The following is a 101704-nucleotide window of genomic DNA, read 5'->3' as shown; positions in this document are numbered from 1 at the left end:
GCGTGGCACTCAAAAAGGAGGCGTATGAATGTGAGCTTGCAGGGGCGGGGCTTATGCATCACCAAAACATGTCTTGTTTTTAATCTACGGTCCAGTTATGACACTGATTAAACATTACATTAAGTAAATAAATCAAAATTTAAACATGTTCACGAATGAATCATTCACAATAAGATAACTGCATTTAGAAAAGAGGGTGAATTTTCATTTCATGCTGACTTAAAATACAAGTAGCCTACATTAAAACCATCTCTTGTTTTTTTCTTTAACTGCGGCAAGAATCTTGATAAGTCCCTGTGTATATGAACTTAGTATGATGGAAAATTCTTCAGCTATGTAATGTATGATAATTATGTTAAAAATATACTAATAGTATGATTTTCAACAGTTCTCTGCTTTTTATGCTGAATGATGAATAGGCTAAATCTTCCTAAAATTAAGCAATTTTAGTTCTAGGTATAGTAATTATGAGAAAAACTGATGTGCACTGAAGGAAAAAAGGTGTTGGAACAAATTTCCCTCAGACATTGCTTGTAAACTTCACAAACAATTACAAATAAACGGTAAGTAACACATTGAAGACGTGCATTTTTGAAGGAGAAAAACGCACTCCATAATTTTCCTTCTTTTTTGAATCTCTACCGACAGCTTGCGAAACACACCATCAGCGGTGAAGTATGTATTTGAAGTATGCAGCTGTCGTGTGTGTTCATTTACCGACAAGACGTTCGCAGTTTAGCATAAATACACACTTCGTTTGAAGTATAATCATTTTCGTTATTAACAAAGCGGTCATGTGTTTGGAATGTACACCCCCTACCATAAAACTATATCGAGTTTTTTCCCCTTTCAAGTAGGCTATGTCTAAACACGAGGATTTAATTAGCCTACAGTACAGCTGTAAGATTAAATCGTTCTATTACGTAAAGTAGCCTACATTTCACCAATAAGTACATTTCATTCATTCTAATAATTTTTCGAGTTAGCAATAATCTGAGGCATCATTTATCACCAGTAGCCTATTAAAAGTGACCCAGCACATCTGCATCCCACAGAAGCGGATTCCTAGTGATTTAAAAGTGGGGGCTCCATTCTTGAGGAATTTCGTAAGGGAGTAAAGTTGGGAACAACCCCCTATTTAGTGTCAGGTTGAGCTCAGATTCCTCCCATTCTCACCGAGGTTTCCCTCACTGCTGGAGGAGTCTGTCTGGAGGAGCACTTCAGCCTTTACTTTCCGTTTGTGATACTGACGGACTATTACAGGTCTGAATATGATTTCTTTACTTCATTCAAACAAACATTTCAAAGGGCTTATTTAGATGTGTATGGCATTTTTAAAATAACGCGTTCAAGGAATGAAATTAACGTTAAAGTTTTAATGTCTGGAATTTCGTAGTGAGTCTGAGCTGATTTATGTGACATTTAGAGGATTTAATCACAATTTTGTAATTCATTATTGCATGTTTTTTTATTTACTTATTTTTAAATTTTTCTTTCAAAGATCTTTTCCTTTATAAATATTGGTAAAACCCCGAGTTTTTAAACGTTCGGTTTAAGTGTTGATAATTGTTGATTTAGGTCTAGGTCTAGTCTCTAGCCTAGTAATCAGATAATGGTTTAGCACTTGTGTCGAGCTCCACGTGGAGGCGCTCGTGAGCCGTCATGATCAGAGAAGTAATTATACACAGTCCTGTCATCTAATTGTCATTTACATGTTTAAAATGATTCACACTTATTTAGTACAAAATAAAACTAAGCACACCATGAATGCATTGGTATAATGATGCTATCATTTAAAGTAAAGTACTATGCAATGACTGACTGTAGAAATAACGATGAATTATTATTTTTCTCTCTCTTTTTGTAGATTAATTAATGAGCTGCTGACTGTGTCTGTGTAAACATGAAGATCAGGCTGTCTTTGGCTGCCGCTGCACTCTTTGCTATATTACTGAATTCAGTAGAGGCGCAAGGTATAGTCCATGCTGTCTGTCTCTCTTCTGTTTTAAAACATTTACAGTGAAATATGTTTTTGCTCATTAATTAGATGCCAAGCATACATTGCTTACTTGTTGAGTATCTTATATTAAACTGTATTACTACTTCTTCTTATAAATCAACTTTGGCCTGTGTGATTAACTTCTATATAGTTATTTATAGCCTAATAGTTTATACATTTCTAGAAATAGTTCTAATAAGCTATTAAATGAAAATGATGTGCTCTATTTGTTTAAAAATGTTACTCCCGTAATGTTGTGTGTGATTCCAGTCTACATAGAGGCGTGTGCTTTTACACACAGAGAAAATTACCTAAAAAAAAAAAAAAAAAAAAATCTATTTGTACCTAATGTTTAGTATGAAAAACAGTCACGCAATCTGCCGTTTGTTGCGAGGCATGCCTCAGCAGTTCAGCACATATGCAGCATGAAACAAGCAGTCTGGGATGGTCATCACCTCCTCTATGAGTCAGTTATTGCCCAATGAATTACCATTAGTGCTGGTTAATTACAGGAGCTGAAATGAAAACACTGTTACAAAAGCATCATTATTAAATGTCAGAAAAAGGTTAAACTGCAGACTTTAGCAGTAAGCTCTTAAGTCAAACTCAAATGTACATTTATCAAGAGTCAAAACACATATGCAAGCTGGATCAGGGTTGCCAGATCCCAGAATTGTTTTCAGCTCAAAACCCACCCAGAAGGAATGAAATCTAGCCAAATTATTCCCCACATCCAATCTCAGCTGAAAGCTGCTGGATTTCCATAAAAAGGCTTAAAATAAACTTGATTTTATTTATTCTTTATGTATGACTAGTTTCTATGTAGAATATGCATATTTATGTATTCAATGTGTATTTTATACCTCTTAGGTTACTGAATCTGAATATATAGGTACTTAGGTTTGATCATTTTTACACACTTTGCATGACAAATAGTAAGTAACACTGTGGCAACCTGTGATACACTGACATAACTATCAATATATATAAGCAGTTTTTTGCTATAAAATGCACATTGTCCTTAATTCTTTAACACAGTTCTTCATGCATGAAATTAAATCTCTGATATTTTCTGATCTCAGTCGAGATCTATAATCAAAACAACAAATTTAAAATATAAAAAATACTTTTAATAAAAACATATGCACTTTATGCTTAACTAAATGGCTTCCAGAAGTAAAATGGATAAGTGATTTCTACCGCATGATTTGAAGTTGTTTTAGTTTAAAAACGGATCTGTAATTAAAGTCACCACACAGCATCAGTTTAGGCCACCGACAGCTGTCTCGAGCGAAAGTGATGTGATGTGAGAACGTGAGGCTGAAGTTTGATTCAACTGGAAAACCAAATGGAAACATTCGTTTTTTTTTTTTTTGTGTGTGCTGTAACAGAATGGAAAGATGTAACATGAGAGGGCTGAATTAGTCCTCAGACAGCACAAAGACAAAGAGCCTTTTTAGGTTTCCTGCAGCCGCTCACGAAAACGCTGAGTTGCAATCCATATGGAAAGTTAATATGCAGTAATGTTTAATGTCAGCACATGTTGTGGAATTACTTTGGCATCTGCTCGGCTTCTCCGGGAGACTCCAACCTCTTTTCCGAACTGCCTGGCAACGGCGCTAGCCAGAAAGAATGCCTGACTGGCTGGAGGTTATTGACATGGGGCAGACTTTCTCTCCGGGGGATGAGAGAAGTGCTCTCCTGATGGGCCTCCTCGTCCTGAAGCCTCCAGAAACTCAACACGAGCCGACGTTTGTGTCACTTCCGTTATTAAACTGTCAACAGAGTCAACAAAGCTGTCACGTTCCATTATTATAACAGTTGCTGAGTCGGTATTAAAGCTCAATGGTAGGTAGCGTTTCACACATCGTTTGTGCGCGCTGGTGCCGTGACACAAGATGCCTCGTCTGTGAATCGGTGAAGACTCATGGGTTTGGCCTGTTTGGACACGTGAAGGGAATCGGCCCAGACCGTTTGAGTTTGACGCGTCAGGTTGGTGAGCATTCTTTCTCCAGCAGGTCGTGTTGTTTGTCGTTTTCCTGGTGTGCTTCCTCCACCGTTTATTTTAAAATGATATTCTGCTGCTCTGGCCTCCATCCACGCACACTTCTTTCCATCCGAAACTTTCCTTCTTTTTCTTTGTGCATGTGACGTTTTGCCACGTCCTCATTATTCGGCTGGCCGTCAAGTAGAATTAAGACCAGTAGTGCATGGAAAAGTCTCTACAGCGAAGATCTGCTCTTATAGATGATCATAAATCTATAGCAGACGCTGTGGATCTTCATCACCTTGTCGATGAAGACTAGTAATAAATGTACTAATTTAACAAAACTCTACAACATACATTCTTAAAAATAAAGGTTCCAATTAGAACCATATCCTCTGTTTCTTTAGAAAAATCATGTTCTACTGCTTAAAACTGTAAAATGCTGAGCTGAAGAACGTATAAAGTACCCGAACATCAAGAACTTTTTTAATCTCCAAAGAACTACAAAGTTTCAAGTGACCTTCATTTTTTTGTGTTCTAAAAATAAAGGTTCTTTATTGGCATTGATGATTCCACGAAGAACCTTTAACATCCATGGAACCTTTCTATTGCACAAAAGGTTCTTCACACTAAGCAAGGTTCTTCTATGGCCATTTAGGAACCCTTATATTTAAGAATGTGACATTGCAAGCTGCACTCTAAATACACTAATTTATTTCTGTAATATTAAGCATGTTTGATATCACCTGTTGTTTGAATTTTGGATGTCATCGCCTGTTTTTCCTATGCATTCAAGACATTATTCTGACAGCAGATATTTACATCAGTTATCAGCATTCATGCATGCAGCTGTAACATGGATGTTGAGTACGTAAGTGGACATCTCATCGCCTTAGATCGCCGCCTGCTGAGATGAGATCCACCACGGTTTGATGTAGATTGCATGCCAATAATGTCTATGACAGAATATCATTTTGAAATACATTTGTTGTGTTGTCCTTTGTGTACATGGAAACAGTGTAATAAGTTGTTCACCCATGTACATGTGCATGACACTTTGACAACCAGATGAATGTGGATCGATTTCCTCTTCATATATGCGTTGTTATTTATTTATTTATTTTTGTGCTGTACGTTTTCCTTCATACCTCTCAATTGGGAGTGTTGTCTTGTCACGTACACCTTCCGTATGAAAAGGAACTACACAAAAGTCTGTCACGACAAGTTGTGTATTCTTTTTTTGAGATTTGCAATGGATACGTGCCTTCAGTAAAACCTGTTAGTACTCAAGCCTTGTTGGAATATATGTATATATACAAAGCGTATATATAACATATATGTATTTTTCTCTACTCCCGACAGAGCCATCTGGACATCTTTGACATCTCGAAAACTTGATTCCATTGTATAATCAATATTTTGGGAATGGAAACATTGTCTTGATATGATTTATTTTTGTCACCAGAGTTCCAGTGAACGGGCATGCCTTGTATTGATTGCATTCAGCATGTATTGGATGGTTTGTCGACGACATTTTGTTTGTGATAGGTCTTGAAATGTGTTTAGCTCTTCTCTGCTTGAGCTGCAGACCATGAGATTCCAGGTTATGCAACTCAAGAAAAGGCCATTTGAACCGAAATGGCTTCCGTCACTCTCTTATGTCGTGTTTTGTCACCTTTACTGTTGGTTCTGTTTGTCTCGCCCAACAATAAACAACTAAACTTCAGTCCTGAAGTGTTTGTCGTTGGGGTTGTTGGAAATCGTCTAATGTTCCTTCAAAATTTATTATTAATTCAGATATGGCAGTTTCTTGTGATCTTGACTATATTAACCTCTTGTTTGCAGTGGAGCCTCCTTCAGACTTGAAATTTAAAATCCTAAATGAAAACACGGTGCATATGTCATGGAGGAGGCCTTCGTCTCAGATACAGGGCTATAGAATACAAGTCATATCAGATACAGGTGCGTGATGTCAACAGCTGCACATTTCACAACATCTGCATGTTTTTTAAATGGCTTCTCTTCTGACTTGATATGTCATTATCTGTTCCAGATGATTTGAAAGATTTCAGTCTTCCTGCCTCGGCCACAGACACATCAATCTCAGATTTAACTCCAGATGTTGACTATTCAGTGTCAATCAATTCTTTTGATGGTGTGGAAGAAAGTATCCCAATCCTTGGACAAATAACAAGTAAGTGCACACCAGATATCCTCAATGTCTTTTCCTTATTAGTTTTGTATTTTAAAACAAGCAATTGTTCATATTGCATGTGTGTACGTACGGTAAGGGATTTGCTCATGTGTTCAATTTTGTCTTGAAACTTGGACTGGAGTGACATTTCAAACCATGTGGCTTATGGGATAAAAAAGAGGAACAAACCTTTAGAACTGTAGTTTTGCGTTTAAATGCCACTTTCAAGAAAAGTTTAAATTTGATATCTTAAAAAGGTAATTTGCTTTAGCTGTCAAACATGTTTTCCTTATCTTAAATATGTGTGAGAGTACACATCTTTATTATTATTATTATTATTATTCATTAATCAAACTATTGTAAACTTTGTGTGTGTATATATATATATATATATATATATATACCTAACCCTAACCCTAACCCTACATATATACATTTAAGCAATTTTGCTATAGTACATTTTTAGACAGAAATGATAAATATGCTCATAATGCAAGATATTTCATTTTATGCATGAAATTTGAATACGTAAATAATGAATATTCAGACAAAAATAAGCATAATTTCATTTACTCTTGTTGATGAGTGTTTTGATATTGCTGTACAACATCTCAACCTCTCATTGAAGGAGGGGCTTAAGTCGTTTATAGAGACCAGAATATAATAGAGTGTTAGGAGTGGACTCCTTTGACTTAAGCCATAATGGAAAAACCTGAGACTAATGCACTAAATACCATTCAGAATACTGTAGAAATACTCTTTCAAGCACTCACAACACACTAGAAATGTAATTGTTTTGAGGTTTCTGAAGCACCATTCACACTTTCTTCAAAACCTGTAAAAAAAAGTCCAGTTTAGTTCGAAATCTTCTGAGGAAATTTACAATAAATGAGGTGTTGTTGATTATTAGTTTTGATAAATCTATTTGCCAAAGGGAAATGTGAGCTTCCAAGACACAGACCTAACTTCTTCTGCTATTACAGTTCAATCCAGCAACACAAGTGGAACAAAGAGGCCACCGTCAGAGGCTGTCAGTGAGTACATTCAATCAAACCATTTCTTCATTGTTCCAGATGTTAGTTTTCCTTGCTTCTTATCACCTATGAAATGGAATTTTATATGCAGTGTATTAGATCACATTTTTCCTCTAAACTTCAACCGCTGTAGACTTGTTACTGCTCGCAAAAAGAAAGATTGCTCAAGGCTGCGGTTGGCAAAATTGCCTTTAATTTAAAGCATTAAAATAGAATCAAGGCTCATAAAACACTTTGCTTTGTACTGCAAGAAGTGGCTGGTATAACACAGAGAGGGGCTCAGAGGCTTTTTCTTGCCTCACTCATTGACTCTCACACACTCAGACATCACAACTAGTGGAAAGGATTACGGTCCCGACCCAATTCCACTTCTTGTGAGTCCAAATCGGGAGTACCGGTGCCAAAACAAATCCAATTGAAATTCCAGAAAACCTGTTCTCAAGATGTAAATTTCACAGTAAAGTTTTGGAGTCATGTCTAAAGAAACAGAACAAAGCTAATTGAAAGTTTCCATTTGCTTCGGAAGCATAATTTTTGTTGGGAAATGTTGAAGGAAAAAGACAGAGGATGTGACTTTTTTTAGGAGTCATTAATAATTGTGTAAGTGTAGTTGCAAAATAGACTAAACCGCAACATATTTTGTCCATTAATGAGTCAAATGAGAAAGAGTGTAGTAGTCTTATATGGCTTTCTCTAATGCCTCTTCATTCCCTCGTCATGCAGAGTGTTCAGTGAGTGCTATTGCGGATCTGGTTTTCCTGGTGGATGGCTCTTGGAGTGTGGGAAGAGAAAACTTTAAATTCATCCGGAGTTTCATTGGGGCCATGGCGGGAGCCTTTGACATTGGAGAGGATAAGACCAGAGTGGCTGTGGTGCAGTACAGCTCAGATACCAGGACAGAGTTCAACTTGAACCAGTATCACAGGCGGCCTGATGTCCTACGAGCCATTAAGAATCTGCCCTACAAGGGTGGTAATACCATGACAGGTGTGTAAAAGATTTAAGATTTGCCATACCATTATTTGGCTGATTAGGACTTGTTTCTGTATCAGCATCTGTGTTGGTCCTGGAACAACCCTAGTCATCATTAATCATCTAATCAGAGTTTGGGGATTGTTGGTGAAAGCTGCTGGGATTGGGTTTGGCTTGGAGTGTGAACAATATTCGGTAACACTTTATTTTGATGGTCCCTTTTGAACATTCTGTTGACACTAAGTAATGTTGCAACTACATGTCAACAAACTCTCATAAGAGCATTAGTAGACTGTCTGCTTCATATCTGCTAACTCCTTATTGTGTTGGTCTCCCAACAGATATTCTACTGACTATAAGTAACTTTGCAAGAACGTGTCAACTTAATCTAACCCTAACCCTACCAGTCAACTAATACACTACTAACAATCTAAAGAGAGTCAGCAGAAATGTAGGTGCAACATTACTTATAGTCAATAGAATGTGTTAAAGGGACCATCAAAATAAAGTGAAACCCAATATTCTTGTCAGTCTATCATGTGGTAACACATAAGTGATACTGGAACATCCTACTATACAAAACCACTCACAATTAAACCATTACCCAACTAAACATAAAAAGAGTCATAAACAACTGAATATTTCAATATATAATTCATATTTAGACACAAATCCTTCCAAAATAATCACTTAAAAGGGTTTGAAATCTTCCTTCGATATGAATTAATTTCTTACATGCTCAACCAGGTGATGCAATGGACTATCTGGTGAAAAACACGTTCACTGCGGCGGCTGGAGCCAGGAAAGGCTTCCCAAAAGTGGCCATGATCATCACGGATGGAAAGTCACAAGACCCAGTAGGGGAGTACGCTGAACGGCTGAGGAACATTGGAGCAGAGATCTTTGTCCTGGGTGTGTACAGTATAAATCTATTGATTCGTAATCCATAACTGTATGGAACACTATTTCAAGCCATGTTTCTTGTCTTCAGGTATCAAAGGAGCAGATGAGGATGAGTTGAAGGAGATAGCCTCTGCTCCCCACAGCAAGCATATCTACAATGTTCCAAATTTTGACATGATCAGTCAGGTGCAGAAGGAGCTCATCACTCAGGTGTGCTCCGGTGTGGAGGAGCAGCTAAATTTGCTTACAAGCGGAGAGGAAGGTACTGCCCATGCACACATAATACCACTAAGCTCACAGAGAATTGACCAGTTAATGGAAGATCTATAAATCATAAATATCTATCCTTTTTTATCCCAGTTGTTGAACCAGCTTCAGACCTCAGAGTAACCGACGTCTCCTCCAAATCCATGAGAATTACGTGGGATTCTTCTCCTGGAGACATCACAGGCTATAAGCTGCAGGTCTTCCCCTTGATTGCTGGCGCCAAGAAGCAGGAGCTCTACATAGGGCCCACATTCACCATGGCCAACGTCAGAGACCTGTCTCCTGAGACAGAGTACGAGATCAGTCTGTTTGCCCTCAAAGGTCTGACCCCTAGTAAGCCGCAAGTTGTCAACGAGAAAACACAGCCTGTGAAGGTGTCTACAGGTAAGATGCTAACAACTAATTTCGTTCATACTTCCAAGGCCATGTTTACACCTGGTATTAAGATGCGTTTTATTCGATTGGGTAACAAGTAGACTAGGGAGACACATTCCCATTTACATTTGCCGTCCCTTTTTTCCACTTTTGGCCATTTCTGTCCTGATTTTGAAGGGAGGGTCTGTATGGGCCTTTTCTGATCTTTTGATCTAATATTGTGAAATAAGCTTGCACAATTTACATAAGACCGGAAAACGATACGAAGAGCAGCACCTTTAAAATCACGATTGGTAAGACAACACTGACATTTTTTTGCCTTAATACTAAACTTATGATTTCAGGCGGTAAAGTTTAAATCCTGTCTGGCTAACATGCTTCAACAACACTTCCAGCGATGTTGTAGAATTACATCAGTAGGCAGAGAGGAGACGGTCTTTTGTGGCTGTTTGAACGTATTTGACCACATGAGTGTCCATTATGAGAGCAAATGCTAAAACGTTTTCGACTACCTCTGGAAGTTGTCGTAACTGGACAAGCTGGAAAGGTTTTACACCCAATTCATACTTGTATTAAGTGTTGTCCACTTGTGATCGGATCGACCAAAACATGTCTTAATGGTGTGAACACGTCCCAAGTAGTTAACCATGGTGCACTAAGTTTTAGCACAGAGAATTGTGTTAATCAAGGATGCAACTGCTCATGGATCACCTTCTTGTGGGGACTGAATCAACAACATTTGAGTTGCCAGTCCGAATCTTTAACCATCCTATTATAGGTTGGAATATACTACATGGCTTATTAAATCTGAATTAATGTTGAGTCCATCAGACTGTAAACCGCTACAAAAATCATGGCAAAAGTTGTGTAGTGTATTCCAGCCTTAAATCTCATATAGATCCGCCCTATTCGTAGTTTAGCTATGTACTGTACTTTTTGGTCTGCTTACCCTCAAAATGCAAAAAAATATATACTGTATAATTTCCAGACAGACAGGTTGTGAATCTTGTGTTTTGTTCCCTATAGAGTGCTCCCTAGAGGTTGAGGTCCAAGCTGATATTGTCCTCCTGGTCGATGGCTCGTACAGTATAGGACTGGCTAACTTTGCTAAAGTTAGATCCTTCCTTGAAGTGCTCGTCAATTCTTTTGACATCGGACCCAACAAAGTGCAGATCAGCTTGGTTCAGTACAGCCGGGATCCTCACACTGAGTTTGCCCTGAACAAGCACCACGACATTGCAACTGTGCTCAAGGCAGTGCGCGCCTTCCCCTACCGTGGAGGCTCCACCAACACTGGCAAGGCCATGACCTATGTAAGGGAGAAGATCTTCATTCCAGCCCGTGGCGCTCGTGATAACGTGCCCCGAGTCATGGTGCTCATCACGGACGGCAAATCCTCGGATTCTTTCAAAGACCCTGCCAACAAACTAAGGGAAGCAGACGTGGAGATTTTCGCCGTGGGAGTCAAGGACGCCGTGCGCTCCGAGCTGGAGGCGATTGCCAACGCTCCTGCTGATAACCATGTGTTTGAGGTGGAAGACTTTGATTCTTTTCAGCGGATCTCCAAGGAACTAACCACATCCATCTGCCTAAGAATTGAGCAGGAGCTCCATAACATCAAGAAAAGAAGTACGTGCCAGCTTCGATTATTTTTTCTGTAATTTCTGTTCGTATTTATGTGAGTGAGCTGTATGGATAGCTTACCGTGATTTCCAAGTAGGACATGTTCCTGGATCAACAGCCTTGATGGACCTGGAATAACAGCCTTATCAACCAATAACATTTTAGGAATGAAAAAAGTATTAAGGTTAGGGCTGGGGTTAGGGATTTGAACAACAATCTTATCAGCTTATCTATTCCCTCTGATAAGCAGTTTACTCTGGGTAGTTAGTTAAGGATAGGGTTCAGACTATGTTTGTTCGATGGGAATGTTGTTCCAGGATCAACAAAAGATGTTGATCCACGAACACACCCTGCTTGGGACAGTCACCAGTATGGTTTCATAATACAAATAACTAGGAAACATCTGTTGAGGGCAGATTAAATATAATAAACATCATGAACAATAAATAATCAACATCTTAACATCATCATAATCAATACTAAATTGTTGTTATACACCACATATTTCAGTTTTATTATTGTGTTAAAGGTACAGTTCACCCAAAAATTAACATTCTGTCATCATTTACTCATCCTTGAATTGTTCCAAACCTGCATGATTTTCTTTTTTCTGTCGAACAAAAAAGAAGATATTTTGAAGAATATATGGGTAACCAAACAGTAGTATTTTTTTCCCCATACAATGGAAATCAATGGGTACTGTCAAGGTATTGGATAGGATTAGGGATGTAGAAAATGGTCAAACTGTCAACGTTTTTTTCTTGTCTTTTTTTGTTTTTAGGTCCAATTCTCGCTATTAACAAACCATTAACTATGACTTTTTCCTCAATAAACTAATAATTTTCTGCTTATTAATGGTTAGTAAGGTAGTTTTTAAGTTTAGGTATTGGGTTGGATTAGGGATGGAGAAAATGGTCATGCAGAATATTTGCTTCATAAGTACTAATAAACAGCCAATATGTTATTAATAGGCATTCTAATAAGCAACTATTTAATCGTGATAATTGGTCCCTGCACCTTTTTTTTAATATCTTCTTTTGTGTTCAACAGCACAGGGTTGAAACAACTTGAGGATGAGTTAATGATGAAGTGATGACAGGATTTTCATTTTTGGGTGAACTATCCCTTTAACTCATGTGTATTTAGAATGTATTACTAAAGGTTCTCTTGGAGCAAATCTGCAAGCAAGACCATGCTTAAAGCGTGGAAAGCCAGATAATAAACTTTCAAGAAAATATACATAGTAAAAAACCTTTGCTTTTAACTTATAGTGATGTGTTCTGTCATGCAGGTTTGGTTCCACCAAAGTCGCTAAGCTTCTCTGAGGTCACCTCCAGAAGCTTCAGGACCTCATGGATTTCTGACGGAGAGGATATCCTGTCTTTTCTGGTGCGTTTCAGGCCGGCGGCTGACATAACTGGAGACTACATCTCTTTGGTGGTTCCTCATTACACCGCCTCTACGATTTTGCCCAATCTCACGCCCCTGACCACTTATGAGGTTAATGTCATCGCTCAGTATGATAAAGGAGACAGTTTTCCTTTGACAGGAGAGGAGACGACTTTAGAAGGTATTTAATCATATTCAAAGTCGTTTATCACTGACAAGTACAGCTTTTTTGCATGTGGCTGATAACACGCACTGCTCTCGCATTTCAGAATTAGGCCCTGCCCGTAATCTCGTGGTGAGTGATGAGACCGTAGACAGCTTCCGCGTGTCGTGGAAAGCCGCTCCAGGAGCAGTGCTGAGGTACAGACTGTTGTATGAGCCAGTGGGTGGAGGAGATAAACTGGAAGAACAGACTGATGGGAGTCAGCTCACCATTGTGCTCCAAGAACTGCTTCCCGTCACCACCTACCGTGTCACAGTGTACCCTGAGTACGCAAGTGGACTGGGTCCCTCCATGGACACTAAGGGCACCACCAAAGAAGGTCAGCACTGTGGGAAGTTTTGACTCTTTTATCTCGAAATTCTAAAACAAGTAAATTAATCCCATATTTATTATTCTCTCTCAGTCCGGGGCTCTCCACGTGACCTGAGGGTCTTCAACGAGACCGTGTCCAGCATGAGGGTCTCATGGCGGGCCGCTCCAGGCAATGTGCTGCAATATCAAGTGGCCTACAAACCTGATGGTGGGGAAAGGAAAGAAATGTTTGTTAAAGGAGACGCAACAACTGCTTTGCTGAGAAATCTGTCGCCGGACACCGAGTACGAGCTGTTCGTTAGTGCCCGTTACACCTCTGGCCTCAGCGCGCCACTGATGGGAACAGGCACCACTCTGGAAGGTAAGACACTTCTGCTTGTGCTTTCTACAAAGCAATTAATTTGTCTGCAGTCCACTGCATAATATGAAGCTAAAAATTGATGGGTGGTTTAAGACACCCAGATGGCAGTCAGCACCAGTGGTTGACTTGCACTACTTTTTCAATAATAGATGCAGATAACTATAAGAACGCAGATCTATATGATATTGAAAATAAATAAAAACATGACAACATTTTATCAAAAGTCACTTGAAAATGTGCTTTTTCAATTGACAAGGTCAAATTCAAAATCTGATCATTCCCAAATATTGGCAGACATACCCTAGTGAAAAATAAATATAAAATAATGTATTTTAAATATATTATATATATTTCATATATTTATGTACTTAATAAAAATACCCTGCAATTATACCTTTGGAATACTAAACTGGTATACTTAAAGTCTGCTAAAAAAAACAAAATAATTTTTTCGTCCTTAATACATGAAAGTCCAACTAAAGATATACTGAAGTATATTTGATCGTGCTAAAGTGGAACTATTGCTACTATACTTCAGGTGCACTCGAAATATCTTGCATTTAAACAACGATATTATTCAAAGATCATACAATCCTCATCAATAGTGACATTAAAACATTTTTGGCTTAATATTAAGAAATGTGCATTGTGCACAAGTATAGTACTCCAAATAAAGTTTAATTAGTATTTTCTATCAGTAAGTCGTGAGTGATATGTCAGTAAATATGTTAATAGATTTGAAATATATGACTTTTTTGTTAGGCAAAGTGTTAAAGGGAAGCTGTACATTTTGATGTTTTTAGATAGGGCTCTCTGCTACCCTGATTGTTTCTTCACACGCTTCTGTATCACGCTCTTAACAGAGGACAGATGTGCTTAACGGACTTTCAGTGTTGTCTGTCAGTGTGAAGTGCACTCCATAATTTTGGGAGCCAAATGGATGACCCTTTAGATGTGTCATCAAATGACAGATCTCACTGTGTGGATTCCCCCACGCTCTGGGTTCATACATTTGGTGTGTGGGCAGCAGATGAATTAGCTGAGCTTGTAAAAATGTCCTCACTCATGCTTGGCATGGGAAGAAGAGTGAATGGAAACAAAACCTCAAAAGATAATGGTTTGGTGGAATATTTTATAGTGTCTAACCATGGTCTTGCAATCAGAATTTGGGGTTTTAAAATGAAATCATACAGTGTACAGTTCTGTTCTACTTTTCTAAAGTTACTAATTTAAAAATCAAATCATGTCAATAAATAGATTGCAAAGTCTTTTGATACTGTGCTGGATTTTTAGTGATTGCTAGTTATTTGTTTCCTATTACTGTCTGGCTTGTATGAGTGGTCTCAAACCACTAAGAGCCAGTTTCTTCTACATAAAAAAACCCCGCTTCCTTTTTTGCTTTCGCAAAAAGTGAATTTCATGTTTCTCTCTATATACTCTCTTGATAAAAAGCATATCAGAACTGCCATTAACTTGTGGGCTTGCTGAATGCTAGCCACTGCCAAAACATTTCATCCAAGGTTTTTAGCCCTAACGTATCAGCCATAAATGCCCAATCCTTACTGCACGTCTTTCTTTGGATGGGTTTCAAGCAGTGTCATATTAAAATGACCGATTACAGCATCTAACCGGAGCCGCTAATGGCTGTCCTCCGCTCATTATACAAAAGCACATATTTCAGAGGCTTGTCATTATGTATGCTGACTCAAGCCACCTTTCAACGAAGAGCTAAAGGAAACATGTGACTAATTTTTGGTTGATGACAAGGCGTTTCCAAACTGAGCTGCGTTAAACTCCATATCCTGGAGCGTAACACAGCTTTCTTTGTTTTAGTTGCCCTCAGCCTCCAGAAAAGTGCACTGTGGGGCCAAACCCAGCCAGGGCAATTAGGAAGTGACCTTAAACAAGGGCTTTAGGGGCTGACCAGCTCATTATGAGAGTATGAGAATCACACTGCATCCCCTCTTCAGCCTATTAAACTGAATTGTAAAAAATGCCATTACAAATGTTAGCTTGCATTTCTTCTTAATTCAAAAATGTAAACTTGTTTTTCTAAATCCGCCAGTTTGCTCCAGGGGTCTCAGAGCGTCTTTGTGTTTTAACATCTGGTGAATGTGGTTGCAGTCAGCATGAGTTTTGTCTCATGATAGTTTTTGTGGAAAATGGGCTTGGGCTGTAAGATCTTTGCCAGCACCAGATTATGTCTCTTATCCAGGACTTCTGCCCTGTTTTACTGAATATGAGCTGAATTCTCTGAGAAGAGAGAGGACAGACCTCAATTTCTCATTAAGCGCTGTCCAGTTGGATCCCATGCAAATTTCGCAAAGCTTAATCAGTGTGCTATTTGAGATTATCCAAGTGTAAGTCATGCAAGATTGTTTGAGATGTTTTTGTCAGCTTTGTATGGCAGCTGTTCAAAAGGACGTTCAAGATGTTCGTTACCAATGTGTTCTCAGTTTGTGACCACCCCACTGGTTCATTACCTCGTCAAGATTGATTTCTCCGATGTGTCATTTTTTATTCCACTCAGTCAGTGGCAGAGTTTGCTTTCTCTGAATGTGGACACGGGTGAGAAGATCCAGAAATTAGATCCAGGGCCTGAAATTGGATAAAGTCTATATGAAACAGCTACAAAGAGGAAATCGATGGAAAATGGTGATAAATTGTTCACGATGTAGTTATTTGTCCATTTAGCTAAAGCTGGCACCCGTGATCAGGGGCTCAAGGTTTGGCTGGTTTGATTTAGCCCCTGCTGTTATGTGCTGCAACTACATGTAGTCCATGTAAGCAACATGTAACATGTTTACACCGCCCTTCAAAGGTTTGGAATCAGTAAGATTTTTAATGGTATCTTATGCTCATAGAGGCTGTATCTATTTGATCAAAAATACAGAAAAAAAACGTATTACTGAAAAAAATATATTACTGCAATTTAAAATAACAGTTTTCTATTTTAATATACTTTAAAATATAATTTATTCCCGTGAAGCAAAGCAGAATTTTACTCCAGACTTCAGCGATCCTTCAGAAATAATTCTAATATGCTGATTTATAATCAATGTTGGAAACAGTTGTGCTCCTTAATATTTTTTGGGACCTGTGAGACTTTTTTCAGGATTCTTTGATAAATAAAAAGTATGCACTACTATTCAAAAGTTTGGGGTCATTCAATTTTTTCTTTCTATTTTTTAAGAAATGTATTATTTTATTCAGCAAGGATGTGTTTAATGGATTAAAAGACGTATTGTTAGAAAAGATTTCTATTTTGAATAAATTCTGTTGCTTTTAAACTTTTATTCATCACTGATAATAAATCTGTATATTCTGAAGGATCATGTGACACTGAAGACTGGAGTAATGGCAGATGAAAATTTAGCACTGTGTCACAGAAGTAAATTATATTTGAAAGTATATTAAAATAGGAAACCAATATTAGAAATTACAATAATAGTTCACAATATTACACAATATTTTTGATCAAATAAATACAGCCTTGATGAGCATTAAAAACTCGTACTGATCCCAAACTATTGAATGGCAGTGTACATAGAATAGTATACTACAGTAGATATTTCGCCAGAGGTCCTGACGTCCTGTATGGTTTGAATGAGGATGAAAAGTCTTTAATATGCATTAGATTATCAGTCAAAGTCAGAGTACCTTGCAGGCAAGCGGGAAAGTTCAAGTCATGGCTCTTTCTTGACCCTGTTCCCCACTGCCTCCTGTCTACCCTAGCAAAAGGCCAAAAAATCACTTAATATGCATGAGGTGGTCAGACCATCTGTCAAGAGAATGTGTTGGTCTGAAGGACACAGCATTGGAGAATCTGTCTTGCTTCCAGGTACACCAAACGTTTTCAAAGTGAAATAATTCAGGATGACAGTCACGTTAGTGCTGGAACTCCTGTTCCCAGTTAACATCAACATTTTGCTTGGAAGGAACGCTAAAACAAGGATCAAAGAAGGAAAAATAGCAAATGTGAAGGTCCAAAAGGAGTCTGGTTTTAATCTGGCCTCAACACATAACAATATCAGGACAGCATTAATAAACTCATGCACATTATTGTACTGTTGCGTCTTGGTTTAGTGGCTACATTTTCTGTCAATGCAAAACCACAATTGAATATTCATCATTAATAGCTTGTGTTGTCTGAGTAGAGGTGCACTGCCGTGCCTGGCATTAGCAGTTTGTCTGCACTTTAACAATCAAAAGCAGCCTGCAGAAGACATTAACATATGATCTGCTCTCCTCTGTGCTCTGTCAATAAAATCAGACCTCTATGCTGGATGTAGAAACAACGTCAGATCCAGTCATGCTGGCACAGAGTCCTAATTTCTTTGTTTGTTTCATCTTGAATTAGTTATTGTTGTTCGCTAAGGCATGCATCATTGTTGGCGTAGTGATTTGAACAAGTCCTTCAACTGTTAACTATTCAACTTCAGTCCATAACTTGATGTTGCAAATTTGAATGTGTGTGTTGCTGCGTTACTAAGTAAACAGGTTTTTCACCTGGTGGGTAATAAAATGAACTTGAATTTGCAACCTCATGTGTCGACAGCTTTGGCACAGGCAAACACTGCTCACATATTGTTTGGAACAATCAAAAAATTGAGCATCTTGTATTATTGTCCCTCTCAACAAAATTTGCTCCCACTTTAGGTGGCCAGAACTACTATGCACTTACATCAAAAAATAAGTACAATGTACTTATTGTGTTCATATTGTGTTGCAAAACTCTTTTTCTGATATTGAGGTGGGATACGGGTAAGGTTAGGGACAGGTTTGGTGGTATGGGTAGGTTTAAGGGTGGGTTAAGGTGTAAGGAATGGGTCAACTACAGTGTAAATGTAATTACAGAAATTAATTACAGATGTAATGACATGCAGGTATTTTTCAAAATATAAGTACACAAAATGTGCATTGTGTCAAATTTAATTTAAATGTAAGTAGTAAGCACATGGTAGTTAAGGCCACTTTATATAAAGTGAGACCTTTTTTGAACCGCCTAAAATATTCCAACATAAAAAACCCTGTAGAGACATTTAAGAAGAATTAGACTTTGGAGCACTCGTCGGAAAGAAATTGGGACATAATTTTCCTCAGCAGTTATCCTGTCATTTACAGCCCCTATCCTCCCAGGTCTATGAGCTATCTAGTCCCTGTTTGAGCTATGACTCAGAGCCTGGTAATTGCACTTTGACTTGGGCTGTTGTTTTAGATTGACAAAAGGCCCGTTTGGCTTGTTTTAGACCAGCAGAGCTCAATGTGTGGGAGATAGGTGACTGTCCTAAAGTCTGGAGAACATGAGGATGGGTGGTGAGAGGGAGAGGTGTTACTGTGAAAGTTTTACACTGCAGTTCACTATGCTGTCAGCACTCTGACAATTTCCTTTCATTTCAAGTCTCTCTCTTCTGCTTTGGGCCACTCAACATAGAACTGAGAGGAAGAGAGAGTGAGAAGATAGGTATGTGGTATGGTGCAGATCAAAAAGCGAGCTACATCTGCACTTTTAGCAGTCTGTGTTTAATGGATTGGGTTTCGTGTTCAATGGAAAGTAGATGTGATGACAGATGTGTGGCAGCAGGGAGAGAAATTATTTTTGCAGAGCTGTTTTCCAGGGTACGCGGTACTGACAGAGTAAATCAAAGCAATCGCGAGCTACCAGCGTCTTTGGTCTAATCAGTCTCTAAGCCTGGCCAAACTGGTGTTAAATGTTTTAGGTGATTAGCAAGTTGTTCACCCTGCTGAAAATCCAGCACGAGTGGTCACCAACATAAGGTATGCTTATGTGGCATGCTGATTTTTGGTTTGCTGGACCAAGTAAGGGAAGCAGGAATGCTGGTGAACCAGTGTTAAAGTGCCCTATTATAGGTAATGAAAGGTTCATATTTTGTTTTTGGGAGTCCCCAACAACAGGTTGACATGCATGCAAGGTCAAAAAACACTTTCATTGTCTTATAATATGCATTTATTTTTACCTTACTTGCTCAACGATTCCCAAACGATTCGCTCAACGATTCATTTTTCCAAACCCCTCCTTTGCGTGACACTAATCGACACTAATTGGTCGATTGGTCTCGTTTTCATGTCATCTCGCCTGTAATGCCTGATAAAGCTGCAGTGCAGCTTTGTGTACAGCGTTACCGGGGAAACCGCTATTTTTACTGTTCCAAAAGCGACACCTAGTGGCAAAGAATGAATTTGCATTTTCATTCAGACCAACACGAAAAGTGGGCGGGCAATATGCTAATGTTTCATGTTGACATCAACATGAAATGGCTTGGGATTCATTTTAAAAACGACTCGTTTCAATGATTCATGGTCGACTCTTTCTTTTGAGAGACAAAAACTTTATACACGGTGTACTTTCAGATTTAAAACTTTGCAGGATGTTTTCATTCACTTAGAGCTGTGTTTTCATTCACTGCATGAAAGGTCATTTTCAAAAGAAAGGTGATTGGAAAGTTGGTTCCCCAGCCTGACTAGCTGTCAGGATTCCATCTAAAACCATCATAACACGTCCTCCTAACAAGCTTGGCCATCCTGGTAGACAAGTTAACCAATGATTGGTATTTTGTTGGTCTAATTAGTCTCTAAGCCTGGCCAAACTGGTGTTAACAAGTGTGTCTTTCAGTCTGAACACTGTAGGTGTCAGAGATCGTTTTAAAACCTTTGAAACATGACTGCCTAACCAGCTTGGCCAGGCTGGGTGACTAGTAACCAAGGTAGCCTGATTTAATGGAGGTGTTTGTTGCTTCTGTTTTTAAATATTTTGTGTCTTTTTTTTCTCAATGATTCAGAACTCGGTTCACCTACAAATCTGGTTACTTCGGATGTCACTGAGAGCAGTTTTGTAGCATCCTGGACTGCCGCCCCTGGCAACGTCCGCCTTTATCGGGTCACCTGGAAATCCCTCTTTTCAGAGGAAGCTGGCGAGAAAACCGTCCCCGGGGACATAACCACCACCGTTCTGGACGGACTGACACCGGAGACCCGCTACAAGGTTTCTGTCTACGCTGCCTACAGCAGTAAGGAGGGGGAGCCGCTGCATGGAGAGGAGACCACAGATGGTAAGTCCATTCCCGCCTGCGTAATGAATCCAGCATATGACCAAACGCTCTTTACCTCGCTCTGTTTGTCTGACGTGGGCCTCTCGTCCTGAGGTAACCTACATCAGAGAGGAAAAAAAACTTGATATACTGTATATAATGTCTGAATATTGCACTGACATGCATATAAACCTAAATGAAGTATCTACCTTACCAATCTGAACCAGTCTGCGCAAAATTTTAAATGACACTCAACACAATTCAGCTACTAGCAAATAAATTAAATAAATAAATGTGTGGTGCTTGATAATCCGTGTAACTCTGATGAGTTCAGTCATTAACAATGAATGAAGACTTACCACATTTCTTACCTTAAGGATGACAAAACCCACAGACTTACACCCAAGCCATATCTAGAGACCAGAATATCATACAGACTTGAGGGTGGGCCAACAAGCAACCGCTTAACGTGCAGTCGCATTGACCTTTGCTTATCGAAATTCCTAGAAATCTAGTAATTATCAAAAGAAATCCATGTGTGAGGGTGAAAATTTTACTCAAGCAAATTCCATGAATCCATGAATTTGCTTTGCCGAGCAACAGAAAGCTGCATGGTTTGAAAGTGACTTCTCTGTGAGCTGTGCTTCAAACATTGCTAGACAATTCACACAAAGGCACTTTTTTGGTCCACGAAATTTTGCAAATGACGCTGTGCCATTAGAACACCCAAGCAATCATATAGAAATATGCAGTTTGAACATCTTGGCATCCAGTTTTGTATTTTGGGGTGAGCATCACTTCTTCAGAAAATGACAAAATCAGTTCTCGAGTTTAATGTCCGTTTTAAGAACACACTGCAACATAATGACATGCTCTCTGAAGTATGCTGGAGACAAAAGCTCCAAAACAGAAATGTATTAGTGTTCATTCTGATGTGGAAAGAGTGACTTCCATTTCCTTTCATAAGCTCAACACCAAGCGGGGGCAGAACGTCATTGCTATAGGTTTGCGTCATTACCTCTGTTTCCTCTAAAATACCTTCACTCTGGGCTATTGTAACATATGGTGTAGTGTGCAGAGTGGCTGATTTAATGATTTACACATGCTCTCTATTATCAAGGGATGCTGGATTTCAACACGCACTACAGCACTTATGGCATCCTCTTACTAATTCAGTGGGGCAACTCACTGGTTAAACTCACTGAAATTTGTAATTGGTTTATCTTGCTGTCTGGCTGTTTATTTATTGTCTGTCATCTAAAAAGTCCAGCCGAAAACAGTCTTCTGGCTTTCCATTTTATGTCTGCTGCCATCACTCTATTCCTTACCTCCTTCAATACCAGCATTAACACACTGTGTCCTTTTGGATCATGGATTCTTGGAAAACTTGGAAGTGTTATTTTTCCATCCATAAAACTCCCAATTTGTAAAAGGTCTCTCCATCTGAAAGTGTTCCGTAGGCCGGTTAAAAGCAGACAATTCATTCTTTTCCCTCTTGCGTAAAAACACTCCGGTCACGGCATAAAAAGAGAACATTGCAGACAGTCTTAGAGTGTCTGCGTTATGCATGACGTACAACCATTTTGGCATGTCTGGTTTCACCCGGTTTGGAGATCTGTGGTCTGTGTTGGATCAAGATTATCTTGGCAGACAAACTTTTATTATTCAGATGGTTTGGTTTTCCTGACCCCTAGGAAATGTGGTTAAATCAGTCCAATGTTTAATGGACATTGTCTTTCATTTATCTCCCCGACAGTGTCAGCCGCTGCCAGAGTTCTTACGGTTTCAGAAGAAACAGAGAGGACCATGCGAGTGACATGGCAGCCAGCACCTGGCAATGTTGTCAATTATAGGGTATCGTATAAACCTCAGGGTGAGACACGCCAGTTGGCCTCCAAAGCACCAGGGGGCACTAACACTTTAGTCCTGAGACGACTGCAGCCACAAACCCCTTACGATATCACAGTGGTTCCCGTCTACAAGTCTGGTGATGGAAGGCAAAGACAAGGAGAAGGAACCACGTGTAAGTTAATAGCAGATATTTGAAAACTTGAGGTGAGGCAGAAGTTGTTGAGGTTGAGGTTGAATGTGAACATGTTCATCCTCTTTGTTGTCTAATTTGACACCCTTTATTTTCTCTGCAGTGTCTCTATATAAAGCTCCCAGAAACCTGCAAACTTCAGAGCCCACTAAAACCAGTTTCAGGGTGACCTGGGATCATGCTCCTGGGAATGTGAAGGGCTACAAGGTCACCTTCCATCCCACTGGGGAGGACATGGACCTGGGAGAGTTGTTAGTAGGCCCCTATGACAACACAGTGGTTCTGGAAGAGCTAAGGTACGAGATGCCAATGCAGACACATATAGACGCCCTATAAACACCTTTAAAGTCACTGTGAAATCAAATAGACAACATGTACCTTCTTAAAACATGTTAATGTTGGTTTTCAGTCATGAAGACCTGTAGGGCAAAACATCCATAGAAGAACTTCAGCATCAGTTTTCCATCAAAGTTCCATCTGTTTCAAGCCACAAATATTTAGATTGAACACTGGAAATTCTGCAATATCCGTACTATTATTGAACTGAATTGTATCAACATTTAACTAAATTGAGCAGAATACTGACACTATTGCAATCTGTAGAGCTGCTTATAACTGAATTACAGAAAATTTGTTTGATAATTAATAAACTAATACAGTGATATTAAAAGATCAAATTGCAGCTGAGCTCAGAGTATGAATGCAATGCGCTAAATTTCACATTGAGCGTTCTCTTTATAATGGTTTTCTATGGAAAAATGCTTAATGTGAAACTTTGTGTGTTGCTTTTATATTCTGTGCTCATCTGCTTGCTTGTACATGTTATGTTTAATTGTTAAGGTATACTCATTTTTGGTCCTCTAATATTACTGTCTCAAATACATTAAGCAATTTATTTATACCAGTTTTCTATGGGAAAAAGTTTAGCATGCAGTTTAGTATGTTGTGTTCATATTCCGCATGCAGCTGCTAGCCTGTATATAGCATGCTTCACCAATAATGTGTACTGAATTTAGTCTTCTAATATTTATATTTAGTGCTTAATATAAACCTGGTTTAAAAAACAAAACAAAACTGGTGGACAGCAGAGAAAGCCTTGTTTCTGTATCGGTGTGATGTTATGTGAAAACCATGAATTGTAATCTATTAGCCTTTTGAGGTTGATAGATAGGATTGTTGGCTGATTTGTGTTTCTCTCATCTCAGGGCCGGCACTAAGTATTCAGTGAGTGTGTTTGGTATGTTTGATGGAGGAGAGAGTATGCCACTGGCTGGAGAGGAGAAGACCACCCTCTCTGACGCCCCTGAACCCCCACCCTTTGATACACCAGGTAAGATTAATAATAAAAAAACTACTCTCTTTCTGAGAAGGGTACTTTACCCTTCCCATACCAACCATCAGATCTCATTGTGCTGCAGAGTATTCAGCTCAATATGTAGAATGTTACTTGAGTTCCAAAACAATTAGCATACAGCATTCATTTTAACAGATGATAGATGGCACAAATCTACTGCATCTGCTATGCATTTAGTGAATTCATATATAACACAGCATAAGTTCTTTGTCAGTTTTGAATCGGAAAAGTAGGCTGCAGTCTAGTGCTTTGAGTAATGGCAAATACCTTTCAGCACAGCTAATTGTGTTGTGAAAGAGCAGACAGGGTGACTGCGCCACATGGTAGCCGTGTCTCTGCCTTCTTGTGGAAGGACTCTTGAATTTCAAGAGCGAGAAAGATTATCTGCTCACAATTACTTATGCTTTACAACTTGGTTAGGAAAAAAGTGACATACAGAATGAAAGCTTTGCACATGGTCGGCTGACCCTGGTCTGGAATGTTGCTCCTAATTGGGAACAGGTCTGATTGCGAGGGTCGGCCGCCCGACACCGGCAGGAGACGGAAAAACAAATATTCCCAGACAAGAGCCCTGAGGTGTAACACTCAGCTTGTCATTTGCATGCGACAGGCACTAGCAAAAAAGCACAAAAACAACAGTGCTGTGGCCTTTTGGATTAGTTCTATGGAAATATTGGTATATGGTTAGTTACATTTAAAATGCTTCTCTCTTGAATTTTTCTCATTTAAATATATATGCATGAGAAAGTTCAACATAAGGTGAACTGGTAACACTTTACAAGGTTCCATTTGTGATCGTTAGTTAACTACATTAGTTAACATGAACTACAAAGATAAATACTAAAATACTAAAGATAAATAAAGCATTTATTAATATTCCCTAACATTAATTTTTATTTTACTAATACACTATTAAAATCAAAACTTGTATCGTGAATATTATTAAATGAATACTTTTATTCAGCAAAGGCACGTTAAATTGATCAAAAGTGACGCAAAAGTGTTATTAGAGGGTATAATGCATTATAAGTATTCATCATGTTGTAATACATTATATCTTGTCGTTAATCATGAACATTATATTATTCATCTTTCTTTAAAGAGAATATTTCACAGTGGCTTTCTAATAATGTAGAGAGGGAAGATTGCTGAGTCTTGATAGTAATCGTTAGCGTTTTGAAGGTGAAGTGTTCAATTTAAGGCATATTTTAGTTATCTTGTATTTTAGTTTTGCATGTGGAGACAAATGCACTCGGATTGTGTGTGTGAAATGCATTTACCGATTTGCATCTGTGTTTGCTTACTTGCCTTTAGTGTTTAGGGTACAAGGGGTCGTAAATTAAATGTGAGAATTCCACATTACAGCACCCGTTTGGCTAATAAATCATTTTTGAAGCCTTAAATAATTCATTTTATTGCTACTAAGAAATTCACACACAGGTTTAACACATTTCAAAAACATAATAACTGCTGTATTTTAAAATATTAGCTGGCTATATCCACTGAATGTTATACATCTTTTTTTCTTTTCTTTTTGTTGATGCTAGAGGGAATGCTCTATAAATCAGACAATTATGCAACATGTTCTTTTTGAGCAGGGCCAGGTGGGCGACATTTTCCTTCTCTTTACCCCTTCATTCAGTTTTCTGGAGAGACAGCAAGATGGGACACAGACAAAGACATCGCTTACAGAAATGGAGTTTATAGTTTAAAAGATGTTATTTAACGTATAATGTAAAAAAAAAAAAAAGTGTGTTTTCAAAATGCCAAATAAACAGTTTTGTCATGCTTTGCATGACTGTGTGAATGTTTTGTGTGTCCAAGTGTGTCTGCATCCTTTATCACAAATCACAATCTGTTTGAATGTTTACATCTACTGGTTTGAATGATTATTATTATTCCTTTTATCATAATAAACTGACTGACTGAATTGTTCTCTGGTCAAACAGAGGTAATGTGCAAAACCACAGCCCAGGCCGATATCATCCTGCTTGTTGATGGATCTTGGAGCATTGGTCGTCTGAACTTCAAGACCATAAGGTCTTTCATTTCTCGCATGGTGGGTGTCTTTGACATCGGGCCGGATCGTGTCCAGATTGGTAAGAGAAATTTATCTTGAACCCCATATTAGTGAGAAGATCCACAATAGTGCCATGCGTAGGAATTCTCTTGAGTTCTCTCTCAAGCCTCAGACTTTTCTCCTGAGAAAAAGACCCTTGTCGTCTCACATGTGTGCTTTAGAGTTTCAGGAGATATCTCAACAATGTCTCAAACTTTGACTGAGTAATCCAATATACAACGTTTTGCAATTAAAAGTCATATCTCAGTATAACCTCATCATTTCTCATTAAATTTTTCCAAGACCAAATTATCTGCAGTGTACTCTCACTGTATGCCAATTTACTCTCTCGTTTGTTTCTCATGAACGTTTTATTGCTCTTCAAACAGTTTACGACAAAAAAATGAGGTCTTTTGAACTATAAAAGAGGAACTTCTGAGCAATGGCATCTTCTTCTGGGTGTAATTATGAACACTGTATCTGTCTGTTTTTAGGTCTGGCACAGTACAGTGGAGACCCAAAGACCGAGTGGCACCTAAACTCTCACAGAACCAGAAAAGAGCTGCTGGATGCCGTGGCCAATCTACCCTACAAAGGAGGAAACACTCTGACTGGTATATCATGTTTTATTCTGATCTATATGACAGATCCAACACACTTGATTTGTGGTGAAACCCTAAAGTTTGTAGAAGTTTGTCTTCCGCTTGTGATGTTGTCGATTGCGGCTCCAATTAAAAATAGAACAGTTTATTTGATCTTTAGAAAATATCTAAAGAAAAAAAAAATCCCAAGGGGTTTTTTTTTTTTTTTTTGAGAATTATATTTGATACATAAAGATTCATGGCTCACATTGTAGGATAGAGTGAGAATAATGGAGCTGAAACTCAGGAGGACTTTATTCAAATAAACAAACTGAGCAAAAATATACAGTTTGATGCAGATGCTGATATTTATATGACCAAAATTTAAGATGAATTCTGTCACCTTGTAAGTAAATCAATGAGATCTTTATAACAGTATAGTAGACTACTGACATATAAATATATTATAAATAAGTTTTCACTTATATTTAAGTATTATCTCCCAATAATATGTCTTAGTAAGATGGTATTTAAATGCTTAGTTTGATGATCAAAACATATAATGCAATGCAATACAATGATGATTGAGAGATGAACAAATAGACAATCCGCAAAAGCCTGATGATAATATATTTGACTCATATTTTAACATCATTTTTCCAAAAAAAAATGATTTATTGATAATCAAGTAAAATGTTTCTTCAGTCGAATGAGTGTTTATCTTTAAATATTTCTATCAATATCCAAGTTATTCTTACTTTTACTTATAAAAATCAGTAAATATTACACAGCAAAAAGACACGTGAAGCACGAGCTGAAGATGGACGTTTGTGCAGTTATACTAAAAGACCTTTTACTTGCTAAAAAAGTATAAACTATCAATCAAAAGTATAAACTATCAGTATTTTATTCAGCAATTTCTGCAAAGAGGCCATAGAAATGTGCATATCAAATATGACACAGTAGCTTTATGGGTTTCATACTGGTCTTCATTAGGTTTAATGCCTACCTCGTGTATTTAGACTCACTAACATTCTCTTATTCCACAGGCCTTGCTTTAAACTACCTCCTTCAGAACAATTTCAAGGCTAATGTTGGAATGCGTCCGAACTCTCGGAAGATCGGCGTCCTGGTTACTGATGGCAAGTCTCAGGATGACATCACGGTCAACTCTCAGAACCTGCGCGACCAGGGCATTGAGCTGTATGCCATCGGTAAGAACCCCTTTCCCCTTTCAGTCATTTAGACTAGGGGCCAGTTTTACTAAGCAGGGCAAATTAGCACGAGAGCAATTCCAAAACAACGCCAATGGGCATGGAAATTTCTGCGGGTGATTTACTAACAACTCGCAAATGAAAGAACATAGACGCAAACATCTCATTTACATATCGACCAACGAAATATACCAAGTGCAGCGCAAATTAGAGCAGTCGCAAATAAAGAATAAAGAAATAAAAAAGCTATAGTACGTTGAAAAGAACCGGAGGCCAAAAAATGCTAGAAGTTGCATTTTGATAGCCCTGGTATTGCGTGACTCCTAGTTGAGGGTTCCAAGTCGTCTTTTATTTCCTGAAGCAAATGAAAAATAACATGGCTTGGCAAACGATATCTTCGTGTTCTTCTTGCATTCCAGATAAATTACGTGTGGAAAAAAATTCCTCTCCCTTCTCTCTGTTCTCTGTGGTGCCTTCTCCTAGCAACAAATTGCAGCCATTTCAAGCGTAAAATAGTTTAAGACATGCTTTATTTGGGTGTTAAATAATGGCACAAATGCCAGTAATTTGATGAGTGCAAACGTTAGTAAAACGCATTGCGTGATTCATTTGAATACTCTCCTCCCATAAATTTTGCGTCTGAAAGGGAAACTCCTAGAAATGCATATTCAATTAAGGTCAGGCGCAAAAATAACTGTGTCCATGTCTTTTCAGCACTAATTCGTCACTGCAAAGAACTATTTTAACGCCAAAAGACGGTTTGTGCTGACAATGGATAATGAGTTGAACTGGGCTTTAAAGGCATATTCCAGGTTAGAGACTCCAGTGAGTCGATGTATAGAAAAATAATGTAGGAACTAGATTTTTTTCAGAGCTGTCAAAGAATGCGTCACTTTTTCTTCTAAATTTGTGCCCTCACGCCTTGTAAAACATTTTCAAACCCTGCAATAACGGTTCATATGATATTTTCATACAAGGTTATATATTCATTTGAAAACAATTTTTTAACCTGCAATATGCACTTTAACATGTCTTTTGTGGTTTTGATCTCCAGGTGTGAAGAACGCAGATGAGAATGAGCTGAGATCCATTGCTTCTGATCCCGATGACATCCACATGTACAATGTGGCTGACTTCTCCTTCCTGCTGGACATCGTGGATGACCTGACAAACAACCTGTGTAACAGTGTCAAGGGTCCAGGTATCACTGAGGTCATGCTCTCTAAAACAATGAGGCTGAAAGATACAGTATTTCTGAGGGATAGTCAATAAGAAAAGAAATTTGAGAAATTTGACTGGATTGTGAAAAGTGGGCAATCTATATGAGAATGAAGGTCAAATGCCAAATTTACACTGTAAAGGTGGCATATAAGCACTTTTGAGGTTGCATTTAGGCATTTTTACAAAAAGACTGTTTAATGCTGCTAAGAGGTGGCATTAATTGCATTTACACAAAAATTACAACTGTGTACTTTAAAGGTGCACTAAGAGATTTTTGCCAAACGATGTTGATATTTTGAAAGCACCAAAACAAACAAGCCCATACCCCAACAGGACCTCACCTCTATTTTGAAATCTCCGCCCCACACGTACGTACACAACCATGGCAGGGACAATCGTGGAAACAAGTGAAGATGACACATAAGCATATTCAAACAAAAGCCAACACAGATAAGTTGTGTGAAACGACGCGAAATCAACGCGAAATCACCTATCAAGAAGAAACAACGCAACCTTGGCGTCTGACTCAGCCCTTCCCGCTCCTTGAGTTCTCTCCACCGCTAGAAAGCTGCTCCGATATTTACGTGGGTCCTACCTGATTGTGGAACTCTTCTTTTTAATGTTTTGTTTCTCTGATTGTTTCCTCTTTTTTATCTGCCATCTCTCTCTATCTATAGTCGATCTGCTAATATCGGTCCTGTGCAATCAAATTGAACACTCTCTTCAAGACACGCCCCCTTACTGCTGATTGGCTATAAGTGTATTTTGGGACTCGGCCCAACACTGTGGTCAAAAGTGTTTTTCAAAAATCGCTTAGTGCACCAGGGGTTGAGGTGGGTCAGAGTAGGCATAATTTAGTCTGGCTTTTATGCTGCATTACATCTTTATATTATATTACCAGACAGCAGACAGTCTGCTAATATTCTAATGATTGCTTACTTATAGTTGGTAGAATGTCTAATGTGGACTTTCCAAATAAAATGTTACCTGTATTTCTGATCAACCTCTTTCTGATAACACTTTTAAAAAAATGTGTTGTCAGAGTGTTGATGGCGCTGTCAACAGCTATGTCCTAAAAGGTTCAAGAATGAGTCTTTCCTTTTCTCTTATTTTTTTTTCCTTTTTACAAAATGGAATCTCTGAAGACTTTGACCTTTTCATGATGAAACTTTGACACTCTGAAACTCGATCCAGGTGCAGACAGACGTTCCAGGCTCCACGAGAAAAAAAAAAAAAAAAGTCTAGAAGCAGCCCAGTCTTGAAATGAGCTGGAAAAAAGACATGATGCTGTTAATATTCTGTGAACTTTTGACTGATTAGTACTATCTTCTGACATTTCAAGACATATCAGAGCAATGTTGCTACAGTGTTGTAGCTCTTGTAATCTCTGGAGGAAATTCTTCTCCTATTCTTTTAGTGTAACAAAGTAAAATATGAGACATGTTTTCCCTGTGAAAATTTAAAGAGCTCTGCCATGAACCAAAACAACCAGCTCCTAGATGATCATTATTTATATATATATGCCATTATAATGACTAGCTTGACCCAGGGTGCAGAAAACACAATATAGCGTCCATTAACATGTAGAAAAAGAAAAAAAAGAAAAATCTGTAATAATAAGGTCAATAATCTATATCTCCTATTAAATATTTTGAATATTCAAAATCATTATTCTAATTAAATGCATCAATGTATGAACTCTAAAATAACTCTAAAATTACTATATCATTTACAGACTTTTAGGGCAATGTTTACCAAATTCATATTTGCTCAGAAACAGCCCTGATGTGACAGTCTAATGTTGGAGTATGTGAGGGGTCAAAGGTTAAACCCTAATCACCATCATTACCCCTCACAGGAGGAGGCCCAGAGCCACCCACTGATCTAACGACCTCAGAAGTGACCCATTACTCCTTCCGCGCCACCTGGGTCGCCCCCGATGGCCCCGTGGAGAAGTACAGAATAGAGTATGTGAGCATCGCAGGAGGAGAACCACAAAAGGTATGAACACTTCACATGTTTGAAAAGCATCACAATTACTATTGCTCATTGTTAGGGTTATTAAACCCTAAGTATAAAACTTAAGTGTGCAATTCATTTAAAACTATTTACGCAATGCACATTACCAGCAAGACAGAGCTAAGAAAGACAAAGTGTGGCTTGAGACATTTCATGCTGAGCCAATTCTTTGGAAGTCTGGAAGTCTGGAAGTCCGGAAGTCCGGAAACAATCTGGAAAGGCTGACTTTGATTTGACCTAGAAGTGATTAATTGTGTTTTCTTTGCAAACACAGTCATGTCCTATTCTTGTGAGTTCTCACTTTAATTCTGTTCGTCTGTTGCAGCTGCTTGTCGACGGGACGGTGACGACTGTGGTCTTGGAGAATCTCACTCCGCTGACGGAGTACATGGTGAAGGTTTACTCAGTGGTGGGAGAGGACAGCAGCGACCCCCTCAAAGGCTCAGAGACGACATGTAAGTGTGCATTTACCCACAATTCACTCATCACCAGAACAGCCAGAGCCAATTCCTCAACAATATGTATCTGAACACCAAAAAAAAAAAAAAAAAAAACCCAGTGAAAATCATTATTTATTTGCACATTCGATAGATGTAATTGTTTTAGAAGTACATAATGATGAGGATATGGTTTTGCACTTCTCTATACCATGGTAATACAGTTTATTGCATTGTAATACTTTGTTTTTTGTACATTTTACACGGTAATGCTATGATATTCTTAAAAGTACCTTGGAGTACCATGGAAATACCATGGTATTTGAGGACAGTAATCATTCAATACCAGTGGTATTACAGTCTGACGCCATTACTGTACCATGGTACTGCCACAATACAGAGTTAGATACTTTTGTATGTATTGTATCATACAATACTTGGGTGAATCTCACAAAAACATGTCTAAATTAAAAATAAAATAAAATTCAGCAAGGATGCATTAATTGATCAAAAGTTACAGTAAAGACATTTATAATGTTTCAAAAGATTTCTATTTTCAATAAATTTCTATTCATCAAAGAATCCTGAAGAATAAATTGTGTCAGTTTCTACAAAAATATGAAGCAGCACAACCGTTTACAACATTGATTATAATCGGAACTGTTTCTTGAGCAGCAAATCAGCATATTAGAATGATTTCTGAAGGATCATGTGACACTGAAGACTGGAGTAATGATGCTGAAAATACAGCTTTGATCACAAGAATGAATTACTGTTGTAGTATTTTACAATATTACAGTTTTACTGTATTTTTGATTAAATAAATGCAGCCTTGTTGAGCATAAGAGACTTCTTTCAAAAACATTACCAAATCTAACAGACCACAGGCTTTTGAACCATAGTGTATATATACATTTACGGTAAGGAAAATGTGATTTCTTTTTAATAATGTGTCAATGCAAACACTTTATTGGTACTGAAAATGCTCTCAAGTGTAATTTGCTATATTTTTATTGAAATGATGTTGACAGGTTTCGCGAGATTCACCCAATAAAGTGTCATCTTTGCTGTTTAAAAATGACCAAGATTTTCTGATGTTTAGCTAGTTGCTGAGAAGGTGCAAATAAAATGCTATGCAATGTGTATGTGCTAATATTGCTGTGCCCTTTTTTTTGCCACCTTTAATTTTTTTTTAATTAACATTATGACTTAACCCTAACGTCATCATTCCTTTTACAGTCCTCTGAAAGTAACTGTGTTGCATACGGCATGATGCTGCTTTGCATCGCAAAGTGTCATTGTATTATTTAATTTGTTGAATGTGTGTTGACATTTGCATATCTGTTTGTCTGTCAGTCATTTCCATCACGTGAGTATCCCATGATCATTCTCATCCAACCATCGTCTCTCATGGCATTCCATTCCATCTTGTCACACATCCATCATTCCATCCGGAATGCTTCCATGTTCCCATTCGAGCTTCAGTCCGCTTAGATGGATAGTCAGGGATCAAATTGCAGAAGAGAAAGAGAGAAAAGTCATGTTCCCCTCTATAGTGCCTCTCAGTGCTGTGAAGAACATGAACATCTACAAAGAGCGCTCCACCACCATGAATGTGAGATGGGATGCGGTCAAAGGGGCCAAAGGCTACATGCTTCTCTACGACGCCCTTAATGCCACCGAACCCTCTGTGGAACAGGAGGTACGGTGACGCCACACATTTCAACCACTGCCCAATCTGCTGTCCCGTCACATCTAGTCAGTCAGCCTTTTGGATAGGCCAGTCTTGAAGCTGAATATTTAAAAAAATAAATACAAAACGTGTTAATAATTTTCATCAGGACTTACTGGAAGAGACAAAATGTTCTAATGGAAATCCAATGGTGCTATGCAGCTCAAATCTGTCAACAACTCTGACATACTGTAGCAGAAAGAGGAAATGGAAAGCATTTTTGGAAATATTGTAGATACCACAGGTGGTAGGTCTACATTTATTGGGTTCAAAAACATCCTTTATATTGCAGCTTTTGGAAAATAACAGCTCATTAGCGCTTTGGGGCTTGTTAGCACAGTTCCTCTTTCAAGTATTTCACACAGTGAGAAGATCCAGAGGTCTCGACGTCAGTTCTGGCGTGAATCTGGTGTCCACAGGGCTTGTCTGAGAGAGCAGATGTTTCAATATTGTTCCTCCATTTTTTTCATTAGAAAAAAAAAAAGGAAAAGAATATGCTTAGAGTTTTTGCTATAGTTGGTAGACACAGTCATAATGTCTTCACTGCAAAAAATATTTTTTTCTTACACTTTTTGTCTTCTTTTTTTGCCTTATTTTCCAGTTCAATCCATCTAAACATTTGTGCAAAATTTCAAGCAAAATTAAGCCTTGTTTTCTGAAAAATGTCTCAAAATTAAGTGGGTTTATGCTTAAAACAAGAACAAATGTCTGCCAAAAGGGTAGGAACTTTATTTGTCCTTGTTTTAAACAAAAATAAAATTTTAATATATTGTCTGTGTTTTTTGGACCGTGTGTGTGTGTGTGTGTGTGTGTGTGTGTGTATATATACAGGTATATGTATATATATATATATATATATATATATATGTATGTATGTATGGAAATGTATCTTGATTTAGGAATGTTTAGATATTTGTTCTGGAAAACAAAATAAAAATACAGAGTAAGAAAATACTTTTTGCACTGGGGATATCTCAGTCAAGACAAGACTAAAATTAGACATAATTTCTACCATTATATATAAATCTAAAGGATTTATAGATATTTTAAAGGTATTTGTGCTAAAACTGTCCTGCTAAAAAGACCAGCAAATGTTGTTTTGGATACTAATCCCCAGCATTTCTGCACCCTTTTTCTTAAATAGCTTAACATCAACATCCCATCAAAATGAACCTTATTTACTTTTTGGCCATGATTCTTCATGGTATTCTAAACTTTGTAATTTTGTTACTCTTTGTTACAAATTTAACTATCTTATTCTATGTGGCCATGAGAGCTTTGTTCAGCCTTGTGTTATTTTAGTACTACTGATAACATTTTTAGTAATCACTGATATTTATTTGTTTGTAAGAGTTTTACTTATAGTTAATGTAATTGCTCTGGTTCAGCATCCATATCATTCATAAACTATCTTAGAAATTCAAACTGGGCCAACCTGGTCTTTTCAGCAGTGGCGTAAAAAATTTCCATTATGTTCCCTTGAACAAGTCCACCATCCCTTTCATTTGTGATGTGGTTGACTTTCACAGATGCGTGTGAAAGGAACAGTTACTGAAGTCCAGCTGAAGAAACTTCGTCCCAACACGGCCTACAGAGTTTCCGTCTTCGCCCTGTTCGGCGATTTCGCCAGTGAACCTCTCTCTGATCAGGGGGTGACCCGTAGGTGGCACTAGGGCTTTCTTCCCCTCAGCAGGGATGTTTAGCACATCTATCTGATTCTCATCGTTTGTTTGTCTGTTGTTTTTTCGTTTGTATCTCTCCCTTCTCTGTAGTGCCTATTCCTCCATCCGGTGAGTTGAGGATCACAGACGTAACCCACAGCACCATGCAGCTGGACTGGGATCCTGCACCTGGCGGCGTTCGTAAATACATCATCACTTACAAGCCAGAGGAAGGAGAGTTGAAAGAGGTAAAATCAAACTCATCAGCTTTTGGTGACATTTGCCCATTCTGACAAATCACTGAATAGGCCATTCATTTGTGATTACATGTATGACTATCTGAAGGGAACTGATTGTCTTCAGAAAAGTTACACTGGCATTTTCTTTTCATCTTACCTCCGTATGATGTCTAAAAGTAGTGTTTATAAGTGCAGCGCTGCTTTGCGTATGTTGGAAACTGGGGTAACTGCTGTATTTCTGATTTTCCAAAACATTTGCATTTTCATTCAGCCCATCTGCCGTTTTTGTTCAGACCAATTGTATACAACATACATAATCAGAAATGTGAGGTCTATCCTATAATTTATTAATGATTTTACAACACTTTACAAGTTTTACAACATTGCTACCTAAACAACAGAATATCCTAATTGACTTCAGCTGCTGATTCCTATGATTCTTTAGAAAAATCACTGGTCTGGGGTTTGAACATATGAGAACCACTGAAAGCAGAAGGTTCGCAAAGCAAGTACAATCACAAGAGGGTTTTAGAGGCCTGATAGTAAAAGTAATTTGCACTTGTAATATTTATGTTTTTTTGACAATCACATCACACCAGCCACAACGAAATGCTCCGAGGGCCGCACGCGGCCTGCCATCCACGTGTTGAGTAGCACTGCTTTTGGGATTAATTGTGTGCACAGCTTATCAGCTGTTGAACAACAATCTTGTTTTCAATTGTGCAAAGCCTTCCTAGGTCACTGTGGAAGCCTTCCTGTGGAAAGATTCCTGTCTGTTTACACAATGCATCCAGGCAGACAACCAAGAAAGAGACTCATGTTGATGGATTTGGGACCTTTTAACATATCAGCAATTACGTTACACAAGTCAGTGGAGACGGCAGCTGCCGAGAGAGTACAGCTGCTCTCCAGAGCTTCGGTTACAGCGATCATCTACCAAAGATTGCGAGAACAGACACGATAAAAAAAGATGGAGTTTTGAGTGGCACGCAGCAATCCGGTGCTTTGGGATGTGTATTTTATGGGTGGGATTTTTTTCCTATGATTTTTTTTTAACTCTCATTGGCAGTTTTTGGCCTCAGCTTTTCTCCACATCCTGAGGTATTAATCATGACTCAGTTCTGCTCATAACTCTTCGTTCTGGGATGAAAAGATGAAACAAACATGCACACAAATGTGGGTCCAGGTGGATGGAAGCCTGAGAAGCCTGACAGATGGCGGCAGCTCCTGTTACCTGAAACTGGATCTAAGATCAGGTCTAATCCTGCAGGAACTTAAAGTGATTTTATATGTATTGAGGCTTTGTTGTTTCTCTTACCGTCAACCCCTCTCTAGCAAATAATGCATCACATGCTAGGGTGGCCATCCATCTGGTTTTAGGTAGGACATACCTGGTTTTGAAATACCAGGTTTTGTTCCTGAATGATTCTGTAATGAAAATGTTTTTGAATGAATCGGGCGAGTCAATGATTCAATAAGCCATTTATAAAGACAGCTGCATACTAGTATAGTGCTCTTACTATTTTTAGCATTTTTATAGCATAAATAGCAAGAGTAGAATGCTAATACTGTACATGGTTCTGAAATCAGCTTGCTTCATTCCTGAATGAATCAGCTCTTTTGAACAAACGAATTGAAAGAGAAAATCAGTGACTCACTCATTAAGGCAGTGACTTCTTGCCGCCAATTGGTGGTTTTTGTTTCATATTTAAAGTATGATGTCATAGTTTTATGTTCAGTATACTTTATATTTAACACATTCATCTCCTAACAGTATTTGCAATTGTGACAGCAGTGTAAATGCATTTGTGTCATCTCTGAACTGCATTAAACAGTCTGCATAAATACATCTAAATTCCACTTCAGATGCAGCTTTTGTGCTGCTTCTGGAGTGCAAAGATGGATTTTGTTCAATACATGAAATATGATGCATACATTTAAAACAAATAGTTGTAGGATTTACAACAATTACTCAGAAATAGTTAATAATTGTACAAATAATTAGGAAGAAATGACAAGTAACGCATCGGATTAAACAAACTGATATCTGTGCACAATTTTAATTCCAACTTCAAAAATATATTTTAATTATATTTATAATAAGTAAATGATTACAGGTGATCTGGATTGCTTAATCAGATCCCAGTAATTAGATATTAAAATACTCATAATCAAATTACAGTTCCATTTTTATTGATTACATGATTGCATGTTATTAACACAATGACAGTAAAGTGTTAATAATTTATTGATAAAAGTAAACAATAAATTGTCAGATTACATTACCTAAATTGTGTAAACTAATAGATTATATTGCTGACTACACTTTACACAGTGTCCTTTGGAATCAGTAAAAGATTGTACTTTGTAAGTAACCTACGAATCTGCCAACTAACCGCCAATGCTAACCAGCCAAACCTTGACCTCCTGATGCCGTCAAGTCTTTTTGCTGTGTTTTATGTGGCCATAACTGCACTTCTCATGTTTCAATTTAGCTTGAAGTTGACGCAGATGTAACGTTTAGAGGACTGGATAATCTCATTTCCCAAACGGAATACGATGTGGCTGTGACTCCTGTGTATGATTCTGGGACCGGAAACCCAATGCTTAACCAAGCCATTACAGGTAACAGGCCAGGGGATCCATTATCTATGAATAACCTCTGTAAAGTGAAATAACACTTGACTGCTAAATGTTTAAAGTGCTCAATTGTAGCCTGAAACTCAGTTTATCATCCTGTTCGCTTTAGACGTTGTCCCTGCTCCGAAGAACTTGAGGTTCTCTCAAGTGTCCCAGACCAGTTTCAGGGCTCACTGGGAGCACGGCGCTCCTGATGTCTCCCTCTACCGTGTCGGCTGGACCAAGAGTGGAGAGAACAACTTTCAATATGTAAGACATCAGAGTCTAAACATGGTCTGATTCATCAAGTTGAAATACTAAAGATTTGACTTCAACTGTGTATTTACTCTCCTTCCCGTAAAATCATAAATATTACATGTATACATTACACTCAGAGACATAAAGTGGTATAGAGTAATAGTACTGTTCTGGGAATATATATCTGTACTTGTACTCAGTTACATTTACAAAGTAAAAATAATAATTTTTACACCATTGCAATTTCATGTAGAAAGTACAAAGTATGACATTTTTCTAGTTATTTAAAAATAAAAATGGTATTTTTCTTTATCCTGATGTAGTTTTGAAAGACGAGGGTGAGTAAATGGTGACAAAAAGTTCATTTTTGTGTGAACTAGTCTTTTCAGACTCAGTCTGAACTACAGTAATATAATGTTTTATAATAATCATAATAACCATTGCTGTATATAGATGAACTTAAGTCAACTGTGAACACTGTTCATGATTAGGCTTGATTATTCATTTAAAAAATGACTATTTCCAAATGTCAAACCACTGTATCTGCTACTAATTTTAGCTGAAAGTATTCAGCTAATATTCTACCTGAAATAAAACTAAAATAATGGGGTTAATTTTTGTTTATATATACTATTTTATTTCACGTAATTAATTTTTTTTAAAGTGCTGAGTAAATACAAAAAAAAAAAATAATTAAAAATGACAATGTCTGTCCTGTAAATTTTTGACATAGTATCTTGTACTTTTAATTTCTCAGTACTTTTTACACCCCTGCAAGTAATAGTGATTGTTAGTATCTAGTAGTAGTGTTATTTGTGTCGCAGTATTGGTAAATGGTAATTGCACATTTAACTGCTGTACAGTATGTAGCTAATACCACTGTGTTCCTCAGGATATCCTGAGCAGTGAGGACACCACTCTCCTTCTGGAGAACCTGGAGACAGACACCCTCTATGATGTTTCTGTCACTGCCATTTACCCTGATGAGTCTGAGAGTGAAGATCTTCTAGGAAGCCAACGCACATGTAAGAAACCCCCGAAATCCAAATGAAGACTTTTTTCCATTTACTGCACTTTAGACATAATGTGTGCATTTGACAAACTCTCACTCTTTCTCTCTGTGCCCTGCTGACCGCAGTGTCCAAGGTTATTACACCCGGTGAGTCTGGTGTTTTTAAGATACATGACATTTAACATTCGGATTCCATACGGATATAAGGATGTGTTCGAACACAAAACTGAAATTTCAAATGTTGCTTCTTATAGCTCCTAGTGGACCTCCTCAAAACCTCCAGGTGTTCAATGCGACTACCACCTCCCTCACCGCAAAATGGGATCACGCTCCTGGACGAGTGCAGAACTACAGGATCACCTACGTACCAGTTGCAGGAGGAAGATCACAATCGGTAAAGAACATTTTTACATTTTTTATGTTCATATTATCTGGCTGACTGATAATAGTATTACAGGAGATGTGTTATTTCCACTAGTGCCACCAAGCGAAATCGCAAACAATTCTCAATCACAAACAGTATCCATATTCAATTCATCAAACACTGATTAATTTGGTAAAAAAAAAGAAGAATTTGACCGCTTCCCATTGTGATTTGAGTTATTATAACAAAATGTAATGGACCCTGAAATTGTTTTGAAACAGGAATTGTGTGCATCAACTTTAATTTTTCTGATCCAATGCAAAATAAATCTGTTGGTTTCATCTTGCATAAACATGTATAGAATTACCTAGCTAAAGACTCTTCATGAGTTCAGTATTAGCAATGTAAGACTTTTATCCATTTTGGATGGATTAGGATAATAAGAGAGTTGGTGCTTGTGGGTAGTTGATGTCCATGAGCATTTTTATCAACATTAAGAATGTAAGATAAATAATTTATATCGATGTTCACAGTTTATCATTATTTTAATCACCCTTTTGGCTAGTTTTAAATGGTCACATGTGACAGAGTACAGATATTACATTTAGCCTTTTTAATTTAATTAGTTAGTCAATAAATGAAGATGTAAAAACTGCATGCACATTGCCATTCAAAACTTTTCGGTCAGTAATATTTATTTATTTATTTATTTGAAAGAAATGAATTCTTTTACTTCGCATGGATGCATTAAATTCATCAAATGTGACAGTAAAGACATTTAAAAAAAATTCTATTCATCAGTGAATCCTTAAAAAATCAGGGTATCCACAAAAATATGAAGCAGCACAACTGTTTTCATCACTGATAATAATAATCATGTTTCTTGATCATTAGAGTGATTTCTGAAGGATCACGGGATCCGGAAGACTGTAGAAAATTGCTGCTGAAAATTCAGCTTTGCATCACAGGAATAAATAACATTTTAATTAAAGTATATTCAAATAGAAAACAGATCTTTTAAATTATAATAATACTTCACAATATATATATAAGTATATAATACCAACATAATATATTTCTGTTAACTTAGATCTGTAGTTTGCATTATGTCTTTAGATTAATGGTGTTACTGTAAAGCACAGGAATAGATTTAATCTAAATTATTTATTGTTTTATTGCCCTTATATTTCATATGTATTGCTGCACTGGCTGGAAATATCTGAAAGTGCATTTAATATTCCCTACAGGTTGCTGTTTTTGGTTTAGCTGGTCCAACTAAGAGTGCAAATCTTAGGCTGTTTAAGATGTTTTTGTCTGCAGAATCAACTATCATCTTATTATTTTCCATGTTTTCATGGTATCTGAATGGGTGCAGAGGTGTTGTTTTTCTATACTAAAGTCATTGCAGTGACTTTTCCAGCCTCTGTTTTCTTCATCAAGAAGGGAGATTTACACTGGCAGCAGTCATAGGAATAACAGCATAAAACTAAACGCTGTTTTGCTCCACTGAAAAACAGTCCTATCTGCAGTCGTATAGTATTTGTGATGTGCTGTTCCTGACATTATCCAGCACTGCTGAAAATTACTTTAGCTTATTTAAAGGAATAATTTGGGCTAAAAAAAAAAATCAGTGACGTGCTGTTGATTACCACAGAAAATGGCTAATCCTTATCTTTGTTGACAAAAAACAAAAATCTAATTTAGAGTAATGAAAATGCATGGCAGGTTTGTTTTATCATGCTGAGGAATAATTATTTAATCATTTTATGGTTGCCAGTATATATATATATATATATATATATATATATATATATGATATAGGCACAAATAGTGGAGCTGATCCCTTGACTCATTTAACAACACAGTTCATTCTCTCTGTCACAGACACAGATAGGAGGGAAGAAAAATACAGTTATTCTGCAGAAACTGACTCCAGACACTCCCTACTACATCACAGTTGCTGCAATCTATGCAAATGGAGATGTCAAAGACATTTCTGGCCAAGGAAAGACATGTACGTCACGTGACTTTACCATATTCATTAGACCTTTTGGTTACCCAGCTACATTAATGCATTTTTTCAGATAGTGCTTAAATTATATAAATTAGGTCATTGTTGACACATTGAATAGAGTTTTATGTGTGTTCCCATAGTACCGCTGGGCAGTGTGAGAAACCTTCAGGTCACGGACCCCACGGTCAACACTCTGAATGTACGCTGGGAACCGGCTGAAGGGAGCGTACGGCAATACAGGATTTACTACCAGACCGTCACAGGGGGCGCAGAAGACATGGTACGTCCCATGGCACCTCCTAACACTTATATTATGTTCCGGGTCAATTTGGGTCAAAGGGCTTTATTGTCCCATTAAGGTGGCATCCATTTAATAGCCTAAATTGAATTAAAACTATAATTTACACTCAATACGTTATTATTGCGTACTGTTTTATAATGTGCTACAATTCTGAGGTGCAGATAATTGCCACTATTTGCAATAAGTAGTATAAATAGCAGAAAATCTTGCTATTTTAACATAGTGTAAATAGAATCTTTAGCTATTTGCACTTAGTGTAAATATAATCTAATTGCTTACACTTACACTTAGTGCAAATAGCCGCTGCCAAAAAAAGGTAATTGTGACTTTTTAACTGTCAATTCAGATTTTTTTTCTCTCAATTGAGAGTTTACGACTTTTTTTCTCAGAATAGATATAAACTCGCAATTGCGAGTTATAAAGTCAGAATTGCAGGATATAAACTCGCAATTGCTAGAAATAAACTTGCAATTATGACTTTTTTCTCAGACTTTATATCATGCAATTCTGAGAAAAAAGTCAGAATTGTGAGATAAAAAGTTGCAATTGCCTTTTTTATATTTTCATATAATATAAAAACGGGCTTCCATAGTTTATGCATGCGTTTCTTGTAGCTCATTATCATTTAAAGAGCCATGCATTGAAACGGCTCGCTATGAACAAAGTTGTTTTCGACAAGGTAAAAAGGAAGTTGTTTTATACGACTATTGAAGAATTTTAACCAAGTATGTTACAGACATTTCATGGAGACCCTAAAGAATCATACCAAGTTGTGGGAAATGCGCATCTGATGTCCTCTTTAATAATATACTGTAATTGATGCAAAAATCCCATAGACCTACACTGAAGGCCAGAATAGTATAATAACATAGAAATCATAGAGACTTGGAGTTTGTCTCTTTTGGCTTGGACCAGAAAGCAACCGTCAAGCAACCACTTAGACAAGTGCATCGAAATGTACTAAATACACATATAAAACATAGCAGCAGTCCCTCAACGATCCTAAGCACTGTGCAATTTTGCAGAAACTAGAAAATGAAAGTCTTTCATTGTTTTAATGTTCTCAGGCCCAGGTTCCTGGAAGCACTACCAGTACAGTTCTGAAGAACCTGCAGTCTGATACCGAGTACACAGTAACAGTGGTGCCAGTATACGCTCCTGGAGAAGGCAAGCGCATGTCAGAGAATGGAAAAACCTGTGAGTTGATGCAGTCTTTTCTTATTTTAGCTTCACTGGAAAGCAACGAATTCCCATACTTATCCATCATATACTCCCCAGTAACAGAAACCCTTTTGCCAAAGTTTTCATTCCAAGAAGTGCAAAGTGCAGTTTTCTGGCTTTAACATTAAAGTATTACACTTATAAATAGAATCTCAGAGACTTGCACAAAGATTGAATCAGCTTTATTGGATTGATCACTAAGGGAGGAATGCCGATGTGCTGGCAACCCCATAAATGTGACTCCAGTCTGGGCTTAATGAGCCTTCTTTATGGGGTGTAATGACTCGAGATGCTGGTGTGAGGCTTACGAACAATCTATTTCACCAAATGGAAAACCCAGGGAGGTGCAAGGACATAAAGACACCCCTATTTACTGCTGTCAGCTCAATGCTCCTCATTCAGAGTCAAACAAACTGATTTTTGTTGACGTCATTGTTTTTCCACCAGGTGGTTTGCTTTCCATCATCTCCAGTTTGCTTTGCGTGGCCGTGCACGTTAATGAAAGTGTTTGTTTTGGTCAAAATGTGGGATTAGGGTTTTTGCTGGTGGAAATCTAAAGCTTGTTCTGTTCTGCTTTTTGTTTTCATGCACCATTCACGAGGTGTGTTATTGAAAGCTGTGCGCATTTACTTTTAAGGCAAGACACTACAGGTGAATTGGAAAAAAATATTTAAATAATAGATATAGCCTTGTCTTCCCCACTTAATTTTTAGTATACAAGTTTTCTGAAATGTTATGTTTAAATGTGCAAATTTTATCCAAAATAAATATGGAATGGAAATTTGAACAGTGGATAAAGTTTCATTTTGTTGAAATATTAGAGTTTTAAAAGGGTTTTGATATCTAATTTAAATCCGAAAATATTGTCAACAACTAGAAAAAAATGTTACCATAATTTTAGGAATAAAGATCAGGTGGATGGTAAATGAACAAACCCCCATGGAAAAAAATACAGACGCGAACAGATAAAGTGCAATAAAATAAACACAGTATTTTGGATAACATTTACAATAGAATGCCAAATAATCCAACATCTCAAAATTGACCAGTGTATTAACAAAAGTCTCAATTTACTGTAGATAAAACAGCTAAACAAGCTAAACAAAAGCTAAACATATAATGTCTGTCTTTTGATGTTGGGCTGAAAAATACCTCTTACCATCGGTTTTGGTTTAAAGGCAGAATTTGAAATGCTGTTGTAATGTGTTTCTGTGGTGGTTGACATTGAAACTAGTATTGTGTTGAAACCTGCATGCATCATCACAGAGGACAAGGGCTCTTGTAAATAGTTGTAAATTTCTGTACCTCTTTAACCACTCTAACCGCACACCCCTTTTACTGTCTTTGTTTTTATGATGCTGCTCCCGCTCCTGTCTGAAACAGTGACGCGGACCCCTGCCAAGAACATCCAGGTTTACAACCCCACCACAAACACCATGAACGTGCGCTGGGAGCCGGCCTCCGGAGATGTGCTGCAGTACCGCGTTGTCTACTCCCCCCTCTCTGGAACCAGTCCCACTCAATCTGTAAGTCCTCATCGTTAGGCTTGCGTGAAAGATCGTATGGGAAATACTGACGCGACAAATGTTAGTCTCTCAACCTTTTGAGCGTAATGGTCTGTTTGCAGTCTGTCCCTCTGCAAAGATGTTTGTGTTTTTAATGTCATGCAGCCTCGTTCTCACATAAACTTCATTGCTTGAGAGGGATTTTCACAAAGCTCCGAAATCCATAAATGTCTTTTATTGTCGTCAGATGCTTGCGTAAAGAAAGCAGCTGTGGGAAATCTTGAGCCCAAACCTGTTTTATTTCAGCACTGAGGAAAACAGAGTTTAAACATTCACTCTTATGTCTTAACAGAACGAGCTTCTTATCTGCAGCCGCGAAGGCTTTGTGGAATATTGTTATGGACGCACATCTTTTCCGAAATTGTGGCCAGTTTTCCGAATTCTCTGCGCTTTAATTTTAACCTCCGATCTATGATGAATTTTTTACCTTTTCCACTGGAACCTTGAAAAACTCCAGGAGTGCAATCAATCGCCCACTGGCCTCAGTCTTGAAAATAAAGGCTAGTGTTGTCAGTAATGCAAAAAGGGAGTTTCCCATGTCATTAATTGGGAAGTCAGTGACCCTCATGACCTGGTGTTGTGAAGATCAGTGAAAGGAGGTGATTGCACGACACTGTCAGCACATCATTCTCTCGAATTGCTACAACCGCTACACTATTAACACATCAAAGGAATGTTTCCACTGCATTGGCTGAGTAAGTGATGATCGCTAGTGGTTGGGTTGGAAATGAGCAGTGACACAAACATCAGTGAGTGCAAGAGGCCATCTGTAGAAAAACAGACAAACTTCTTTCTCAGAGTGTAATATATCAGAGATTTTAAAGCCAACAGTTTTGATGTGCGTGATCTTAAGGGATTAAATGTTGAGGGACATATCATTTTGCATTAAGATTTTTTCTTTGTTTGCTTTGTGATATTTTCCTTAATATTAAACACCACTCATTCACATTACAGTAATGAAAAAAAAAAAGACAACAACTCATTTTTATTAACAGAATTATTTCTATTTTTATTACCGCAAACAAGTAAATAAATATTTAATAAAATAAATAAATATCATTTAAAAGTGTTTTCATACAACACTGTAGTATTTGTTGTAAAACATGACTAGACAGAATGATTGTCTTCACAAGCTTTACAGAATAAGAATCAGATAAGAATGATTGGTAGATTCCTGTGAACAGTATGATTTTTAGTAAAATGTGCTCATTTAGTCATATGTTATTGCCTCAACTGTGAACTGAATCCTTATGTAAATGAATGGTAACACTTTATGTTATGGACCAATTCTCACTATGAACTAGTTGTTTATGAGATGCATATTACTTGCATATTGGCTGTTTATTACTACTTATAAAGCACACATTAATGCCTTATTCTGCATGACCATTTTTAATCCCTTAATCCTACCCAATACCTGAACTTAACTACCTTACCAACTATTAATTAGCAGCAAATTAAGAGTATACTGAGGTAAAAGTCATAGTTAGTAGTTGGAATTGGTCCCCAAACTGAAGTGTGACGAACTTGGAACAAATGTAGGTGTTCTGGTGGATCATCCTAAAATAAGCTTATTTTTGTTATAATATATAACAAATATAATATAATAAATGGAAATTATTATTTGTATTGATTTTCCTTTTGATTTTGTGGTGAAATGTGACCTACATATGTTCTTTGTGAGCTTCACTCATTAATCATTGTAAAAGTATTTGGAGTATCATAAATGTCACTCGTTAACAAAGACAGCCTGTGTCCCTGGTGGTACATTTTTTACTTTTTTTTTGTTTTCGGTTAGGTACTTGTTCCAGGGAACACCCACACTGCCTTGCTGCAGCAGCTCGATTCAGACACAGACTACGCTGTGAGTGTGGTGGCTCTGTATGCTGACGGCGAGGGCTCCTCTGTGTCTGATAATGGAAAAACACGTGAGTCTGACTGCAGGACGCCTCCATCAGAGGTCCTTTGTTATGTGTTCGTGGCGCATTCTCAGTGACATTGTGCAATGAAATGTCAGCATTTATATTTATTTGTTATTTAATCATTTCAGATGCGAAGGTATCAGCTGAAATTTCAGGAAATCTAATTTTCCAACTTAACCCAAAAGTACAAGGGTTGTAATTTGTTATCATATTTGTTATCATTTTCAAAGAAAAAAAATGTTATGTCCAATTTTTGAGTTACTACCCCCAATCCAAAATATGCAGTACAAACATATTATTTCAACTTCATCACATAGCTTTACTAGCCAGTGGCATTGCACCACCCTACACTTGTGCCAAAAACATTTTTTAGGGGATAAATATGTTCACAATGATTTTGTCCCATGGCAGAGTTGAAATTTAAGGGTAAACTAGAAACTAAAAGTACTCATAAAGAATGTGAAAGAAACTTGTTGCCAAAAGATTGAATGATTTCTCTTCCTCAAAGGATGTCAGAAAGAGAAAAATCATTATTTTTAGAAGAGGAATTTATTGTAAGATTTTACAATTAGAATATTTTTTATATATACAGTGTATATTACAATGTAACATTTGTATATATACAGTATAATGTTAAGTTGTAATTGTGATGACTTGGGTGATGTAATGATGACATAAAAATTTGCAGATATTCTAATGAAAAACTGAAAAAAAAGAAAATGAATTTTTCATTTTAAACATAAAGCCTTTGCATTATAAGCTAAACAATTTCATATCTACTGTATTCTGAAAAGTTGAGTATACTGGTAAAGTATAGTAAGTCATATGGGCACAAACAGCACACAAATGGTCTTTTCTTCCAGAAATATGATTTTGAGAGAACCTCTGTTCTTCTGATTGCAGTGCCCCGCGGCGGCCCCAGGAACCTGCGTGTGTATGATCCGACCACCAGCACGCTGACCGTCAGCTGGGAGCAGGCAGAAGGACCCGTGCTGCAGTACCGCATCAGCTATGCACCCACCACTGGAGATCCCATTGAGGAGTTTGTGAGTGGTGTTGTATTTTATAGTAGTGATTATAAAGGACAGGAGCATTATATGTTAACATCAGGTATTTTTACGAACACATGAATGTTATTTAATTGAATGCATGCTAGAAAGCTGATCTTCTCCTGCTGTTTTTCACATAGACAAGTGTCCCTGGCAACAGAAACTCTGTCATCTTGCAAAACCTGCAGCCAGACACTCCGTATAACATCAACGTAGCGGCCATTTATCAAGATGGGCCTGGAGGACGACTGTCTGGAGATGGAAAAACATGTAAGGAAGGTTACACAATCACAATACAGCTTGATGATTTTTTTTAATGATTTAATTTATTAAGGGAAAAAAATCTGTCCAAACCTGCTCTATGTGGAAAAAGTAATTGCCCCCTAAATCTGATAACTGGTTGTGCCACCCTTTGCAGCAACAACTGCAATCAAGCATTTGCGATAACTGACAATGAGTCTTTCACATCGCTGTGGATAATTTTGGCCCACTCTTCTTTGCAGAATTGTTTTAATTCAGCAACATTGGAGGGTTTTCGAGCATGAAAGGACTGTTTAAGGTCATGCCACAGCATCTCAATAGGATTTAAGTCCAGACTTTGATTTGGCCACTCCAAAACCTTAATTTAGTTTTTCTTGAGCCATTCAGAAGTGGACTTGCTGCTGTGTTTGGGCTCATTGTCCTGCTGCATAACCCAAGTGCACTTGAGCTTGAGGTCACAAACTGTCTCGTTCTTATTGTTGAATCATGAACACTGATCTTAATTGAGGTGATGCCTGCAGTTCTTTAGATGTTGTTCTGGGTTCTTTTATGACCTCCTGGATGAGTCGTCTTTGTGCTCTTGGAGTAATTTTGGTAGGCCGGCCACTCCTGGGAAGGTTCACCACTGTTCCAAGTTTTCTCCATTTGTGGATAATGGCTCTGACCGTGGTTTGCTGGAGTCCCAAAGCCTTAGAAATGGCTTTATAACCCTTTCCAGACTGATACATGTAAACTATTTTGTTTCTCATCTGTTCTTGAATTTCTTTAGATTGCAGCATGATGTGTTGTTCTTTAAACATGCTTCACTTTGTCAGACAGGATCTATTTAAGTGATTTCTTGATTCAACAGGTCTGGCAGTAATCAGGCCTGGGTTTGGCTAGTGAAATTTAACTCAGCTTTCTAAAATAATGTGGTTAATCACAGTTCTTTCATGATTTAACAGGATTTAACTTTTTTCGCTTAATAAATGAAATCATCATTTAAAAACTGCATTTTGTATTTACTTGCATTATCTTTGTGTAATATTAAAATTTGTTTGACGATCTGAATCTTTTAAGTGAGAAAAATATGCCCCCCCAAAAAATAAAGATAGATAGATAGATAGACGGATGGACGGACAGACAGATGGACAGACAGAAGGATGGACAGATAGATAGATAGATAGATAGATAGATAGATAGATAGATAGATAGATAGATAGATAGATAGATAGATAGATAGATAGATAGATAGATAGATAGATAGATGGATGGATGGATGGATGGATGGATGGATGGGTGGGTGGGTGGATGGATGGATGGATGGATAGACAGACAGAGACAGATAGACATGTTGACTGTAAGAAAGAAGCTGTGCTGGAAATCAGTGTATGGGAAAATGTCAATGTCTTGGCTCCTGTTTACTGTTTATTTCTTCTCCTTCAGTGGGTCTCCTGGAGCCTCGTAACCTGCGTGTTTCTGATGAGTGGTACACTCGTTTCCGAGTGTCCTGGGATCCTGTACCAGCACGGGTCAACGGTTATAATCTGGTCTATACCCCAGTGGGTAAGAGACAGTTCTAGATGTTTTTAACATGTTGTCATAATCTGGACATCCTGTTGTAGGTTATGCTGGCACATGTTCTAGTAAGCCCTGTTCGGCGTGTTGTTGCAGGCACGGATAACACCATGGAAGTGTTTGTTGGAGATGTTACTTCACACGTCCTGCACAACCTCCAGCCTGGCACCACGTATGACCTGAAGGTTTTCGCTCAGTATGACGCAGGCGTGAGCGGCGCTCTGGTCGGACAGGGAACCACCTGTGCGTGCTCGTTTCTTTGACTTACAAATTGTACAGACTTGTTTTAAAACACCTGCTTTAACTGTGGAATGCTGTTTGCCATTGCAGTGTATCTTAATGTGACTGACCTCAACACATACAATGTCGGCTATGACTCCTTCTGCATCAGATGGACGCCTCACCGAGCCGCCACCTCTTACAGGCTAAAACTCAATCCTTTCAATCGTAAGTTAATAGAATATGAGGAGATGCAAATTCATTAAACATAAATGCTGCATTTTGCTGCATAAATCTAAGATTTATGCATGTGAATTGCATATTTTTTTATCCATTATGCTGATATGAAGCGTTTTTATCAGTCATGCATAAATGAAACTGGTCAGATTTCTGTAATAGTACTAATAAATTGAATGTGTTTAAATAAACAATAACCACGTTTATAAAATAATTTTTTTCATTTTAATATTGATATTTATTTTAGTTTATATTTTTTATTTTATTTTTATTTATTTATTTTTTTTAAATATGTCTAATGAGTCTTATGCAGTTTTTATTAAATTATTGTTTATTTCGATTTTGTTATTTTAGTACTTAGTAGTTTTTTAATGGTTTTAGTTTTAATTTACTTAACGCTAATAAATCTATTTTGAAAATATGATCAGTTAAATAAAATCAAATAGTAAATAGTTAATAATAAATTGTGCAGATTTGTTTTATTTTTTTAAATTAATTTAGCATCACATTACGCTTTAGTTTTTTTTTTTTTTTTTGGTTTAGTTTGTAATATGTTTGAAATTCTTATGCATGGAAATTTTAATGCAATTCAAATACATCAATATTAACGTTTGTATAAGCTTACGCTTCTCTCTTATCATTAGCGTCTAACCGCGGGGCCCAGGAGGTCACTATCACTGCCGCTGAGAGCCAGTACTGTTTTGATGGGCTGACACCAGATGCACTGTACAACGCCACAGTCTACACACAGACCCCCAACCAGGAGGGGCCCGGAGTCAGTGTCAAAGAGCGCACACGTAAGTCATGACGCATTCAGCAGAATTCAGTCCCACAGCTCTGATCACAGTTTTACTCATGGTTTCTTTGTCTTTTCTGTAGTGGTGAAGCCCACCATAGCCCCAACACCACCTCCAACTCCTCCACCACCACCCACCATCCCTGCCGCACTCGAGGGTAAAGACACAAGAATTTTAAATTTTAATTTGCTTCCAAGCTTTGCTGGTAACACTTTAGCATAGGGACCAATTCTCACTATTAACTAGTTCCTTATTAGCATGCATATTATTAACATATTGGTTGTTTATTTGTATTTATAATTTAAAGCACATATTGTGCATAACCATATTCTACATCCCTAATCCTACCCAATTGCTAAACTTAATAACTTCCTTACTAACTATTAATAAGCAGAAAATTAGTAGTTTATTGAGGCAAAAGTCAAAGTTCATGGTTTGTTAATAGCGAGAATTGGACCTTAAAATAAAGTGTGACCGCGTTGCTTCTACCAATCAGTGCAATCCTCTGGAACTTTTATTATACTGTAAATAGTCACAATAGAGCTGAATGGAATTTTAGGTCCATTAAACAAACACCCTTTAATGCATAAGCGACTTAGATTTCAGTAACAAAAAGAACATTTGACAGGGGTGATATGGTGTATTACTATACCTGCATTGCTCATTACACTTTGTTTTGTAATGCCAGTGTGCAAAGGAGCCAAGGCTGACCTGGTGTTCCTGATCGACGGCTCGTGGAGCATTGGAGATGAGAGCTTCATTAAAGTCCGTCAGTTTGTCTTCAGCATGATCGGAGCGTTTGATGTCATCAACCGTAATGGCATGCAGGTAACCAACCTGTCTGTAGTCATGTGCGCATCCGCCTGATAGTGCTGGGATTCATTTGCTCTTTTTTCTCCTTCTGTGAAACAGGTGTCTTTTGTGCAGTACAGTGATGAAGCTAAAACAGAGTTCAAACTGAACACCTACCACGACAAGGGAATGGTGCTGTCCGCCCTTCAGATGGTCAACTACAGAGGAGGAAACACCAAAACGGGTTTGTGAAACACTTTTTTTTTTATGTTCCTAGGATTCAGTTTTCAGATTTTTTTACCCTACATAAATGTGTCAAAAGAAGAAAGAAAATGGCTATGAAATTATACTTTGATTGCGTGTGAATGCTTTAGGTGCTGCGCTGAAGCATATCGGAGACAAAGTGTTCACATCAGACAGTGGTATGAGGAGAACCGTTCCCAAGGTTCTGGTCGTAGTAACTGACGGACGTTCTCAAGATGATGTGAAGAAGAGTGCTATTAAACTACAGCATGCAGGTAACACTGAGATCAAACATCACGCTTTTGTTTTGCTTGAAAAGTGTTGTGAGTGTTTTTTTGGTGGTGGGGCGGTAAACAAAATTGTTTACTGGACAGGCTTCCTGCAGAGTTTTTAAAATGAAGCTTAAAAATTTTTAAGACCTGCACAAATAAAATTAATACCATATGCCCATTTAGAGCAAACCCATACAATCTAAAAATAAATGATGTATCTTGGTTTATTTTACTTGATTAAATAGCACAAACAGTGCACCTGCAAGTCTAAAATAAAAACATGCTTCATTCAGGCATTCTGTAAGATCTACTGTTGTATGTATTGATATGTATATTTTAACAAATTAACCAATTTCAGTGCTTGCCATAAATGTGCAGCACTCATTGATTGCGAACGGCTGTAAAATTTGTGAGGCTGTAGAAAGCACAACAGTGTCACATTTTTACTTTGAACCATGAAGTGCTCACATTTATTCCATGCAATCATTGTCTTTTGAAGTTTAATAATCTTATTAGATGGTATTGCGATTGACCAAATTTCACCAAATTTAAGACTTTTTAAATAATAAGACTTTTTAAGATTTGCCTCATTTTCTTTATGCAACATATAATTGTTAATTTTTGGATGAAATATGACCTGGATGAGTCCTTGACAGGTTTTGACATGCGATGTATCTCAAATTACTTCAGACAAGTCACTCGACATGCTTCTCAAAGCCTCAGTGTTGTCTTTTCCACAGGCTACAGTGTCTTTGTGGTGGGTGTCGCAGACATAGACACCACTGAACTCAGGAACATTGGAAGCAAGCCCAGCGAGAGGCACGTCTTCATCGTTGATGACTTTGACGCATTTACTAAGATCCAAGACAACCTCATTACGTTCATCTGTGAAACGGCAACATCCAGTAAGATGTCATTCTTTGTAGTCTGTATTGCATTGTTCACTTTATCGCTAACATGAAAGACAAACTCTTTCCTGAATTCTTTTACAGGTTGTCCTTTGATTTACCTCGACGGATTCACATCCCCAGGTCAGAGATTGACTGAAGTCCATATCCAAAGACTTTCTATCATCATAGTCTTATTTTCCTCTGTCATTACACACTGTTATGCATCTCTTGATTGATGTTTTGATGAAAACTTACAGGCTTCAGGATGCTGGAAGCCTTTAACATCACTGACAAGATGTTTGCTGGCATGAACGGCGTCTCCATGGAACCTGGCTCCTTCAACAGTTACGTTGCATACAGACTACATAAGGATGCATTCATTTCCCAGCCCACAAAGTAGGTTGAAGTGCAGTGCATGTGTTTTGCATGTTTTCTGAGCTGCTTCCCTACAGACTGTAATGGCAGGCAAGCGATCACAATTATTTTAACTGTCTTCAGAACGCTTGCTGTCTCTGAAATCTCTTTAAGGAGCATTTCTTCTTGTTTGTTGTAGCAGCTTGTGTGAATGGGGTGTCAGATATTGCAGAAGTATACAGTGTGAACTCATAAAAACTTTCTCATGATTGACCTTTTCAAAAAGGGAGTACTTTTGAGATGAAAATTATATATTTTAAAGTAGGGACGCACGATATTATCGGCCCGATATCGGAATCGGCCGATAATGGCTTTAAATGTAAATATCGGCATCGGCCCGATATGAAAAATTATGCCGATGTGTCTTGCCGATAAGAGGAATAGGTTGACTCACATGTGCTCAGGGTGTGCTAGCGATTATATCACATCAGCAGTGTAGCTCATTCTTGAAGCAAAGTTTTGCCTGAATGATGATTAGATTCACAGTTTTGGGTCGCTGCATTTAAACTCGTACAGAATGACGCGTTTGCTGTGCGATAGAGTCAACAGTAATAGCACCAGCAGCAGAAGCAGCCTCCAACCGGGTGCTAATGCCCGTTCGGTAAAGAGTTTTAATTCCTTAGGGGGCACTGTTGGCCCACCTCTAATAAAATCTAAGTAAAATACACAAATAACATTTAGACTGTGTTTCTGATTAAATAAAGCAATAATTGATGTCATAAAACCATGAGTATGTTTTGATTTAGTCAGAAGCTAGCTTACATGAATAAAAAAAAATCACAAACATGACACTTGTAAATTAAATAATTTTATATATACTGATTTATTCATTAATGTTTAATATGTTATATTTTTTTTAAAACAAATTATGAGCTCTAAAAGATAGAGCTTTTGCTTTTGCATCTTTTGCTTTAGACCATCTACAAATGTTAAATCTTAAAATAAAATGTTAAGGTTACTACTGCATCTTTCTGAAGAAAAAAAATGCAGCGATTGATATATAAATTATTTATAGTTATTTTCAAAACTTCAATGTACTGTCATTATAAAAGAACTTCGTTATTGTTTATTTAATTCTAACAAATAAGTTCTTGTTAAAAGCTAACCAAAATTTTTAAAAAATAATTTGCTTATAATTTCCACACAGGAGAGACTTGGTGTTGTTTCCAAACAAAAGGAAATATATCGGTATCGGCATCGGCTCTCTGCCAAAATGAGTTGGAAAATATCAGCATATCGGATATTGGCAAAAATTCAATATTGTGCATCACTATTTTAAAGAGTTTTATTTGGCCTGACTGACGTGCAAAAGGGAAGCCCAAGTAAAAACCAATGCCAACTGTTGCTTTGGTGATAGAAATGCATCTCATAAAAATAGCTTTTTGCTATTTATAGTTGTTGCAACAGTATATTAAACATCTTTTTCTTTTTATTAAAGATCTGCACATTGTAGTGAACAACAGCATTATAAAATCAGGGTTATTATCATTAACTAAAACTATTAAAATGAGTTTATGAATTGAAATAAAGTTCAAATAGGATCAAATCTAAATATAAGATTAAAAAAGTCCATCACTATCATTTCTAACTGGAAATAAATAAAAATTTAAACTAAAACTGAAAATAAATTAAACCTAAATAGTAATAAAAACACTAATAAAAATGCAAAAAGCACACAACAAAACATTAAACAAAATATTCAACTAAAATTAAAATGTTAAATTCAATTATAATGTTGAATTATGTTAATTGAAAATAGTCTTAAATTATAATAGTAATAAATAATAATACTAAAATAACACTGCAGAGAGTTAATGTATTAATACATTAATTACATTATGGTGTATAACTATACCTGTATTACTCATTACACTTTTTTGTAGTGTTATTTGCACAAAAGTACATTTACATTTAGTCATTTTGCAGACGCTTTTATCCAAAGTGACTTTAAATTGGGGGAAAACATAAAGCGATTCTTCTTAAAGAGGCAAACAGACACAGGAAGTGCTTGTAATACCAAGTTTCAGGCATTGTTTAAATAAGTACAAGCTAGAAAGTACAATCAGTCCAATGCTGCTTTTCTCAAATATGCTGTAGTGATTGCCTATACACTCTTAAGATCAAGAAGCATACCTCAAATTGAGCCGACTAAATATCTGGTCTGAAAGTCTCTGGCCAAAAACTATAATGATTTGTATTTGTGCGTGGGCAAGCAGCTGTTCAAATGGAAACATTTTGAGCATCAGAGGAGGGAAAATACTTCAATATGTTGCCATTACTCAAGGCTGCAAGTCTGTTGCGTGTTTCTCCGAGGACGCTACATGAATCTGTTCTGCACTTTTTGATTTATGTTTCACTGCACAACAAATTAATCTGTATGAAGATTTTAATTATTCTCTTGTCATCAGACACATGCAATATTCCCACGAAACCCATCATGTGCGGGTCATATTTTGCATTATGACATGATTGTATGAACATTAAGTCTGTGGGCTGCCTGATGAAGTTCTTTGCATTGATAAATGAGCTGTGTTATTCTTTGAAGGGAAATCCATCCAGATGGTCTTCCTCCCTCATACACTTTGATTCTCCTCTTCCGTCTCCTCCCCGACACCGGCAAGGATGCATTTGATATATGGCAGATATCAGATAAGAACAACAACCCTGAGGTCGGGCTCACCGTTGACCGTAAGTACCATTTTCATCTTCCATGTGTCGTGTGTGTTTGTGTGTGTGTGCGTGCGTGCAGTAAACCTTGTGGTGTCTGCTAAAGCTTATTTAGAAACAGAAACCCTCTAAATGGGTTCCAGATTTCAAGCTTGCAGTGATTTATAGCAGTACTTATTCAGAAATGCACAATCAGCCCTTTTAGAGCATCAAGCTCAAATTTGAATGGAAATCCTTTGTTTTGTAGTTGTTGTTTTTTTGTAATTTTTGCTCGGGCGGTCAATGCAGAGCCATATGTAAGTGTGTATGTTTTGTTCTCAGCCTCCAGTAGAATCATCTCATTCTACAATAAGGACTCCAGAGGTGAAATTCAGAAAGTCTCCTTTGATAACGACCAAGTGAAGAAAGTTTTCCATGGCAGTTTCCACAAGGTAGAATGATTTTCTTACTATGGTTGAGTACTTGGGAATTTAAAATTGCTCTTAAAAATAAAGGTTCCAAAAGGGTGTTTTCACAGTGATGCCATAGAAGAACCATTTTTGGTTTTCTCAAAGTTCTTAAAAGAACCATTTTAAAACAACATTTTGAAATGTAAAGAACCTTTTTTCCACTATAAATATCCTTCTGGCCAATGAAAAGGTTCCATGGATGTTAAAAGTTCTTAAAAGAACCATCGATGCCAATAAAGAACCTTTAAGAATGAATGACGCATTAAATTCATAAAACTGCAAAAATAGCTTGAAGATGAGGTGGCAGATGTCAGTCTGTATTGTCTAAATCTTGACCAGATGTCTTGTGAATATGAATCGGCTGATGGATTTGAGATTTGAAAGTGGTTGGATTTCTTTAGATGAATATTTGTTCCTGCAAAGTAGTAAAGTTAGTTGGGTACAGCATCACGATTTGGGAAGAGATTGCTTGTGTTATAACTCTTGGCTGATGTGTTTCCAACCGAAGACTCGGTTTTACTTCTTGGAGCTCAATGAAAGATTTGCCACTGTTGATTTTGCCTTTGGCTTTAAATTGAGATGTTTAACGGCCCATACGGTGCACGCAGAGCTTTCGCCTATACACCCACCAGCCATCATTCTAGCTGCAGGTTTGTGCAAGAGATGTGGTTCATGAAAGCTGGAAACATCAATCATTACTATTGAACATGCTGTAAAAGAGGACGTTAATGATGTTATTTTTTTTTATAAAGGGTTTTGCTTTCTCAGAGGCTTTTCTAAGCCCAGCGCACACGCAGAGTCTTTTTAAAGCTAAACATGTCATAATTTTGTCATGTTTGTCCCGAGTGACCGCTGGCATAGATTGCTTGCTAATGTAAAAAACGCCAGACAACAAGGAGACTGTAATTTATGCTTGCTGGGATTTGGCAGTTTTGGTCTAGTAAGTGCATGCTGGCAAATCAGATTTCAAGATGTGCTAATTTTACAACCACACATGAAGGCTTTTCCTAGTCTGTGTGGGAAATTTGAAAGCACAGTTTGAGCAATTGGGGTGAATCTCAGGAAGACCACCAGAAAGTCAAAGAAAAATAATTATAATGCTTAAAGAAAATGAAGCCTATTTCCACCCAATTTTCATTACTGTGATACAAAAAAAATCTGTATTATTTTAAATGGTAAAGCATGTAAAAAATCATTGTAGTATTTTTGGTACAAAATTCTATTTGTATTTTAATGTAAAAAAAAAACAATTTACTATATTATAGTAATGTACTATAATTGGAATCATTGGTATTAATGACAAACAAAAAACATTTTGAATTTCTTTTGATTGTTTTCTTGAGATTCACCCATTGTCATCATTACAGTGGCTTTAATCACAAAGTGATGTCATATAGTCTGGATTGTGACTGTGGGTCGATTTGTGGTCCAGGCTTCATGAAAAAGCATTGGTTTGCCGCTGTTGCCTACTGTATGTTCAGAAACCACTGGCATTGCTGGAGACGTGAACACAGAACAACAATTCTGAGCTAAGGTGGTGATTAGCTGACCACCTTGGTTACAAGATTACAGACTGGTTACATGAAAAGGAAACATTTTAGGTTAAACAAACCTATCATGCTTCGGAGAGTTAGAAAGTTGTTTAAAGTGAAAGACATTTCTCTTTTTTCCTTCTCAGGTTTGTTTGTGCTTACTAAAGGCAAGCAACACTATTACAGTTGCACATACTTTGGGTTAGGGATTTGAACCAATTCTAACCATAAATATTAAACTGCACTGCTTACCTCACCATTTACACTACTTGAATGATACTTCAAATCATGTGGTTTATTTCTTTCTAAGTAAGTGGACTTATTGTTCAATCATTAAAATGAACAAAAACTCCTACAGACTTGGAGGAACATAAAACCAGAATGTCATTGAGACTTGGGAGAGGACTCTTGATTTGGGTCAGTAAACAACACTTTAGCAACCACATTAGCAACAGCCTTGCACCAATGTGGAGAGTTTTGCGTAGGAAATTTAATTGAGGGAAACTAATGAAATATGTCAGGATCACTGGAAAGTCAACAAAAATAATATTGCTTAAAGAAAGTGAAGCGTATTTGATTCCTTGTTCAGCTTGAATGTTATTGACCAGAATCTGCACAGAATCCACTGCCAACTCAGATGAACACACATGGCCTGATGGATTTGTAGTTGATCATTTTTTTAAATAGTTAATAACAACCTACAAGCCATTATTATCTGAATTAAGACATGAGTGTCGACAAAAGTGTGGACACTGCCAGTTTAAAGCTTAACAAGAGTGCTTAGAGAGCCTAGGGAAAAGAAAACAGCTATTAAATGGATTTTGTGGTCAGCCGCACAATACCACACAGAACACTGTCCTTTTCTTCATGTCATTTCCTTTCTTTTATAAAATCCCAGAGATTATGAATTTAGTAGCTAAAATCAATCCATGAATAAAAGCTTTCCGAGTTAGATTTAAAGGTCATGTCATGCGAATGGTTTGGAAGCACTGTTCACATGAAGCTTGCGTGAGACTCATAGTTGCTTTTTTAGTGTTAAGGTGGGGTCAGATTTTCCAGTGATCTAAGTTGTTTTAAGATTAGTTTGCATTTAAATTGGTCATGCAAATTTGCAGCATTGACCTGTATTAAAGCTGCATTCTGTAACTTTTTTAGGTTAAAAATGATCCAAAATAAATTTTTGGGCAAGTACATAACCAGCCAGTGTTCAAAACTATCTCCTTACCTTAACCCGATTCACAATGGTAAGCTTGTAATAATCTTTTCTAATTTGAGTGGTACTGGTAGGTTTTCACGGGAAATACTATCATGCAGCCATTTTCGTCTTTGCATCATTACATCACGTCTGTAAACATAAAAAAAGGCGTGCCGGCTAGTAGGCTATATCACACGTGAGAATGCTGCAGGTGGCGGATCATTAATAGCCTTTTCTCAAATCAGCTGAAATAATTAAACTTATCTTTTTTTTTTTGTGATCAACTTTTTATTTATTTTTTCAAATCAACAAAATAACATCCACACAAACAAACAACAGGGAGGGGGGAACCAACAGACACACCATAACAATTTCAATTTCAGTTTGCAGCAAAAAGGACAAAACAGAATCCACATGAGTCCACAGACCGACAACAATTGAACATTCCCAAAACATGTGGAGAAAAGTACCTGCTGATACATTTACAGATATGACAGTTATTGGTCGATTGCAGCTTCATTTTAAACCTCTTGTAAGGAGTATGCTCAATGGATGACTTTGAAATGGATAAGACGATGAACCAAGTTTTTAGAAGTTAAGATTAGATTAGACCACACCCTCTCCCAGTCGACCGATAAATCCAAATCTGTTAATTTATGATTCCAGATAGATTTAATAGAAAGAGACTTTGCAGTTTGATCATTAAGTTTACTGTATATTAAAGAAACAGATGGTCGACCAGAGGGTGGTGCGATCCAATCCCACATAGGATGAGAGGAAATAGGGTATGCCCAGGGAACTCCATTGGCCTCGAGAGTAGAACGCACCTGAAAAAAGACAAAATAAGATGATGTTTGGCAAACACAACTTAGTTCTTAGTTCTTGAAGTGAGCAGAGGCCATGGTCATCATATGAGTCACCTCATGCGTTTCTGCTCAATGTAGACCAAGAGGGCTGGACAAATGGCCAATTTCAACATAAAAAAAAAAGTTTTGCCCTAAGGGTGCGTTGTCACAAAATCTGAAAGGTCCTCCCATCAGACGTTCCACCCTTTTTAGAGGGAAAAAAAAATAAAATAAAAAAATAAGTCCCTAGATGTAGTATTCTGGATTCTCCAAAGATCGATTACATTAAGTTCAGTGATACATTTATTCAATAACTTAGAGGATGGGTTAGCTGTAGTATCAGGGTGAGATTCATCCAGTGCAGGATTTAAAACAGCATCAAAATCACCACCCATCACTAAAGGACGATCAATCTGCTCAAGCAATATATTGGAAATATTCATGAAAAATTCCTCATTTGGGCAGTAAATGGAGACCAGTGCTAACCTTTCATTATGTATTTTACAGCGTATAAAAACAAATCTACCTTCATCATCATTCCCGGTATGTTCAATAGTTAAATGCAACATCTTATCGACTAAGATAAGCACCCCTTTAGCTTCACCAGGGGCACAAGAGAAGGCTGCCAGTTTGTAATACCTGTTTTGAAAAACGTGCCACATCGCATTGTTTTAAATGAGACTCTTGTATCAGGGCACAAGAAATCTACTTACGGTGCAAATATGCCAACATCCGGGTACACTTAGCCTGAGAATTTAGGCCATTCACATTCAATGATAAGATATTCAGAACATGTATTGTGTGCTCGCAACGCCAAAATTCTGTCTAAGTGAAGAGAAACAAAATCAATACCATACTGCCAGTGACATGTAAACATTAGTATGTATCCTAGATACCAATCCACCTAGATGCATAGTCCTTTTAAAAGAAAAGCAGAATAAATAAAAGTATTGATGTCTGTTGAAGGGCATAGAAAAAAAGCAAAAACAAGGAACGACAAACAACTGTGTATAAAAACCAAAGCAGACCGCACATTACCGAGAGTGTAGGTCTGCATACACAACAGAAACAAATGTTGATGCGTGACCAGTCCACTTCAACACAAGACATGTCCCCAAAAGGCCCACTGAGCCAAAAGCGTAGTGATTGAACCTGCTCTCCATCAGCCCGAAGAATAATAATAATAATAATAAAGAAAATAAATCGTTATTATTTACCAATCAGTGGACGAACGTACAGGGCAGGAGCAAGATTCCAAAAAGAAATTAACAAGTGTCCATGGCCACCTCTTCAGGGCAGTTAGGTTCGCCACAGACTTCATCGTTAATTTTCTCTCGTTGAGCTGAGAGGATGGAGACGATAGCCGACGTCTTCCCACTGAATTGTAGCGCTGCAGAATATGTCTTCAGTGACAGTGAAGTAACAAAATCCTTCGCCTCTTGAGGAGAGTCGAACATCATCTGCTCACCTTTGTGCCTGTCACCTGTCATCTTCTTCAAGACTGGATTAAAGCTCTTTCTCCTGGTAGCCGTGGCTGGACTAAAGTCGGGAAAAAAACAGCAGCGTGACACTGTCCTGCACATATCTCACCGGATATGCCTGCCGAGCACCTTTCAGGATCGCAGATCTGTCATGCCATCTTAGTACACGGAAGATGAGAGTACGCAGCCGATTGGAGTTTTTCTTTCCATCATACACGCGATGGGCCCCGTCAATCCCGATGTCACGGCCTTTCAGGGAAGGGATCCACTTGGAAAGATTAGCTCTGAGGAAACCAGCTGGAATCCCACCAGACGTACGTTATTTCTCCTGCTCCTATCCTCAACGCTCGTAATTTTTTTGGTGAGTTTCTCTAGCTGATTTCTTAAGTTTGTGACTGTCCTTCTGTCCTCACGTGCAGCTGCTTGAACGGAATCGACCCAGTCACGTGTCTGTTTCACCGCGATGGCTAGCTTTTCAACCTCCACTTTCAGCTCCTTTACCGAATCGTTGGTCGTTTGTATATCCAAATGTAGATCACGGAGTGCTGGGGTCAGTACAGAGTCTATCATTTCTCTTACGTCCTCTTTTACAGTCTATCGCTTCTCTCGAAGCCACTACCAAATCGAGTACTTTGTTGCTCTTTAAGCGCTAGCTTGATACCGTTAGCTATAGCAGCGTCGAGATCCTCTCTGGAGATGGTGGAATCTTTTAATTTTTTCTTTATTGGCGATTGTCCACTCTCTCTTTTCCGTCTGTCCTTGACTGCTGGGGCACTCATAGTGAGCTAAATAAAGAGTGGTTCAAGATTTATTGACAGGAAATATACAATTTCTGACAAAGAGAGCAGAGCGAAGGACTATGCGTGCATTGCCACCGAAGGGTCACGTCATCTCCTCTAAACTTATCATTTTGATGGTGGATTGTAATCCAGAAAGGTCCATACGACAATCATCAGTGACCCTAATCCTAACCCTAACTGGAGATTCACCCCTAGTCACCAGTAGTCTACAGGTAACACTAATACACATTGTCACGCAATGCTGATTTTGTTAACATTAACATTTTGAGAACAAAGTATAACAATAATAATAATTTGCATGGTTTGATGTGATATGAGCTAAGTGATTGCTAGATTTAATCACCATTATCACCATAATCACGATGTATTGCAATGCTTTTTTTCTCAGTTAGTCTGAACAAAAGCGGCAGACAAGTTACTTGTTCAGATGACATTTTCCGGTGAAAATTCTTATTTGGGTCATACTTCCAAGATGTAAAATCTGTGATTCCAAAGTACAGTAAATATCCACACCGTTGCTGTGACTGACAGCCACACAAACTCCTCTAAAACATTAGATTCATCCGCTCTGAGGAGCCGTGCTGATGCACAACCCACGTAAAGATGATAATTCAGCAAATAACTGCAATTGCAGGTTTCAAACAGAGATGACGACAAAGAGGCAAAACTTACGGACTGCAGCTTTAAGTGTTAAGGTGCTGTAACATTCAGCCAGTCATTTCAATAGCCGTCTGAATAATCAAGAGTTTCATGTGAGGGTGAAAAGGCCCTCCATATAGCTTTTGCTTGTTTTCAAGTTGGTCATGCAAAATCAATGCATTGACCAGTGTTAAGATGAGGTCACATTGTGTGCACCATTGTGCAGAGAAATCGCTTGAAAAATCCAGTAATTTCAAAAGGAATCTGTGCAGTTTGGTGTTTCATGTGAGGGCAAAAAATTTTCAAGACCAAATTTAACACATAGATTTCACGCGTGTTCAAGTTGGTCATGCAATTTTGCCCTGTTGACCAAAAAAAAAAGCTGCTTGCTTAAAAGCGACCTTTGTGTTGAGCACACATGCATTGCTACACAAAACTTTTGGAAAAAAGCAGAAGTTTGATAATGTGACCGCACATTTAACATGTTGCCAAACTAAAAACACGATAGTCTGGTAAGCATGAAATTAGTCTCAGCCTCAGACGTCACGTCCACGGACCGCTGGCTGAACGTCTGATGCATATGGCACCCAAAAGTGGAAACACTTCAGGAGTTTCAAAGTCGTCATCAGACTGGTTGAATCATACAGGAATTCCGGGAGACGTGTGTGTCGCGTTCTTTAGCGTTCCGCCTGGAAACAAAGATGCCGTGACGCCAAACCCCCTCACGTAAGAAGAAAGCAGTCATGTTTACAATTGAGACGATGAGCGCTTATCAGGATCAACTAAATGCTGGATTTTCAGAAGTATGTGAAATATTTAAAGTTTGCGGCATAGAATCTTTAAGTTCTACAATTTTAACAGAGTTTTTTTTTTCTGAAATTAATCCCACCCTACATTAAAGTTTTTAAATATACTTTTATATTGCAATAATTTCACATTCAATCTTCAAATTAATGTAGAAACAACATAAAGAGAGTATTTGTTTAATGGCATCTTTTTTTTTTATGACAGAAGGCCAAGATCATTGATACCAATACTAATGTTGTCTCTATGAAATAGTTATTTTTTTCTAATATTTAAACATTGACTGTAACCATTCAACATTACAGTATGATTGAGAGTTATCAATTTGAACATTTATTAGACTTTAAAAAATAACAACTTCTAATTTAAGTGAATTTAAAAAATCTTCAAATAAATCCATTAAAATAGATGTCATATTTAGCTACCTGTGCCCTTCAGCAAGTAGGAAATATACAGAAATTGAATAAAGTTATCAAACACTAAATTCTAAATTAAATGTAGACGTATCCTTAAAGCTACAAAAGTTATTGATTTCTCCTTTTTTTCTTTTGTTCTTTGATTACTACATCACAGCAGCAGGGTTATTAGGTTATTTGGCTGCTATTACTTTAAGAACTGGCACTTCTGAACGTGACACGGATCTGACACGCATGCTCGTAGTTTAATTCGCGCCATATTTGTGTGTGCATTTGAATGAGCACAGTATAATGGCTGACAGTACAGGAAAATTAGTTTTTACTGACATATGGCCTGACAACATCTCATCTGGCCGCACTTCAGACGAGACGTTCCGCGTAAGATACAGAAGCAGCAGTTGTGAGTGGGGTGGCCAATGGTAGCTCCGCCCCGGCGTTAAATATTTTTAACACAGTGAAACTGAAAAAATTAATTGCCTGTGTCAGTGTTGGGGGTAACGCATTGCATGTAACGCAAGTTACGTAATCAGATTACTTTTTTCAAGTAACTAGTAAAGTAACGCATTACTTTTTAATTTACAAGAAAATATCTGAGTTACTTTTTAAAAAAAGTAACGCCAGTTACTTTGTTTTCCCATTTATTGACTGACAAGTCTTTGAATAATTGTCTGATTACTAGATTACCAAAATAATAATAAATAATAATAATAATAAAATGCATAGCACACACACATACTGGCTAGATTTGAAAAATATTTTTAAAAATAATATATTTTATAAATACCGGCTACTTTTAATATTAAATGTATTATATTTATAAACAATATATTCATTGTCTGTCGTCTTGGATTTTTTTTCTCCACAGAGCAACATCACACTGTAAAGAAAAGTCATGTGTTTCATGCTACTTTGCATTTTGCAGCATTTTACATACATTTCAGTTAGCTGCCTATGTAGACAGCAGATATCCAGGCAGCTCTCGAGAGTTTGGAAGAGACGGAAAGTAACATTTGAAAATTGTAGTTTGTACCACTTCCTGTCTAAAATTTGAATTTACAGTTGAGGGAATGGTGGGGGAAGATGGCCAGTCAAACATTCAACTATGAAATGGAGGCTGATAGATGTAATGAAAGTCTGACAGGACAGAGGGGGAGACTAGAGCAGAGCAAAACGAAACCACATGGTGGGCATGTTCACAGACCCACAGTAGCCAGAATGGGAGGTTTCGAGAAAGTGTGAATGCACATTACACCATGCAGCCGAACAAGTCAAAAGCATTGTTCTATGGCCCTGTCTGTTATGACACTTTCCCCTTTAGCAAAAAAGATCACTCTGCATACACTTTCTGAATTGATAACTATTGCATTCTCAGCTTCCCACGAGCATTTGAACACACTGGATAAGCTTCTAAAGCTTTCCATTTAAAGCCAGAACTGCAGACCCCTTCTCCTTGTGGGAAGCCAAATGCTGATTGCCAAAGATGTTGACGGTATTGTGGCAAGAAATATGACCTTGCCTTTGGAGTGCTGATCTACAGAGTGTGCATATCAGATGTATGAGCTGGTCAGACTTTTTGACTGAAAAAAGCAACTGCTCAAGTCGGGGAATGAGCGCATTAGACGGTCAGCCGCAGAATGACATAATAGCAACATGTGGTGACGCTACATAAAGAAAACGTTGTATTCCCTCTAAGAAAAGATGGAAAAAGCATTTCGGTGGTCGCATCCGCATGTAGAGTCTCATGGTGAATGCAAAGGGGAAATTACAGATGGTAAACCAGTTAATATTATCTGCTGACATGAAGATTCGTATTTGTGTTTGGCGACTGGCATGTCTTTACATAATGAACTAATTAAACTCATTATAGTTGGCCAGCAACTGTTATTGGAAGAATTGAGAGCGTAACTCTAAACATAGTTTACAGGCCGTAGGGTTACCGTTCTCAGGGATCATGGGAAAGGTTTCGGAAAGGATAGTTTTTCCGTATTTTTGTCAATCGGGCTGTTTCGTGAATCCCTTTTATGAAGATTTATGAAGCAAGCCAAGATGTCCAAAGTACTGAGTAATAATTTAACTGATGCTTGGATTGCACCGCTGAGGTATTCGCTCTAATGCCTTTTTATTTTTGCAGCTTCACATTTCTATTTCGCCGAAAAATGTCAAACTCAACATTGACTGCCAAGAGGTGGCTGAGAAAGAGATCAAAGAGGCCAACAATGTATCCACAGATGGCTATGAAGTCCTTGGAAAAATGGCAAAGTCTGGCGGTTCAAGGAAGCAGTCAGCCACAGTAAGTACAGACTGCTCATTCCCTTCAATACACCAGAAGATCTGAACACGCACTAAATGATTAATCCAAGGAATCTACCCTATGTCCCCTCATACTCAATCAAGTGCACGTCCTCCCACCCATTCATGCCTGAATGGATTCGATTCTGTCTGTATTGCTCTTCAAAACACCATTGGGTGCATGTTGGCAGGTTTTTTTTTATTTCCGAGTCCCGTGTTCAATGCAAGCCATCTGTAACATCCGTTTGTGTTCCCATTTTCTCTCCCTCAGTTCCAGCTCCAGATGTTTGATATTGTCTGCAGTTTGGGCTGGACAAGTCGAGACAAATGTTGTGATATTCCAGCAATGGTAAGCAGGGATTGTGTATGGATTGTGGGTGGGTTTTTGTCTACTGTTTGGTCAGAAAGCACACTTAACCCGTGCTGAGAAAAAATCATTGAGTTCAGACTTCAAAAGATGCTTGTAATCAGAGAATGGACATTCTCCAGCCCATAAATACAGCTGTCAAGCTTTTGAGCAATTCCCAGTTGTGTTTCGATGTGACTTCCTTTTTCACGGCGATTGCCCTTTTCCTTAATGTGTCTTTAGGGAGTCCCTTTGTAGCAATATGTCACTGTCTTGTTCTAAAGCACAGTTCATAGGTTCATCTTCCTTAAATAACATAACACATTAACACACGTTTCAGATTATGTTAGTGACAAGTAAATTAAAGCATAAAATCACGTCACGTCAGACTATGCATTGAATATGATATTATGTTTACATTGATGGAAAAGCACTTGATGGAAAATAAATTACTTACATAATATTTATTCAAAAGTCAATTTTATCAACAATTGACCATAATTAAATTTGACCTTAATAGTAATGATAATATTTGAAATAATATGGCAAATATATCCTGAACTGGATAATATGGAAAACATAGCTGGACTAAACATCAAAAAAATGACATAAATACATACATTTCTAGTAAAAGAAATGACAAGTAACACTAACTGGCATGGTTTTCCAAACCTGTAAGACTTTCGGTCTTCCATGAACCACATGGACTTTTGTTTTCCTTTAGCATTTGTCTTCACAAGAATTAAAGGGCTTAGCCAAACCCGTTCATTAGAAGGGAGTGTGCACATACTTTTGGCCATGGAGAGTAGCTAAAGGGCAGGTAGATGTACACCACTGTGGCCAGTGCAGCATTTAGTTTTTATCTTTACTTAAATTTACTTGACACTGCAAAAATCTGTCAAATACATAATACCATAATGGTGACACACATGACATGATTAACAACATAGGAAACCCTACATGAAAACCATCAAATGTGAGCCTTGTTCTTTTACACTTCCAAAAACTGTACATTTATCAGTGTTTTACTATAATATTGAATAAAATGTTGTATTAGAGTTACAGTATTACAGTAAAGCAACTCAGCTTTAACCAGTTAACAGGTTCAACCACCAAAATTACATCATCATGCGAGCTGTCTTTATTCTTTTCCTTTTATAAATCTGTTTAGTCTTTAACATTTTCAGAAGGTTTGATTTATATCTCCATTTCTGTAGAGAGATGAAGCCAAATGTCCCGCTCTTCCTCACTCCTGCACATGTGCTCAGGACAGCGTTGGTCCTCCAGGCCCAGCGGGCCCTCCGGTAAGATCATTACAGTCCCATGACATTTCCTCAGTCTCTGAAGTCATCGTGCTACCGCTGCAAATCTCGCTTCTCATGACGAGGACAAAAAGGTCCAGAGTTCAGGGACGGTGGGATATTTTCCCCAAAGCCTCAGTGCTGTAATTTCAGTTCTGCTCTTTACATTAAGCACAGGAATATGATTACAGGGGCTCTCCTCTGGACCATTATGCATGGATTGAACATCTGGGATTAGCGATGGTTAACAGCACAGCGTGAGCTAATGACTAGTGACTTACTCATGGACTTTAGGGAGAATGCGCTTAAAGGTCAGGAAGCAGAAGTGAAGACTGTCGGGGACGTGTGAACTTCAAAACACCAATCTCTTTAGAGCCATTTGACAGTTCGTCTTATAAAATAACGAATCCTCTGAAATTCTTTTCTTTGTTCTTTGTGTTTCCAGGGCAGCCCTGGTACAAAAGGCCCACGAGGTGAGAGGGGAGAGTCTGGCCCCATGGTGAGCTCATCTTCCTCTAGTTTATAAATGACCTGCTGATGAATGCCAAATGGTCAGATAGAGAAGTAGATGTTGAACAGGTTCCTTCATCGATACCATTCCTAGAGTGCTGAAACTGGATAACTTAACAGGACTTCAACCCGTTCATTGTAATTGCAGGGTTCAATGGGCCCACGTGGGGAGCAGGGTCTGCCAGGACAAATGGGACCACCAGGCCCACAGGGCCCTAATGGACTGTCTCTTCCCGGTGAACCAGTAAGTAAAACACAAAACTCTGTCCATTGCCAATGGTCAAATTTGCCCTTACAGAATATAATTAGTCATTACATAGCCCGAAATAGGGTTCGAAATTTGAACCATTAAAAATGGTTTTAGTTACATGAAATTAAGCTAAAATAAAATATAAATATTAGGTTAAACTTACCATTTTAAAACTTAATTGAAAATTAGAAATGAAAATTAGAATATTCTGAAACTCAGGAAATGCTTAACTTTAGAAAATGTTTTTATTCAGTCTTAGGGAGTCATAATAAATATTCTTTAAAAATGCACAGTTTTCTACTAATATGCCAGTATTTTATGAACTGATTTGAATGTCAGATTAACACATTTAAAGGGGATGGGGGAGGGATTTAATGTTTTTAATACTAGCTACAGTATGTTACATTCTATTTTTATGTTCTCTAATTTTTGCTTTTAAACAAGTTATGGGACACCAGTTTCTACTCTGTTCATGGAAAGTGTCTTCTATTTCACTTTCTTGGGACATTAAACTCCTGGACCTGTCTGGCTATAGTACTGTATAGTGCGGGTGTAATTTATGACTAAAAGCTTCAGACCCATTTATTTAACAGAGCCAGCCCTCAGTCGCCCCCTCACCCTTCATGCACATACAGCTGAGATGTAAATTCCATTCAATGTCATGTAACAGAAGAATGAGTGTGAAAGCTTGCCTCATTTCTTCCGTTTTCAGGGGCGGCCTGGACCTAAGGGAGACCCCGGTGACCCAGGTTTACCTGGACAGCGGGTAAGTGCTTTTTTGTTTGAGCTCTTTTTAAGTGCTTTTAAATTGCGTTGTAATGGATTCTGGAAGATATCTGCAGTGTGGGATTTAGAAGAGTTAATGTGTTTATCAGATAAATGGCTTTATGATTACATTCATGCTTAAAAAACAATTGGCAAACACAACTCACTTCAGCTTTACAGCAGAATGATTGCTAACACCTTCATCATAACGTCATTTTATTTTTGACTTCCAAAAGAAATACACAGACAGAAACACAAATGTCTGTACTTATTGCTGTACAGGATGAAGGCACTTTTACTTTTAAAGAAGTTTATTTGTACACGTATTCATATGGTTTAGTACATCCTTGCTTCTCTTCCATGGAAAGGTTGAGTTTAGTCATATCCTGACTATATTTGAAATTGCTCATGGTTAATCCACGAACAGCTAAATGGTTGTTTGATACAAAAACCCGCATTTTGAAATAACCACCGTTGTGACTAATGACATTAAGCATTTTTCCTTCTTCCAAGGGCTCGATTGGCGCTCCAGGTCCACTTGGCCCTGTTGGACCTTCTGGAGCAAGGGTAAGTTATGTTTCTTAAGTGCACCTTGGAACTGGTTTAAAAGCGCATGTTTTCAGTTTTAGCTTTGTTATCTGACTTGTCTCTTCTGTCTTGTTGGACCAGTTCAGTGTGTTGTGTTGGGCCCATCTCAACGGCGTCTTTAAACTTTCTCCATATTGAATGAATCTTTGCTAATGCTATTAGTTGTGCATCTTGTACAGTTCATGATAGCATATGTTTTTGTTCAGGGTCCACCAGGAAATGAAGGCCCGTCTGGACCAAGAGGTCCATCGGGACCAATGGTATGTAATGTGGAAGCTTTTGAATATCTGATGAGTGTGAGACTGTCATGTCAGCTAAAGTATCGGCAGTACAGCACATGCATCACATTTCCTGTTCTTCCTCAATACTGTCCACATTTCTTTTACAAATACAGTGACTTACTAGGACTTAATGAATTACATTGGATTACATATAATACACACACACTTCGTAATATAATGCAAAGACATTTACACTTTTTAATATGGTTTGAATATCCAACTAGTTTCTGAGGTAACGCTTTATTTTAAGGAGACATAGTTGCACACGTTACTAGTACTTACTGTAGTAATAACAGTAAATTATGTGTATATATACAAGCAACCAAACCCAAAAATTTACTCTATAGTAAGTGAATGTACTTCATTAATATTATTCAGTACTCATTTGTGTAATTCGTAAAAATAAAAACGAATTCCAACTATGAATAAAAACTATAATAGTATCTCAGTGATAGTAAAATCACACTGTTGTTTATGTCAAGGCTACCTTGCTTCTGGTTCTCTGTGTTAGTAATTGTGAATGTACTGATATTGTGAGTTCACGCTATTTGTCAGTAACTGAATGGTAATTATATTTTATATGAGTAATGCTTAATGAGATGAATATTTTAGGGACCACCAGGATCACCTGGAATGCCAGGAATTACAGGAAAACCAGGAAAACTTGGAGACACTGGCCACCCGGTATGTACATTTGGCTCATTTTAAATATCATAGGACTTGTTCTAAAGACATTTACAGAAATTAATACAATTGAAAATAATTATATGTTCCATTCAGCCTAACCAAAACGTATGGTCACTAGCTATAGGTGATTTGAGTGATTTCTGGCTCATCTGTTCTCATCTGTCAATCACAGGGGCCTGTTGGCATGAAAGGAGAGAAGGGTGAAAGGGTATGTGTCGCTTTAATACAATTTTCATGCAGTTTGCATTGTTCACCCTGAACACCCTAGCAAACACTTACAATACCTTAGCAACTACCCTGCAACACCTTATTATGAACACTCATACAACCCAGAACATTGCTGCCGAAAAAGCTACATTACTCTGTTTTCTGTTTTCCAGGGAGATACTGCGTCACAAAATATGATGCGCTCTGTAGCAAGACAAGTCTGCGAACAGCTAGTCAGCAGTAAGGCACTTCGATATAATAACAAAAAATAACAAAATATTCCAGTCACCGCTGCATCAAGTATCGTTCATGTTAAAACAGAAAATGTTTCATTTGCTTGTAGGACAAATGAGCAGAATCGATATGATGCTGAACCAGATCCCCAGTAACTACAGGAGTAATAGTCCCGGTCCTTCTGGACCTCCAGGCCCACCTGGCAACCAGGGGCCCCATGGAGAGCCAGGTCAGCCCGGACCCAACGGGTTCCCAGGAAATCCAGGTTTGCCTGGGCCTCCAGGAGAAAGAGGTATGAAGTTACCTTGCATGGGAAGAAGTCTTGTTAAAGATGGCAAAATAAGGCATCTTTATGTGTCATAGTCATAGAGATTTGAGGGTGGGCTCAACCACCTTGAATGTATTTGTGTATTTATAGGTTTATTTAAAAAAAAGGGGGGTTTCACAACTAAGATATGCCTCAAAAACTTAAACAAATGTTTGATGGACATGATTGTTATAGATTCCATTTTTCCCCAAAATCATCCTCATGTATATACTTTACTGCCAATCAGACACATATGGATTGCATTTTTTAATGCATTTACCCTTAACATCCTAGGATCGTCCGGAGAGAAGGGTGAAAGAGGAAGTCCAGGCATTGGCACTCGAGGACAGAGAGGATTACCTGGACCTCCTGGTATGTCTTTGTGCAACCTAACCCCACCTCAGCTTAACCGGTCCATTTCACTGCTAATTATAGCCAGAGTTTGTATACACACTTGCCTTTTCAAGGCTTTTAGTCAAGGTCTATCCAAAACCTCCTGATTAATGGAACCAATTCTAATTATCGTTAACATTTATTTAACAACTGTGATTTCTACGTTGTTATTCCGTATCACAATGTTTCTCATTCTGGGACTATTTAGGCATGATAGATGAACATTAGTGCAAAAGAATGAATCATTAAGACATGAATGGTCTGTTACACAACTGCTGTCATTCGTTTTTCCGAACAATCAGGAACAGCTTTTTCCTCTGGATTGTTTGTATAGGTTGGCTCAAGCGTGTGCTAACCCCTCATCAAACCGTGTTGTGACAGTTGGGATTAAGGGAACCTTAAGAGTTAATCAGCTGAAGTATTTGTCTCAATAGGTCTGTAGCAATATTCAGACAAATCATTTTTCAGATATAAAAATATTTAGGGTGTTTTCCTCTCTTGTGCTGTTTATGTATGCTTTTAGCCTTTCCAAAGAATTCCAAAGGATTGAGATCCAGGGTTTGGATTCATGAAAATCTGAAGGTCACACTTTAGTTTGGGGTTCAATTCTCACTATTAACTAACTATTAATAGTAAGGTGGTTGTTAAGTTTAGGAATGGGGTAGGGTTAAGCGATCTAAAATAGTCATGCAGAATAAGGCATTAATATGTGCTTCAAAAGAACTTATAATCAGCCAATATGCTAGTAATATGCATTGCTCACAAGCAACGTGTTACCGAAGTTTCATAATATTGTAAGTTTGTAAGAAAGTGCAATTCTCAAAAACAATCCTTAGAAGTTCTCAAATATTTTCTTGAGAAAATCTCAATTTTTACTCTGAAAAGAAAATGACCGTTTTAAGCAATATCTGATTGTACGGCAGTTCTTGCCAGAGACTCCCTGATCAATTCAGTGAGTCTTTTTGCACTTACTTAACTTAGATTACCGTAATAATCATAATAAGTGTGCACAATGTTTTCATCTTGACTGGTTTGATGGGATTTTAGCACTTGCGTTTTATTTTTTTTAAGGTGCATGGGTATTATAAATAGCTGTTTAATTTATTTGCACTTTGTTTTTTATATACAATATAAAAAATATAAATACAAATAAATATATTCTTAAGAAATATATTTTGGAATACAAAATAATCCAAACTTTCCCCCCCTTAAGTAAGAAAATATGAAGAAAATAGAAGTTAAGAAGAATTTTATTATAAAGTATGTTCATGAAAGAATTCCATTCCATTATCAGTGGAACATCTGCATTCTTCAGTTGACGTGGATGGAAAACCACATTACACACAAATATAAGCAGCAGATCCACTGTCAGGGCAATCAGCATGCTTATTTCCTGCTGGCTGTACCTTAATCAACAGTCAAAATCATCTTACTGTTCAGTTCAAATCTGAAATTATCTCAAATGATCTCATGATCTCGAGACATCTGTGGGTAGTTGATTAAATATAACTTGCTGTCTAAACATTGGCCATTTATGCTTGCTCAGAATTACCAAAAAAGAGTCTTTAACAGGACAGATAAATGAAATCAGAAGCAGGTTTATTCTCTTATGGTTACCATTCCTAGATTCCACTGTGTTATCGTGCCTCATCTTTTCTTCAACAATTCAAGTCGAGTCATTTATTTATATAGCGCTTTATACAAAGCAGCTTCACTATAACAATGCTGCAAATGTTAACAATGCAACAATGTTGCAAAAGTCAGTAATTATGAAACAACTTTAATTTCATAGTCGTATTGTTCATTATTGTTCTCTCATTGTTCAGTTTAATTTAGTTCAGTGTTGATGCAATTCAGTTCAATGACAGTGTCGATGTTGTGACGTTCATGATTTATGGAATAAATTCAGTTCAAGTTTATTGTTTAGCTCAATTCAGTTCTAGCTTTGTTCTCATCCGACAGAGCACTCAAATTGATAATATTTCTGGGTAACACTTTAGTACAGGGACCAATTCTCACTACTAACTAGTTGCTTATTAGCATGCTTATTATTAGTGCTTATAAAGCGCACATTTTGCATGACCATATTCTACATCCCGAATCCTACTCTATATCTAAACTTAACAACTACCTTACTAACTTATAAGCAGCAAATGATGAGTTTATTGAGGCTTATTGAAGTTGTAGTTAATGGATTGTCAATAGAGAGAATTGGACCTTAAAATAAAATGTGACTTATTTATGAATATTCCTAAATATGAATAGTCCTTGCCTTTTTTAGGGGCCAATGCAGAAGTTGTCACAGAAGTTATAACTATAATAATCTGCACCCATTCCTCCTGATACATGAAAACCTGGAAACAATTCTGTTTTCAGTAAACAAGGCACTTCCATTATCATAAGAAGCAAAGCTGGCCAAAGTGGTAGTTTCCATGCTGAGCCCTGATCACAAGGCCTAAGTAATCCAGTTATTATTGGAGAGAATTTGTACAGACATGTTTGGCGTTCTGAGTGCAGTCTCTCCTGATTCACTCATCCCAGCACAACACAACACAAAGGGTCTGAATGAAGTATCGGCTCCATGGTAACTACAACAACACTCAGTTCAACAAACACAATTCTGCACTTTCTCCAGGGGATGCATTTAATTACTATCCTGTCTGCTAATGTAAAATCACGCATTTCCAGGAGCTAGAAAACTATAAAGATGTGGAAACATCTCCCTGGTGCAAACAATGCCAAGGCCTCTCTGTGAATGAAATACACAGCGATCGTATACGTACAGTAGGAGGAAGCTTGCGGTGACTCACTGTTTGTAGTTTGACTTGTGTTTTCTGCGGAGGCTTTATTGGCAACACATGTGCTGACTTCAGAGTGCACGAGAGCGAGAGTCGAGGGACAGCATTCCAGTTTGGTTTATACCGTCTAGACAGAAAAGGGTTGGGGGGGCAGATTTACCCCTTCTCCCTTTTAATTAAGCAGTCAAAATATTTAAATTACAGTGCTCGAAATCAATTTCCCCGTCCACATCCAGTGAAAACCTAGAGGCAAAGTAAAGGACGCTTTCTTACACCTCCTCTGCCTGTTTTTTTTTTTCTTCTCTAGGGCCACCAGGGCAGTCTCAGATAGGACCCCCTGGTCCCTCAGGCTCAGCGGGGCCCCGTGGCCCACCAGGGCGGCAGGGTGGACCCGGAGTCAGAGGACCACCTGGACCTCCAGGATACTGTGACTCCTCTCAGTGTGTAGGCATCCCTTACAATGGACAGGGTTACCCAGGTAAGCACAGTACAGTTGAGTGATTGTCTTGAGATCTGTCCCAAAACCTAGTGAGCTGTCTTGTTGAGGTTAGTTGGGCTTCTAAATGAAATGGAACCCTCAAATAATTTGAACAAATAGCGTCTCATTCTAATGGAATTTGATGTTAGCATGTTGTTAAACTAACAACACAACACAATGCACATACAAATATTGGGTAATACAGTGAACATTACCAAACTTCTTTTTAAAATTGAGTCCCACTTTATATTAGGTGGCCTTAACTACTATGTACTTACATTTAAATTAATCATTTGGTACAATGCACTTATTGTGTACATACTGTACATGTTTTTACATTGTACTTATATTTTTAACAATACCTATATGTAGTTACATCTGTGATTCATTTCTGTAATTACATTTATAATTACACTGTTTACCCATACATTAACCCACCCTTAAACCTACCCAAACCACCAAACCTGCATATCCCACCTCAAAGCAGCAAAAGTGTTTTGCAATACAATATGAACACAATAAGTACATTTTACTTATTTTTTGATGTAAGTACATATTAGTTAAGGCCACCTAATATAAAGTGTGACCTAAAATTGTTTTTCACTTTGCTGAAATCTGGGGTAAGTTAGGAGAAGGTAAACAATTTGTAATTATTTTTAAATTGTAACATAGGTGCATCAGCCAATTTGTTATTTAGGGAAATAAATAGAAACATTTGCTTAATATATTCTATGGCTTATATACAGACACATTAATGTTTACATATTTAATGGCCATATTTTAATTGAAGATATGTCTTAATATTTGGGATGCACGATGATAAATCTCTCAACCGATACCGATACTGCATATTATTCAGAATAACATTTGCCGATGCCATTAGTTTGGATTTCTTAAAGGAAAAAAAAAAATGTCTCCCAACTAATGCTGTCAACTATACAGGGAACCCTCTTATTTGGTACATTACTATATTATTAAGCCCAAACTATTATATTCAGTTGCTATGTATTTTCAGATATAAAAATCACACTCTTTTATTGACTGATACCGATTATTGACCAATACATCGGCATATCCCAACTTAATAGCAACAATAATTCAAATAGGTTTTTTTATTTTTTATTTTATTTTACTTAATTAACATATGATTAGTTATGCACCGAAATGATTTTGGTAACACTTTAGAATAAGGTGTCATTTATTAGTATTAGTTAATGTATTAACTAACATGAACAAACAATGAACAATGCATTTATTACACTATTTATTAATCTTTGTCAATGTTAGTTAATGAAAATACAGTTGTTCATTGTTAGTTCATGTTAGTTCACAGTGCATTAACTAATGTTAACAAACACAACTTGTGATTTTAATAATGCATTAGTAAATTCTGAAATTAACATTAAGTAAGATTAATAAATGCTGTAGAAGTATTGTTCATTCTTAGTTCATGTTTTCTAATGTTGTTAACTAATGTTAACTAATGAACCTTATTGTAAAGTGTTACCATGATTTTTTTTTTAAATTTTACCAAAACACCAAAACCAAAATTGAGGTTTATGTAATCTTATGTATAATCAACACTAAAATAAAAACTGAGTGCACATAATGCAACAATATGTAAAACAATTTGTTGTATGTTGAAATATTAAACATAAATGGTGGCTATAATAAAAACTTCATGAAAGGTTTATGCGAACAAACATTAAATAATGTAATATAAGCGCGTTTGACATTTATTGTATGAATTTCGTTATAAATTGTCAGAAGTAACAGCATAAAGGTTTGTTCTCAATGGAAATTACTACACAAACCTAAAAACTTTAATGTGTCCCCAAATCCCTCATTACAAATATACAAAACAACCATTGATATTTAACGTAATACACTATCACAGATAACAAAGACACAAAATTAGATTAGTTAACCTAAAAACTGTTTTGACTGACCTCATGTGTTGAGGTGAGATCTTGACAAATCAAGGTCTTTTGCTGTCTAGCTAGGCAGCTCAGCGGTGTTTGGAACAGAGCTCGAGAGTAAGCGGCTAATCATATTATTCCTGTCTCTTTGCTTAACAATATAGCTAATCGATGAAGAATTGCATGTTTATAGTTTTGTTTTACACTTTTGACGGTAGTCGTTTTGCCACTGAGTTGAACTAACACAATCTTTAACCCATTTCAGGTTTTGCGTAGTTTGCTATCTAGACTGCCTGATCCCTTGCACATCCCGTGTCAGCGAGATTAGCACTCGCTCTGAGCTAATAAGGATAACCACCATGGATATGATTGCTGAATATTTGCTGGCCAACTCTTAAAAAACCCCCCAAAAAACCCAAACAAACCAAAGAAAGGACTGGACTGCCACTAACACCAGCTGAGCGCTACTATATCATACTGGAGCCAGTGATGGTTACGTACCCGTGGCCCATTTGCATCTAGAGCAGCAAGAAAGAGCTTCGTTTTGCTGAGAACGCATGTGAAACTACTAACAATGAGCGTTTATGTTAACAGTGTTCAACAGTGGTAGCTCTTTATGAGGGTGAGATGACTGTAAATAAACTAATTGTGCCTTGTAAATGTTAATCGATGACGCAGTGGGCTAAAGTTAACAGGTTAACAGAGTGATCAAGCTTGCGCCTGATAACTTGCTTCTTGCTGACGTTTCGTTTTCATTTGTGGTTTTCATCTTTGATGATACATGTAGGCAACGCTCAGGTTAAAAATGCAGTGTGTGCCATTAGTATATGCAACCATGAAGTTTTAGGTATATTTGCAGAGTGCTACGGTTTTCTTTCATTGTTTGATATTGTTATTTCTATAATTGTATGATACCTCACAGCAAGTTTTCACAAATGCATTCTTTTTATACACGTATGTTAGATTAGTCATAGTTTAAGGGGGGCAAATCCAACGCAAGGTTGTTGACAACCGCCAAATGGGTTTAGTTTTTGGTTAATATAGGAGTTTTTGTATTACTTTTTCGTTTAGTATTAACACTATGTATGAATGAAGAGTTGAAATGACATGTTGGAAGCCAAAAGCACATGCTTAGCTGGCCAAATAATATTTCCAAGCAGGCCCCTACCAGCCAGAACCTGACACCTACGTAGTGCCCATACCAGCCCAGCCGTCGGAAGATATCGAGACACAGTCACCAGGTTTACGAAACCAGCGTGGAAAAAGATCGCTATCAAGAAAGGAAGCTAAAAGAATAGAAACATAGAGTGAAAGTGTATCTTCTGTACTGTCAAAAACTGCATTTAAGTCCAGATCAAGCCTTGTTCATATGCACATTTAGCACAGTCGAGTGGAGAGGCTCTCATTTCCTCGTAAGAAACCTGTGTGCTTGCCGACGGTTCCACAATGTGTCTTTGCTTGTAACATAACTGCATTTTGTATTTGTAACAAACTTCTGTTCAGTACTATGTCCTATAAACACTACGAACTGATTCCTTGCACATTTGAAAGTTTGCAGAATGTAAACGTGCTTGCTGCAGTGCAACGTGTTGTTGTTCTTGTTCTTTCTCTCTTAAGGAAAATGGCAAACACTTCCCTTAATTCTAAGACCTGGCTTTTGTTTTGTTATCCTAAACCGAATATTTATCTGTTGTATACAAACTCACACCAAAAGAAGAATTGCATGCCTGTGTTGTATATTTAGTAAGGACGTTTACAATCAGAATATAGTTGTTTTTCCAATGATATCAGTTGAAATGCAGATGGAATTTGTTGCAAGTCTATGGACATAGAATAGTTTTTTTCATGTCTGAATTGCACATTGTGAATTCCACAGCCTTATGTTCTTATTTATTTCTGAATCAGAAGAGGCATTTTTCAATAAAACTACTGAAAATGTTTAATTGCTGTTGTCATTTGTTCTCTCATTAGTAAACTGCTTTTAAAATTACATTCAGTTCCTAAATTCAGGATGCAGACTTGTGAATTAAAACTAAATTAAATTCTAAGAACATCCAAAAGTCTAGCTTTTAATAATCCAGTTCATTTTTATATATGAAAAATCATAGTCAAATGGACCATCAAATTTTCTGATTCCAAAAAAAAATATCAATGTTTATGCCCAGGATCACAAGTTCTGTGTAAATGATAACATAAACTGGTGTTTGCCTAAATACATTGATTTATGGGTTAAATCAGGTGCAAATAGCTCTTCAAGGTAACAGCTGCAGGTTACCACTTACAGTGACCTCTAAGTGGTGGAACTTTTATTTCCAAAGAAAACAAAAATGTGGAGGCGATCAGATGTTCTTGTAAATGCCAAAGACCATCATTAAGATAAGTTTTGTTTTGCTACATTGGAACTGTACAAGTAATCATTGTAAGAAATCGCCAATTGTGCTCTGAGATTTATTTGACACATTAAAGGCAAACAGTCATTATTTGATATCTGATAGGAGGATATTTTGAGAAGGTTCTCCTCAAACATACTTCTGAACTGCTCGTCTGTGTCAGTGGATATCAAGACTTTTCAGTCAAAGGAACATCAAGGAGATCTGAATAAATGAAAAGAGGGGTCAAGCTGCCAAATGTCTGGAATGCTGAATTACATAACCCTCCGTTTCTGATATTGTACTTGCTTAGACACTGTTAAATGCAGAATCTTCCTTTTTTTTTTTTTTTTTGTATTTTTCCTTGACATTTTAACTCTGATGCTTTTTTCCACCACAGGAGCGAATGTTTTCATGCCATATTTTTTAACCATTTAGGGTGAAACATTACATCCAAACCACCATGGGTGTTTCTTAACCATAATTCCATTTTACTGACATCTTCATGTATATATATTGTTTTCCAACATGAAAGTTCCAGCTTCTAGAATATCAACCTTTCTTATATTCAAGAAATGGTTAAGAGCCATCAGTCATTGAAAAGTCTTTTTATTACCAGCCTATAACAAAACAACAGGAGTTTATAGGAAAGGCCAATAAAAAGCCGTCTATTAGCCGTTTTATTCATACAGTTTTCATCAGGAACTCTAGCAACATCCTCAGTTTGTTGGCTTGTTCTAGCAGCTGTGAAGCCCCTCAAGGACTCTCCTGTTTTCATGGTGTTTCCTCGAATACATGTGCTCTCAATTAGAGCTGATTGTTTTATGTGGGCTGTTTTCCTCCATCTTAAACCTAAACTGAAAAAAAAAAAAATCCTTTAAAAGCATTTGCCACAAACGGTCTATACCTCTGTGCACTTCCTCACCTCTTTCATCTGTTTCAAAGGAAAGCGGTTAACTTTGATCGTTTCACCTACTGCTTTGTTTTTCATTCTGCCTAACTCATAAAATAAAAGCAGAGTACATTGCGTAATTATACTTTTAAAACCCAGATAGGAAATGTTTAGTCATTCAGGAGACTATGACATAGAAGTTGATTATCAAATACATTTTTCAATTACTGCAGCACGGTTTATGCATCCACACTATAGTACTATACATCCCATAATTGTGTGTTTAAGTTGCAGGATAATTGCTGGGTTCTGTGTTCAAATGCAGAACAACATGCATGTGTAACACATCTCTAGGCTAAATATATAGTTCAGTTGTGAAGCTCTAGTCCTGTACATGCAATCTGCAAACAATCCCATCATTTACTAAACGGAACAAGCTGGTTAACCTCTGCTGATTCTGCAGCCAATGAAAATCAGCGGTTTTCCTCTGAAACCCTCCACCTCCCCCAGCACCACCTGTTTCTTGCAGCTGCAGCATGTGAAGAAGATCTAGTCCACCAAATGAAATGATGGCTCATATGGAGAACAGCCTGGTGAAACATTTACTATAACACAGTGAAATCTGTGTATATTTATATCACGTACATATATCAATCAAACAAACAATCAGTAACATACTGCAGAATACACGGATACTTTTGAACGTCCACTTAATACAGTAAATTTTAAAATGTTGCAGATTTATATAGCTAATCAGAATCTGTGAAACTGTTAAATTATTTAGTTATTATTTTTGCTGCACTAACATTGTATTTCCAAGATGCACACTGAATAATAAGGAAGTTCTATTAAAATACATAGTTAAAGCTAAAAATGATTAAATAAACTAAACAGATGGTTCACTATTTTGTCTTATCACTATTTTGTCTTATCACTATCCCTGAAAAGAAAAGAAAAAAAGGATTTACATAGAAACCATTTTTATTCAGAAATCCAAATATATAAATATTTATGAATAATTACAAAGAAATAGCAAATAACATATTGAACTAAACATGATGTAGAAAGACTGAAATGGGATTTTTTTTTGCTAAACTCTAATAATCTTTGCTTTGTTTATGACTTTAAAAAAGGGTTTACAGTGTGTAGCTTGAATTAATATTTAAGATTTGTGATCAAAATAAACTGACTATTTTACAGTTTCTTTTTCCATCTCTTTCTGTTCCAATAAAATATAATCAAAAATATAATCAAAACATGTTGTGTCAATTTGTTTTTAGACAAATATGCATATGTGACCCTGGACCACAAAACCAGTCTTAAGTCAGACAAAAATACATTGTATGGGTCAAAATTATCAATTTTTATTTTATGCCAAAAATCATTAGGATATTAGGTAAGGATCATGTTCCATGAAGATATTTTGTAAATTTCTTACCGTAAATATATAAAAACTTCATTTTTGATTAGTAATATGCATTGCTAAGAAATTCATTTGAACAACTTTAAAGGCGATTTTCTCAATATTTTGATTTTTTTGCACCCTCAGATTCCAGATTTTCAAATAGTTGTATATCGGCCAAATATTGTCTGATCCTAACAAACCATACATCAATGGAAAGCTTATTTATTCAGCTTTCAGACGATGTATAAATCTCAATTTCGTTGAGGTTTTGTGATCCAGGGTCACATATAGTGTTGCGTTTGCATTGTGTGGTTTTAATAGAATAGAATAGTATAGAATACTACAAACCTCAGCTGCTTGAACAAATAGCAATGCATTTTGAATGGCATGGCACAGATAATTCATTCACAGTCTAACACATCTCCCAGTTGTGTTTCTCTGAGGGATGAGCTCTGCACAGAAACATGCTACCACAAAAAATCATACTTTTTCTAGGTGGGAGTTCAGTCAGTTTACAAATTCCTGTCACAAAAGGATATGTAATATTCCTAGTGTGTGTTTGAAATATAAAGTTTATCCCTCAGCCAAGATTTCGAAAGAAAATATTCTCATCTATAACTACAAACCAACATTTGGTGCCAAACTACCAAACCCTTTTGCGTCACAATTTATTTTAAGACAATCCTACAGTACAACCCTGTTTCTTGTAACTTTACAATGTTAATAATCCTGACAGGGACTGTGTGCTAATCACATTCTTTCACTGAACATTTAAAAAAAAGAAATATGCCGACAAATAAAGGAAAAGTGCCAATCAGCGAATACACTCCTAGATGTTATGAGTGATTTTATTTCTCTGGAGATCTCATTCACAAATATACAGGTACTGCATGTGGCTTCAGTGCATTTGCCAGAAGTTGATGTCAGTTCTGATTAGCATCTTTCTCAGGGTTCCATATGAACATCTAAGGCCCCGTTTACACTAGTGCGTTTTCATTTTAAAAAGGCGTTTTAGAACGAAAACGATCCCCGTTTACACTGGCGTCTCCGCTGCGTTCGAGAAATGATCTCCGTTTACACTACACAACCTAAAACGCACGTCACGTGACCATTCATACAGGTACAATCATAGATATGTATAGGTACATCTACCCATACATATCTATGGGCACAATAATGAGCCTGATGTTATTGTTTACACGGTCGTCAAGGATATGCAGAGAGAATATGGGTAGCCACACCATCGTTTTCAAAAGTCTCCGCCAGAGTAGTGTAAACTGTAGCAAAAGTTACACGTTTTAAAACGAAAACGCACTAGTGTGAACGGGGCCTTATATCAGATCACATCAAGCCGTATCTCTTCCCTGATCATGTGTACTGCATGAGAAGCCAGAGAAAGGAATGGCAAATCTGCAGTCTCTGTTTGCTGTGGCTAGAAGCTGCTTTTCTGAGTCATTAATGTAAACCAAAATATTTTAAGACATGATGTTTAGCTGAGAACCCAGGCATTATCAGAACATGCCTTCAAAACCCATTTCAGAAGAAAAATAATGACTAGTGCTGATCAAGCATCATTATTGCTCATACTGTGAATAGGGTTCCTCACAACATTCGTGCTACAGACTTGTTGAGACAAATGTATTATTGCTTTTCTTGTAATAGGTCAGATTTCATTTGGCAGATAATAAAGTGAGTAAAAATATCACAAACATTTATAATGACCAAATAGGGACCACGATTATCATAAGCAACCAACACCCGGCCTAGATGCTGCATAGCAACACACCAAAAACCTCAACACAGGCAAACACTGCTCACTTACAGAAAATATACAAAACTAGTCGAATTACAATGACCTGTTAATGTTCAGCAGACATGACGGGCGCTTTCCATTTCACGCAGCTTGTCGTTGTGGAACTTTTCAACTATAGGGATAAAATAGAAACTGTGTGGTCATGCCATGGCCAGTTTGACCCAGCTGGCAGTCTGTGGAAAATTCCTTTGACTTTAATCATGGCATCGTGGGTGAATCATGGAAAAGCATTAGGGCACCATAATATCCTAGTATCTCTGGGAATCTAAACAGCATTTGATATATTTAGCTTTGACAGCGATATAAATCCCTTCTGCCTGATTAGAAGAATGTACAGTGCTGGGAAGTAACTTTGTGATTACACAATCAGACTTGAAAAATTAAGTACTTGTAATTGGAATATATTACGTTTTAAAATGCTCATAATCAGATTACAGTTACATCTACATTTAGTGATTTAGCAGATGCTTTTATCCAAAGCGACTTACAAATGAGGACAATAGAAGCAATCAAAATCAACAAAAGAGCAACAATATGTAAGTGCCATGACACGTCTCAGTTAGCAGTACACGTAACAACGTAGTCTTTCTTTATATAATAAATAAAAAGAAAACAAGTAGATAGAATAGAAAAAGAATAGTGAACGCTAGTGTTAGAGGGTCATTTTTTTAATAGAAAAAGAATAGAGAACACTAGTTTTAGAGGGTCATTTTTATTTTTATTTTTTTAATAAATACATAGAAAAGTAGATATGAAGTGAAATAGAACAGAGTAGAAAAAAAACTGTAGGCACTGGTAATTTTCAGCCAGGACATTATCCATTAAGTTTACAGACATTTCCTTGAACCCGAAAACAATACATCATTTAAAATATGGGTAACCAGTAAAAAATATAAAATAACACCAGTGAAAATTCGATTTGACAGCAGACTTTTCTTATCTGATCCAAGTCATTAAATTCAACCTCATGGTCTCATATGTAAATGTAAACCCCCTCCACTCACAGTATAATCGATATTGCTGTTCATAGCGAGAAAGCTGTTTTTCAAATAAATCTGCATATGCATTCTTCTAACAGTTGGATATCACCCTTATAAGGCAGGAAAGATTCAGAGCTATTAAGCAGCAGACCTCTTCTTTGTTTGGTTTAGACATTATATGCCTTTTGGGAGGCCTGCAACATTAATGTGAGAAACTTGTAGCTCATTGGTCAACTGCAAACATGGAAAATGTACTTCACTCCATTTTCTTTTCTTTCGTGGTGGGATTTTTTTCTTCCCATGAAAGATGTCACGCTGTCTCAGTAGCTAATATTGTTGTCGAACACATTGTTCAATAATGTTAAAAATTTAAATCCCAGACATTTTTCCATGTGCCATAAATGTGGTAATTAGGACTTTAATTGGTCTGTCTCTACAAGATTCATTGTCTAATTTTACAAGACCACTGCCATCACGTTTATAGTCTTCTCTATTTGTATAGTTTTAAAAGGCTTTTTTTAGGGGTCCAGTGAAGATTCTCCACATTCCAGAAATGGATGGAGCACTAACAAATATAGTCGTCAGCTATTTTATTCTTTCCAAAATTTGCACATTTTTACAATTAATTTTAATTTGGTGTTAATGTAATTGAACTGAAATCTATTGTATCTTCTAGTCAAAATGCAATCCAACAAATTAGAAATAACTTTTATTCAAAAGCCAGAAATAAAATCTATTGCAGTGTAAAAAGTAATTGGCCAAAACTATCATCATTTATCAGTCTCCACAATGCAGTTTCTGACTTTATGTGTTGTTAAATCAAGCACATAAATGTTCTTTAAGTGTCCAAACACATTTTGGGGCAGCTGTAGATCACTTCTCGTCCTTATATTTCTCAGATTTTGGTTATTAAAAATGATATACTTAAGTTTATCCCTGGTGCCCATATGTTATAGTAGGCTATGGTAATTTGTTTGTGCACTGATAAGTCTGCATCATAACAACATTACCTACAGTATGACAGCTTCCCTCATCTGTGTGTCAAATGGAAAATGTTACAGTGTGGTTCTGCTAAATGAATCTGGTATGCGCTGGTCATTTTGTGGCTGCTGCCCTGTTGGTCGGCCTTTGAACACTGATGGAGCTGTGAGATAATTGAGGGAGTAATGGGAAGTCAATAACTAGGCCATGGCAAACAGTCAAACAACTCTCAAGAAGGACTTTTCCTTTTCTCCCCTTTCTTGTTGCATTTTTCAGTTTCACATCCAGAATCTGAACCATGCTGCTTGACGTTAGGAGGTCAGCACAGACTTTTCCCTTGACAGTTTTTGGCCTTCTGTAAGTTGCGTACTGCATGAGCTCAGTTTTTGGAGCGCTCTAATATAGTTGCTCCCAAGAAGTACAATTTACTGAATGACAATCTCAGAGGAAATGTGTTTTTATTCCCTTGGCATAATCCAAAGAAGGACATTTATTTCATTTTAACAATATATAATGAGTATATTGATTTGGTTTATGGAATTGCTTATATTCCATGGCAGTGGCTTCTTTTGCACATTGTTCTCCAGAAGTGATGATGGATCTGTTGATAGGCCGAAGTTGGAACTTCAACATAATAAAGGCATTGAAAATAGACTTCCTATAAAAGTGTTTACATGTTGCCATCAGGCAATCAGCACTGTCAGCAGCCAAGGAAATATTCTGTCACATGGCATTTTTGGCTTATTTGATTGGCTCAAAACAACCTGGCTGCACAACCAATGAGCTGCAACTTTCAGTAAATAACAACATATGGCCGAGTCTTTGAGTAATTGGACCACTTTAATGACACATTTAATCGTTTGGAGGCATGGGCACTATTAACTGTTTAAATAAAGCTTCAATAAGTCAGGTTTAATAGAGATTTCATGAGGTTTCATTCACACATTTAAATGAGAAAGTTGTAAGTGTGCAGAAATGGCTTGTAGAGGTACAGTAAGCCAACAGGTCGTGACCCCAAACACAAATGCTTTCATTGTTTCATGCAGTATAATTGAATCAGCTGGGATTCTTCCATCTGAACATTAGCCATCTTGGCTCCCGATCATGTTGTCTGGTCTACTAGGCCAAGTTTACAACTCAACCAATTTAGTGTTGCACCCTGAGAGCTGTATTGCCCTCCCTGTGTTGGCTGCAATACTCAACTGAGTGTTGACCGATTTCAAGGGCCTTTGAACAGTGAGTTTATTGGCGACGACCTTTCTGAAGCCTTTTCAAAATCCACTCCAAAGGACTAGAAACTAGCCTATTAGTTTTCAGTGTCCAATCACAGTTTTACAGCAGCAAGGTTCCCAAAACAAGGCCTTAAAATAAATGTATTGATTTGATTTTTTTCTATCATTCATTCCTTTATGTTTTTTTAGTTAGGTTCTTGTTCACAGCTACAGCAGTACTGTATAAATAAGTTTATTTTTAATCAGTACATTTATCAAATGTGTTACATGTAAACTAAAAACTAGTGGCCCAGTAGTGCACAACACAATGAAATCGCCACAATACAACGCATTGGACTAATTTCATTGTTTTGTGTTAATTCCGCTGTGTTGTGCTAATTTCATTGCATTGCTGCTTGTTTCCTTTGTGTTGCGGCTTGTTTCCGTTGTGTTGTGCTAACTTTGTTGTTGTGGCTTGTTTCCATTGCGTTGTGGCTTGTTTACATTATGTTGTGCTAATTTCATCGCGTTGCGGCTTGTTTCTGTTGCATTGCGGCTTGTTTACGTTTTTTTACGATAGCGTTGCGGCTTCTTTCCGTTGCGTTTTGCTAACTTCGTTGCGTTGTGGCTTGTTTACGTTATGTTGTGTTAAGTTCATCGCGTTGCGGCTTGTTTCTGTTGCATTGCAGCTTGTTTATGTTTTTTGTGATAGCGTTGCGGCTTGTTCACGTTGCGTTTTGCTAATTTCGTTGCGTTGTGGCTTGTTTCTGTTGCATTGCAGCTTGTTTACATTTTTTTTGTGATAGAGTTGCGGCTTGTTTTACGTTGCGTTTTGCTAATTTCGTTGCGTTGTGGCTCGTTTCTATTGTGCTGTGCACAACTGGGCCACCGTAGAAAACTCACAGTTGCTGTGAAAGAGCAATAGGAAAATATGTAAGAATGCGTGGTGGTGCTGGTGGTGTTAGAGGAAGACAACAGAATGTGTAAGAATCAATAAGCAATGGTGAATTTTCAGTTTACATGAAACACATTAATACAAAAATAAATGTACTGGATAAATGAAATTGCAAATTTTCTTTTTGTGCACTGCAGTACTAAATTTTCCCAATACACTTTTGCCTACTGTTGAAATCTATAACTAAAATGCTCAGTATGATACACAAACAAAACTGACATTCTTTATTGAAAGCAGTCTGTCAACATAAAAAAAATTGTATAACAAATATGAAATGAAATAGCATATATCAAAATAAAATTAGCATAAACATGAAATGAAATGAAATTTTCATATAACAAATATTTCCATGCCAAAAAAAAAAGGTTTTTGACAAGTGTGCCTAACACGATAAGAAAAACAGTTTTTATTTTAGTGGCATTGGCCAATAACTATGTAATAACTGATACAATTGCACTTACAGTTTAGAGAATGTGCCAAAGCAATTGAGAAAAACTGTAATCAATAAAGACCATTCCAATAAGGAGCTAGATAGATAGATAGATAGATAGATAGATAGATAGATAGATAGATAGATAGATAGATAGATAGATAGATAGATAGATACTTAATGGACTTTATGTCAATTACGTAAGATAGGTAATGCACAAAAAGTGTAATAACTGAATCAATAAACTGTCAAATAAATAAACCATTTAAAATGACTCCTGTCTCTCCTTGACTTGCTCTTTCAGCAATCTTTTGGATGGTAGGTATTCATTTCCAAGATCGATTTTCATTTTTATTCATTTTTCATTTTTCTAAGACATTCTGATGATAGAGTCATAATAGTAATGTTTTAATCATGTTTACAGCTCCTGTTTAAAGGAAAACCATTTAGAAAAAAAGTTAAAATAGCCAAGAAGTGACAACATTTTTAATGGTTATCTTCAGCTGTGCTTTGTCAGACAGACACACAGCTGCTTTCATCATCATGAGTATGAGATAATGTCACGTGGATGGCATAGGATTTCCTAAGACCCGGTGCCTGCTGTCAGTTCCCAGTGGAGAATATCTCCTCACTTTCTCATGGAAAGAATGACCATATATGAGTCTGCTTTATCAGTAAGACTGATTCATCCGATAGCAATGACAAATCAAACTTTCCTGCCAAAAATAGATGTTTTATTATAAAACTAGAAAAAAAAGAAAGCTCAACATAAACTTTGATGTTTGCTTGAAAAAAATCCTTAAAAAGCCATTTAAGAGACAGACAGACAGATAGACAGATAGACAGATAGACAGATAGATAGATAGATAGATAGATGGTGGCACAAACACACACACACGTTGATATTGATAGTTTATGAGGACTCTCCATAGGCATAATGGTTTGTATACTGTACAAACTGTATTTTCTATTGCCCTACACCTAAACCTACCCCTCACAGGAAACTTTCTGCATTTTTAGAAAAAAAAAGAACACTTATTTAGCTTGTTTTTTAAGCCTTTTCAATTACGGGACACCGAAAGTGTCCTTACACCTTCACACAGTAATACCTCTGTCATACCCATGTCATTATACAAATTTGTGTTCTCATAAACCATATAAACAAGCACACACACACGACACACACACACACACACTACAGCTAGAGGTCTGTGCCAGTATTTGTGACTTTAGCTTGAAAACTGTAGGAGGACATTTTGACCGTCTTGTGGTCATCGGCCGCCTCCTACGGGCACATACCACAATTAACTGGACACTTTCTTCTGTTTCTTCCCAAAAGACAGCGACTCACTCTTCCTTCTTGGAAAATTCAGCATGCAGACCTGAGACTTCAACATGTTTAGGCTACTTCACCATCTCCTGTCTCACGATCCCCAGTTACTCACTGGTGTGAAATGAACTCAGCTTCATGTTTACAGGAAATTGCCTCCGACCCCCTTCCATAACAATCTCTGGTAAACCTCTCCACATTTCCATTCACTTCCCCCCGTTCCTCCCACTCATCCACAGTTATAGTCAGAAGAGAGATTTCCATCTCTTCTCACATTCTCCTTTCACCCCTCAGTTCTTACCTCACTTCTCAGGCTTTTTCCTATATAATATATCAGCTGACACAAGTGATTCGCAAAAACACTCTTGTACTCTTCCGTATAGTCTAAAAGCCAATCTGCAAATGAGAAACCAGCCAATCGTTTTGTGGAAATAAATCTTTTTGCCACCCATTATGCAACAGGCTTCTTCTCAATATCTTTCTCATCTCCATCTCTGACCTCTTCACTGTCAACAATATATCCAACAATCAACAAACTGTAGCATTTTTGTTTATCCTTGTTCTATGTTTTTAGTTTTGGTCCTGTCTGTCTCTTATTTTGTAATTCTGTGCATGATTTTTTACTTTGAAGTTCTTGTTTCATGTTTCCTATTCCTGTCATGGTTATTGTTTCCAAGTGTATTTTTTAATCAGTCTTGTTTCCCTGTTTGTTCTTGTGTGTATTTGCTTTTTTGTTTGCTCTAATCTTAGTCAGGTCTTGTGTTTTTTAAAGCTGTAATTGCAGTTAGTCATAGTTCTTGGTTTAATTTTAGTTCATGGTCTTTTTTTTTTTTTGTCTTGGATTCTTGGTTTTTGTTTAGTTAAATGAAAAGCTGCACTTTGATCCTAAACTCTGCTTTCTGAGAGTCACAGCACCACCAGTGCCTCAATGATCTAAGGAAAGATAAGGCAAACATCAGTATCTGTTTTTACAACCTATACAATTTATATGAAATATATGAGATATGATGCACACACACTACCAGTTGAAAGTTTGGTGTATGTAATATTTAAAAAAAAAAAAAAAAAAAATTCACTCACCATGGCTGTGTTCGTTCAAATACTGTGAAAACTGTATTTAAAAAATTAAAACAATTGTGTATAAATAAGTTATTTATCATAATTTAAAAATAACTTTTTTCTGTTGTAATATAATTTAAAATATCATTTATTGCTGTGATCAAAGCTGAATTTTCAGCATCATTACTCCAGTCTTCAGTGTCACATGATCCTTCAGAAATCATTCTAATATACTGATCTGCTGCTCAAGAAACACTTCTGATTATTATCAATATTGAAAACAGCCATGCTGCATCATATTATTATTTTTATTTTATTTTATTTTCTTGTGCATGGAAACCTAATGCATTTTTTGATGAATAGACAGTTCAAAAGGACAGAATTTAGATAGATAGACAGATTGAGCGACTACAAAGAATGTTTGTGTTTGAAAAAAAAAAAAAAAAAGAATATCTAAAATGTATTCCTCAAAACCAGTGCAGAGAAACTTTAAATCATGCGTATTACTCTTTGGAAAAAGAGAAACATTCATGATTAGTATGAAAAGCTGTTATGTGATGCTTGTTTAGAATGTTACAGCACATTCTTAGACTTTCTACTGAGTCATTATTGCTCAGTGCTGTAAACAGTCTGGTTTATGTCTTGGTGAGATTATTTGGAACTCAATGAATGTCCCACCGCTATAAATGAAACCAAAAATGTCAAAGAGCACTAGCTCACTAAAAATGAATGTATGGTGTTTCCCCATTAACTCAACTAACTGAACTTTCTAACATAAAATAACTATATACTTACATCAAAAAAGTATGAAACTCTTTACACTCATGCATATTTTCCCCTTGAGAACAACTTTGAAGAAGATAAACATTAGCAAGAGTGAGAAACTCTATGACAGATGAGACATGAATCCATTAAATATACAGTTATGGCAATATAAAAGTTGACTGTGTTCTTAAGTGGCCTTGAGTATTTTTACAATAACAAAGTATGTTTACATTAAAATATTGTTAAGGCTAGCCCATCTGGTCTGATCTGAAGAGCTACTGCAGGTCAAACTCATGAAAAACCTAATGCTGACCATGATAGAAAAGTGTCAGAACACATGTGCATCTTGCTTTGTTTGGGGCTTCATATAGATGTAGACCTGTCAGCGTGCCCATGATGACCCCTGTCCACCACTGAAAGTGCCTTCAATAGGCACATGAGCATCAGACCTGGACCATGGAGCAATGGTTTGGTGAATCACCTTTTCTTTTAGATTAAGTGATGGCCTGTATCTGCGTTGTTTAGCTGGAGAAGAGCTGGAAGCAGGATGCACTATGGGATGAAGGCATGTTATGATATGGGCAACGCTCTGCCTGGAATACTTGGTATGAACGTTACTTTGACATGTACCACCTACCTAAAGACTTCTGACTTTTGTGTATACTGCAAAAATTGTTCAGGAATGGATTGAAGAACTTGACAAAGAGTTCAAGGTGTTGCCTTGGCCTATAAATTCCCCAGATCTCAATCTGATTGTGCATATATGGGATGTGCTGGACCAACAAATCCTGTCCACGCAGGCCTCACCTCACAACTTGAAGGAGGATCTGCTGCTAATGTCTTGGTACCAGAAACCAAAGGACATGTTCAGAAGTCTTGTGGAGTCCATGCCTCGACACATCAGAGCAGTTTTGGCAGAACCTACACAATATTAGGCACGTGATTTTGTTGTTGTGGCTGATTATTTATTTATTTAAAAATGTTAAGGTTTTCAGTCAGCAGGATTAGTTTAACTTGTGCAAATTGTCAGGTAAATATATATTTTTATGCTGAACTAAATAGTAATTTCTTACAGTGAGAAATCTAATGGAAAACATTACAAATGACATACACTACCAGTCAAAAGTTCTTGAACAGTAAGATTTTTTATGTTTTTTTTTTTTAAAAGAAGTCTCTCCTGCTCACCAAGTCTGCATTTATTTGATCCAATATACAGCAAAAATAAAGTAACATTTTGAAATATTTTTACTATTTAAAATAACCGTTTTCTAATTTCTAATTTTAAAATGTAATTTATTCCTGTGATTTCAAAGCTGAATTTTTAGCATTATTACTGCAGTCACATGATCTTTCAGAAATCATTCTAATATTCTGATTTACTGCTCAAAAAACCTTTATTATTATTATTATTAATAATAATAATAATATGTTGGAAACAGCTGAGTAGACTTTTTTCAGGTTTCTTTGATGAATAAAAAGTTCAGAAGAACAGCATTTATCTAGAAACAGCATTTATACAGAAATCTTTTGGAACATTATAAATGTCTTTATCATCACTTTTGATCAATTTAAAGCATCCTTTCTAAATAAAAGTATTAATTTCTATAATTTCTTATTATCATATTTTTTTTATTTCATATAAATGCTGATCTTTGGATCTTGAGAAAAATGTACTCAACTGTTTTAAATATTGATTATAATAAATGTTTCTTGAGCAGCAAATCAGTATATTAGAATGATTTCTGAAGTATCATGTGATCAGGAGTAATGATGCTGAAAATTTAGATTTGATGACAGGAATAAATTACATTTTAAAAATATATTAAAATAGAAAGCAGTTATTTTTAATAGTAAAAATATTTCACAATATTGCTGCGTATGCTGTGTGTTGGATCAAATAAATACAGGCTTGGTGAGCAGAAGAGAATTCTTAAAAAAACACAGTAAATCTCTTACTGTTCAAGTATGACTTGATGACGTCATGAATATGATAATTATCATATATAAAGTTGAATTATTATATAAATTTATAAGCATGTTTATTAAAAACAAGTTTTGTAATAACAATAATTTTTTGACCTTTTGAGAATTTAACCTTTAATTCTTTGAGAATTTTAAGACCTTTTGATGCTGATGAGAATTCACATTCGGACCTTTGAATGTAAACTTTGAGAAGCCCTGGTATATAGTATGTATTCTGTAATCTGTATAGGAAAACATTTCACACGTAACTCTGTCAACCCAATATGTTTGATACTACAGAGGCCCTGTCGAAACAGTTGAAACACAAATGTGTAAAGCAACAAGAAGTATTGTACACATCAGTACAGTGTTTCCCTCAGGGAGAAGTGTTTGCATGCCAAAGCAACATCACTCAAACTTCTGATAGCACAGCCGAGTGAGGTACTGCAATGTGAGGAAAGAAAAAGTTAAGAAATCACGTATTTTAGGATGTGAAATAACATGAAATACCAAAAAACAGGACTTAGCATGAATTGACATATTTGACATCGCTATAAACTTGAACTCAGTGTAATTTTGAAATTAAAAACAATGGGTCTCATTCATTAAGCATGTGTATGCATATATGCAATCTGAGCACAAACGTTTTCACAAACAAATCATGATTCACCAATAATTTTCATAAAAACATATTAAACATTTTTAGGAACAACTGAAACCACACATATACAAAAAATAACATACCAAAGGTGGCCATATAATTGTGTTCAGATGATTTTTATACATAGATATTTAAGTAAAGAATAATTGACGACAGGCCATTTAATTATTGGAGAATAATGCAATAATTTGTGTGCATTTGAGTGGGAGAGAGAGCAGGAGAAAGAGAGTATGTGCTCTCCGTACATAATAAAACATAATTTTGTGGTTAAAACACAATTTTGTGGTTTCGCTTGGCCGTGTCATTGTGCGTTTTAGTTCCTTTGAAATAACTGATGAAGTGATATTGACATGTAATGCGGTCAAGACCTGTCTGGAACTACTAAGCCATGCATTAGATAAAAATAACCCTGCAAATAATAGCACACTTCAGGAATGTTCATCAACCAATCAAATTCAAGCATTCAACAACCCCATAGTATAATGTTAAATATATTTAATCATATACAGTGAAAGAGTATTCAAAAAGCTACGTCTTTGCTCAAGCTTTGAGGTTTCTTTGTGTAACAATGCAAATATGCATATGTTACCCCAAATGCCTAATTTCATTTTTTTCACTTCAATATATAAAAAAATCTATATTTTTTACTCCACAAATCTAAAAACCACAATACCTCATTAATTATTAGACACAATCATATTCAACAAAATACAATGTCATAAGATTATAGATTGTGTCTTATATTTTCCAGAGACACAAAATTAGATCAATTAACCTCAAAACTGACTAAATCTCACAAATTTGATATTCACATGAAATGACAAAATAAAAAAATAGCATAGTCTTTTATTAAAAGTTTTGAGATGAGATTTTGTTCTATGATCAGGAGAAAAAAATAACCCTGACCTTTACTCTAATGGCCCTAAAGGATTGTCCGATGGCTCGTTAAAATGGCAGTATCCATTGTGTCCTACCATTGCCAAAAGATCTTCAGACACTGTCAGACAGTCAGACACACTGATGATTAATAATGCATTTAGAGGTTGTGGAACACAGATGCGATAAGAACCCCGTGAACTTCGAAACCAGTAATTATGTTGCAACTAGTTCCTGTTTCATGCATCAGGCTTGTGAGGGAGCTTTTCATTTTGTGGAAAAATAAAGTGCTCAATCTCAAAGGAGCAAAAGCTGTGGGGATGAGAGACTGACTGCGTGAGACATACAGGCTATTTGTTTACAAACCACAGGGCTCCACTTTTTTCCTCAGATCACGCTGTGTGACTCCAGACACTCTTGACATTCCCCTGCCAAACTCAGACTTCTACACTTAGAAGTTCTCTCTTTGAACTTTTGAGTTAAAGGAGCTCCCTACATCTCTGACACTGCAATATTGCTCATGGAAGGAAGTGTGCAAGAGCATACAGCAGTAAGAACATCTCATAGACTTCCACTGTTTTCACAGTGGCCATGCACACACTGCAGCTAAATTCGGTTGTCAATTCACCTTTTAATGCTTAATTCTGTTCTGTACACACACAGTTCAGTAGTTTACTGGAGTGACAACAGTATTCTACTCTCCAAAATTTAGGTAGTGTGTACAGAAGCTGTTGATGCCGTATTTGAATGTATCATAGCTGTGGTGCAAGGAGGAAGGAGGAAGGAGGTACGTCTTGACTCAGGGTTGCCAGATCTTGCTTTAAAAAAAGTCAAATGAGAACGAGCCAATAGACCTTATGTACCCCTGCCTCTTTTCAGCACTGCACTCATTGTCTTCTATCTTCCACTTTGTATTAAAGGTAAGGTTGTAGGAATTTATGAATGATCCACTTGTTTTAAAATATTTTCGGTCTACTGACATTTGTTATGACATTCACTTCAAACATTATAATGCACATTATAACTTTACAATAAGTAAATCTTCTTCACCAGCTAATTGCTCTTTAACAGTGATGCTTTAGAGCTACTGTAACTGCGCACTTGTTTCTCTGACACATGAGGTCTATAATAAACTTGAATCCAATAGCGTTATCTTTGAAATAAGCCACATACCAAAATATTGTGATCTGCACCTTTCTGCTTTATTATCTCCATATGCTTTATCCAAACAACAATCCCAAAGACGCTTAATAATCGTTGCTCATAACAAGTGGACATGGCAAAATTTCAAGAATGAGCTCTGCAAAGCAACCTCTCAAACATAAACAAAACAAGACGGCTCTGTTGTTGGTGGTTGAGTCTTTGGTCACTGTAATATTACTTTGGTCAAAAACAGGCCATACCAAAGATGTCAATAATTATTTTTGACTCACTGGTGTGATGGCATTTGAAGAAGGTGAGGCCACTTTTACTAAAATGGTTGTCATAGCAACAGGTCCATAAACTTAAACCTGCTCGGGAGCAGGTTTATTTAATGTAAACAGGATTAGATTGCATTTTTTTTAAATAATGTAACAATGTTGTGTAGTCTATAATACTATAGACAAAGCCAGTTTTACTTATTGAAAGATGTATTAGTGATGAAATAATTACTTTATAATTGTATTGGAGTCTTACACACATGCTATACAGTCCTGCATTAATTTGAGTGGTGACAGCTATTATGGGAGTGGCTTGATGGAGCACAGGAGATCTCTAAGAAACTTCAATTAGAAATCTGCTTCAAAGATTAAATTAAATGAATTGCTAATTACAACATTGAAATAAAAATGTAAAGCCTGTGCAAATACTAGAAATCATGAATATAAATAATTGGGAATCATGTAAAAAAAGAAAAAAAAAGAAATTACAAATAAATTAAATACAGTGAACTTTTTATTTATCTATTATAACATTCATATAGTTTTGTTTGCTTGGCTGTTTCCTTATAAAGGTCCAGAAATTTTTAAACTTTTTCGTCAGGTGTCTTTTTTAATGATATGATGTCATTACGTTGCTGTCTTGCCACCAGCCAATCGCTGCATTGCTGATCGTGGTTTTGAGTATCGATACATCTGCCCTTTTCGGGGAACGCGAGAATGTGCAATAATCTTAGACAACTTAATCCAGATATTTTAATCTAATACGCAAATTCATTTGAAGAACCAAATTAGCCAGATGTCAGTTATCAGGATTAGAAGATCTGGAATCTTTCAACGTACGAAGAACGGCCCCCTGGTGTCAGTATAACAGGAAAAAAATATTGCTATACTTACACAACATTAGTCTGGTTGTTTTGAAAGATTAGCATGTGTCTTTGTCCTAAGTGCCATGATTGGAGTTTGCCTATCTTGAAAAACATGGCAGCCATCCTCAAATGTCTCCTAACCCATACATTACCCCTCAACCAAACAATCACACAAACCATAACTAGATTAGAAAAAAAAAACTTAATCTGACCCACTTTTGAGCCCTTTTTACAAGTGTGGTCTGGCTCACAAATCTGTGCTTGACAGATTTGACGATATTAGTGAGAACATTTCTGAAGAGTGAGAACATTTTGACCTTCACAAGAACAGACAACCCCCCCCCCCACACACACACACGCACACAGATAGACAGTTTTTGCTTCTTCTACAAGCAAGTGGTTTGAGTCCTGTCACCAAATTTTGCACAATAGTAGAGGTCCTGGTGTTAATAAAGCAGTTTCGTGTCAACTGGACAAAGTGTTATAAAACTTAAGACCCTTTGTTTTGTTGACTTTGCCAACTTTGCTGGGAACAATTCGATAATGATTGTGAAATTAAAAAATTCACTGATCCAACTTTATGTTGGCTGCTCTAAATATTATCTTTGCCAAATTTAGTGAATTTGAATTCACATTTTATTTTATGATATCTTACATGTGACTTATGTACAAGTGGCTCAATTAACTCAAGAAGAGAAAAGAAGAGAATTTTCCAATGTGTTCAAACACGATGTCCAATCTCAAACTCGAGCCATTAGTGGAACCAGAAGTTGACATAGTTACACTGAAAGAACACACAGAAAAGCAATGTTTCTAAAGATGCCACAGAGTTAGCTTTTTTTAGGAGTCTAAATACAAATAGCTTTATAGTTGACTTAAATTGGAGAAAGTATTTTAAAACTGAAAAAATTACATACTATATTTTTAAATATCTTCAAATACATTCAATCTATATGTTCTCTGTGGTCATTGTTTATAAATAGAACTCTAAATAAGGAACATCTGCATGTGAGTACGCAATTATCACTCCCAAACTCCAAATGTTCCAACTTTAAACACCATTTTGAAGTGTGTGCTAGTCTTTTATCAACTACTGACAGTTTGGTTCTTGCAGCCAGCAGCCATTTTAGATGTGGTCTGCGACATGTGAGCTTGCAAAGATATAAAGCCTGAGCTGGAATAAGGAAAATGTTTGACAGAAGTGAATACAGATGGAAAAAGGGAGTTACAAAATCATGTAAGTGCTGCCATATGGTGTTGTAAAAGGGGTTTGGGTTACTCTATCAGATTGTCTGATCACAGTACCTTGTCTTGTATGTGATTGCATGAATATTTTAATATGGCCATGGGAAAACTGGCTGTATTGCATCTGTAGCTGTTTTGCATTCTTTCATGTTAGCATTACCTTAAAGATGATATGCTAGCAGATAAATAGTTTTTCTGGTCCCTTGGAGCTTCTGCCATATGGAGATTGTTACTCCTAATTGAGATGATTCTGATTTTTCATGATCATTTAGTTCTGAATGTACACACATGGACAACATAACTTTTACAGAAACTTTTAAAACAATTGATCTTCCAAAGATGACAATTCTATCATTTACTCAACTTTATATTGCATTTTCTTTCCTCAAAAGGAGATACGATGAGAATTTTTGGTAACACTTTACTTAAAGCCTTATGTATAATGCATTATAAAGCGTTGTTAAAGGCTATAATGCATAGTATGACAATGAATTGATAAGTGTGATAATGTGTTAACCAGGACCGTGCACAGACCTTTTGAGGGGCATGTGCTGAAACTGAAAAAAAGCACCCCCCCCCCCATCACATCTTAATGACAAATTAAATAGCACAAAATAATAGACTCAAAAGCATTAGATTTATTCACTATAAATAACCATATTAATAATATAGTTTGAAAAAAATATATATTTTTTTAGCTATTCTGTTTGGTTTTATAAGCTAATTTGTATTATTTGGATAAGATGTTTATGTATATCACTGAGAAGAGGGGAAGGTAAAGCAATGAGTCAAGTATTTTTGCCAAACTATTTTGAAATATAATTGAAATAATTATGTCCAACACAATTCCAGTCAAAATAGGAGATTAAGAAACTATAGCCATACTGTCACTATAGCATGTACAACATGTATCCGATACATACAGAATATATACAGAATGTTACATTTTGCATGATAAAATATAAAGATTTCACAGTTTTCTGATTCTGTAATTTTTTTTATTACTAAAACATTACTTAAAACCATGTTTTACTACATTTATACATGTGAAGACGAGCGGAGAGTATAGAATACTAGATTAAGAAATTATCTAGCTAGCGAATAAATGCATACAGCGTAAACATGAACCATGCGACCATATAATATGATTAAATGTTAATAAATTAAGTGTTTCAGCAATAATAAGTCAAAGATATTTTACCTAGGTGACGAGGATCACTCAAATGCAGTTACGGGGTTTTTGAGCAGCGAATGTGTGCAAATGCGCATTTTAAAACGTCAACATGACATTACGTTTTCATCAACAGGTTATAAAGTTTGTTGTAGCTACTGTATATGGGCGCTCAGTTTTTCCTGTTGCAAAATATATTAGGCCAAAATCTCATTTTATAAAAGAGTTGGAATGCCACTGTATGCACAGGCTATTTAAGTGTATTGGCTATGACTAGATGGCAAATGCTAGCCCTCTCTCTCCGGTCCCACACGTCTCAGACCTCAAACACATAAAATATGAGCCTTTATAGACGTATGTTTCTTGCGTAAAGAAAACACTGTACTTATTCAAACAACAAGATCTTTTTACCCTTGCAAGACTTCGTTCAGCTGCTGTGGAACTTCAGTTCATTCAGTCCAGATAGAGGGGGTGGAGTTACGAGATTTTACTGACAGATTGAGTGGAGTCAACAAGATTTAGTCACAAGCTCTTTTTAATACCTCTCACTGGCTAAATATTTGTAAAACAGGCAGACAAATGGAAAGGGTGACTTTTGAAGAAAAAAAAAGAAAAAAAGGGAAAAAGGGCATGTGATCTGCACAGGTTGAGCCCTACCTGTGCACGTGCCTGGTGTTAACTGTGGTTACAATTATTCATGAGATTGTACAGTGCATTAGAAGGTGCATTACACGGCATAATTAATGCATTTAAACTACTTTTATAATGCATTATACATAAAGGCTTTAAGTAAAGTGTTACCAGATTTTCTCATTGTATACCATACAACTAATATGGACTACTGTTATGATGCATTTTGTCATTTTTGGATCTTAACAGTTTCTGACCTGTTTTACTTGCACTGTATGACAAAGAGCTGTGTGAATCTCCTTTTGCGTCCCATGGAAGAAAGAATTTGCCTGAACTATTCATTTAAGAAGAAAGGTAAGGCTGAGCCTGTCAGCTGGGTGTCTTGAATCACTGAATGTATTCTGTTCATCAGCCACATTTGGTTTCTCTACACATGTACTCTATAAGCTACAGCCATTCATATACTGGAATGAAAAATGGAAGCACACAAGCCATCTGCATGCGGCATGCCATGTAGCTTTGTTTTTAAAAAAACCTTTCTTTGCCTCTATTTATTAAGCACTTCTTAGCAGATGTTGTAGTTTAGATTACTGTCGTTATAATAGATTATCAGGCTAGAATGGAACCATTTTTGGCTCTCCAAAGAAACTTCCAGTGAACAGTTCTCTAAAGAATCAATGTCTTAGAACCTTTTTCCACTACAAAGAAAAAACTAGACTAAAATTATCCACAATCCACAGTTACAAATTAAATGATTGCTTATCAACGATCTCTGAACTGTTCTGAATGCTCAATTTTAACAACTCACAGGCAGGGTGGACTGGCAGGGAAAAACAACGTAAATTTTCAGAAGGCTTGGAAAATATCAGAAGATCATAGTTTTATGAGCCATGTTTATGACACTTTCATTATACATCCTTGAAGCTTGAACATTGTAGTTCCCAGAGGAACTAACTGAATGGTGGAAAAAAGGTGATGTTTATGTTCCAGAAATGAACAAAAGAATATCTGACATATTTAAAATGATAATGTAAAATGATCCAGTTTTGGGTGAAATGTTTTTTAAAAAGGTTCTTATTTTCACTTGACAGATGAGGGTGGAAGAGGGTGAAACAGGTAGCTACAGGAATATAAAATGAGTGGATGAACTTAAGAAAACAGAATCCTCCTTTATGTGCACTGCCAGACAACTTATTCACTTTGCAAAACATGGTAAAGCACATCTCGGATGAGTGTCAACATCCCAGA

At 36.9% G+C, this 101704-nt stretch overlaps 1 protein-coding gene across 5 annotated transcripts; it reads left to right on the top strand.

Moving 5' to 3' along the window:
* The first annotated feature begins 1072 nt into the window (after positions 1-1072).
* Positions 1073-79377, top strand: col12a1a (collagen, type XII, alpha 1a). 5 transcript variants are annotated; one of them, XM_058748811.1, is made up of 66 exons: positions 1073-1263; positions 1868-1973; positions 5832-5948; positions 6040-6180; positions 7164-7214; positions 7938-8201; positions 8934-9098; positions 9178-9351; positions 9450-9740; positions 10758-11360; positions 12646-12924; positions 13013-13285; positions 13370-13639; positions 20440-20709; positions 22445-22711; positions 22833-23025; positions 23935-24059; positions 26033-26182; positions 26637-26756; positions 27773-27937; positions 28992-29138; positions 31017-31159; positions 31503-31632; positions 33171-33316; positions 34876-35005; positions 35119-35255; positions 37742-37871; positions 37996-38135; positions 39016-39148; positions 39262-39282; positions 39390-39529; positions 41384-41513; positions 41654-41793; positions 42882-43011; positions 44419-44561; positions 46399-46528; positions 47426-47568; positions 47712-47841; positions 49258-49377; positions 49486-49632; positions 49720-49836; positions 50490-50642; positions 50725-50799; positions 51331-51470; positions 51555-51678; positions 51809-51952; positions 52690-52854; positions 52942-52980; positions 53097-53235; positions 55799-55941; positions 56242-56351; positions 66213-66371; positions 66642-66719; positions 67934-68020; positions 68463-68516; positions 68676-68771; positions 69490-69543; positions 70056-70109; positions 70337-70390; positions 71024-71095; positions 71271-71306; positions 71479-71545; positions 71649-71831; positions 72141-72218; positions 75345-75515; positions 78592-79377. In XM_058748811.1, the coding sequence occupies exons 2-66, from the start codon at positions 1904-1906 to the stop codon at positions 78738-78740; spliced, it is 9339 nt and encodes a 3112-aa protein (XP_058604794.1). In that variant the 5' UTR covers positions 1073-1263; positions 1868-1903; the 3' UTR covers positions 78741-79377. The 5 variants fall into 5 exon arrangements, with proteins under 5 accessions (XP_058604794.1, XP_058604796.1, XP_058604795.1 ...); XM_058748813.1 differs by having other exon boundaries at positions 77700-78734; XM_058748812.1 differs by having other exon boundaries at positions 1074-1263; positions 78595-79377.
* The last annotated feature ends 22327 nt before the right edge of the window (positions 79378-101704 follow it).

The sequence above is a fragment of the Onychostoma macrolepis genome, chromosome 17 (assembly GCF_012432095.1).
Source record: "Onychostoma macrolepis isolate SWU-2019 chromosome 17, ASM1243209v1, whole genome shotgun sequence".
Lineage (NCBI taxonomy): Eukaryota > Metazoa > Chordata > Actinopteri > Cypriniformes > Cyprinidae > Onychostoma > Onychostoma macrolepis.
Note: the sequence above shows the minus strand (reverse complement) of the source record. Positions and strands in the feature narration are given on the sequence as shown.

Excerpts from the sequence above, each read along its gene's own strand:
- col12a1a (XM_058748811.1), top strand. The coding sequence starts at position 1,904 with ATGAAGATCAGGCTGTCTTTGGCTGCCGCTGCACTCTTTGCTATATTA. Across the intron at positions 38,136-39,015 it reads GAGAGAACAACTTTCAATAT|GATATCCTGAGCAGTGAGGA; the intron begins GTAAGACATCAG and ends TGTGTTCCTCAG. Across the intron at positions 56,352-66,212 it reads TCCATGGCAGTTTCCACAAG|CTTCACATTTCTATTTCGCC; the intron begins GTAGAATGATTT and ends TTATTTTTGCAG.